The sequence below is a fragment of the Aedes aegypti genome, chromosome 3 (genome assembly GCF_002204515.2).
Source record: "Aedes aegypti strain LVP_AGWG chromosome 3, AaegL5.0 Primary Assembly, whole genome shotgun sequence".
NCBI lineage: Eukaryota > Metazoa > Arthropoda > Insecta > Diptera > Culicidae > Aedes > Aedes aegypti.
Window position 1 is genome coordinate 107,367,942 of NC_035109.1, and position 144,179 is coordinate 107,512,120.

At 38.3% G+C, this 144,179-nt stretch overlaps 6 protein-coding genes and 1 long non-coding RNA gene across 8 annotated transcripts; 4 read left to right on the forward strand and 3 right to left on the reverse strand.

The window, feature by feature from the left end:
* Positions 1-4,276: 4,276 nt before the first annotated feature.
* LOC5570147 (mitochondrial import inner membrane translocase subunit Tim13) lies at positions 4,277-5,040 on the forward strand. The gene is made up of 3 exons (XM_001658898.2): positions 4,277-4,608; positions 4,668-4,736; positions 4,802-5,040. Exons 1-3 carry the CDS (start codon positions 4,507-4,509, stop codon positions 4,898-4,900), a joined length of 270 nt encoding a protein of 89 aa, XP_001658948.1. The 5' UTR covers positions 4,277-4,506; the 3' UTR covers positions 4,901-5,040.
* Positions 4,946-5,863, reverse strand: LOC110678440 (FGFR1 oncogene partner-like). Its single transcript, XM_021851330.1, has 2 exons — positions 5,604-5,863; positions 4,946-5,544 (listed from the first exon to the last, which is right to left on the reverse strand). The coding sequence occupies exons 1-2, from the start codon at positions 5,676-5,678 to the stop codon at positions 5,089-5,091; spliced, it is 531 nt and encodes a 176-aa protein (XP_021707022.1). The 5' UTR covers positions 5,679-5,863; the 3' UTR covers positions 4,946-5,088.
* A 15,553-nt stretch (positions 5,864-21,416) lies between these two features.
* On the forward strand, positions 21,417-22,071 carry LOC5570145 (NTF2-related export protein). The gene is made up of 2 exons (XM_021851960.1): positions 21,417-21,584; positions 21,645-22,071. Exons 1-2 carry the CDS (start codon positions 21,551-21,553, stop codon positions 22,028-22,030), a joined length of 420 nt encoding a protein of 139 aa, XP_021707652.1. The 5' UTR covers positions 21,417-21,550; the 3' UTR covers positions 22,031-22,071.
* A 7,303-nt stretch (positions 22,072-29,374) lies between these two features.
* On the forward strand, positions 29,375-30,234 carry LOC110679290. Its single transcript, XR_002502367.1, has 2 exons — positions 29,375-29,818; positions 29,881-30,234. It is a non-coding gene; the product is annotated as an uncharacterized LOC110679290 (long non-coding RNA).
* A 6,370-nt stretch (positions 30,235-36,604) lies between these two features.
* On the forward strand, positions 36,605-63,789 carry LOC5570148 (ATP-binding cassette sub-family B member 6, mitochondrial). Its single transcript, XM_001658900.2, has 5 exons — positions 36,605-36,938; positions 48,851-50,088; positions 62,029-62,204; positions 62,268-62,473; positions 62,532-63,789. Exons 2-5 carry the CDS (start codon positions 48,870-48,872, stop codon positions 63,475-63,477), a joined length of 2,547 nt encoding a protein of 848 aa, XP_001658950.2. The 5' UTR covers positions 36,605-36,938; positions 48,851-48,869; the 3' UTR covers positions 63,478-63,789.
* Positions 63,790-72,362: 8,573 nt separating this feature from the next.
* Positions 72,363-73,839, reverse strand: LOC5570149 (alpha-tocopherol transfer protein). Its single transcript, XM_001658901.2, has 3 exons — positions 73,104-73,839; positions 72,582-73,037; positions 72,363-72,520 (listed from the first exon to the last, which is right to left on the reverse strand). The coding sequence occupies exons 1-3, from the start codon at positions 73,516-73,518 to the stop codon at positions 72,477-72,479; spliced, it is 915 nt and encodes a 304-aa protein (XP_001658951.2). The 5' UTR covers positions 73,519-73,839; the 3' UTR covers positions 72,363-72,476.
* A 19,506-nt stretch (positions 73,840-93,345) lies between these two features.
* Positions 93,346-143,490, reverse strand: LOC5567552 (clavesin-1). Of its 2 annotated transcripts, none has more exons than XM_021849946.1 (3): positions 142,880-143,490; positions 130,818-131,276; positions 93,346-93,475 (listed from the first exon to the last, which is right to left on the reverse strand). In XM_021849946.1, exons 1-3 carry the CDS (start codon positions 143,304-143,306, stop codon positions 93,429-93,431), a joined length of 933 nt encoding a protein of 310 aa, XP_021705638.1. In that variant the 5' UTR covers positions 143,307-143,490; the 3' UTR covers positions 93,346-93,428. The 2 variants fall into 2 exon arrangements, with proteins under 2 accessions (XP_021705638.1, XP_021705637.1); XM_021849945.1 differs by lacking the exons at positions 130,818-131,276; positions 142,880-143,490 and adding exons at positions 106,269-106,727; positions 112,987-113,565.
* Positions 143,491-144,179: the final 689 nt, after the last annotated feature.

Here is a 144,179-nt window from a genome sequence, read left to right on the forward strand (position 1 = left end):
GTCTGTACCATATTGTTGGGTGAAACCTTGTGCGACCAACCTGGCTTTGTATTGCACTGTATTGCCGCTTTCGTCCTGCTTCTTCTTGTACGTCCACTTACATCCAACGGTCTTCTTTCCTGGTGACAGGGGTACCAACTCCCACGTTTGGTGTTCCTGCAATGACAGGATTTCTTCCTTTATCGCTTTCTGCCATTCTTCCTTTTCCGGACACTGGATTGCTTCGATGTAGCTCTAGCGTTCGCTCGTGGAATCGCTGGTCAAACCAGTTACTTGCCGGTACCGCTCTGGTAGGACCAAAGACAAATTAAAGACCTCCATGTCCCTTGCAGTTGCCCAAAATTTTATGGCTCATAAGGTAATCTAGAATGCCGTGAAAAGTGTACTGTGATCTGTCAAACTTGGGTACCTTTTACACTACCGAGGGACCAAATGCAGTACTAGAAGTGGTACACAATCTGAGCCCGAGTGGGACGGACCTGGTCCTAGTCATAAAATTTTGGGCAATTGCAAGGGACATGGAGGTCTCTATTTGTCTCTGGTAGGACTCCTTTCGTTGTCCTCATGGATCGTCTAGGTTCAATAGGGTCCTAAAATGTTTAATGAAATCTTGTTTTCATTTGATATTACGAAAGAGCATGTTACTGCAACTACTTTAGCATTTTTTCCCGCTCAAATATCGGATAAATCATATTAAAACTTGAATTTAAAAATTGGATCCATAAATGAACCTTGACACTTGAGATCATGTTTGACGTTCGCTTAGTCGACAAAAATACCACAGGGGTTCAACTTTTTAACACCGGGGTTGTTCTTTTCTGACATTTCGGAAGGGACACGGAAAACAAAATACACCCAAAATTTGAGTTTAAACCAAGGGGTGTGACAAAATTTTAAAAAAACTTAAAAAATGTTTTTTGGGCTTAAACCATTGAAAAACATTAGAAAATTGAGTAAACATATGTTCTTGACCTAAACTTATGCGTTTGGCACTAAAATTGGGACAGGGCTTTAGGACCCTATTGGAGATTCAATTTTTATACTGACCTCGTCATCGCTATCGGTGAATTCTCACGCAACTTTTCAAAACGGCCTAAGTAACAAATGTGAACAAATCGAGATTATAGCTAAGTATGCTATTTCCCTCAAGAAAAGTAAAGAAATTTCTTGACTGAATGGGTCAAAAAATTTCCTACAGGGAGCCTCATTTGAAATGACATTTCTTCTCAACTGCGTACTGCGATCAGAAAAATGTGATTTTCTGGACCATTTCTGGGAAGAAATTTCCCACGCATCGAGATAGGCGATTTCTTTTCTTGTCAGTAGCAAACCAGCCTTATCATTGCAAATCATTTGCGTTGCACCACTTAGCAGCACACTAGAACACTCGTTCTGATATATTAACTTCAAATTAATCTATTAAAAGCTTAACAAAATGACCAATGTTCAAAACTGCATCGTTTTTAATTAATTGTTACATTGGACCTTTGATCAGAGAACCAACCACATGTCCTATGTAACATTTATGAATAAACACGATTCTAATGTTACATTGGACATTCCTGAATAAAGCTTTGGAATGGAGTTTAAAAGGTAGAATGATTTGTAGAAGCATGTCTGAGACACTACTTAGATGTATAGAATGCCATAATAACTGCTTCTCAATCATTTCAGTCGATATTTTCAGAGTCGCCCTGCCTCGCAAAATTGAAAACGCTCAAGTGACAAAAAGGGAATGAGTTACACAAAACTGTATTTTGGTCTTTTTACCAAACCATGTTTTACCGTTTCGCTGGATTGGATCAGCTGCAACTTCTCTTTTCATATTATTAGCGCATTGCATGCATATAGGGGAATGATATTGAGCACAAGATTGAGCATCATGATGTCATTGTATCAATCTGATTCAGATGCATGGTCGATCAAGCATATAAATATGCTTCCCGGCAGCAACACGAGCAACGTACATGCGCGACTTGCTCACACATATTTGCAGAGCGATCAATCACCGAAGAGAGGAGAAGCTGTATGTATTTGTTAGGCGTGGGCTCCTTTCTCAGGTTCCTACAACAAGATGGACGGCGTCGTCATCTTCATCATTCCCCACCGCAATTTCTTGTTTCAACCGACGGCTGGTGCTGATTGCAACACAGCCGTCACCACCACCACGTCATGCAGTGGGAAACTCACACATGATCAGAGGGAGAATCAGTGAGAGAGCAAAATGTCCTACATACAGCTCAACGTTTCCCCTCCTTCTGTTGTTACATAGGACAAATAGACGGAGGGGAAAAAGTGAAAGCGTGGCATTGAATGAATCAAATTGTTGTTGTTCGTGAGACACTTTAACCCGAAGGTCATTCGTCCCTTCTTCAAATGAATCAAAACAAAGCACAGCTGGTGCCTGCGATTATCACACCGCAACAAAATGAGCAGTTCAACTTGAATGTTGAAGCAGTTCAATTTTCTCACTGTGCGACTGAACTCAGCATGGATCAGCACTAGTGATCCTTTATAGAGAGATAAGCGGAAGTAAAATGGAATGATTTGGCAACAGACCAGCAGTGCTGATTTTGTTCGGCGTCGAGAATAATATTGTAACACGGACATGACTTCCTCATTGCTATAAAGTGTATTTTGTTTCGTTATAGATCTTTGAGCTACATATCAAAACTAATAAACAGCCGAACAAATCAAAAACTAAAAATCGCATTGACAAAAATTCAAAAAAGTAAAACATTTCATTTTTTGCTTCATGCAAAATTACTTTTACCGAAATAATTTCAAGCGGATTACATTACTCCTCAAGAAAAGTTCAAAACAAACATAACGCATGTTCGTTTGGCTCACACTTTGACAGCTCTCGCTGCTCGATTGGCTCACACTTTGACAGAAATGTCAGCTTCCGCGAATCTCTCTTATAAAGGATTTCTAATCAGCACTAAACAGCAGCTGAATAATATGCTTGTTCAGTTGTTGATTAGCCTACCATGTGTTGATTACACGATGTCGAATAGAAGCTCAAACATGATGAATATTCAGCTATGAGAGGTTTATATTTTGCACTGGATGATTTATTCATCAAATTCTAGGATGGCGCAGATGGCAAGGTATACTGCTGACCTAGGACAGGACGTGACAGCTCAACTAAGACTGCCCAGTTGTTTTTCGGCCGATATCCTTGACGTTACAAAAGCCAGTGCTACCAGTATTCATTTTAAGCAAATCTTGTGAACAAATTCAAATATCAATGCCCATAATTTGGTTGTTTCTTGCAAGCTTCATTCATATGGTGCAATAGAGGATGCTTTATTTTTAAAAATTCGGGTTTATATTAGAAACCGGCAATACTTGTAGAGAAAATTGACACAATTTCCATTATATTGCTCTCAATTAAGTATATTTAATTGATTTTAGTATTGTAGGAGCACATGCGGAAAAGTTAAAATTTAATATAAATATATTCGAAACAAAAAGACTTCATGAAAATTTTTCAAACTTTTTATGAAACTTTAATTTATGATCTAGCAACACGGCCGGGCTAGCAACAAAGTGCCCTGTTGAAATCCAAATCAACGATGTGAAAGTAGGCCTTTGCCAAAACGACCAATGAGAAGTGGTCTTTTTTGACAGGCAATTGGTTTAATTTTTGTACTGTGACCTGTCACGTCTTGTCTTAGCTGCTGAAGATTGGAAGGTCTCGACCTCGAGTTCGAATCCAGTATCCAGGCGATTTTTAAATATAGTTGTTATATCATGATAATTGTGTACACTACATTTAAAGCGCCTAGAAAAATATTTATTTGTTTTTTATTGGTTTTCAATCATTTTTGGACCAGTCGTATAAAAGCTGAACTAAATGCTTGTAAAACGTTTTTGAAGCTGAAAAATAAAGTTGGAATTCAACGACATGCTTTAAAGTTTCTCCAAATTTGTGTGAACAACGCCTGAACAAAGGTTCCGCATTCCGTTGCCGTTCCGCTATCATTGCGTTTGGAGCTTGAGTCTACAGATTGAATTCGTCATTAATCTTTTATAATGCCAAAATTAAGACATTGGGGCGCAATAAAATTGTGTTATACGTAAAAATAATGCGCTCTTTTGATCAAGCTATGAAAACCTGCAACTTTTTCATCGCTAATCAACCCAATTGGTTTCGTTTTTGTACTTGGACCTGACACGCCTTGTCTTAGCTTGCGATTCTCTGCAGCGTAGTCCTACGTCAAAAATACGCGACTGCATTTTTCCGTGCATCAAACCATCTGACAGCGATCTGCTTTGACAGTTCACATTCTGACTGCGAGATCGACGGGTGTGTGTTTTGCGTTTGCCTCTCGGTTCTTCGCGTGGTTTTTGATCCTTTGGATTCAGTGCGTGATTACACAATCTACCGGGGGCATTTACATGAGATTTATAAACGGCCTGTTTTCCTGTATATATCGCTGCAACTAAATCGCGTTGTTCCGAAACATCATCAGTTAACCCGTGCTGCCACCCTCCCAGAGTATGGAAATGTCGCTCGATAATCTTTCGTCCGCCCAGAAGGATGAGCTGATGACTTCGGTCAAGCAGCAAATCGCCCTGGCCAATGCCCAGGAATTGCTGACGGTGAGTTTCTATTTCGATTCATCATGACAAACATAAGTATAATTTCTCTTATTCTGTAGAAAATGACGGAAAAGTGCTTCAAGAAGTGCGTCGGTAAGCCAGGACAAGAGCTGGACAGTTCCGAACAGGTAAGCTTTTCTTTGGATTCAGCGTTATAGTTCAGATAAAATAACTCTTCCCAACTCGATTCCAGAAATGCATTGCCATGTGTATGGATAGGTTCATGGACTCGTGGAACCTGGTTTCCCGGACATACACGCAACGGATCCAAAAGGAGCAGTACAAAGGATAAAAGGAATGTTTCGAAACTGCCCCGGGGGCAATAATTAGGACAACGTTTTGTTTGTACACCAAAATAAAATAATACATTTAAAAAATACACCTAAAAGAGAGGTACGATTGAAGAGGCTACTCCAATATAAAATGCTGCGGGAATGTGCGTGCAATTAAAACCTGGATCAGGATGATCTTCCAAACCATTTAAATCGTGGTTGCAACGGAATTATCCGTCACCTCTTCCTCATCCGGGGCCGAGGGGCTTTCGGTTACATCTTTACTTACTTGTGATACATCCCCGGAAGTCGATCCCTTCCTGTTCTGCTCAATCAGCTGCAGTAAAATTGCTTCGCTGCTCAAATCGTTATCTTGGTTCCTCAGGAATTCTCTCCTGAGTCTCACCCGGGGACATGGCCTCTGGACGCCCGTTTCGGCCGAGAGCACCTTTTTAGTGTAGGGCAGCTTCAGGCAATCCAGCAGATCGAACACCAATCCCAGGGCCAACGAACGGTCGTCCGGTTCCGAGGTATCTTCTTCTTCTCCGTCGTCGTCATCCAGTTCCGATTTGTCCGTGTTGTAGGTGAGATCCGTGTCGTGGACCACTTCTGACGTTTTGCCATCGTTTTCGATGACGTCGTACAGATAGGCACGAAGCTTGGCCTGAAATAAGAACGATGATGAAACGCTGGTGATAAATTGATTGCTATTGATTAAGATACCTTGATTTCCAGCAGGGATCCATTTTCCTCAAGCTTTTTTAGCACCATGTCACGGAACTCGACGTCTTCGTCCATGTTTCCGATGAAGGTCTAGATTATGGTTTTATTCCGAAAGGTGTTATTGCTTTCGATGAATGATGCGTATTTATTTCACATAAAACACTTGCAAGTCACAAAAAAAACTTAAAAAAAAACTTTTGAAAATAACGCAATGTTTACGAGTAGCCAAACGTTTTCTACTGTTTACCAGAACCGGTTCAAAATTAAGGTATCGGAATTTTACACCGCCGGCTTTAAACCGCTACACGGAACCACAAATCGGCTTACACGCTCATACGGCTCAACCCAAATTTGAGTTAATATTCACTCAGTTTTTATTTTTTTTTTAAACATAATTTACACACTCAATCACGATTTGCTTGTTCTGTATTTTTTTTATACTGGGTACGCATTGTAAATCATACAAAATACCGAACATTCAGCTTTTTGATTGAAAACTTCTGAGGATCAGTAATAATTTTTATTTTTTTACTGAACTACGGTTGCTGTCAGACCCAATTTTGCAACATCACCGAACAGGCCGAAAAGTAAGTAAAACAATTACAGGGCTGTTATAACAGTCGCGAATTTTGCGATTCTCGCAGATTTCGCGATTTGTAACGGATTTGTGCCGCCAGTCGCGAAAATCGATGGTGAATAAAATACTGTCGCGAAAATCACGGATTTACCTTCAATTTATTTATGCTTTTTTTTTTGCACACATGATAGCCACGTTCTTCATTGTGTATACTTAAAGTGCGGAGACTGTATTGCAGTATGACCACCAAATTCCTATTTTAAGTTATCATTTTCTTTGCAATCATTGAAATATTTCATACATAAAATATATAGAAAAATTTGGAACTTCTCTGAAGCTTTTTCTAGTTTATTATAATTTGAAAGACGTAACCCAGATAAAAACGTATCATTCAGTGAATGGAATAAACTATTAACGTACAATGTAACGTATTAGATATACAATAAAGCGTATTGTAATTGAATGTCGAAGCAACATTACACCACAGACAAAATTACACTGTTCGACAAAATAAAATTTTTGGATGGATCAGGGATGTGTCTATATGGGTCTTGAAGTGCAAGAAAAGTGTAGAAAGAGATCGTTTTCAAATGATTTGCAGCACCCTTGGCTTTTTTTTTTGACAAAGTTTGAAAAATTGGCATTTTTAATCACAAAAAGCGTAATAAGCAAAATATCAATATCTTTTCTAATGGATCATTAAAATAACCATTAATCATTAAAATAACCATTAAAATAACCAGCCGGCCGCTATGGAAAGCATAGATAGCGCCACCGTAGCCTTGTGTGTTTGGTAGAACAGCAATGCTGTCACAATGTTAAATCCCATATACAGTGGCGCCTTTGTTTTGATGCGGTGAGCACTTGCAAAAACTACATTCAATGATCCATTCAATTATTCAACCATTGAATTTGTCAAATCAATATTCTTTAGCACTGGATGCCCAAGTAACCACAAGCATTATACTATTGCATTAATTTGGTCAAAAGTCAACATTTTTTGCATTAATAATGTTATCATGCATTTATTCAATAACTGTCAAGCAATGATGCATTTGATTAACATTGTGAATGCTTAGTAGCATTACTTTAATATAGCATTATGCTAAGCGTTTAGAGTGAATATACAGTTATGCCAGGTCCGTCCCACTCGGGTTCAGATTGGGTACCACTTCTAGTACTGCATTTCGTCCCTCGGTAGTAAAAAAGGTACCCAAGTTTGACAGACCGCAGTACACTTTTCACGGCATTCTAGATTACCTTATGAGCCATAAAGTTTTGGGCAACTGCAAGGGACATGGGGGTCTTTAATTTGTCTTTGGTTATGCTGTCATACAAGATTACATAACCTCATTAAACGCTCTCGAATTTGTAATAAATAAGTAAGACGATCGAGCACGTTCGCACTCGCTTATTACGTTTTGTGGGATATGAAAGAATAATGAAATGACTTAAGTCTTTAAATTTCTTCCATCTTGAACCCCCATTTCATGATCTAAGGATATATGTATTCATTCAATATTGTTGTATTTTTTATTTTTTGAGACTCTTTTATTTATAAGGAGCGGTTGGAAATGTCGATCAATTTCTCTCCAATGAAATCTGTTTAATGCGCTAGGGTTTTGTTTTGTGGGTTAAGTTCTGTTATTTCCTCTACGAGAAAGAATGGTGATCAAACTATTTCTATTGATGTTTCATTTGGTGAGGAAAGGAAATCAATCGCCGAAGAGAATTCTTTCTATTCGTAATAACTGGGCGAATAGTATGTTAACACACACAGTGGCTTCGTTTATAAGGAACTTTTATCCTACCTTATTACATCAGCAGCTTTAGCACAGGACACCAACGCGCCAGGCATCCAGCACACCATCATCCTAGTTGTGGGTTCGAATCCTGATTCCAACAAAAAAAATCATTAAGCTGGCAAAAAAAACCATTGAAAGGTAGTCAATGGATTCATTGTTTTGTTTATTTTTAACGCAAACCCTAAACATACATTATTTTAAGCTAATATACATCATGAACCCTAAATATACAAACAAAGGTGCTTTAGAAGGGCTTGTGCATTAAAACTGCTTTACCAAGTATTGCATTAATTTGGTTGTTGTGGGGCCCTTTCCCACTTTAATTATGCTTTATAAAGCTTTTAAAGATTATGTCGCTTTAAAACAAAATCTGATAGCACACTATAGAGCAAACATAAAGTATGCATATGTAGCTTCGTGGTTACTTGGGTGAGTTCAAGGAAACGTGCACCATTTCAGAAGAATATTGGCATCAATTTTATATATGAATTTAGAATGCTAACGATCATTAAACAACCATGTGAGGATGTGCACCATATAAATACTACTTTTTTTTCTATTTCACACATCTGGTTCATTATATAATAATTATTCTAGGTTCAAGAAGCCGCTTGATTATGATTTGATTCTTTGCTCCATTAGATATAGCAATTGGCAATGCATTCCAGTAATATTTGATTTGAACAAGGATTCGACTACGGAAAATTCTCGCGTAACTTTTCAAAACGGCCTATCTAACAATTCACACATTTCGAGTAAATCGAGCTTGAAGGTTGTGAAAATATATTTTGAAACTGTATCAAAATGAAACAATTTTTCCCCACTGTGTTGCTTGTAGAGGGAAGCAGTGTAATAGAGTTCAACGTAAGAAATGAAATTTTGTCAATTTATTTGGAAATTACACTGAAATCTATAAAAACATCAGATAGGACGTTTTGACCAAAAATATGTATATAGGATAAATCACATAGGTCGTTCTGTTTCATCAATTGTTACATTGGACAATCACTTCGGTCATTTTGTTTCAGTTATAGTAACATCGGACATTTTGATTTGAGCACACAGCAAGCATGTTTTATTTCATTTTGTATCCACGTGCGTTGTTGGAACGTTTCGGACGTTTTCGGAGTTTCTGTAGCACGCCGTTTTATAGGTTAAGCGAGCTCCAACTATTTATTAAGAATGGTTATAAGTAAGTAGTTCAAGTAATACATACAATTTAACTTACAATTGGTCTCCTAGTTTTAGTTCAACGTTAAAGCAACAGGATGACGGTTCGAATTCACGATCTATATCTTTCTACAAATTCTGACTCTGCCTTGTTCGTGTGGTACAAATAATGGTTTAGAGAAGAATGGTTAGCGGATATTACGACAGTGCTATCTGTCAAGGTTTGACGGCTTGTCAATTGATAAGTGTTTGTGACGACGAGCAGGGTTGCCTGCGATCGGATTACAGTGGCGTAGGTTTGACCCCAACATCCCCCGACCCGTAATGCAGGTCCAGCACTTCCGGCGGTACTGCGTTACCTTCAACATCACCTCGCTCTGCTGGCTTAATATCCAGGATGGCAACCTTTGTCACAGGACGCCGTAGTACACCGCTAGATGTCTTCACAAGAACCTGTCTGCATCTTCCGTCCCGACCAATGATAACGGAAAGAATTCGCCCACGCAGCCAGCCGTTTCGAACCGATGGATCTACGATGATAGCTAGGTCTCCAACCTTCGGGTCCTTAGTATCTTCGTACCACTTGGTACGGACAGCGATAGTTGGGAGGTATTCCCGCACCCATCGGTGCCAAAATTGATTCACCAGGTTCGTCGTCATTCGCCAGTTGGTCCTAAGGGACTCTGGACGTTCTGGGATGGTCATTGGTGGTTGAGCGACTCCACGCGAGCTCAACAACAAAAAATGATTCGGTGTGAGAGCCGCTTGGGATTCTGTTTCTAGAGGCACAAACGTTAGTGGCCTAGAGTTAACTATGCCTTCTGCCTCTATCATCAACGTCAGAAGTGTCTCATCATCTGGATTTTTGGTGGTCGTTAGGGCTGAAAAAGCGATCTTGATAGATCTGACCAGTCTCTCCCACGATCCACCCATGTGAGGGGCTGACGGTGGGTTAAATACCCACTTGGTTGTAGCGTTGGTGAATACGGCGGACAGATGCTGATTAATCTCTTGGATCTGCTGAATCAATTCGTGACTGGCGCCTAAGAAGTTGGTACCGTTGTCACTCCTGATCTCCAATGGAGCTCCTCGTCGCACGACGAATCGTCGTATTGCCATCTTGCACGCTTCAGTGGATAGCGAATGTACCACCTCTAGATGGACAGCACGGATGGTAAGGCATGTAAACAGTGCCACCCAACGTTTGACCAATGAGCGCCCGACCTTGACCTGGATTGGACCGAAGTAGTCCAGTCCAACAAAGCTGAAAGGTCGAGTGTATGGACTGAGGCGCGCTTCAGGAAGGGGTGCCTCCCGTGGGCTCAATGGTTTGGCCTTGAGAACCTTACACTGCATACAATTTCTTGATAAATTCCGCACCAGCACCCGAAGACATGAAACATGGAAGCGTTGTCGAATTTCATTGACGACTGTCTCATTATTTGCGTGCAGGTAGGAGCGATGGTACCAGTCAACGACCAATTTTGTCACGCGATGTCCTTTTGGGAGAATTATGGAAAACTTAGCATCGTAAGGTATGAAGATTGCTCCAGAAATTCGCGAGTCCATTCGGATCACTCCATATTCGTCTATGAAGGGCGACAGCTTGTAGATAGGGCTGGTTCGTTTCAACCGACACTTATGGCCTTCTTTCATTTTCTGGAGTTGGATAATCTCTTCTTGATACTCGGCTTGTTGCACGAATCGCCATATGGCGTTCTCAGCTTCTTGTACTTCTTCACGGGTAATGTGCGAATATTGTAGCGGCTGCTGCTTCGCTTTTCGTCTGCAGTTGTTGGCAAAACGATAAAGATAGGCAACTGTTCGCCTGAGCCTTTCAAATTTGGAGAAGCGGTCCCAATTGACGATTTCGCTGCTTTCCATTATCTGGTGGACGTTGCATGATCTAATTTCGACATTTGTGCCCTCAGGTTCAGTTTGACGTGGCCAAGACTCCTCAGGCTTCCATAAGAACTCTGGACCCTTAAACCAACGGCTATCGGCTTGCAGATTCGGCCCTCTGGCCCACTTTGTGCCATCGTCTGCGACATTTGCTTTTGATGGAACGTATCTCCACTCTTCAGGATTGGATTTGGAAAGAATTTCTCCTATCCTGCAAGCGACGAATTGTCGGTAGCGCCGGTGATCGGAATGAATCCAGGAGAGCACGGTTTTCGAGTCGGTCCAAAGCATTCGCTTCGATATTGGTAGACTGTGACTGCTACAGAGCGTTTTCATTAGCCTACAGCCTATGACCGCTGCCTGGAGCTCTAGCCTTGGTATTGAGAGTGCTTTTAACGGGGCTACTTTCGCTTTTCCTCCCACAAGTGCGCATTCGAACTTTCCGTTGATGGTGACTCTGAAATAGGCGACGCAGGCATAAGCAGTCTCACTGCCGTCAACGAAGACATGCAACTGTAAATCTTCGATGTCTGATGACGTAACGCCCGGAAAATAGGCACGTGATATTTGGATCTGTTCGAGTTCCTTGAATTTGGTCGTCCATACACGCCATCTTTCTAGGATTTCTTCGTTTATCGTGTCGTCCCAATCAGCTTTACTTCGCCAGATATCCTGGATTATCACACGTCCGTGGATGAGGAAATGTGACAGGAGCCCCAGTGGATCAAACTGGCTCATTACGCATCGTAAGATGCCTCGCTTGGTAGGGATAACTGATTCTACGTCAACTTCGCTGGAGAATACGAACACGTCTTCGGTCGACCTCCACTGCATACCCAGTACTCGCTCAACTTGGGATCCGCTATCATCAACTATCTTTATTGTTTTCGTCTCGGCTTCCCCGACCCGTCGGAGAACCGCTGTCGAGTTTGAGAGCCAGTTGCGGATAGTGAATCCGCCCAGCCGATGCACTAACTTAACTTCTTCTATGACTTGGCACGCTTCTTCCTCGCTGTCGAAGCTCTCCAGGTAATCGTCGACATAATGTCGACGTACAATCGCCTCCGCTGCTCTTGGATAAGCTTCCGCATGCTCAGTGGCGTTTAAGTTTTTAACGAATTGCGCCGAGCATGGGGAGCTGGTGGAGCCGAATGTCGCAACGTCGATTACGAAGATCTTCGGATCTGGACCGGTTTCATTGGGCCAAAGAAACAGTTGGCTGTATCGGTCTTCTTTTCGGATTTTCAGTTGATGGAACATTTCCATAATGTCTCCCACCACCGCGATCTTGCGTTCTCGGAATCCACAGAGAACATTTGGAAGAGGCTGCACTAGATCCGGGCCCTTCAATAGCATGCTGTTCAAGGATACTCCATTCACTGTTGCCTCATGGATGTACCCCTTCTGTTGATACTGCATTATCTGACGCTGAACGCTTTTGAACAAAGTTGGATCCGTGTTAAAGCGCCTTTCCAGACACCGTAGCCGTCTCACTGCCATGGCGTAGTTATCGGGAAACTCCACGATGTCGTGGCGCCACAGCAACCCGGTTTCAAAGCCGCCTTCGATACGTCTAGTGGTTTTCTCGAGTAATGCTCTGGCTCGCTTGTCTTCGTCCGAATCAGGGCTCCGATCCACCGAAACTCCTACATTCTCCACCGTGAAGTACTGCTTCACTAGCTCGTGCAGAGTATTGTCGGAATCGCAACCACAGATGTGCAAATTACAACTCGCGATGTTCGACCCGTTCGGCATTGACCCATAGATTGCCCATCCGAGACGAGTTTTCGCCGCTATCGGTTCTCCTACTCGACCTTCACGTAATTGTTGAGTGGCGGTGAGATGCGTATTCTTGGCTCCAATGAGTATTCCAGGAGCTTTGGACTCAAAATCCGAGACTGGCAGCTTTCGGAGATGCTCGAAACGATCAGCGAGCTCTTTGTAGTGCAGCGTTTGAGCCGGTAGCGCTAAGGACTCCACGGTTCTAACGTCTTTCAAAGGATATCGTTTACCTCCTCCGACGCTCGAAATCTCGACCTCCACCTGGCATGAACCTTCCTCTTCACGGCTGATGTTGCTGGTCCAGGTTAGGCAGAGACGCATTTCGGTTTGTTTGGCTTGCAAAGCATCTGCTATACTCCTTTCCAACAGCGTGACCGAAGAACCTTCATCGATAAAGGCCAGTGTTTCGACGCTCCTTCCTTTACTAAACAGGCGCACCGGCAACATACGGAACAGCGTGGAGCTCTGAGTGTGATGAGCATTCACACCTTCGGTAGGATTTTTGCATGGCGTCATTTCACCTCCTTGTGTTGTCGCCTTGGTTGCAGGCGATGAACTTGCTGTTTCGTTATGCAGAAGTCGATGGTGTCGTGATTGGCACCCTTGTACGTCACAACGCGTGGAGGACCGACATGGTTTTCTTCCGTGTTTCCCGAGACATACCCGACAAAGGTAATGAGTCTGAACAACCTTCCACCGATCGTCAGAATCCATCTTTTTGAAGATTGGACATTCCTTCACCCGATGATCCGGATTTCCACAGACCAAACAGGTAATTGGCGATGCTGCCTTGACGAACTCCGTTTTCGGCTTTTCCGTCACCACTATACTGGACGGCGTAGCGTGAGCATTCACGAATCCTTTCTGCTTCTCCTCCTTCTTCGGTTTTGGCCCTTTCTGATCCAACGTGAGAGTGACTTCAGCCGCTGCAGATACCAGGTTCGTCATGAAACGACTGAATACGCGGAGGTCCGTCACCAGAAACTGTCGCTTGAATGTTACCCAATCGAGTTTCAGGTTCGCTGGAAGCTTATCGACAAGCTCCTGTAGCAAGACAGGGTTGGATAGATGAAGCACTTGGCCAGCCGCCTCCAGATGCTCGCAGAAGTTTTGCACTGCCATTCCGAAGGTCACCACTGTACACAGGTTATCCGCTTTCGGTGCCGGAACATCTCGTACCTTTTGTAGTAGAGCATATATTATTTGCTCCGGGCGACCGTACAATAACTGCAGCGTTTGCATCACTTGTGGCACAGATGAGGGTAGCAGTAAGCGGCTACGTACTGCTTCCAAGGCTCCACCTTTCAAACAACGTTGAAGCCTCCCAAGGTTCTCCACGTTGCTGTAGCCGCATGCTTCTGTGGAGGTGTTGAAAGCACTAAAGAACATGGGCCACTCTTCTGAATTACCACTGAACGATGGCAGTTCCTTCGGCATAACGTGTCGCGCCGCGAGTTGGCGAGGCGTTGGTGACGAATTATCGATTTGTGCATCGGGAATCGTTTGCGCGCTGAATGGCGCTTGTGAGACGTGTGGGTTGGTTTGAGGAAGGCTTGTAGGAAGGGGAGGAGGAGCGTAGGAATAGCGTGTATTTATTGAATCCAAATAAGGATTACCTGACCCTACGCTACTGTGAGCATATTGTGAAAAAGCTACCTGGCCTACTGGTGCGAAATTATTTAAGCTACTGGTTACCTGGTACGGGTGGCTTACGTATCCCGATGGCATCGGATGACCTCCTAGCTGTTCCATCGAGCTGACGTATGGTGGCAAACACTGGGCGGAGCTGGTTGGATTCGCCCCTGGGTTGACCCAATTTACACTGGCCACTGGCGTCGATGATCCCGGACGATTCGCTCCTACTCCAGGTTGGAAGTCTCCCATATAACTGGTTGCTTGTCCCACCGCATACGTACTTGATGGTTGATTTGCAGACAAGGCGATCGTAGAAGTAATTTGCGGAAGAAAGGATGTCGATTCGCTTCCATACAGCGAACAGCCTGGTCGCGATGACGTCGTTACTACTGATGTCGCATTTCCTCCTCCAGTAGCGGTGTGCTGCTGTCTCATCCTGGGATTCAATGAAGTCGTCACCGTACTTGTCGACACGGATGTTTGTTGGTACTGGCTGACAGCGACCTGATTCATACGGCTTATCCAGTTTCCGAGACCGCTGCTTCCTACCGTGCTACTGGTTGATTCACATTTCGCGTTGAGAATATCGTACTTTGCTTGCCATGCCTCTTTCTCCAGCTGAAGTTTACGTTGTTCTAACTGAGTTGAGTGCTGCAGTTCGATCTCCCTCAACAGGACGGCCTTGCGCTCCTCTAACAGTTTAAGGTTAAGCTGTGCGAGATCACTAATGGATTCTGCTCCTCCTGTAGAGCCTCTTGTCTTCTGCTGTCCGTCGGTAGCTTGAACATTGGAATCTCCGCCGGTGCTATTGGAAGATGATTTCGCAATACAACCGGCACACCTCCAGTTTTCTTCCTTTTTTCCATCGTCAAAGCCGACGCATCCATAATGCGACCACTTAGTACATCCCTCACATTGCACCATATCATCGATGTTATTTGCGAGCTCGCACATCTGGCAATCAAATAGATCGGTCTCCGGCATCCTGGTGCAAGCGTTCCTGCGTGTTTCACCACAATTTTGGAGATTTGTGTTGGAACGTTTCGGACGTTTTCGGAGTTTCTGTAGCACGCCGTTTTATAGGTTAAGCGAGCTCCAACTATTTATTAAGAATGGTTATAAGTAAGTAGTTCAAGTAATACATACAATTTAACTTACAATTGGTCTCCTAGTTTTAGTTCAACGTTAAAGCAACAGGATGACGGTTCGAATTCACGATCTATATCTTTCTACAAATTCTGACTCTGCCTTGTTCGTGTGGTACAAATAATGGTTTAGAGAAGAATGGTTAGCGGATATTACGACAGTGCTATCTGTCAAGGTTTGACGGCTTGTCAATTGATAAGTGTTTGTGACGACGAGCAGGGTTGCCTGCGATCGGATTACAGTGGCGTAGGTTTGACCCCAACATGCGTTGAACTGCTTCAACATTCAAGTTGAACTGCTCATTTTGTTGCGGTGTGATAATCGCAGGCACCAGCTGTGCTTTGTTTTGATTCATTCAATGCCACGACGTCACTTTTTCCCCTCCGTCTGTGTGTCCTATGTAACAACAGAAGGAGGGAAAACGTTGAGCTGTACATGGGACTTTTTGCTTTCTCGCTGATTCTCTCTCAATCTTCTCCCCGTTTCCAAGCTGGTTTCGCCTACACTTGTTCGTGTGTGAGTTACCCACTGCACGATGGGTGGTGACGACTGTGTTGCATTCGGCACCAGCCGTCGGCGCAAACAAGAAATAGCGGTGGGAAATGATGACGATGACGGCGCCGTCGATTGTGTTGTAGGAAACCAATGCCAAACAAATACATACACCTTCTCCGCTCTTCGGTGAATTATTTCTCTGCAAATACCTATATGTGCGCAAGTCGCGCATGCACGTTGAACGTTTTGCTGCCGTGCCAAAATACAGTTTTGTGTACCTCGTTCTCTTTTTGTTATTAATATTAATATTATTATTAATATTTGAGCGTATTCAATATTGCGAGGCAGAGCGACTCTGAAAATATCGACATTTTGTTGCGGTGTGCTAATTGGAGACACCAGCTATGCTTTGTTTTGATTCATTCAATCCCACGACGGCATTTCTTCCCCTCCGTCTATGTGTCCTATGCAACAACAGAAGGAAGGGAAACGTTGAGCTGTATGTAGGACATTTTGCTCTCTCACTGATTCTCCCTCAATTTTTCCCCCGTTTTTATGACGGTTTCGCCCACATGATCATGTGTGAGTTTCCCACTGCATGACGTGGTGGTGGTGACGGCTGTGTTGCAATCAGCACCAGCCGTCGGTTGAAACAAGAAATTGCGGTGGGGAATGAGCCTCTGTACGTGCCATAAATTCTTTTGTTCTCATGACTTTTACTGTGCGCCGTGTGTTGGTGCTGTCTCGCTCTCTCTCACGGGCAACTTGAAAACAGGGCGCACAGTAAAAGTCAAACGTTTTATAGCATGCATAGGCTTATGATGACGATGACGACGCCGTCCATCTTGTTGTAGGAACTTGAGGAAGGAGCCCACGCCTAACAACATATAGCTACTCCTCTCTTCGATGATTGATCGCTCTGAAAATATGTGTGAGCAAGTCGCGCATGTACGTTGCTCGTGTTGCTGCCGGGAAGCATATTTATACGCTTGATCGATCATGCATCTGAATCAGATTGATACAATGACATCATGATGCTCAATCTTGTGCTCAATATCATTCCCCTATATGCATGCAATGCCCTAATAATATGAAAAGAGAAGTTGCAGCTGATCCAATCCATCGAAACGGTAAAACATGGTTTGGCAAAAAGACCAAAATACCGTTTTGTGTAACTCATTCTCTTTTTGTCACTTGAGCGTTTTCAATTTTGCGAGGCAGTGCGACTCTGAAAATATCGACTGAAATGATTGAGAAGCAGTTATTATGGCATTCTATACATCTAAGTAGTGTCTCAGACAGGCTTCTACAAATCATTCTACCTTTTAAACTCCATTTCAAAGCATTATTCAGGAATGTCCAATGTAACATTAGAATCGTGTTTATTCATAAATGTTACATAGGACATGTGGTTGGTTCTCTGATCAAAGGTCCAATGTAACAATTGATTAAAAGCGATGCAGTTTTGAACATTGGTCATTTTGTTAAGCTTTTAATAGATTAATTTATTGTTAATATATCAGAACGAGTGTTCTAGTGTGCTGCTAAGTGGTGCAACGCAAATAATTTGCAATGATAATCTCGATTTGTTTACATTTGTTACTTAGGACGTTTTGAAAAGTTACGCGAGAATTGATGTGTCTGTTATGTTTATATGGGCTGATTGCTCTAATAAACTCTCAGCAGTAATACAAAATTAGGCTGGACACTGACATGTAAGTGGTCTTAATATATATTAATATTAATATCCTTGAGGTGATGTTTATCTTTAATTGAATCATCGCAGGGCTGGTAGCGGGTCTGGTTTTCATATTTTAATTGGAGTCTTTGAAAAGTGCAAAATTAAGAGGTTAATTACGTGACTATTCATCTGATTCTTCAAGAATTTCTTCCCAAATTCCTCGAGAAAAAGCCTCAGGAATTATACTAGTGCTTGCCTCAGACATTATATGACTTAACAGTATAGGATAGGGTAAAAATACAATAAAGCACCGTAATCCAATAATTATGCATACGTTTTTTATTTCCCTTAGAAACATATGGTATGTATGTATGTATCAAATGTATCTACACTGTTTGGTTTACATTGATATTGCCGGAAAATGGACAGTATATCTACCTTTTGGAAAACTGTTGATGAGAAATTTTGTTCGAGAAAATCAACGTTTTCAAATGGTTACACTGAAGCAATTTTCCGTATTCCTTTTATATGGAAACTACATAGATTTTTGCAATTTGATTTTACCAATAAAAATTATGTGTGAGAGCGACATAAAAATTATTGCACCTCCACCAAGTAATATTTATGTTGGAGATTAGATGGAACCAATTTGATTCAGTAAATAACACGTATATGTGGGATTTATAATGCTTAAGTTCGGGTTGTTCATGAAAGGTATTAGCTAAATCCTATTAATTTTTATATTTTGAATAACTTGAGCTTGTTTTTTAGTTTTTATATATTGTTTATATTCAATATTATTACATTTCCTAACAGGTCATATTGTGAACTTTGGTTTTGCGGTGGTATTCAAACCTCAGATCAGCACAGTTGGTCACAGCGTTGGCTTCAGCGATGCAAGTCGTGGATCCTCCAGGTCTTGCCAATAGCTCATAAATTCAAGTATTTTACGCCTCGCAAGCACTTCCTAAATGGATGGCATCGGGTTATGAAGAAGGACCCGAGAGATTCACCTCCGGAACGAGGAGCCCTTCTTTTTGCTCGGCGAATTAACGTCGTTCGGGAGAATCATTCTGCTGCTCGGACAGCTGGCGCTCCGGAAGCGGCAAATATGCTGGGTAGAATAAACCTAAACCAATAAAAGTTCCGTGATAAAAAGACGAATTTAATATAATAAATCAGTTACAAATAATTAACAACTCACCTCCAGAACGCACTTAAGTTTAGTTTCGCAGTTATCACCATCTTGACCGTTACACTTCTTTCACAAGATTCAGCAAACGTGAAAAATATGTTTGGGCAAACATAACGTTTTACTATTAATCGTTTAATATAATTCTTATGTAGTGCGGTATATTTCTTTCATCGGGTTCCTTGTACAGACTAACAGGCCAATAATGATGTTTATGTTTGAACTCATGAAAACAATACATGACAATCCTTATAATTTTTATGATTTCAAGGTACATAAGTTCTACGTTTGCAATTTTTTTAGTGTTCATAACTTAACCGCCTATTCCCCACATTGTGATTTTCCTATTTACCTTTTGTCGAATTGTTAAGAACGTTTCGGGTATAGTGGATATATTGTTATTTTTCAATGTAACCAAAACCATTCAGATATTGTTGCAAATGGTTGTGGACCCTTCAAGAAACTGTACTGATATAGTTCTTGTTTATGCGGGTATGCATTATTGGAAATACCGAGCTTTTAATCATAAGAAATATAATTATCGGATATGCACCAGATGAAATAAATAATGATTATACTACACGCTAAGAAAATAGAATACTAGTTGGCTTAAATATCATACTAAAATCATATTCGATCTATTCACTCATTGTGATGCATATCGGCGTAATAAACTTTGCTAGTATAAACGGGTTTTATTTCGGTCAATGTATTTTTGGATATTAAGCAACCAATGTATAAAGTTCTATTATCCTATAAACTGTTTATAAATAGCCATTCTAGTTCGATCGATGTAAACAAAAATAATCGGAAGCTGTTTCTTATATTATTATCAACACATTTATTAGTTTTATAAGGAACTGGTCTATATTGCTACTATTTACAGCTGGTTTTTCAAATTTATTTTGCTTCCCGACATTGACTGATCCGGTCTCCTGCGCAATGCCACTTCGATCTCAAAAAATCCATTATGCTCGGTAAATTCAGTTCCAGAATAGTGTCCCGAATTTTTTTCCGATATCTTCACGATTATCGCGATGGATTTCTTCCGCACAAAATCAACTGAAAAGGTTTCATATCACGTTTACTGAATGGTTTAAATGTTATAGCCAGCCAACTTACCTTCCAACAGCTTTTCCGGCTGTAATTTGTACAGTTTTACGACTCACTGGAACTTCGGAAGATTTCCTTTATTTGTTATTTTGTTATTTTGTCTCTAAGAGTTTTCACATGCTGCTGAACAGGATGAAACCATACTCGGGGTTTTTAGGCACCTTTTCGTGAATATTATGATTTTTTTTAATGAACGCGACGCGACTTGCTTGAATAGCATGAATTAAGTAACCGAACAGAACGAGATTGACTTTGCAAAAGTCCAAAGAGTAGCATGGGTGACTACATATGCATGGTAAAATATATAAAAGAAAAATGCATGACAAAGATATAAAATAAAATAATCCAGAGAATATTTTTTAAGTATCGCAACGATTAAATGAGGAAAATGTTTGAAAAATAATAATATGCATGCTAACTAGTATAATCGCTTTTCTCCGTGTAGCAAAGTATAAAAGGCATAAATGCATAACAAGGGGTGAATAGATCGAATATGGTTTTAGTTAGAAATCCTTTATAAGAGAGATTCGCGGAAGCTGACATTTCTGTCAAAGTGTGAGCCAATCGAGCAGCGAGAGCTGTTAAAGTGTGAGCCAAACGAACATGCGTTATTTTTGTTTTGAACTTTTCTTGAGGAGTAATGTTATCCGCTTGAAATTATTTTGGTAAAAGCAATTTTGCATGAAGCAAAAAAATGAAATGTTTTTCTTTTTTGAATTTTTGTCAATGCGATTTTTAGTTTTTGATTTTTTCGGCTGTTTATTAGTTTTGATATGTAGCTCAAAGATCTATAGCGAAACAAAATACACAATGAGGAAGTCATGTCCGTGTTACAGTATTATTCTCGACGCCGAGCAAAATCAGCACTGCTGGTCTGTTGCCAAATCATTCCATTTTACTTCCGCTTATCTCTCTATAAAGGATCCCGCATAGCAAAATACAGTTTGCCTTACTTTAAGAACAATAAACATCTTGTAACGGTTACTGTTAATGTATCAGAAATAGTTGCTTTTATGTATGACCATATGGACTTCAAAGCTGTTCACCATTTCAAACAGTAAGATCAACCCTTACCTATCAGTAACAATATATGATACTGCTCTGATATTGTTAAATTATATGGAAATGGATTCAAGCAAGATATGGTGGAAATATACCGCCACCATTCGGCAAATTGTTTTTGTTTAAATTTGTACAACACACTCACACATTTGCATTTGACAATATTGAACTACATTTTAACAGTTCGACAAATAGTTACATTTTGTTGGTATTTGTAGGCGACATTTAATCTAGCGTTGAGTGTAGAAAAAATCGCCGTCGGATTGCCGTCGGAGGAAAACTGTCAAGCTGTATTGTTTACTTCTTATTCCACTGTTAAAACTGTTCAAAGCTTGCAATTAATTTATAAAAGTCGAGTTAGAGTGAAATTAAGTTTACAGAACAGCAATGCACATAAAAAAGGACAACTTCGATGGACCCAGTAAGTACAAAGATATTTCGCCAATCTGTTGGATGTTTGGTTTAAACCCAATCCCCGTAGGAACTGCGCACCAAAATCGATACCGCTTGCCGGATGGAGGAGGAATTCATCAATCTGTACAACGAAAAAGTAGCCAAGAAGCGGCATCAGATGACCCGGCTCTACATGGACAACGGTTTGTTGATGTGATCAGCAACATCCAGAAGTACTTCCAGGAACTGCCCCGCTTTGAACACATTATGAACACCTTGGTCACTCAGCCGATCATTGGCGACGCTGTGTCCTCGCAGCTGACGTTCATCATCAAGCTTTCGGGAACGGTCATCTACCAGGACAATTCTACCAAACCCTTCCAGAAGACATTCACGGTTACAGCCCAGGGCGACAAGTGGAAGATTGCGAGTAATTGCAGCGCTGCTTCCGGTTGTTGGATGCTATCTATTTAGGGAATCGATCAATACATGGATGCATTTGGAAAGCGATATTCCGCGAGTTTCAGAAAGAATGAAAGAATATCCTTGAGGTGATATTTAACTTTAATTGAATCATCACAGGGCTGGTAGCAGGTCTGGTTTTCTATTTTAATTCGAGTCTTTAAAAAGTGCAAAATTAAGAGTTAAATTACGTGACTATTCCTGATTCTTCAAGAATTTCTTCTCAAATTCCTCGAGAAAAAGCCTCAGGAATTTTCCTAGTGCTTGCATTATATTACATAACAGAATAGGATAGGGTAAAAATACAATAAAGCACCGTAATCCAATAATTATGCATACGTTTTTTATTTCCCTTAGAAACATATGGTTCAAATGTATCCACACTGTTTGGCGTACATTGATTTTGCCGAAAAATGGACAGTATATCTACCTTTTGGAAAACTGTTGATGAGAAATTTTGTTCGAGAAAATCGACGTTTTCAAATGGTTACATAACTTAACCGCCTATTCCCCACATTGTGATTTTCCTGTTTACCGTTTGTCGAATTGTTAAAAACGTTTCAGGTAAGGTGGATATATTGTTATTTTTCATTGTAACCAAAATCATTCAGATATTGTTGCAAATGGTTGTGGACCTTTCGGGAAACTGTACTGATATAGTTTTTGTTTATGCGGGATCACTAGTTTTAGTATAACAAATAAGCTACCCAACTAACATTCACTCACCTAACAAACACCATTATGGCAGTTTTATCCAGCATCATATTTTATAACATTTTAATAATTTCCATGACCAACCTTTGTTAAAGCATTGTTCACACAAATTTGGAGAAACTTTAAAGCATGTCGTTGAATACCAACTTTATTTTTCAGCTTTAAGAACGTTTTACAAGCATTTAGTTCAGCTTTTATACGGCTGGTCTAAAAATAATTAAAGACTAATAAAAACAAAAAAATATTTTTCTAGGCACTTTATAAATGTAGTGTGCACTATTATTATGATAGTATAACAATCTTATTTAAAAATCGCCTGTATACTGGATTCAAACTCGAGACCTTCCAATCGTCAGCGGTATGCCTTGCCATCTGCGCCATCCTAGAATTGATGATTTTACCGTCCAGTGCAAAATATAAACTTCTCATAGCTGAATATTGATCATGTTCGAGCTTCTATTCGACAACGACTAATCAACACATGGTACGCTAATCTACAACTGAACAAGCATATTATTCAGCTGCTGTTTAGTGCTGATCCAAGCTGAGTTCAGTCGGCTATTTTTAGCGCACAGTGAGAAAATTTATGTCGATGTTGGTCAAAATAATGTTTATTTACACATAGTAAAAACAGTCTGAAATGATTAATCTAATTTCATTATAAGTTTTAGTTTGTTCAAAACTGATTAATTAATATAAATAATTTAATAAATTATAATTTGATTTTTTTTTATTTGTATTTTTCATAAACCTATTACACATGCATTGAAGTAAAAGTTCTCTGTATGAATATATTTGAATCATTTGAAGGGTTATTCCTCAGAACCTACCTGAATAGAAAAATATTCGAATATCTTGATGCGATTTTTATTTTTGGAAATGGCCAAGTAAATCATTTTTCTTAGAGCGCAGTATTTATTCAGTTGTGAAGAAATGTCATTTCAAATGTAGCTGGCTATAGAAATTTATTTAATCCATTCTGTCAAAGAAATTTCCATTTTTCTTGTACGGAAAAACATCCCGAGCAGGTGAAAAACGCTTAGCAATAGAAAATATAATATGGATAGCTAAAAGTGATATTAACTTGATAGATATATGATAAAAAATATCTGGAAATGATATCTAAAACAAACTACTAGAACAAAATTGGCATGTCATATTTAGATTCTGCAAGATTTTGCCAATAGCTGCGAGCTATTCATTAGATCTGCGTACATCAAATTTTTCATAGGTTCAGAAGTTCCAGGAACAAAATTTTGATATTGTCTTCAGATATTTTATCTCTTGTGTCAATCAAGTCAATATCACGCTTTGTTTGTCAGTACTTTGCTCCTACTAGGAATACTTAGCTTAAATGATTATTTTTGTTTTTCACAATAATTCTGCATTTCTGGAGACTGACCATGTTTATTTTCTGAACAGCTATTTCAAAAGTTTTAAGAAAGCATAATTTATGAACTTTGAAATGCATTCGGAACTCAACACGCATTTCGGATATTTTGTCCATTTTATGAAATTTAGCTATAGTGTGATCGCTTTTACAAGGCTTATTTATTACTGAACAATGTGTTTGTTGATCGTCATTTTGGCCTCTATTGGATCAACTGTTCTTATAATATACTGAAGCTGAATTAGGATTTTATAAGATACTTATTCAGCTCTTATTCATGCTTATGTTAAACATGTGGGAATAGCTGAAGTGCGACGCAAGTAAAACGTTAGTTCGTCTTCTGAATATCCTTTTATACATATACATTTGTTTAGTGGAATATTTGCTTTTTAATTGGGGGAAACATGTCTTGTTCAGCTCATTTGTAGAACAATCTTGACTAGTCGAATGAGAATCTTAGGAAACGTTTAATGAGTGGCGATTCAACTTTTGTTCATTCTAATGCATAACGTTGAACATTGATCTAAGTTTGTGTTAAAAAAGCACCTTCTCAGCTCTTTATAGAGCAAATTTTTTATTCAGCTGTCATTACCATTATTGAACAATAATTAAACATGCATGCTTGTTTGTGGCTCTGAATTGTTAGTTGGGTATTTACACGCTAAGAAAATAAAATACTAAATAAGCTAAATACCATTCTAAAACCATATTCGATCTATTCACTCATTGTGATGCATTTTGACACATTAAGCTTCAGCTAGTATAAACGTATTTTATATCGACGAATGGTTTTTTGGAAATTATACATTTTTTGGATAAAGTTTCGAAATCCCATACATCGAATACAATTAGCCATTTTTATTGTATTGTTATAAACAAAAGTGGAAAAAAAGAAATAAGGTGATTTTTCGCTTGTTACACATTTATTTTTTTATTGACAATGTTTAAATCCCGTTCAGAATTACCAATAAGCTGCCCTTGCTGCCCATCGTTGATTTGAGTGGTTCTGCAAGTGAAAGTTTCCGCTTTCCCCGAAGTCACTGATTTTTTCTGCTGCCGTGCCATGAAATAAAACCGAAACAGATGAATATCTTTAATTCAATAAAAGATCATTCGAGACCTACCTCGTTGCTGTAATTAACGTCTTTGTTTTGATCTTTTCGTTGTGTATTGGAATGAAATCGTCTTGTGGTAACTCCCCTGCAATGAAAGTTTAGTAAATCCGAGTGAGGACGTGTAGATTTGTGGTATCCTTGTCACATACCTGAAGTCCTGGAGCATGCGATCAAGAACAATGCAAGAAGTATAAATTACGGTGAATTTTATAACCGGCTCTTTCTCACCAAAACGATTCTTGGAAAATAAAATTTTTCACGAAACATGCCGTTGCTTGTTTGCTTATCGAAAAAGAAAACTATAATGAATTTGTTCAAGTCCCAAGAATAGGTGCCGGCAACACTTATGCTCAGTGAAATATTAATCACTGATATGCATTATAATGTATAAAATAAAAGAATCTGGTGCATAATTTGTATGTTTTGTAGAGGATAAATGTGAAAAGTATTAAGGATATATTAAAGACCATACTAAATAGTATTTTTCATTTTCACCGTGTAGAATGTAAATATTCAGCCGTGTAAGTATGATTTAGAATACTATGACGTCTGAGTATGTTTTATCAGTATGTAGGGGATCTTTTACGTCTTTTACGGTTTATGTTGGAAAAGGAAATCTGTATTCAGATGTTTGGATTAAAGAAGGAGAGAAAAGAAGAAGATACATTTTGACTGAAAAGAGGGTGCTAATAAATTATAATAATTAAAGCTCGAATTACAAAATCTAAGGTTCCATTTTTTGGCGCAATCCAAACAAAAAGGCAAGGTTCAAGAAACATGGAATTTTTTCGTTCTTCAAGGGCGCGAATGTTTCAAATTTTCTAAATCTATAAAATTTTATGATTCTTAATACTTTGATTACTAATTACTAGATTTCGCTGAAATATTTTTCATTTAATTCTGGCATTAAATTTCCGGAAAAGGACGGTGATTTCAAGTTCAATGCCTTTTGCTAATTTAGACCTAGAAAATGAAAATTATTCTTTAGCTCTTAGTTGTAGCAATGAGCTAACTGTTTTATTGGTTTTATTGCGATAATAATTAGTGCTATTTGGAATTTTAACTAGAATTTGAATCAAGGTATTCGGAATATGAGACATAATGAGCACAGCGCTTAAGGTCCTAACGCAAAGATAGTGGAACGGCAACGGAAATCGGCACCAGTTCGCCAGCGTGAACTATAACATACTTGTCGATTCAGTGTTGGTTCACTTTCATTTGTTGACAGCTCAGTCGAGATAGTGTGAATCATGCTGGCGAACCGGTTCCCCTTTCCGTTGCCGTTCCGCTATTATTGCATTTGAGACAAAACTTCCATACTTTTAGATTAAAATAACAGTAAAACATGTTCAAACATTATGTTTTTCAGCACACTCTATACACGCTAAGAAAATAAAATACTAAATAAGTTAAATACCATTCTAAAACCGTATTTGGTCTATTCACTCATTGGAATGAATTAAAAAGGAATATGCATTGCTAGTATAAACGCTTTTTATATATGACCGTGCTTATCACGGGAATAATCTATTGGGCTGATAAAGAAGGAAAATTCAATGAATTTCATAAAAACTGATTTCATTTTATTTTGAAAATATGAAAACAAAACAACAAAATTAAAAGTGAAACAAAATGATATTTTTTTGATAATTTATTGTAATAGCTTTTTGCTGACGCGACATGAGCGTCATCCCGTCGCTATTTATAAAACTTTCATTTTTTTTATCATGGTATGAAGGCGGTGATAACGCTGCAACTTATTCTATCTGTCCACTAGGACTCGAGCTAGTTCCGAACCGTTCGCATTATCTGCTTAGTTCTGCTAGTTCAGAAAATCACGTTGGCAATTTTTCCGCTGATGTTTGTCATTTCACTCCAGATCCAACGGCCGGAAGTTTTGGGTGGGATTCTAAATGAACAAAAATGTCGCAATAAAAGCAGTCACGAAGCCGCTGACTGAAAGAAAACTTACCGATAGCAACACATTCTCGCTCCCAAATAACTATTTAATATATTATTTCGTTTTTCTCGCGAAAACAGTTATTAATTTTGTGAGGCACGATCACCGGGCATGAGGGCAAACAAAAATAAAATGTCTGAATCGAATTCGGTTTCGTTAAGTCCTTGGAGTGAAATCAGGCGCGCAATATGCAGTGAAAATGATAAATTGCCAAAAAGATTGGGAATGCTTAAAATATATCACTGCAGTGTATATCATTTATTCGCAACAATGAATAAAGTTGTGTAAATATAAATAAATAATATTTATTATACTAACTAGAGTTTTCCATTTTCTCCGTGTAGTTTACAGTTTGACTTTGCAAGATGGCCATGGGTTCCAAGAATTTCTGCTGAATTGTGATTATTACATGTATTTGCGGTCACCTTAAATGCCCAAATGCAATGATAGTGGAACGGCAACGGAACGCGGAACCGGTTCGCCAGAATGAATCACACTATCTCGACTGAGCTGTCAACAAATGAAAGTGAACCAACACTGAATCGACAAGTATGGGATGGTACACAAATTATGTCACGCTAAATTTCAACTTTTTTGACCACCTCCCCCCCCCCTTTGTCACGTTTTTTGTATAGGTCCTCCGAATTTTTTGTAAGGCTTGTCACGCTTGGCGTGACCCCCTCCCCCCCTCGGAGTGTGACGTAATTTGTGCATGACCCCTATGTTATAGTTCATGCTGGCGAACTGGTTCCGCTTTCCGTTGCCGTTCCGGTATCATTGCGTTTGGGCTTTATCTGTTGGTTTGCAAAATTACATTTTGTTTTGATTGACGCCATCATTAACACTGCACAATATTGCACCGAAACCGTTCTATTTTCTGGTGTCAACTGTTAAACTCGTGTGGGGCACCGTCGGGAATAATTGTAATAATCGAAATCGGCATTAGGAAGTGCCGAAATGTATGCAGAGTGACAGCCGTGTCAGTCCTCTGGGTACGATACAAATCCAGGTTTTTTACGAGCGCTAATGGCTGCCGCAAACAGGCTCGCATTCTGATAGGGATCAGTCGATATGACGTTTGGCTTGGGTCAGCTCAATATAAAACGACCCAAGCCAAACGTCAAATCGACTGTTCCCTACCAGAAAGTGAGCGTATTTGCGGCAGCCATTAGCGCTTTTAAAAAGCTGGATAGAAGTGCAAGGGATTTTTATTCTTGAACACAAAACAATAGCTCCTTTTGGTAATTTTTATTTAATATATAACGGTATTATCCCGCATAAATATGAACCATATTCGTACAGTTTCCCAGATCATCCACAACTATTTGCGACAATATTTGTAGAATTTCCCAAAACATCCAAAATAACAATAAGTGTACCCTACCACGAACGGTTTTGACAGTTTGATGAATGGTAATTGGACAAATAACAATGTGGGGAATGGGCGGTTAAGTTATGTAACCATTTGAAAACGCCAATTTTCCCGAACAAAATTTTTCGATTACAGTTTGCTAAATAGTAGAAATATTTGTTGAAGAGCTAGTCCGCTAAGACCACGCAGATCCTAGCGAGGCTAGCCCGTCCACATCCGATTGCAAATCATAAAGAAATACAATACAGCAGATGTTTCCTTCAACTGGGCAGCTAACTGACTGATAACTCAATCAGCAGCTGCAACTCTCTTTATTCATTCCAGGTATATATTTACAATTCAATCACACTTACCCAAATATCATACCTCTCGATAAATCTTCCACACTTTTACCTACGACGACGCATGCTTTTCAACCGACGATTCTTCTACCTGAGGTGCGACACTACCTCATTCCAACAATATTATCCATATTTTGCTGAATTTAATGTAACGCAAACAGTTTGAGAACTGTTTAACTATTAATTGGACTGAAAGCAAACAATGTATGTGTAATTATTGATTTATGGTGTGTAATGGTATTTTAACCATCCACCATACTGTGCTCTTGTTGTTGAACCATAAGAGAATATTTGACGACTCAGTACATTTAATAAAAAACAAGTAAATGCATGTGGACAAATATAACTTCAATTAAAACAGCCAATTCTGTTGTTCATGCAATCACGGAGCTAATGAAATTAAAGAACTACACTTAAGGGCTGAATTCTGAAGTTAATTTATAGCACACGTATCACTTGTTTCATTAGGTCGTATGAATAAAACCGAGCACTTGCTCATGCTTAACCCGATTCGAGCAAAGTAAAGTCTCTGAGCATTTACTCAAATCCGTATGAATAAAACGATACTTTGCTCAGAGTAAGTTCGAAATTCGAACTTAGCTTTTACTTTGTCAAAAATATTGTTTTGGTTTGGTTGTTTGATTTTTGCAAAGAAGAATTCTAGTGGTGCAAAATAGCGGTGCCTTTACGGATATTACCCGTTTTTGCCGTGCAATATGTATTTACAAATAAATTTTTGATCTGCGCCGTTTACTGCCGGCTGCTGGAAAAGCCACATACCCCGGTGAAACTTAACTGGCAGCATCAGAGTGTGGTGAGCAGAAGAACCTGGAGCAATCCTGTGCCGCATGGAAGGCTAGGACTATAATCGGTAACTGCTTTGTAAACATCAAGTGGGGACTGATACGGTTAGTGTTTTGCACTTGTATTACTATTTTGTCTGTTAATTAGTTCTGTCCCTCCCGAAAAGTGCTCATCAGCGGGTAGTCAGCATGAAGCAGCAGGTAACCGTGCTTTCCCGCGGAATCGGATCCAGTTACCAAAGTTTGGTCATTGGCAAAAGTTCACCAAACGAGAACGATCGACATTCCAACGGATCCATCATGTATCCGGTGCTGTACGGGGCAATGGCAATGAACTATTGCGGACAATTTGGCTAGTATGAGCAAGCTCAGGAAGCTGGTGATCAGGTCTGCCTTTGCTTTTGAAGCAATAAATTATACTAAGTACTACGATACTCAATCGGAATTATGATTTTTCGAAAGGTTTTCTCAAACAGCCATATTGATTGAATAATTACGATTTGAACGTCTTGAATATTAGACAACATCCCTTATTTTCACCGAAAATCCTCAAGAGGACAACAGGTTTTGTTAAATTTCCTCGGGTACTTTCAAAAAATCTTGTCAGCTAAACTAGTTGCGTAGGTAGTTATTTTAGGGAAAGATGAATCGAAGCCAAGTTTCATTATTTCAAGAGCACAAATCTAACGAACTAGACTACTAGATTACACTGAAAAGTTGTTCGATTGGTCACCACCAGCGAGAGACTAATCGATCTAGTTTTTAGCTTGAATGGCTATCCCGTTCTTCAGATTTGTGCTCTTGAAAATTTGATGTTTGGCTTCGATTCATCTTCACCTCAAAAATATATTAAGAAATTGTTAAAAGAATTCGTTCAGGAAGCTTTAGTGAAGAATTTGTTTACACAGTTATATTTATGAATGTTTTTAAAAAGTTGCATTCAATGCTTTGGAAAACATAAAAACTACTTAATTCAATGCTTCAGGAATTTATAAGAAAAAAAAAACATTTATAAACATGGACTTCTCGAAAAGCTTAATGATTCCTCTTCATATTTATTAAGATATATACATTATACATATACATTTCTAAGATTCATTCTAGAATATGTTCAAGGATCTCATAAGACAGTTTTTGAATTTACTCAATATCTTGCTGCTTAAAATCTACAAAACAGCTCACTAAAAATATATAAAATTTTAAAACAAATCTTCTTAACATCTATTCAGGAGTTCATCGATTATTTTGCAGGATCTGTATACAAAATAAGAAGAAACGTAAACTATCCTACTAGTCACTTAGGGGCAATCCATTAATTACGTAAGGATTAATGAGGGAGGTGTGGAGTTTGAGATTTCTTACGCGTTATAGAATTTATTTTTTATTTTCATTCAAAAAGTATTACCATGAGGCAGGGGAGATAAAAAATCACAAATTGTTTTACGTATGTAATTAATGAACAGTCCCTTACAAAAAGTCAGTCATGATGTGAATTTTATGGATTTCATTATTTTATTTTTAGGCTGGGATACTCCCTGCATGTTTATAGTAGTCTCGCCCACAGTGCTTAAAATTGAAACAAACATAAATTCTTATGTTCCAAGTACATAACTTATTTTTCCCGAAGTGTTCTAGTATTTCTCGGATATTCCCCGTATTTTACCCGGCCATTTGCGATTCCCGGGTTTTCCAAGATGGGTGGACATGCTGTAAATATTTCATCGTCAGATTTGACATAAAATTCCCGAAAATCACTGGAATACATAAATTCGACGAATGTGATTCAAATCTCCTTAGTAAGATTTCTTGAAGTTATTCTAATATTACTAATATGGTTCATAAAAGTTTTTCAAAGGTTCACAAAATGTATTCAATCTACCAGTGATGTCCTCAGAATGATTACGTTTCATAGTAGAAATGGGAATTTTTTTTAGCACTAGGTGTCAAATATGGTCGTTTTTGTATTAAATTTATTATTTTTGAAGCAGTTTGCTCTTGGCTAAAATCTTGGCTGCAACCTTACTCGGAAAACAAACGTGTTGTGGTCTGCATTGTCCTTGCTATGTAAAATCTTACATCGATTGTAAATACTGAGGGGCTGAATCCGAATCGAAATCCTGATTGGGCTGATAGTAAAATAGCATGTTCGGCTTTTCAAAAATAAAAGAACCTAATTTTCTTTCAGGTTGATCTGCATTTTACCGCGCTGCAAAATCTGCAAATTAATCTCCACAATCCAAAGCTCCTCAACAGACCTCAGTTCGACTAGCTTGATGGATATCGCCCACGTCAGCTACGATTGGAAACGGCAAATTTATAATAAAAGCCCGAGTACATCAATTTTTTACAATTTTCAAAGTTTTTTTCGGTTGTTGTTTTCAATTGAGCATGGTCAGTAGGTGACTCAGGATTTTCTGAGCATTTACTCAGCTTTTGCCGCTTTATTCATAAGAATGGTGATGTTCGAAAAGTAAATGCTCAAGTACTCAGTTTTATCATATCAACTTGAGTAAATGCTCAAGAAAATAATCTGACAGGTGGATTTGAGTAAAGTAAAAGCTTTTGCTCAGTTTATTCATACGACCTATTGTCTTATTTGAAATAAATACGTATTATTGCTTAAAACCTGGGAGGGAGAAACCGATACAAAATTTCTGTACGTCAAGGTGAGCCGAGATTTCTGCTGTCGCGAACTGTCACTGTGAGCCCGGATCTTAAAGAGTGGACAAACATGAAAAAGCGCGTAATTTATCAAAACATATTTTTGCATTTTATCCAAGTTGATAACAATCGGTTGAAATTCAATTCCTGCAAGTCCAAAAGCAATGTCACGATAGCATCTTTCATTTTGATAGAACGTAAGTATTGAAACACGCATCTTTTTACTCTTTACAAATAAAAATGAAAATTAAAAGCACAGAAAACTACGGCCCTTTTCCCATGTTTGTCCAGAAAGATCGAAGGTGCACAATAAATGAAAACTAGCGATTTTCCCCAAGCCTGCCTTGATTGTCGGTACACGCAAACAAATTTTGTTGTATAATCTACCGAATCCATGGTAGAATTAAGAACTGTACCAACGATTTTCAACCGACTACAAAAATCTGTTAAGTTTACTATAATCTGGTGAAAATCACTGAGCAGTGCAGTAAATTTGACTTTGTCCATAGTAGCATCCACTTCAAAGCATTGTATTTCAATCCGTGACACCCACCGTACAACACAGTGTGGTCAAAAGTATGATGCTAAACTTCTCAAATCTAGAATGTTTCTAGTCAAAAATACTACAACTCTGGTTAAATCAACAAAAGAAATTTTCTTGTGTTGTTATGTTGACTATGTTTTGGTAGAGTTAACAGATTAATGCAGTCGGTTGAAAATCGTTGGTGCAGTTCTTAATTTTACCATGGATTCAGTAGTTTCTATAATAAAATTCATTTCAGTGTAGGGAGCTGGATTTATCTTGCAGTTTAGAAAAGTTTTGTTTCATTTTTCGTGTGTAGTATCGGTGCCTCCCTCCCAGCTTAAAACCATTTAGTTTTAGTTGTTATCATGTATTTCTATTTTAATATATTTTAATTTTATTATATAATAAATTTTCGTAGTATTACCTGAGGATGCGTATACATATCTGTTATATAATTGTGACTGAGTATAATTTTAAAATACTTATGTACTGCTTCGCATTTAAAAACGGGTTAACCAACAAGCGAAGTTAGATTTTTGACCAACCTCGCCACGTCGCAACTCGATTCTCAATAGTGCGCGTAATGCACACGGTGGAGGCCATAGAGGCACACTATAGCAAAGTGACTCGCGACACGGTGAAGTTGGTCAAAAATCGAACTTCACACGTTCCGTGGTTTAGTTATTTCCCACAGGTTCACCCGTTTTTAGACGCGAATACATTCTTAAATACTCGAATAATTAACTGCGCAGAAGTATGCACTCATCCGTACATTCCTTTAGCACATTTTTTCGGCCCATACTGTCGTGTCCACACTTCGCTCGCAGCATTTACATTCGGCTTGTCCCTTTTGTGTCCGAGTGGTGAGGCCGCATATGGACGTTCTCGGGGATGGAAATCTTCTCACGGCGCTTGATTCTTTGATGTGGGCTGGAGTTCAGGATGCAATATGAGAGAATTGCAGCATAAATCATTAGGTAATTTATATTAGAGAAAAGTTTATCTTACCTTAGTATACGGTAGAGGGAAGGCGATTCCATTAACAAATGGCACTGGTATTCATCCGACTGGGATAAGCATCGGAACAGAATAGAAGGAGAACTTTTCTGATTTTTCCGTTTAGATCTGATCCGAAACAAATTTTTGCTTGTTTTGATCCAATTTCTGACAGTAGCACAACGACCACGAAGGCATACATGCTAGAAAAATTTTCGGTAGGGCCAGTGCTAATTAAACTTTTTTTTTTATAAATCTATCTTCCTTCCTTCCCTTTACGGTCCATAAATGGGGATCTTTTTATGAAATTATACAAACATGCTCATTTTGTAAACAAAATTATCGAGCTGTAAGAAGAAAAAATACAATGAAGTGTTTGGGAACTTGCGTAGTTCATGTTATGTTTTCGAAGTGTAGCTTACAAATACCAATGTATTCTACAGTTTGTCAAATTGTTCAATATCGGTTTCATATAGTAAAATGCATGTGTCACTGATATTAAAACTCCATTATAATTTATGTGCGAAAACCATATAGAAGCAGATTTTCTGCCTCCAACATCATTTTATGTGCCACTTTCAAATTTTATTTGTGAACAATAAAATTCAAAGTCTATGCATGTAAATACCACTAGCATTGCAATGCATTATAAAAGTTACATTAGTACAACCTATTTAAGCTGCTAATATTTTTGAAAAGCACAAACCTGTATGCCAACGGTTGCAAACATGTATCGCCATCTTATTTCTTTACTGCTACTGTACGAGTTTTCCCAGAGTATTATCATTTTTATAACAGTAATACACATCACATTCCAGCCGAATATTCAGTGAATTATATCTCGGAGAGCAAGAATAAGATGTAAGTATTATAAAATGGTTGAAACAATACAGGTTAATGAGCTATTTCTTATGTTACAGCTGTCCCAAAAAATGCAATCGTGTCGGAACCAGATTCTAAGACGATGAACTTCAATGAAAATGTATCCCGCTCGTGCAATGACTGTTTGCCAAAACACGCGATGCGCTGGGTGGCGATGGAAGAACACAGTGGTTCCACATTCTCCAGCAGCACTCGTACAGACTCCCACGCTCTTGTTGGTATCATCCCCGCAGCTGCTAACATCAAGACCAGATATTCTATTGTTTCATGGATTTCTAACTGGGCCCGTTAGAATATGTATTAACTTTTATTTTCCGCAATTAATGTGTATTACTGTATGCGTATTTGATTTGCATCATCATTGTTTTACAAAAAGAAAAATAGGAAATTTATTTGACTAGTTCATATATTTATTACATGCGATCAGAGATAAAATATATTAGCGTGACCGTTTGAAATAAGTTGCACCTGCATTTGCTTTATATGTGCACTGCATTTAAAAATGAGCGTGACAAAACTTTTGTTTTTATGTGCGTGACTAATTAATTGCAAATGCCAAGCTTGATTGCAAAAATCTATGGGCGCTGCACATAAATTCCAATTGGAAATTGAGCTCAGTGTATGACTATGACGCTCAAATTTAAGCACAAACCGTTCGACTAGTGATCCTTTATAGAGAGATAAGCGGAAGTAAAATGGAATGATTTGGCAACAGACCAGCAGTGCTGATTTTGCTCGGCGTCGAGAATAATACTGTAACACGGACATGACTTCCTCATTGTGTATTTTGTTTCGCTATAGATCTTTGAGCTACATATCAAAACTAATAAACAGCCGAAAAAATCAAAAACTAAAAATCGCATTGACAAAAATTCAAAAAAGAAAAACATTTCATTTTTTTGCTTCATGCAAAATTGCTTTTACCTAAATAATTTCAAGCGGATAACATTACTCCTCAAGAAAAGTTCAAAACAAACATAACGCATGTTCGTTTGGCTCACACTTTGACAGCTCTCGCTGCTCGATTGGCTCACACTTTGACAGAAATGTCAGCTTCCGCGAATCTCTCTTATAAAGGATTTCTACGTTCGACAAAAGGTCATTTCACATTGCCACTATTTATCACGAGCTAGCATTCCCAAACAGTTTTACAACACATGAACAGCATAATGTATTGTCAACATTTGGCATGCATTACTCAAATAACTTTTAACCGTTCTTAATTTAGGGTACTATATTGTTCAACAAAAAAGTAACCGTTTGTGATAGACTAACATTAATGGGTAAAAGATATTTAATGTTTGGATAATAAGGCGAATTGTATTTTACTATGCGGGATTCCATGTGGGTTATAATATACAGTTTAGCCACAGACAAACAGACGTAACACTTAGAACAAATCTTAATCAACATCATAGTCACGAAGACATGTACGCCCAATGCTATAATCGGTGTGTTTGGCCGCCGGGCCAACAAATGGTGGTAGTGTGTAAACGTCAAACACGAACAAAAACGATACGAGCGCTGCGGGGGGCGGATCGGCCACCTACCATATTTTTGAATCGACCGTTAAAAAGGTGGTCGATGGACAACGATGAGAGTGTGACGTCTGTTTGTCTGTGGTTTAGCATTGCAATTTTATTAGGGTAAATATTCATATATGGATCCAGATCAACGTGAAGTTCGTATAATTGATCAATAATAAATTTTATGGATCCAATGCAGTTTTACCTTAAATTTGGTTGTCTTGGAGGTGTAGCATCCAAACCCTTTTATCTCCTGCGTGCTGAACCGGTTCTATGTTTTGACAGTTCTCTGGCCTTCCGTCTTCGTCCGTCGTTCAGACGAGTCGCAGTCGCATTCGCAGTCGCATTCGTAGTCGGACCGTTAATTGATTCGCGTTTGTTTTTCGTAATCGGTCAAATTAATTTTTCCTCCTCCAAACCGAGCGAGGAAGAAATTATTCATGTTCAAGTACAAACGTGTGCACCTCATTGCGTCCTAGGAGAAAGGGTTGTTCAAAGTGTTGCGCGTTTGATTTGCTGCCGAGAATTCGAAAAGGTTTCGTCGGAGCAAAGGTTAGCGGACCGAAGAAGACTTGGTACCTGTTTTCCCATCGGCTGTTGTTGGCTCCCTGCTTTCCATCCAGAGGGAGTTTTGGTAAGTCCTTTTCTGATGTCTACTGATATGGGAATATTATCATTCAAATGTTGGGGAGGGGGATTACAGAACCAGTTAAAGGTTGTTAATCTGATAAAACCATCGAACACCGATAGGAACAGGTACGTGATGTAATTAGAAAGCAGTGAGTGTAAAACGTAATTTAAAACCGGGCTTCGATTTGCTTCTAGAGCTCGACTTGTATTGGTTCTAGTTGGTATTTGTATTGTATCCTACATACAGGAACAATTTTACGCCGCTAATTATATCGCTAATAAACGTACCATGACATTCAGTTTTTCGTTTTGAATGAAGAATCAAAAAGCTAAGGGCCGTGTTCAAAAACCATTAGTTAGAATTAGGGAGTATTATGCGCGCCCTCCTGTTGATGATTCATAGCCGAATGATAAAGCAAAGATGTGCGCGTTTCAAAAAACTGATCTGTTTTTCGCTTATCAGCTGAAACCGAGCTTAAACTTTCTACGCTGGGAACATACTCAAAAAAAAAAGTCCGTCATGCAGCAAGAAATGACAGTCGCAGACGATAGCATTTAACCCACGATTGCACTTTCAATTCCTCCCTTTGCTAAAGGTACTTGAGAGGTCTGCAAAAGTTCTTCGCCCCGTGGAAACTGATAAGGCAACAACTATCTCCAAGCACTTCGCGTACCGTTTCGTAATATCGTGCTTATCCTCAATTGCATTCCTCACACTATTCGGAAACCAGTTTTTGGTCGCTAACAAGTTGCTAATCGCTGTCTTCTCTAATACAGCGCAAATTCAAGTATTTAAAAAGATTCTATTTCAGGACTCTTTTCAAAATAGTGGCTTTGTTTTTTTGTAGTGAATCCTGGTGCAAAGGTCTAGAAGCTTTCGAGAGCTCTTACGCGATTATTGGCCAAAAAGTTCTGCCCATAGATTCCTCAAGAAAGCATCAGGAATACTTCTAGTAATTTCTCATTGGATTTCTTCTGGAATACTTTCGAGGACGTCTCCAGGAAATCTTCTAGAGGTTTTTCACGAACTTTGTCAGGAAATCGTACAAAAATTGCTGCAGAGATTTTTTCAGGAATTTTCCCAGAAAATGCTCCGCAAACTACTTCCAACAAATTCAGGATTGGCATAGGTCCCTTTAAAGAAACTTACTCAGTATTTCGAAGCAGGTCTTCAAAAAGTATCTAATTTTAAATAAAGGTCTCTAAAGTCTCTATTTTAACCAGAATGGTCTCCACAGTCACTTTTCCCGATTCTGCTTGCAATGAATCCTAATGAAAATTCTTGAGACACCAGAAAGAACTTCTGACTATTACGCAAGTACTTCTTCTTCTTCTTGGTATTACGTCCTCACTGGGACAGAGCCTGCTTCTCAGATTAGTGTTCCATTAGCACGATATTAAATGAGAGCTTTCTTTGCCAAATTTGCCATTTTTGCATTCGTATATGTATCATCTGGCAGGTACAATGATACTCTATGCCCTGGGAAGTCAGGGAAATTTCCATTACGAAAAGATCCTGGACCGGCCGGGAATCGAACCCAGACAGCTTCAGCATGGCTTTGCTTTGTAGCCGCGGACTCTAACCACTCGGCTAAGGAAGGCCTCGCAAGTAGTTCTTCTGAAATTTATTCTCAGATTCCTCTTGTGAAAGCTTCAGGAATCCTTCTAGTGATTGCTTTAGACGTTTCTTCTGATATAGTTTTGAGAATCCTTCCATAAAACAACTATTTTTATTTGTTCTTTGTAGTAAATTCTGGTTCAAACGTCTACGAGCTCTAAAGACGCTTTCAGAGACTTTTACGCGATTATTGGCCAGAAATTTATTTCTTAGATTCCTCGAGGGAAAGCTCCAGGAACCCTGGTAATTTCTCGTGATGTTTCTTCTGGAATGATTTCTGGGACTCCTACAAAAATATTTTATCAAAAAATCCTCCAGAACTTGCTCTTTATTGATTTCTACAGTTGTTACTTTAGGAGATCTTCCAATGATTCCTACTGGATTTCTTCCGAGAAAACCCATAAAGGTTTATTTCAGAGTTTTTGGAGAATGGCTTTGGGTCATTTGGCATATCAAAGTGTGCCATGCTAAAAGTCGGACGCGAAAATTTTTCGCAGCCGTCAAAAATTATTATTTTGTCCAGTGGCGATTCCCTAACCTCAAATCTACCTGTTCCACGAATAGAAATTCTTGATTTTATGCAACCAATTTGCATCTATCAAGTGAAGATTTGCTAGAAAGAAAAATTCCAATCATTAACTATTTGCTTTATGATCTCAATTTGTAGAACAAGTAAAAACTGAGGTTACGAGTCGCCTCTGATTTTGTCGTTGATTTGCATATTTTTAATTTTATACTACTAATACGAAATACGCGTATCTGTCAAAGGATACAAAATCTAGTGGAATTAAATGGTATAGTACTAAATTCGGCTTTTTCATCTACTTATAGGTATTCTACTAAACAGCTCGAAGATTTATGATCAATTAATCCATAATTTCTCCCACGAATTGCTGCGAGAAGTTCCTCTAGGAAATATTTCAAGAAGTCTATCGCGAACTCTTCCCAGGAATTCCTAAAAAAAATCAAATTCCTAAAGAAAAATTAATCCTAGATTTCTTATGAAGTTCCTTCAAACATTTCTCCGATTTTTCATCGAAAAACTACTGTAAAATGTCCAAACAATTTTCAAAAGTTGAAGGTTCATTACCAGCAAATATTCTATAAATAGCAAATCATTCCTAAACAAATTTATCCAGGGATTTCAACAGATCTAGCAGGATATTAATTAGCATGGCTGGTAACAGGTTTCTTCTTAGAGGCTTGGTCGATATTTTGATTCTAGTCTTTATTTTTAAGGATTCCTTACAAAAGCCGCCACAGGTTCTTCCAGGAATTGCAGCAGAATTTCCACCATGATTTATTTTGAAAATGCCTCCAAACAAGAATCATTCAATACATTTCACAGAGATTTTTCGATGAAATATAAGTTTTTTTTGGGATATCCTACTGCAGCGGACTTTTTCAAAGTCCTCCCCAAGACAAATCTGCTAAAGAATGTTTATTATTTTTTTTATACAATTACTCCTGGAGTTAATAATATTGGTGGGGATTGCTTATCAAACCTTCCGGTCCGCCTCATAGTTACGTACTATTTGGTGCTGGGTGTAGTTCTTGTTTTTCCAGCTGTATTGAAAAGCATGAGCCATAGTCTTTGGCATACAATCGGGTCTTTCTTTAGCAGAAAAGAACCGAAATGTCTATCGACGACCGGTGATTGCTAGCAGATATAGTGGAGAGCTTGTCTTGATACGTTCATCGCTTCAAGCTAGTTGAAAAACTGAATACACTGATTGCCTGTCGATCAGAGCCGAACTAGGCATAGATCGTCTACATACATCTGAATCTACATGTCTCCGATGTATTACATCGTTCCAGGTGGGAGTTATCTGATATGTGAATATGGTACCATAACAGAATTTTCCATCTGAACGAAGTGATAAATCATAATATTCCGCAAACTGTATCACACATCTACAGAATGTATTGCGTGAAGTTAAGACACAGCAGAGTATTGGGTACATAGGACCAAGTCCCTGCCGGGTGGCGCGAAACTGATGAGCGATAGACAATAGAATCAACAACACTGCCATAAGGGATAGTAAGCATGTGACTATTGTCGAAACTATGATTAGGAGGCAAATCAACATCCCAAGATCAAATTTTTGTTACAACCCAATGTAGGTATTATTAAATTAGGCTGTAGAAAATGATAAATATCTGATCACTTAGGAACCTTGCAACAGGTAATAAATGCCCGTAGTCTGTTTTATTCGAATACACATGTATAAATTGTTAAAATTGCCGAATCATACGCGGAATTTATTAAACGGATCATGAAATTAGGACTGAAATCATAATGATGATAGATTATCAACTTTCCTTTCGTCTTGCTATTTGTTACCGTTAGAATCACCAAACTGATTGGTTTCCCACTACTTACACCAATACAACAGCACGAAAACTGAAGTATTATAATCGCGCGTTGGAACTTTCAATATCCATATATTACATCAATAGTGAATTCTTGTATGTAGCCAGTATAAATAACAGAATCATCAACTTCTTGAACATTCTTCAACTGAAAACAGGATGCTTGTTTTATCAAACATGCTCAATCTGCACCTAAAATCTCGGATCCAAATAGTTTTCTAAATAAAAATTGTATCTAAATAAAACGTGTAGGCCAACAAAACATAATTGAGTAGGAGTTTACAAGTTACTTAGCACATGAAAAGCAGTTTAAATTAATCTATTACTAGATCAACACTAATGCTCACATTTTTATATTCTCATTTCATCATGGTCCTCATTGCTCGAGCGGAGACGAACACCCTGGAGATGGAAAAATCGACAGCGCTACGATAAGGAAACGTAACAGATGAGAAACTATCGATACATTTATCAATTATATAACCCCGTTTTAATGTTAACACTTTGTTTCTGTTTTTTCTGTTTTTTTTCGTTTCAGCAATCAAATAACCGAACCAACTCTACTATCTTTTCGTTTCTTCTTCGTTATACTTATAGTCCTTCTGGCACTGAACCGAGTGGTGCGCCTTCCGCTTTCTTACTGGTGCTGTTTTTCCTGTACATTTGGCATAGTGTCGGAGGTGGTGTACTGTATTTGCTATACAACGCACTACTTTCGATATTGTGCTTGGCGTGTGGGGAAGCAGTACTAGTGGTGAAGCGGAGGGCGCCATTCGGTTTAGTGCCAGAGGGACTAAATCTATTTAATGTATCTGAAGCTTGTGGGACCGCTTTAATTCCGGCGCCTGCTTGTGGAAGATCCCGGTGTGCTAAACGGTATAGGACATGTTAACGGGGGAGGCTTGGTAGGTCCTCACCCAGCCCGTGTCTAGATGGGCGGATAATTGTCTGCCAGGGTGTGGATTGAGCAATTACAATTACAATTACAATTACTCCTGGAGTTAATAATATTTCTCTTTTGATCCTTTTGATTTCTTATAAGGTTTTGATTTTTGAAAAATATTCTCAATACATCTCGATATCGGAGGGACCATAGAGAGAATGAGACAAAGAATATATTTTTAATGAACACTAGATTGAAAACCACTCCGTTACTAGGAAAATATAGAACAAACAAACGTCATTTCGAGTTTCGAAATTGTTCTGAATCACTTAAATTCAGTCTAGTAACCCTTGATAATGGACGACATATGGAGAGAAAATTGGGAACCAATAATCAACAGGAACACATCGAGATGTAGAGATGTCGAGATAAGGAGGGTATCGCGATATGGAGAGAGCAATTGTATGCAGAATGAAGTGATCGAAGAAATTATCGACATAGGGAGAGATATCTAGATGTAGATAATCGAGATGTAGATCATCGAGATATAGTTTATCTAGAAAGTCCTCCAAGATCTCGTCAAGAGTCCTGGATCTCTTGCAAGAGTTCATCCTAAATTTCTACAGATATTGCATCAAATATTACGGTAGGATTTCCTTTGGATATATTTCCTAAATTTTTTCAATAATTTCTCCAATAATTTGTGAACCAAATCTTAAACTCCCAACGACTCCCTTGGAAAACTCATGGGGTCATTGAAGTCTTCCTTGGAAGACCTGAAGTTATCTCAAAAGTATTTTCTCGGAGTTCTGGTTGAAATCCTAAAGAAATTCTGAACGACAATTATGAAATCTTTAGCTCTAAAAAATGTCTAGAAACATCTCTGGAGATATAACTAAATCCTTGAAGTACCGTAAGGACGCCATTTACCGCTCATTTAACAGCATTTCAACACATTAAATTCTGTCAAAAATCGGTTTTACGATATTTTTCGCAACTTTTTGCGGTAAATGATGGCTTCGGCACCCTGAGGGTATTTTCGGCAGCACTAACTTATCGTCCTTGTTTAAATTTATCTATGGAACAAGAGTTACCTTAAATGTACTCAACATATTCCTTGAACTATAACCTTCCATGTAAATCACATCTTTCACAAAAATATTATATAACATGGGTTTTATCATTAAATCAAATAAATGCTCACGAAATTATCGTCATTCGTGAGCTGCCGAATAAAACAATACAAGAACAGCTTACAAAAACTCACCACTTTGAAAGGTCTAGTTCTCAGCTCCAATGCCAATTTTTTCACACAAGCTACGCACCGATCACTTATGCACTATTGAACTTTTGATTTGTATATAAAACACTCAAAAATACTAAATTTTCATGCTTTAAATCACAAATTAAAATTAATGCACTTTGCTTTCCTCGGCAATCACTTTTTATTACGGGAATAGGTTGCCAGAAAACCGTATTCAATTGCGGTGTATTTTTTATTCACAATTTAAATTCATTGAATAAATCGAACACAACTAATTAATACATTGGAATTAGGCAACAAAGCATGCATCTGTAATAATTGAGCCTTTCAATACTTTCCTTATCTGAAGATTGTAGCGCATAAACTTCAATATACTGAGAAACATATAAAACATAAGTCTTTCAATAGGTAAACTATTTTGGCAACACTCCTGTTGTTCTACAGGCAATCAGAGGATGATGTTTTTGTGTCAAGTCATAAGTGAATTGATTTGCAAAGGGCCTATTCTGATTTTCTCATACACTGAGAATAAAAGGAACGCAAATCAATTTTACTGGCAAAGTTTGGATTTTGATCCGAATGGATCGAACAATATTCATAAACCAGAAAAAAATCGTGGAACATTGCAAACAAATGTGCAAGTACCGTCGTTGGGGGTGAGATTTGGCCAAAAATGCGTAAGTCCTCATTTATTTTTGAACAAGTTTCGCAATTTGACTTAATGTGTTCAGCTAAAAAAAATATGTATTCTCATTACAAAAATATATTTAACGGTAGCCTCAAGCAGGCATCAAAATTATCAGATAGACGATGATACTATCATCTATCTGATAGACAAGTGATACTACCAGTTCAGCCAGATGATACTATCACTTCTTGTCCATCCTGATGGTATCACTGAGAGAATGGTTCCTATCAGAGATTGAGGATAGAGTGATAGTATTCTTATCCCAAAAAAATCTTATGATGATACTATCAGTACAACATCTCTCAAATAACAATGATAGAGGTTCTATCTCTATCAATTGATAAAAATAGAATAAAAATTGTTGGACAATGGGTATAGAAAATTAACTAAATTCTATATTTAGCAATCCAATGTGGCGGCTTCAGGAGTGTAAGAATATATCATTAAAATAACCAAAACGGCCACTATGTAAAGCATAGATAGCGCCACCGTAGCCTTGTGTGATTGACAGAACAGCAATGCTGTCACAATGTTAAATCCCATATACAGTGGCGCCTTTGTTTTGATGCGGTGAGCACTTGCAAAAACTACATTCAATGATCCATTGTTGGAAACCCATGCAATATGGGTATTTTCGGAACGGGCACGATGAGGATATGACTAAAATCGATATCCGACGCCAAGATGGCGGCCTCCGGATTAGTAAAATCATTGAAAACCCATGCAATATGGGCATTTTCGGAACGGGCGTGACGAGGGGATGACGAAAATTGATGCTCGACGCCATTTTGAAATCCAAGATGGCGGCATCTGGTCAAGGAAAATTGTTGAAAACCCATGCCGTATGGGTATTTTCGGAACAAGCACGACGAGGGGATGATGAAAATCGATATGCCATCTTGGATTTCAAAATGGCGTCGTCAGCCCCTCATCGTGCCCGTACAGAAAATACCTATATTGCATGGGTTTTCAATGAATTTACCAAACCGGAGCTCGCCATCATAGATTTCAAAATAGCGTCGCACATCGATTGCCGTCATCTCCTCGTCGCGCCCGTTTCGAAAATACCCATATTGCATGGTTTTCAATGGTTTTACCAAACCGAAGGCCGCCATCTTGGATTTCAAAATGGCGTCGGACATCGATTGCCGTCATTCTCTCGCCGTGCCCGTCCCGAAAATATCCATGAGAACATACCATGATTTATTTTTATTGGCTTTTTCCCATTCTGCGCTAGATTTTGGTTTCAGTATTTGTATCAATGATAGGATAGATAGGGATAGCTATGGAATTTTGCAAATAGTATATTTTTCCCCCAATGATAGATGATGAAGATATGCTTGATCCAACAGTGATAAAAAATGCTGATATTATCTCCATCCGTCTATCAATTGATGGAGATAATATAGTTTATCTTCTATTCATCATTTTTCAAGAAGTGATGGTATCCCTATCACCACCCATAGTGATAGTATCATTTGATAGTATCAAAAGATAGACGTGATAATGGTAAATGAGAGGGATACATTTGAAGCCTGTTACCTGGAATCGAACCAAGAACCTTGTGATCGATAGGCTCGTGCACACTCCCCTCGTCTATCGGGTTTATGGACAAAAGGTCGAAGGCCAAATTTCGAAAGGACAAAAGGTCGAAAAAGATTTGCTTGGTGGGAATTTTTTCCTTCTTTGAAAAAAGATTTTCGAGCTTTTGTCTCCCCTGTTTTGTTCTTCGACTTTTTGTCCTTTCGACCTTTTGTCCTTTCAACCTTTTATATTTTGACCTTCTGTCCTTTCGACCTTTTGTCTTTCGACCTTTTGTCATAGATTCGTCTGCACAAATTTAGTGGCGTTGTGTATTCAATATGACTCTCAGCTTTTTTATTTATAACTGCAATGCTGTTTTCAGTGTAGTCTGTATTTTTCTGCATTGGCCCTTTCAACGACGGTCAATTTCAGGCATTGTCAACAAATACGAAAAGTTACCAATACATAACCTAGTTTTTGTACATTTTTGGATTGCCGAAGAGAACAATTTTGTTGCCGACAATAGTAATTGCATTGCCGATAAAAGAACAAGTGCCTCGTGACTTTGGTGAGGAAAAATAGACGATTTAGAGAACAAAATAGTGTTTTGTGCATAATAATTAATAAATTAAGTGTGCTCAAGTGTAGTTCAGGTGTCTCCTGTTAATTATTGTGCTTTGTTGTTGTGTATAATTGCCTTCCTAAAAGTTCAACTGCTTAGGCTGCCGAGAATACGTAAGTTCCCCTACAAGATAAAACATTTGTTTTTGTAGGAAAAAAAGTTGAAATGTGAATAACGCACAACGGTACGGAATAACATGTATGCCAATGATACTTGTGTAGGGCGCCAATCACCGCTCATCCTAAAGCTAAGTATGCTGTTCCGCTCAAGAAAAGTAAAAATGTCTGCCCGAGAAATGGTCAAGGAATTTCCTACTGTGAGCTCCATTTGAATTGACAATTGACAACTGCGTACTGCGATCAAAGAAAAATTGCATTTCTTGCAAGAAATTTCCCACGCATCGAGATAGGCGATTACTTTTCTGTTGTAGTGCATACTTCGCTTAAGTATGAGGCCCTATATACACCACTAATTGGAAATATTTTCCTTTCATTAGCTGGTTGTTATCTTTTTACTATAGTACGACTACATATCAAACCGTGGGAGCTAAGAAGCATTTTTCGATCCACCATAATCAAATTATTGGTCAACTCATATTTACAGCATTAAACAGCCTAAACATATTTTTTATAAATAGTTTATAATATAAAATCATATGAATTTCATTCTGGCATTGTGTTTGGTATACTAATACATGCATCCGTTTTGGTATACTTATACATGCTGATGACTTTTATTGCGAAAATTTATTCAGATTTTTCAAAATAATTCAATGAGCGGTGGATGGAGCATGAGTGGTGAATTGCGTCCTTACGGTAATCTAGGATTGATCTATGATGAATTCATGATGGTATCTTGAATAAAACTCTTATGGGATTTTTTGGGAAGTCCGCAAAACGATCGCTGAATAAACTCCTGAAGAAACAAACAATGTTGGAATAATTCAAATTTATCTGTCAAATCGTACACTTCAATATCAGAACTCCAAATCTGATTTTATGTCAGAGCTAGGACCAATATTCTTTGATACTTCCACATCTTATTTACCTGAGGATTACCTCAGGGATGGCAAGAATATTATGCGGATGACACAGGCCTCTCCGTCAATGAACTAATCCTATGTGTCATCTGCCATGGCCTATGGAAAATCATAGACGAGTACAGCTTTCCCGGGAAGCTCATAAGACTAATAAGAGCAACTATGGACGGTGTGCAGAATAGCGTGAAGATTTCGGGCGAACATTCCAGTTCGCTCCAATCTCGCCAATGGACTTTCGTGCTTGCTGTTGAACATCGCGCTAGAAGGTGTTATGCAGAGAGACGAGTTTAATAACCGAAAGACCCAGCCAATTTGTTTGCTTCGCGGATGATATGGATATTGTCGGCAGAACATTTGGAGCGGTGGCAGATCTGTACACCCGCCTGTAACGTGAAGCGAAAAAAGTCGGCCTGGTGGTGAATGCGTCAAAAACAAAGTAAATGTTGATAGGCAGAACCGAGCGCGACAAAGCCCGCCTAGGAAGCAGTGTTACGATAGACGGGGATACTTTTGAAGTGGTTGATGAGTTCGTCTACCTCGGATCCTTGTTAACGGCTGATAACAACGTTAGTCGTGAAATACAGAGACGCATCATCAGTGGAAGTCGCGACTACTATGCGCTCTAAAAAGAAGCTGCGCATAAGTGGCGAATTCGCCGAGGGCGAAAAGCCACTCAAATAAAGATAAATAATAATAAAGAAGCTGCGGTTGAGGAAGATTCACCCCCGCACCAAATGTACCATGTACAAAACGCTAACAATACCGGTGCTCCTCTATGGACATGAAACATGGACCATGCTAGAAGAGGACCTGCAAGCACTTGGAGTGTTCGAACGACCCAAATTTTTCCGCCAAAATTTTGTGAGCTCTCTCCGAATAATATAAGATTGCGATTCTAATGACAAATTGATTTTATGTTTTGGTCGATCCAATGCTGAGGAAATTGGCCATGTTTGTTCAGTGTGTTTTTGAAGAATGTCTCAATTTTAAGTATAATTTTAGTATATAAAATTCAAAAAATGTTTTTGGAAAAATACCTACGAAGTGAAAATAACTCCATTGCCTTCCGAATGCACCAAAGAGAGTTTCAAATGGACGTGTTAACAGAAAGTCGGAACTTTATCTTATGAACAAGTATTTATCTTCAAGCAAATTTTCAGACCAGCCATGTTGTATGCTGTACCACTCACTAGCTGTTGTAATACCAGGAAGAAAGCGCTGTAGAGGATTCAAAAAAATCGGATATGATTCTGGAGCTTCCTCCCTGATACTAATGAATTAGGTGCAAAATCCAATGTTGAAGTTTTTTAACCAATGTCTTATACAATTATCAATAATTTTAAACAAAAATCGATGTAATCTTCTATTGCCTCGATTAGTGTCTTGTAATGTACGCTTAGGTTAGGTTAGGTTAAAGCTATTTAAAAACGAATGAACATGAATAACAAAAATAATAACTAATATTTTGTTAACAAAATGTTAAAAATAACTAAAAGTTTTCCGAAATTAGGGATAGTGTTGTCTAGCACAGAACATTTAGATATTACAAATTAATGTAATATTTAAAATGATACTCGTAAAGGAATAAAAAAACAGGAAAAATCTTCCGAGAATTTGAACTTTTTTTTTTTAATTCACGATGAAAATTCAAACAGTAATACGTGGCATAATGTCACGAGAAGTTCCAACATAATTTTCAGATTCATCCTTAGACAAATATCTGGTCCAATTTTCGAAAGAATCCTTATAAAAATCTTATCCTGGCTCATGTTTTCTTTTGTATTCTTTGTTTGGTTTAATCTCGTTCTGGTCTGTTCTGTTCAGGCCTGCCAATTGCATTCCACACTCGTCGGAAACCTGTTTTAGTAGCTAGCAAGTTGCTAATCGCTGCCTTCTCCATTTCAGATCTCCCTTCGGCGGCACCATGCAGCCCCTGCAGTACTGTCCGAGCAATGTGTCCATGGCGGTGGTGTGGTTCAACCATGGCATCTCGCAGTGCTTTCTGGACACGGTCTCGGTGGCCACCATCGGCGGCTTCCTGCTGCTCTTCGGAACCATACAGCTGATCATGTACCGGCGCCATGGGACGGAAGTAAGCCCGACCCAAATCTATCCATCCAAGATGTACAACTTTCAGCTGTTCCTGTTGGTGCTGCTTCCGGTACTGACCGTGGTGCGATTCATACTGGAAGGATTCGTATTCGAAGGAGCTCGAGTGTACGGCTTCATGATTGTGGCGTTGTGCATCACGCTCTTCATGTATCCGTATTCGATAATCCTGCTCGTGAAGGAACGTCACTACATATTGCCATCCGTCCCTACCAGAGGACACGGTCTAGTCCTGCTGCTCTTCTGGACTCTGCTGTTCATCGCCCAGAACATAGCATTCGTCAATTTGAACTACGACAAAGCCTGGTTCCACCTGGTCACCGTCCAGGACAAGGTCGAATTCGCGCTATTCGTACTACGCTACACGGCCACTCTTTTCGTGTTCGTCATTGGCCTTAAGGCACCGGCCATCACTTCGACCCAGCTAGGCGAATTGTACCAGAATCTCACGCAGGATCAGGACAACCAATCCACCTTCCGCAATGCATGGCAAAAAATGCGCACCCTTATGCCATACCTGTGGCCCAAGAAGGATTTCCTGCTGCAGTTCCGTGTGATCATGTGCTTTGCGCTTCTCCTATCCGGACGCGTTATCAATCTGTACGTTCCGATCTACAACAAGAAAATCGTGGACAGCCTTTCGGAGCGGCCTTTGGTGTTCCGCTGGGACTGGGTGCTGATTTACGTGGCCTTCAAGTTCCTCCAGGGCGGCGGAACCGGATCCATGGGTGTGCTTAACAATCTGAGGAGCTTCCTCTGGATCCGCATCCAGCAGTACACGACCCGCGAGATCGAAGTGGAACTGTTCCGTCATCTGCACAGCTTGTCGCTGCGATGGCATCTGAACAGGAAAACGGGCGAAGTGCTGCGGGTGATGGATCGCGGAACGGACAGTATCAACAACCTGCTGAACTACATTCTGTTCTCGATTACGCCCACCATTGTGGACATTTTGGTGGCGGTTGTGTTCTTCGTGATGGCGTTCAACTGGTGGTTCGGGTTCATTGTGTTCCTGACGATGGCGCTGTATATTGGTGAGTAAAATGGAGCGGAACTAATGCAAGTATCGGGTTATCAAATTGACGACTTAGGTGAACGGATAGCCTTCTGTAGCTAGTAATATTTCTGACTTGATAGTGATTCTTTCATACGTATGGTTTTTGTTGGACATTCAAACATTGATTAGGTGAAATCAGGGTTGGGAAGAAATCTGAAATTCATTCTACAGTAGCCACATAAAGCCAATCGCAGTCAGCGAAGCCAGTGTAACTCACGCCTATCGCTGCTGTAGACGGATTCCATGTCAAATCGGTCAGTCACAGAACTCGACCATCTTCGATTCGGATTAAATTTTGCACATGTTTTTGGTATGGTAGAATAAGTGTTTTCCATAGAAAAATTGATCATTTTGACTCAAGCGTAACTTTTGAAAATGGCCTATGAATGTTTGCATGCAACTTATTTGAAAAATTCTAACTCCAAAACTGTTGATTTTAGAGAAAAATGTAGTGAACCATTTGGACTATAAGAAAAAAATATACACTGAAAAAATATTTTATTTATTTTCATAAAAAACTCAAACATAAAACTTGAATTTGAAATTACACACAAAAACCCCATTTTTAATATTTTTCAAATTTTCACCATATAATCTTGATAGTAAGAAGAGGATTATGTCAAAGTTTCATGATGGAGAAATTTTTAATAAAAAAGTTTTTCTAAGAACAACTTTTTTCCGATTTTCGAAATTTTGATTTTTTGTCAAATTAAATACGTTTTGATGATACAGTAAGCATCTTGAAAGCCGTAATGGTTACATGAATAATTTCACTAGAAGTATCTATCTATCTATCTTTATTAACGAGATTCACTAGAAGTAGCCATTTTCGAATTATATCGAGTTTAATGCAAAAAATATTAGAATAGGCCATTTTCATAAGTTATTCGCGTTTCTCCATTTATAATACAGTGGGATTCCGTTTTTGGCATGCTCCGTTTTTGGCATGCTCCGATTTTGGCACCCCCCGATTTTGGCAACAAAATGGATCCGTTTTTGGCAACATTTTTCAATACCATTAAAATTTGTAAATTTTTGTAAATATTATCGTGCCTGTTGCTTTAGTCACTTGAATAGCATGTCAACTTCACACCGATTACATTCCAGATCTCCATTTTCGTCGATGTTTCCCCAAATCTCACCAACTACTAAGGACTCGCGTACGCGCTTATTTACTTCAGAATGGTCATCGGTCATACATAGGCAACGTTTCATGAGACCAATAATCTCCACCAGTATCTCAACTTAAGATTATTCTTTTTTCATAGGCATTCATATTGAGTGACCAGCCCACTTGAGTCTGCCAGTAGGTGATACAATAAAAAAAAAACACTGTTCTTTAGATTTGGAACAGCTTGTTCGAACAATGCACCAGCATCGACATAAGAGCAACGAAAAATCTATGACTCACACAGAGTTACAATCATAAATTTTGTCTCGCTGTATTCATTATTATGGATTTATACACACATATGTACAGCAAAATGTCGTGTATCATAACCTTTTTTTTTAATTTCATTAAATAACATGACAAATGCGAATACAGTCCAAACTACAATTTATTTTCAATAATACCATTGAAGCGTGCGATAAATACGACTGACAGTGTTTTTACTTTTTGTCTGTGGTATTGGTGTGTATATTGAGCATTCTGCGTCAACTATTTAAAGCTACGTTCTCTCTTTTCTATAGACTCTATGAGGCGTTAGATTTGTTAAGAGACGATCCAGAATTCTGTACAAGATTGTTAATCAAGTATACGGGTCTCAACATCATCAAAATGTTCCTTACAAGCTGAGTCTATGAGTTTCCTAACTGTACCCTGGAGAATCCTTAGGGGATTCTTCGTTCTTGTGGGACTTTTCAGAAATTTTAACGAATTCATGAGGATATTTGCAGATTCCAAGTGGACACTGAGAGCTTCTTGAGGGATCGTTAGAGTGTATAACTGGTTATGGAGGATTATGTCCAAAATCTGGTGATTCCTAATAAACTCTAGGGCGTCTTGTAAATTTTAAGCGGGATATTGTGAATTTCTAGTAGCATTTTCAATATTTTCGGCGAAAGCTTGAGGATTTTGAAAAGGTTTTCAGAGGAATTTGAGGTGTGCTAGTGGTAGCCTAATAATAATAAACTTTCATCGGAGACTTGACAATTTACGGTAACATCGCAGCGGAATTCCAAGATGTTAACTCATAGCAAAATCCTTAGCAAGATCCTGAGAACTCTATGCGAGATCCTACGGATGCTTGGCAAGATGCTTCAAAGCTCAAGCGTTTTTTTCTGTAGATTTCTTATGAGAACCTGAAGATTCCTATAAGGTTCTTGAGGTTTCATAACAGGATCCTGTAAATTTCAGTTGATTTCATAAGGCAAAGGTAAAACATATATAGAGCTGAATTAAAAAATGTTTCAATTAAAAATTAAATTCTACACAATTACATGCCATTTATGCTTCCCATGTTTATGTTTGCCCTTTTGATACAGTCAACCATTCATTATAAAATGCTTTACTTTATCAGAAACATAAATTGAAGGAGCAATTCTAAACTTACCGAATTTTTCAGATTTTATGCTAAAGTCCAAAAGTTAAACTGATTTTAAATGTTCATTTAGTAAGAAAAAAAGGTCATGCCGTTTTGCAATACCCAGCGCTTTTGATTCGCAAATACGTCTTTAAAAGAAAACATTTTTGCTTTCGTTTTCTCTCATAGTTTTAAGAAAATGTCCAGTTCTTCAATAAAAGTCATTTATGCGATTATTGGTTTTACAAGGCCCTCTTATACAAAAATTATACATAAAGCTTCTAAAAAATAATTGAAGACGTTGAGGCGTAAAAACGCGACCAGAAAATCGTTTGCCAGATTTAATATTACAGAGCTATAGATTCATATCATAGTATAACCCTTCGGAAAAATGCTTCGAAGTGAACCTTTTCGAAGTCTCAACGCCTTATGATTTCATAAAAATGATGTATAAACATTGTAATGATGCTTTCAAAACCAATAGTTGAAAAATAAAATTTGAAATATGGGTTCCGATTTTGGCACGGTTCCGTTTTTGGCAACTGAAAATTTCAACTTTGTTGCCAAAAACGGAATCCTACTGTAATGCGTTTTCGAGGTAAAGACCATATTTCTTTCCATTTACTTATTTTCCTTGATGGAGAATCACGAATAACTAATGAAAATGGCCTATTTAAATATTTAAATAATATAGTTTGCATTAAACTCGATATAATTCGAAAATGGCTACTTCTACAGAAATTATTCATACAATCATTATGGCTTAGAATCATTTCAAGTTGCTTACTGTATCATCTAAACCTATTTATTTTGACAAAAAATCAAAATTTTGAAAATCGACCAAAAGTTGTTCTTAGAAAAACTTTTTTATTAAAAATTTCTCCATCATGAAACTTTGTCCCAAACCTCTTTTTACTATCAAGATTATATGGTAAAAATTAAAAAAAATATTAAAAATGGGGTTTTTGTGTAACTTTAAATTTAAGTTTTATTTTTGTTTTTTTTTATGAAAATAAATAAAATATTTTTACAGTGTATATTTTTTTCTTATAGTCCAAACGGTTCACTACAACTTCTTCATAGAACATTTTTCTCTAAAATCAACAGTTTCGGAGTTAGATTTTTTTAAATAAGTTGCATGCAAAAATTCATAGGCCATTTTCCAAAGTTACACTTGAGTCAAAATGATCAATTTTTCTATGGAAAACACTTATTCTACCATACCAAAAACATGTGCAAAATTTAATCCAAATCGAAGACTATCGAGCACGATTTTTATTTTTTTCGACTCATTCTGCATGGAATTCGTCTGTAGGCAAAGAGCCTTGAAAATTGCAAAACACTCGTTGCTAAGGGCAATTCAAAATTTCTGTAGAAAAATGTTCTATTTCCCGCTGCATTTCCCGCATTTAGAGCCTTCAATGACACTAACAATTAAGAAAACTCATGCACCCATCAAAGGCTACTTGATGAGATTCACGTTTTTGAACTACTGTACTGGGAAAGCCACGTGATTTTCGCGAAATTCAAGCCTACTACTATTGCCATTCCCAGCACTGGGTGAAATGACTTACACTTGAATGCTCGAAATACTTTGGATTGACACGATTGACACCGAATCACTTATTTCTTGAAATATTAACATGTAATCAGATACATATTTAATAACTTCGATACACGCCAGGATTGTAGTCGGTATGAGAGTTATCCTTTATAGTCTGATAAATAGACATGAAAAAAGTGTGTGGGCGGTTCAATTCCCGTTACGATGCAAGGTCAATCAAGTTCAAAACAAATCTTGGCTTGAACTCAAAGCGTTATCATCTAAAACTTTTGTGCTATCGTGTGGCAGGCACGATGAAAAATTATGTCAGATTAACATTTGTTGGAGGTGTTAGTACGCATCGTAATTTCGTGCTATGCGTACACCCAGACAAATCGACTATCAAAATTGATTGGAATGCTACATGGAAATTCGTCACAAGGAATTGAATTGGCTTCCATAAGCCAACATTTGAAAACGAACCAAGAATCTTGCGATCGATAAGCCCGTGCGTACACCGTGCGTCAATTATTAGAAATCTGACATGGTTCCGATTAGAAAACAGGCAGGATTTCGAAGACTGATGAAAATCCTAGGAATACACTAATGAAAATCTTGAGGAGACTCAGACAAGATTCGTGTGAGAACTCTGATGAGATTCCTGTGTAGATACTGATGAAAATCCTATCCGTAATTTTATGAGTATCCTTCGAGGGTTCTGAGTATCCCGGTGAGAATCTTGAAAGATTTCTGATGAATGACTCCAAAATATTCTAATGCAAATCCTGTAAGAAGTTTGATGAGCATTTCGGCAGGATTTTGCTGAGAATCCTGAGCGGGTTCCGGCGAAGAGAATAGTGTTTGGCCCGTTGAATCTGTTGCATGCTCCTTTATGGGCGAGCGACGGAATCCGGTTCAATTCTGTCCGGTTCGAATAGCGAAAAAAAAAAAAATATGTGCGAGTGAAAAAAAAAAACGAAGCGCGTCAGTAGTGTTTGGTTCGTCGCATACTACTGTGGACAGAACCTGCTTCTCAGTTGTTCAATGAGCACTTCCACAGTTATTAACGGAGAGCTTTGCCATTTGACCATTTTTGTTTATGTATATCGTTTGGCAAGCACGAAGATACTTAGACCGGTGGGATTCAAACCGATGTCCCTCAGTTTGGGCTAGCTGAAAAGCTGCGGCCTTTACGAATAAATTAGAAAAAAAAATATACAGTCAACTTTTTATAACTCGATATTGAAGGGAATTGAAGACGTGAGCGAACTTGATGAGCATGATCATCGAACGATCAAAGCGACCTTATGCTGTGAGCGAACTGCGCTACTCAGTTAGGTTGTAGTTAGCGATCATGAAAGCTCACTGTGGGGATGAACAATGAGCATGGAATATCACTTGGCAACCCCAATGTGTATGACTATCACAACCACTGTCTAGGAGGTTGAAATCGGAGCAAACTATGTGTTAAAATAATGATTTCTAAACGTCAGTGGTTTTGAAAAGATTAGTTTCAAAAGAGTTCAATTTAAAAAAATCTGCGATGATTTTAATTTGTTATTTTGCGGGCTACAAGCCTATGCCAAACTTTAAAACAAACAATCCAATTGAACCCAATACGTATTGAACGCTCGTGTGTAAAACATAATGAACTGCAATGTTTGATAATTAAACACATGTTCATAAGGCAGCGTCCATTTTTTAATTACGGCCCCTCCCCGTCCTCCGTAACGCGTTTTGTATGGAAATCTTTAAATTTGTATATGAGCAGTAACGCTGAAGCCTGTATAATCCTTTAGCCTAAAACAGTTCGGCAGCGGCGCCTGGGTTGTAATTTCAATGCATTAAAATTAGGTTAATCTGGAATCGAAATTCGTGCGAGTAACTATAATCTAAATCGCAAAGACTTGTTTTCTCTTATTTGCAAAAAAAAACAGACTTCTCAACTTGTCACCTTATTCCTGTCTAGCACTATAAATTCCTTTATGAAAAACTTCAATTTGACCAATGGGATTCCATGCTCAGTTTTTTTTTAATTGATGATCAGCACTGATCAAGCAGAGGGCAATGCTGTAAAACGGTGAACAGAATCTGTTCATGCACAACAGAAAAAAGCTACCGCATCGGTGGTTCCTTTTGTGCGATTGCGTTCTTGCTTTCTTTGCTCACGATCGCCCGAACACATATACTGTAGAGGGCATCGCATCATTTTATTTTGACATGCACTCACGCATCCGATTCCCTGTGATATTTTTACAACAACACCATATATCGTGCGATTTTCTCAATACTGTCGTACATTTGTTTGTAATCTATCTATTATAATCATAATCCACCAAATTATTTACAAAAATAGCTATGAACGGAAAAAAGAACGGCTGTGAGCAGACTCTGTTCATCCAGCAATCACGCTCTTTTTACATTTGTTTTGTTCTGGTTCTCCAATGCAAGAATCTGTGAGCAAATCAGTGGCTGTTAGTTCGTGAGCGTGTGAGCTTGGATCCTGCTTAATATTGGATCATTTTGCGTAAACGGCATGATGCTTTCCACCACTGGCAGAGGGTTTACTCAAGATCGTCAACGCTCAACGAGCTTGGCAAATCACGGCCTACCCCTTCGATGAGCATCAAGTTACCCTAAAATGGGCTGATTTTTGTTCATGAGCTGAGTATTTTCAATGCCTGGTCCGAAGGGACCATAGAGTAAGGGAGGTATACCGTTAAAGATACAGTTACTGTGCACGTGCCGTTGCCTCATGTGCAGAAGCCACAAGTTCCAAGATAATTTCTACTGTAATCCTTACAGAAATTTCTCTAGGGATACCACAAGCGGTTTGCCTGAGATCACTCCAGGAAGAAATTTTGTTCACTACCAGACCGGTTCCGATAGTACGACAGAAACAGCTTCAGCAATTCGTTCAGGAATTTTGCTAGGAATTCCTCCAGGTATTTCTTCAAGGATTATTCCAGGATTTTTTGCAGGAATATTTTTACAGGGATTTTGTCAAGAGTTTCTGAAGGAGTTTCTGCCGGAATTTCTCCTGTGATTCCTCCAGTAAAATCTTTACTAGGATTTCTCCAGGAATTTCTCCAAGGATTTTTCAGGGAACTTTTTCAGAGATTACTTCTAGGAATCCTCCTGATATTCCTCCAAAACTTCTTTCAGAGACCAGAATCACATGACAAGATTATTACATATTGTAACAAAAGTTGTTAAAAATAACAGAAATTGGTTTATTTTTGTTATTAAAAGAGCTTTGTTTTTTTTCGTAACAGATTTATTGCAACATTTGTTATATTTTTGACATTGCATGTGAGTTGAATATAAATAACTTTAGATGTTTTATGAACAGTAACTAAATTTGCAATAATTTTGTTATGTTGTGTCATGTCTGAAACACGTTTTGTAATAATTTGGCTATAATTTTAATACAATTTGTTATATTCTGTTTTTGTTTGGTATAAATTTTGTTAGATTTTTTGTTTTTTTTCCAAACATTACATTCATTATTTCTTATATCTAGGTGTTTCGTGTTATTAGACAACACTATCATCCTAATTTGGTAAAACAAATCTAAGATTTTATTAACATTTTGTTAACAACATATTACATTTCATTTGCCGTAGCAGTTCAGATTTTTACAGGTGAGTTGATTTCACCTGCTTATAAGAGAAAAAAAACGCTTTGAATATACTTAACCTAACTTAACCTAAACATATAACGCATTAATCGTGGCAATAGAAGATTGTAACGATTTTTGCCTGAAATTATTGATTATTTTATTTGACACTTGTTCCAATGTTTCAACATTGGATATTCTTTGTAACTCATTGGTACTATACCAGGGGGGAAGCCTCAGAATCATTTTCAAAATTTTATTTTGAATTCTCTGCAGAGCTTTCTTCCTGGTATTACAACAGCTAGTCCATATTGGTACAGCATACAACATGGGTGGCCTGAAAATTTGTTTGAATATCAAAAGCTTGTTCTTAAGACAAAGTTTTGATTTTCTATTAATAAGGGGATAGAGACATTTTACATATTTGTTACATTTGGCTTGAATGCCCTCAATGTGATTTTTGAAAGTTAAATTCTTATCTAGCATGAGCCCTAGATACTTAACTTCATCTGACCAATTCCAGTTAGAGTTTTTGTTATTTTAACTACTAACTGTGTATGTTCCAAAACAACTGGTGATTTCATGAAATCATATCAGAGAAACACATTTTGTTATAATCTTGTTTCTTCTATCTGGTCAGAGACTCCTCGAAGGATTCTACATGGAATTATGCATCAGAGATGTCTTCAAGGCTTTTTCCAAGTTACAGTACGAAAATTTCTCCAAGGATTACTCTAGATATTTCTCCAGTCATGTCTCCAGAATTTCCTCTGATAGTGTTCTCTAGATTATTCTATGAATTGTTCCTGCGATTTCCTCCGGGATTGCTCCAGAAATTCTCCTGGAAAAATTCATCTAGGGATTCTACTAGACATAACTTCATGAATTCCCATAGGGAATTCCTCCAGGGACCTCCTCTAAGAACTTTTTTAACACTAGATAAGTTTTTTTTCTGTCTTTATTAACGAGATATTTAGTCCTGGGCTAGTTCATCTTGGGACCAACGACTATACTTCCCTTCCGAAAGAAGTTGTCACTATAACTTTTATGTCATAAGTGATTATTTTGGGGATGGGATTCGGTTCGAGGTCCTCGGCGTGAGAGGCATGTGTTCTAACCACTACACCAGGCCCGTTCCCCTAGATAAGTTCCTGAAGAGATTTCTGGAGAAATCTTTTTCTGTTTTTAAAGACATCTACACGTAAATGCTATGCCCTATGAAGTAAGCACCACCCCAGACAACGGAATAGCATGCAACGCCCAATTCCATTGTCGGAACACATTCCTGATGAAAGGTTTTCCGGACTGAAGCGGGAATCGAAATCGCATCCCTTGCTCGATGCGGCTGAATGCAGTCTTTATTTTTTCAACGATTTTTTTTATAATAAAGACTACGTAGGCGAGAAGCATATTTTATTCAAATATGCAGTTGATTGTCTACCAGCTCACCTCTGGAACAATTTCTAGAGGAAATCATTTAGAGATTTTTCTGAAGCAAAACTTTGAAATATTCCAGAAGAGAAAGCTGAAGAAATCTCCGCAGGAATCGCTTTAGATATTTTACTAGAGAAATCCTTGGATTAGTCTGTGGAGAAACTCCTGTAGGAATCTCTAAAGGGCTTCTGGAAGAATTCTTGGAGAATCATTGGAGGAATTATGCTTGGATAAATCCCAGGAGAAATCTCTGGAGAAATCCATAAAGAGAAATTGATGTAGAGCATTTACTGGAGGATTTTTCGTAGATATTTTCCTAAAAAAAACCCCTGAAGTAATTCTTAGAATAATTTCTGATGATATGCCTGCAGGAATATATAGGAGAATCTCTGAAGGAATTTCAATAGAACCCCCGAAGGAGTTTTTGGAGGCCCTTAACGAGTTCCTGGAGAAATTCCTGGAGCATTATCTGGAGAAATCATTAGAATAATTCATGTCGCGATTTTCCTCAATGGCCACGATCACAGAGTTTGACGGTGCCAAAGTAGAAGGTGCACCATAATAAAACCCGTCTGTGAAACATATCACCTTCCCAATACTTTGGCACACCTCCAACGGTTCATGATTTATCATGAAACGGCTGCATTCAGGCGGAGGATCTGTTAATGTTTCGTCATATTATCAGGTCCTCTTCGAACGGAGGGACCGCCAGGGCTCATTAGTTACTTATAAACCAGTGCTGGTTGTTGATGTTTCAGTTCGTTTACACGAGCTGTAGCATCCTTTGTACTAATCAGCAATGGTGGTTAAGTTTCGAAGCCAACGTGTGTTCAATCGTTTTATAATGCAACATAAGAATGGGTGTTTGGTGGAACAGTGCGTTACACTCGTCGTTATTAAATTTAGTGATTGTGAAGGTGCTAATAGTGATTTTATAATAAAATCTATGGTGATGAAAATTTGGAAATGAAAGTGGAAGTGATTCTGATAGTTTTGTTAAACATATAATAATAATGATGTGAACTCTACTAGTTTAGTAATGGCCATAATACATTGTGCAAGAATTTCTCTGAATGTAAACTTCATTGCCTAGTTCTTCGAACGTGCATGATAAACATGTTAATAATGACAGCGAGTGCAGAAGAATGGATCAAAGTGATTTTTTTACTGTAACTTTCTTGATCGTAGTGCTAAATCGTAGTTAGAATAATAACAAAAATAATGAACAATTTCAATTGATTATCTTTTAATTACTTAGTAATGATAACAGATGGTAAATGGTAATGAATTTATATGAAAATGGTGTGATGTGAAAAGCGATATAATGGAAAGTATATCTGAAGTGTATTACGAAAGTTGATGAGTGATAATCGGCGATATACGTGATAGTGTCGAAAATAAACGTGACGATAGTGAGTGATGAAATGAAATGGGGAATGAGGACCTTTTAATAAAACTATTTCGTTCTTCACTTTAACCACTCTAGTAGCATTTCAGGCCTTATCATAGTTTGATAGTAGTCTGAACTACTAGACTGCAAAACTACGGCAAGGGCTGATTGCTGCTAGCGTACACAGTGACCATTTGAGCAACATTGTTTAGGAACGTCTGTGTGATGAACGCAATAGAGGCTTATAAAAGCAAATGCTGGGAAGGAGCTTAGGGCAGATTAAGAGTGCCAGTACTATCCCTATCGCTACCGACAAAAAAAAATTAAACCAAATAGTAAATGATTGGAATCTTCCTTTCTAGCAAATCTTCACTTGATAGATGCAAATTGGTTGCATAAAATCAAAAATTTCTATTCGTGGAACAGGTAGATTTGAGGTTAGGGAATCGCCACTGGTTTGTATACTTTGATCCATTGACACATACACGTATTTTGACCTCAACTGCAAGGCCAAGTCGAGTCTAGTACACGACACTGAATACGGCCTTACAGTTGAGGTCGAACAATGCGTGACAGATACGCGTATACAAACTCCAGTGGAATCAAATGGTGTAGTACTAAATTCGGGTTTTCATCTACTTATAGGTATTCCATGGTTAAGCTCCCTTGTTATACACAGCAAGATCTAAATAGTTCTGTCAATGGTTTATGCAAACCGCTTTTGAGTTAATCGATTGATAGATGAAAATATTTCGAAATCGAGATTGTTACGAAAAAGGTTGCTTTTCAAAAGTACGTGCCGGCTATTTTGCTGAGTAAATAAAAACTCATATTCGCTACAATAGGGTGCCGGTGCCATTGGTGGACTACCTAAAAAAACCTAAAATCGCTTGAGCCACTATAGGTACACGTGTTCCAGTAATTGCGCTAGTAAATGGTAAATTTTTACATAGGTTTAACATTTTTCCCTCGGAACAGCAACGAACATCTTTCGTATAAATCATAAAGATCATTTCTGGGACATTTTCTTCATTTTTATACATCCATTTTAAAAACTGCTTCCATCCGTTGATCCACTACTGGAACACGACGACAACTACTGGTGCAAGGGAGCAATTTTTTTGCGCAAACTTAATTATTGACTTTTTGATAAAATTAAATGCTGAAATTTGGCAAATCGACTAAACTAGAGGCGATCTATCCACCAAAAATAGCACACGTCGTTTTTATCGAAAAATTTACGTTTTATTACATAGTTCAATCTACTGGTGCAATACAACCATCGGTACTGGCACCCTAATTGTTTTTGAATACATTTATCAAATGTTCATTCAAAATACCTACTGACAAAGTTATCTATTAATTCGTCTAAAATCCAAATCCTCTTCGTTCATATCCTATTCCAGTGGCCACCATCATGGTAACCGAGTGGCGTACCAAGTTCCAACGTCGCATGAACCTGGCCGACAACCAGCAGAAGGCTCGCAGCGTCGATTCGTTACTAAACTTTGAAACCGTCAAATACTACGGTGCCGAACAGTACGAGGTGGATAGCTATCGGGAGGCCATCCTCAAGTATCAGGTGCGTACCAATATCAGTTGATACAGTTCATCAATCTTAATCCATACTTTTTGTATCTTACAGGACGAAGAATGGAAATCTTCGATTACGTTGAACATTTTGAACACCATGCAGAACGTTATTGTCTGTGGAGGTCTACTGGCCGGATCGCTACTCTGTGCGTATCTGGTTGTGTACGAGGAAGGGCTAACCGTGGGCGACTACGTGCTGTTTGCCAGTTACATAATCCAACTTTACGTTCCGCTGAACTGGTTCGGAACATTCTATCGGTACGTTGTACTTGTTCAAGTTTTACTTGCAATCATACTTATTCTGTCTCTTCTGCAGTGCCATCCAGAAGAACTTTGTCGACATGGAGAACATGTTCGACCTGATGCGTGAAGAGCAGGAGGTGATCGACGCCCCCGGAGCCGGAGAGCTGGCTGTGATCCGCGGTGGTGGCATCGACTTCTCCAACGTTACCTTCGGCTACACTCCAGAACGTTTCGTCCTGCGGAACGTGAGTTTTACCGTACCGGCGGGTAAAACCGTCGCCATCGTAGGCCCATCGGGTGCAGGTAAGAGTACGATTATGCGTCTGTTGTTCCGATTCTACGACGTCGAAAGCGGAAGCATTTCGATCGACGGTCAGAACATCAAAACAGTTAAGCAGGCTTCGTTGCGGAAGGCGATCGGTGTGGTTCCTCAGGACACGGTACTGTTCAACAACACGATCAAGTACAACATTCAGTACGGTCGGGTTGATGCTCCGGAGGTGGACGTGATCATGGCCGCCAAGAGTGCGGATATTCACGAAAAAATTCTCACCTTCCCCGATCAGTACGAAACCGCGGTTGGTGAGCGAGGTTTGAGATTAAGCGGAGGCGAGAAACAACGAGTGGCCATTGCTCGTACCATTCTCAAATCTCCGTTCATTGTTCTGCTGGATGAGGCCACCAGTGCGTTGGATACCCAGACGGAAAGAAACATCCAGTCAGCACTATCGAAAGTTTGTGCCAATCGAACCACTCTTATTATAGCCCATCGACTGTCGACAATCATCCATTCCGATGATATCATAGTCCTGAAGGATGGAGTAATTGTTGAACGTGGTCGCCATGAGGCCCTGTTGGAGAAACAAGGTGTCTATGCTGACATGTGGAACCAACAGTTGAAAAATTTGGAAGCCGGATCGTCGAGCGATGAACAAACTTCGCAGCCGCAGCAGCAGGGGTTGAGCAATGGTAAAGCGGTATCAAATAGTGTGGTTGCACATCACCACCATCACCATTAGTAAAGACTGTAGGCATTATGCGTAGAATTGTTAGAAACCAAGAAGCGAGTTGGAATCCCATTTTCCAAAGACGTGATTTAAGAGCTTGGGGTAGATTAGGGTTGCTGGTTGCTCAATTGCCTAATGTTCTTACAGAAGAAGTAACAGCAGTGCCTAGCCTCAGAGATGTGATGTACAAAGATTTAAGGACGAGGATCAAAACGTCTTCATACGAGAGAAAGATACTTTATAACCGTTAGTTAACTTATTGTGCACTGATTTTCCTTCATTACACTTTGAATGTGATTTGCAAATGGACGAAGTGAATCTACAGGCGCTGGCTTATTCCTCGCCGTCAGTGGCGGTATCACATCCCTATTTAGCGGAAGCGTCGCTGCCAATTTAGATGGTTCTGTCTATACATGACCTCCTTCAATGAAACAATTCTATACCAGGGGTAAATCGAACCATCCTGGTACGCGAAGATACACTTGGGAACCACTATTTAGAATAGTATTTCAGGCACACCTTGGGCATGCGCTATATCAACTGCAGCGATTGAGCGCGGTAGACTGGACGTCCCAGGCCCGATCCATCTGACAAGCTAATCGACCGCTCTGTCATCATAGAAGATGTTGTATCCATCCATGTCGATGCTTCATGGCCTGATTTCAGGTGATGTCTTGCCTTCGAGTGAGTGGATTGCTTTTCATAAATCGCTTAAGATAGAAACATTCGCGTTGCTGTTTTTTGGGCGAGACCTCATGCTTGAATAAATAAATCGAACAGAAACAAAAATGAGATTTACGAGAGTCAATATGAAGAAACCAAGAATATACAGGGGATAGGCAAAATGATTGAGATAGGTAAAATTTTGTCTAAATTCGAAAGCTTATTAAAACTTTTCGAAAAATCAATGAAATTAGATGCATTCGACGGCAAATTTATTACTATATTGGCCACATGACACCGGAGTTGTTCCATATTTTCGGAGGTTTTTAGGACATATGTTTTTTTTTGTTGCTTCTATTTTTGTGTGGTGTAAAGTTTTATTGATCTTCAAAATTTTCCGAGAAATAATTAAATTTTGCATGCCGGTGGACGCATTGAGATTATTTGGAAAACTTCCGATATATGATAATAAATCTTCGAGCAAGTGAAATGTTTCTTATTATAGATTTTAGTTGTGTTTGCTCTTTAGGTAGCTATAGGTAAACAAGGTTCGAAATTATAATAGAAAAACAGAGCGTGCTGATAATTCAAGAAACACTTTACTCAAAGCGTTAATAGCTAATATAAACATGAAACTTCTCTAAAAGAGGTTGTCAAACATTCCTGTATAATTGTGTCTACTTCGGACAGCTGATTGATACGTAAACGTTGATTGAAAAGTTCCAATATAAGAGAACGCACGGGAATCTCGAGGAATGTCTATGTAAAGCTAGTTCAAAACATAAAAATGGGGTATAGATCTATCCACACAAAAAAAGAATCAAAATACTTTATTGAAGGATTCCGTTCCAAGAAATGTTTTTTCCGAAGAGTTATCCGACGTCATATCCTACTTTCTTATAAACAAATAACGAGCGGTGTAAATTCTACAGAGCAGAAATGCAATTGCTGTCCCATGATGTAAGAACTAACATTGCAAATGTTTTAGTTATAAAGTTGGCAAATCATTTGAACAAACATAACTGAACAGAATACAATTGGATTAACAAGAATAAAAGTTTCTTTATTTACATGCTACTTTTGCTATTGCTCATTTAGACTCCTTAACAAATGTTAAAGTTAATGGAAATCGTAAACATAAATGTTAGTTTTTCATTTTATTGTCTAAAACGACAAACTTTTCACTTGCCCCACTTGAAGAACAAGTAAAAATTAGAGAAACATTTTTCAAAAACTTTTTCTATTTTTTTTTCTTTAAATTTACATAAAAATCAATTTCAGCATACCGCGTAGCCTATATTTGGTGGGAGTCAAGCTAAAAAATATACACGACCTCATTTATTTCAATTTAAAGTCTTTATGATTGGAAGAACTATACGATTTTCATTACCCACTTGCCCCACGGTACCTTACCATTTTATTCCACAAGAGTTTGTATCTTTTCATAGATACGCGTATTTCGACCTCAACTGTAAGGCCGTCTTCAGTGTCGTGTACTAGACTCGACTTGAGGAAAACCATCGTATGCACACATTTTATATTTAAACTTGGTATAGTCATAATTCCCTAATCTTTTTTGGAAGAATCTTAAAATTTAAGAGCTATTAAGTGCATCCCATCCCTCTTTTGTTGAAACTTTAAATTTAAGAGCTGAGAGGTACATCACAGGAACGATTAGTAGGTTAGGTACCAAGTTGAAAAGCCATGTATTGTCGTTGGCTTGGTCTCTGTTGAATAGCGTCGTAGGTACTTGTTTGCAAATTTCCAATTTCCAAGTAGAAAAAACGTTTCGCAAAATTTTGATATCGGCCGTCGTAATTGTATGAACCTGTGAAAAGACATGTTCTGCTACCTTAGATTTACAATCATATGTCATCCCCTTGTCTATCGTCTTCTGAGCTTTTCCTAGTTCCGCTAAGTGTTCCTCATATCTAACCTCGAGAAACAAAAACAAATGTTTTTTTGGAAGAAAGTGAAGGCAGAGTCCGCTAGTTCCCTGAAGAAAAAATGGAAGAAAAGTAATGGAATTATAGGAATCTGATCTTTGATTTTAGGATTTTTTGAGCCGGTATGTTCTATAACTCGATAATTCTTTAAGTGGGTGGTCTCATGAATATCGAATATGGAAACTCGACTTAAAATTATGAAGAATCCTTGGAAATTTTACTTGAAAAATTACTCGAGTATTGTTTGAAAAAAAAAAAAAAAATACAAACTGTAACGTAAATATAATGTTGGAAAAATGTTTAGAGACATTTGTTGAAGTTCAATTTCTGAATGAACCGAATGATGAATTACTAGTATAATCTATTGGGGAGCTCCTGGAAAAGTTCTTAATAGATTTCCATGTATAATACCTGCAAGAATTTTGGAGCTATCCCTAAGATAACCCGTACATGAATTCACCAAGGAGTTCATATGAAAATGGCTGGAGACAAACTGAAAAAATCGACGTAGGAATTCCTTCAGTAATTCTTGTAGACCTCAAACGAATTTATGGAAGAACTCCTGTAGGAATCGGAAGATTTTCCAAAGTAATTCCTGTAGGAAATCGGAAGAATCTGCCGAAGAAGATCTGCCAAAAAGAAAAACTGGAATTTGTAGAAAAATTTCTAAAGGACATCCTGGAATAGCATTTTGGAGAATTTTCAGAATAATCCCTCTGGAAAACTCTGGAATCATAATTCACCGCAAGGAGAAGGAAAATAGTGATTTTAGGGATCATATTGGTTAAAAAAAAGAGACCTTCCACTCAAAATAGAGACTTGCATTAAAATAAACACTAAGTTTCTAAAAAAAGACCTGCTACCAGTCCTGGGATTGCAATTTATGAAAAGATAGTTATCTTTTGCACCTTGCATTGTTTAAAGTAAAGATGAAACGAAGCCAAAAATCGAATAAGGTACCCCGGGGCAAGTGAGAATCCGGGTTAAGTGGGATCTTCCGTCATAGTTCATTTAGGAAAAGATTCTAGATGGAGTATTATTCTAGAAATTTTAAGATACAATGGTACGGATTGTATTTAGTACAAAAAATATTGTTATTTTTTACCATGTAAGCTTTTACTACACCATTTATCAAATATATTTATTTCATTCAGATAAATGTCGCTGTCTTTTTTGTTATTGATTTCTATAAAAAGTTTCATATCGTCAGCTTAAATAAGAATTTTGACATGTTCTATCACATATGAAATATCATTAACAAACAGTATAAATAACAATGGGCCTAAATGTGAACCTTGGGGAACTCCTGATGTAACATGAACAGGTTTAGACAGTTTTCTCTCAAATCTTACTATTTGTTGGCGATCTGTTAAATACGATTCAATCCAGTTGAGAAGTCTCATTGCAATTCCCATTTTATTTAACTTGAAAATCAACATAGGAATATCTAATCTGTCAAATGCCTTACTAAAGTCGGTGTAACCATTGCATTAAAATTGTAATTTACAAATTCAAAAAGGATCGTTGTAGTAGAACGGCCTTTAAAGAAACCATGTTGTACATTCGTTATTCTATGTTTTATTTGGATAAATACATTTTTTTCACAGTCAGTGACATAAGTTAGTAACCAAATACTGTTTGTGGTGCTGTATCTCAGCTTCTGGTAGTCCGTTTTTCGAATTAAATTAAAAAGTCTCTCGGTTACTTACTTTTGTCTTTGAACAACCCTCTGAAACTCTTTGTAAAATGACTGCAATGTAATAATTCCCTTACAGGCATAATTTCAAGTTATTTGTAGTTCGTAATCCAAATATCAGCCGATTCGGACTACCAGAAGCTGAGATACAGCACCCCAAACTTGGGCATTTTGTATGGAAAAACAGCATTTGGTTACTAACTTATGTCACTGACTGTAATTTTATTACAGATCTGGACATCCTGTCCCTTCAAGCTTCATCAGCATAGCAGTCTAAGTATCTTAAAAAATTCCGAAAAATTCTTCCATTCTCTGTTACAAATGTATTCCCTAACCTTAAAACTTTTCCAAACTAACATAGTTTTTAAAATAAGTCCAAATATCAAAATGTAAAAAAAGATTTCGGCTCTGTTATGCCCTACGGCGCCTGAGCCTGCCAAATAAACGAGATAGGTAAAAAAAACTAAAGCTATCAGTACACTACACTATGACAAACATTTGGCATGGATTGATACAGAGCCAAACCAATGCACTGTGTTTTATTTTCTCGATTTCATGCGCTTTTTGAATAGCGCCCAAACTGTTGATTTTAGCGACATAGTTTGTTCGGAGAAGTTTCTTGGTTTATTAAAGCGCAACTTTTGACGAAAAAAGTTTTGTGATCAATCCACCTACCAGTGAGCTTAGCTTAGCTTAGCTTAGCTTAGACTGACTACACATATCAATAGTAGCTATTCCGTGATTGACCGAAGTCAGTGAAAATGCACAAAGAATCAACTAGAAGTTGGGCTGAGATTGGCCATAATCTTCTTCAGTGTGCATAATTCAGTGCCTCTATTTATACAGGGTCAATAACGGCGCCGGCCACGTCCTTGCAGTCAGGTGGGATTGGGGGAAGGAATGTTAGTGTGTAACCTTTGCTTTTCGGAGACCGTGTTTGCCTCTGCATCTCCACAAAGATTACTGGGAGGGATGTTTGTTAATGGGGAGGATCGTTGGGTCATAGGATTCACTTTGATAAGCGATTAGACCATGATAAACAATGATTTGTGAGATGTATACATGCTTATACGTAAATATAATATTTTCATTTGATATGAACAATATCTATGTAGAGGAAAATTATGCCGACACTTGAGGTGACGAACCATTCAAAGTTTGTTGAACAGATACCTAAATGTAACATTCCTACAGCTGTCAGGACGAAAGCATGTGTTATTATATTTTACTCATTTGAAAAGAAACAAAAAACTCGATTGGTTGGGACATCATAGAACACTCTTATTCTTATGCCGACACTTACAGTGGCGAACCATCCAAAGTTTGTTGAATAAAGTGAACCTTTCGCAAGTCTACACTTGTAGTGTCGAACCATTCAAAGTTTTTTTTAATTACAAAAATAAAGGTATATAAGAGGTGTTCTGAAAAAAAAATGTTAAACATAAATAAATCATGAATCAGAGTTTGTGTCGACACTCACAGTGACGAACCATCCATAGTTTGTTGAAAAATCATATTTACATCCCACCATTGTAACGATTGAATGTGCAGTCATACATATTTTATAGATTAGAAATAGTAGCATGAAACGAGCTCACCAATTGATCCGTTATCCTTGACTGAGCAGCCACAATCCACTTTCGACTTCACTCGTTTGCTCGGCTATAAAAAAGCACTCAGGAAAAAAAATAAGCGCGCGATCCAAAAAGAATAAAAAAAACTGTTCGGGCTTTCTTGACGCACTGCCCAGGAGCAAGCGTCAAGGTCGAAGGATCAAACAGAACTCTTTGTGATCAATCCACCTACCAGTGAGATAGAAAAACTATTTTTTCAAAACATTTAGATAGACATATGGTGTCTTCGGCAAAGTTGTAGAATTGGCAATTTGAAACAACTTTGTCGAAGACACGATTTTCCTATCTCTTATATTTTTTGAGATATATGCCGTTGTATGTGAATGGCCCCTAAAAATCATATTTTTTATCATAACTTTTTTCCAAGATTTTTAACATTTTTTGTGTTTTCTACAAAGTTGTTTGTCATGAAAAAACCCGTGTTTTTGCTGAACATATCATCACCCTATCTTTTGAAATAACAAAGTTATTCATGAATTACTCTTTTTTCAATGGGTAGCTTAGGCCTCTATAACTGGCTTCGGCGCAAAATGGCGCAGACAACTCTTACAAACCATGAAAGTACCATATCTCCCCTTTCAGCAGTTGATACAAACTTTTGTCTATAAGCGTCTTTGCATGGGTTTTTACTATCAAACAAATAAGCCTTATTAAAACGAACTCGACTGCTAATTCTTTTTCCTTAAGAGATAGAGAGGTGCGATGTTCCGCAAAAACACGAGTTTTAAGATGTTTAACAACTTTGTGGAAGACATGAAAAATGTTAAAAATCTTGTGAAAGAGCGAAAACACGGGTTTTTTCATGACAAACAACTTTGTAGAAAACACAAAAAATGTTAAAATCTCGGAAAAAAGTTATGATAAAAAATATGATTTTTAGGGGCCATTCACATAAAACGGCATATATCTCAAAAAGTATAAGAGATAGGAAAATCGTGTCTTCGACAAAGTTGTTTCAAATTGCCAATTCTACAACTTTGCCGAAGACACCATATGTCTATCTAAATGTTTTGAAAAAATAGTTTTTCTATCTCACTGGTAGGTGGATTGATCACAAAACTTTTTTCGTCAAAAGTTGCCCTTTAATAAACCAAGAAACTTCTCCGAACAAACTATATCGCTAAAATCAACGGTTTGGGAGCTATTCAAAAAGCGCATGAAATCGAGAAAATAAAACACAGTGCAATGTAAGTCATCGCAAAGATTTGGTGGGTATTGAAACCGATGTTTGTCTGTTGGTTTATGCCTAGCCAAATTTTTGCACATTTGGCAAAGCGTGTACTGTTAACTTAAGGAAAAATGACAATGGAATCTGTTCTTAAGGGGCTGTCCATTAAACATGTGAGTTATTTTTGTGATTTTCAACAAGAGGCTTGTTATAACAGACATGACAATTATATAATTGCGCTACCAAAAATAGGGTGAACGCGCCATGGTTGGTTAAAGCACCTGTCTAGTAAACAAGAGATCGTGAGTTCGAATCTCGACAGAGCCTACCAATATGATTTTTTATGAAGGGGTTGGTGGTCGAATGGCTGCCACTTATACTCCATAAGCAGAAGGTCATGGGTTCAATCCCAGGCCGGTCCCTTTCCTCGTACTTTGTAATTGTATCTTCCACTTGCTTTCATCTTCCACTCTTAATCTATCACAGTTGATCTATTCGTCATAGCATTTGCTAGAACCAGAGACGGACAAAAAAACCGTTTCCTTACGCAAACAATCTTTCATAATTTTAGTACGCCTTCCCTTACGCCTGATACATAGGCTGTATGCTAACCATAAATCAATCATTTTTGCCATTCCTCCCTCTAACCCATATCTTCCCGCATGTACTGGCGTAGATGCAGTCGGATTCCACGGTCTACAGTGAGCCAGTAGAATTGCAACATCAATTCCTTCGCCCTCATTGGTCTGCATTCTGACGTGGCAGGCGCCATTGTTGCCTAAAAATTGAAGATCACCAGCAAATTTTTGTTTTCAAATTTTGTTATCATAAGGCAAAGCTATGAATTTCAACCCGATTTATTGTAGCGAGTTTTCACAAGTGTTCACAAGTCCATTTGCCTAAATGCAAGCTCCAGCTATATTATATAATTTCGCGACCAAAAATAGGGTGCACATCGTTGAACAACGACTCGAAAAATGACAAATTTTTAAAAATTATTCATTCATTCGTGAACTTTATAAGGCAATCATGTGGACCTAGTGTATTGGTCTAAAAATTGTTGTAAATCATGGAAAATTTCAAATATTCCTTAATATTTTCAACACTTCTATCGACTTTATGTTAAACAGTAACAATAACAATCCTATTTTGTATAACTTTGCACGAAAGAAAATATGACTATCAATAATAATTATCCTTTTCCCGTTACTGGTCCTGGGATTCATTACCTGGATTGGAATGGGTCGTTACGTGAAGTTTCTCCTTAAAAGCCCATAATTATTTTTTTTCTTACAGACTCATCTCAGAACCTTTATGCTAATGCCCAAATTCTTAACCCTTGACACAGTCTTAAAAATAATGAAAAAGAAACACCAATAATGAATCACCCCATGCTATCCGATACCATGTTGATGACTGTCCCTTTATTGCAGCCGGCAAGGTCGATGCATACTTTCAACACAAGGGCTTCTTCTCACTGCAATCTGTCTCCACGATCACCCCGTGATGTGAGAGGTGCCAGAGGGCTCGTTCGTGTTCGTGGCCTACAGGGCCTTGCACTTCACTTTGAAGTGTGCATAATGCATATTGCATCGATTGCAGTTGTGTTCAATTATGGTTTTACGTCGTTGTTGTTTTTTTTTTGTCACTTACCTACTCGAGTGTGATGTTTGTGATGATTGTTTTCCGATCTGCAAACTTAGATGAATGACACCGGTCATTGAGAGTATCCATTTGGCTGATGTTCGATCAAACCGAACCACCAAATGCACACGACAAGGTTTTTCTTTGTTCAAAATTAGTTTTATTCGATTTTTGAACTAATTTATGGATGAAGTTGTAACATAAAATGCTCTAATACATTTAGGTACTGAATTGATAACTCTCAAGCATCTCGTAACGGATTATTTGCCATCCGGGTGCCCTGTGTATCCATATGAATTGTATTCTGAAAAAAATGTCGAAACACATTTAATTCATTAAACTCGAACTTTAACAATTAATCTCACCTTTGAAATAGCCCTCATAATGTTGAAGTAGCTTCGCCAGTGCAGGCCGGTAACTATCAGGCAGTTCCATCGTTCCGCCATACTGCGGCGGTAGGCACTTCGGACTGATGTGCTTTGCCAGGGAGCTCCAGTTTTTACCGTGCATATAAGTCTTCGAGCGCAGTTCTTTGCTCATGAATGGCTTCAGTATCGCGAACAGCACATTGTACATCATACCGTTGTTGACGGTGTGCATGCCCTTGGTCACAATTGGGGTGCACTTCTCGATCAAATCGAACAGGAAGTTGGAGCTTCGAGGCGTAAAGTGCGAAACGTGGCTCATCGATAGGCCGTCCACGTCGAATAAAACTTTGCAACCGTTGCGTTGGGCATCCGGGTTGAGCATCAGAGCCAGACCACCGACACGAATAGCTGCGATAAACTCCTGTAAGGATATCTTTGATGGATTCCATCGACCTGTAAAGAATTTGACGAATATATTGGATCATCTAAGAACGACTCATGGCGGCCTTGATTACTTACGACTCATTTCCACGATGAACACGACTGCTCCATCTTCATCGCAATTCGGCAGATATCGTATGAGACCTTCCTCGAAGACGTGTTTGACCTGGGCGAAGGGTATGGTATAGTCCGTTATCCTATGCAGCAACCGGTAACCGTAATCCATCAAGGCGAACGACCTTTTCACATCATTGTTGTAACATCGCAGGTACAGCATCACGGCCCAGTTGTTCTGATCAACCGCGACATTCAAGTTCCGGTTGGCCTCCGTAAGCCGACGAAATTCGACCAAGGCCCTCGCCGTCTCCTCCGATAACTCTGCATTCTCTCGTAGCTCTACATCGTCGAAGTAAGCAGCTCTATTCAAGCATATCGTGAGACCATCTCCCAGGTCCACGTAGGGATGATTTTTCTCATTGAACTTGACCGTCATTCTGTCTGATTGTTGAAGTTCAAAGGGTGATTTTTACCGGCACTTACAATCAAATTGATAATATAAACTAAAGTCTCTAAATGCACACTATTTTTTAATCCTGCATTTAATCAAATTTTTCACAACCTTAAGATCAAAACGGTGCTTCAGAGACTGAACACTGAGCCAGCTCTCGGTACCAGGAAGATTCGCAACAGACTGAGCGGCGTGTACTTTACAGCAAACCAAAACGAAACAAACGAAACGTAAAAAAAAATAACTGGCTAGTAGGTCACCACGCGTGATGGAGCTGCTGCAGCTCTACCTGGCTGATGAAGGTTGCTCTTGCTGCCACTAGGGGTTACTGGGGTAATATGCACCACTTAAGGAAAATGTGCCGAAATGAACACTAAACAACATGTATGTAGTGTTTTATTACACGAATCTAGTTGATTTGGGTTCACTCTACATGGTGTTGAGCGAATTTTCATCATAATCACATTAGATTGTTGGAAAATTTAACTTTTTTTAAACACTACTTTTGCGTGAATTAAGATTGATGCGGGGCATGATGCACCGCTTTTTGGGGCAGAACGCACCACAACATTGAGGCAAGACGCACCTAAACAAAGGGGCATGATGCACCACAACAATGAGGCAAGATGCACCTTCGTGTTTCAAACGTAATTTTATTTATCGTAAAAACACGTATTTTGGATGATTTTCGTTTACGAGATGGTACAATTGTGCATAAATACGTTAGTAGAGACTTCAAATGACCTAACTTCTATGATTGTAGTTTATTTTGGAATGGATCGTTCTGCCCCGATTAATGGAGTGCATATTGCCTCAACCGATCGCTTAACAGAAAATGTTATGGAAAATAAAAATCGTTATGTTATTTCACCAAATCATGCCATCAACAACTTACCCAGTCTCCAATCATCTGTTTTATGGTTATGGTTGTAAAAATTCTCAATTCGTCGCTTGCAAAACAACAAGTGAAATGATCGGGAAAGTTACATCAGAATCGTGCTTTTTAAATTTAATGTTCTATCTCCCTGTAAAGTTTTTAAAAATGTATCAAATTCTCAGGGTGTCTATTATTTGCAAAGTTTTATCAATCCGCATCGTGTTTTTCTCTCAAAACTCGTTTATTTCAGAGAAATTAACAAAGTGCGATTTGCCCCAGCAGTGCATATTACCCCAGGCGCCCCTACAACGCCGCAGCACAGAAAAAAAGAAGGCACGCGTTGTCCATATTTTGACTACGGCGTGGTTTCTAATGTTGTGTTGTGAGTTGGATCTCAACGAACTCTTATTTTCGTGGCGACTCTCTCTCCTCTTTTCACCTGCTCAACATTGCACTACTGGTCGGTGGACGGTTTTGATTGCGGTGGGGTGGCACTCGAATCATTAATATGATTGTCACGATGTTCTTCACACTCTTACGTACAGTAGTGGACAAGGGAATATGATGTTTTGGAAAGCGTGTGTCTTGAGAGTAGAAAAATTGTGCTTAAATATTTGAATAAATGAAAATTTTGCAGACGAATAATTTTTAAAGTGAACGACAAATGGTGATTTTGACATAATATCATGTCGGCTTTCTCAAGTCTGATTATTTATGGATTGTTCCAGGAATTCTTCCAAGGATTCCTTCATGAATTATTCCAGGCATATCTTCATGAAATTTATGTTGTGAGGGATTTCTGTTATAAGAATTCCTTCATCAATTCTTCTAGGAAACGCTAGGCTTTTGCAACCATTCATCCAAATATGTATTTTTCAATCGATTAAAAAAATCCTCCAGAAATTCTTTGTAAATTTTTCTAGGTATTGCGCTTTTCTTTCGTGATTTTTAAAAGAACGGAAAGCAGAATTAAACTGCTCATATTCGCATAACACTCCCACATTCTGTGGGATTTCCTATATAAATGGGGCTGTTGTGCAAGTATGGGCAGTAAAGCGTGTGATTAAACTAACTATTGGGACGACAGGACGGTACCTAATACAAGAAGTAAGTATCTCAAATGACGGTTTTGCCATTACAAAAATTAACGGCGTGTTCTATTTCAGCCCAAGGTGGTCGATTGAAGATTTTTCCCATATGATCGTTAGGATGATATCTGAAGCTTTTCGTCAGCCAGTAGTAATAGCTGGTGACTTCTATGCAAGCCTGTCCAACCTATTTGAACCGCTGGCCAAATCTCATCAACTGTATTTGGTGACGGGCCAAATCTTGTTGTTGTCCACAAACAAATTCATATTCATAAAATTGACCAAAAGTCAGTCAATAAAAAGCTTGTTTTAACAAATTGTTCAGGATTCTAAAAAAAACATATACTGGATTTTGTAAGAATGCTGTCCAAGAATTCGCAAGTATCTTACCTAGGATTAAATCGTGCGCAGGATTTTGTAAAGTCTGTGCAAAAAATTATGTCAAAATCTCGAGAACGATTTTTTTTAATCCTGCCAAGGAATTTGTGAAATTGCTGTCCATGGTTCTATAAGAATCTTGCTAAGAATCATTCTAGAATCCCTCCTAGGATTATGTGAATGCCCTGTTCATTATTTCGTGAGAATCATGGTCTAGATTCATTGTTGAGAATACTGCCTTAGAATTTGTAAGAATCCTGTCCAATGTTTTTGTAACATTCATGTCATGCATTTTGTAAGAATCCTGCTCAAAATTTAGTTAGGAATGTTCCTAATATTTCTGCTCAGAATTAACCTTAAATTGTTCTGAAAATTGGGCTAAGTGACCGCCCAGGATTATGTTATAACTTTGCTTATAATTCAGTGAGAATTTGTGTTGCCAATAAGACATATAACAGTTGTTAAAGTTTAAGGGAAATAAAAATTCAGTTTATTTTTTTACCAAGTAGTGAAAAATGATTGTACCCCGTTTGGCATAAAGTCGTTTGGCATAAGGTCGTTTGGCATAAAGCCGTTTGGCATAAAGTCGTTTGGTATAATGGTCGTTTGCATAATGGCCGTTTGGCATAATGGTCATTTGGCATAATGTTCGTTTGGCATAATGATTGACTTAGAATGAATATCGTTTATGAATAAGCTTTTACCGAGTTCAACACCACCGAGCCTATAACATTTGTTGTTTAAGTGTTTTCAATTTAATGTTTTGAATGCCGGAAAACAAAAGAGAAAACAATAGTTTATTTATAGTATAAATAGTATTTCGCGAAATGCTTGTCGATTGTGCAGTAATATTTTTGCTCAATAGCCAGTAAAAAGCAAAACCGATCCCTCCAGAGTCATCGGATTGTATAAAATAACGATACGCGTAAAAAAAACTCCGGTGACGAAAACACGCGCGAAACCGTGAGCAAAATCTATCGGACGACGCAAAACCGAATTGACCTGCTTGGGCTTCACGAAGCTCTACCCAGCAATACGCTCCAGTAGTAAATTGACAAAGAAAGTTCACAGTTACCTATTAATAAAGGGAAAGCACATGGAATATTTCGCTGCAGATCAAGCTCTGTACCAGTTTGAACGTAACACTTGGTAAAAATTACTTGATAAAAGAAGGGAAAATTTATTTGCAAAATATTAAAAGCTCTAATCCAAAGATCTATAAATGCAGCATAATGCAAAAATAGCCTTTATATGAGAGCAGATTATTTTTCGTTTAAAATGTTTAAGGCTCTAACGCAAAAAAACTTCTCTCAGCATATTTGAATAAACAACACATTTAAAAAATAAAATATTTGTGGCAAAAAATTTGAACGATTCAATAGAAATTTTAATTCAGGAAGTGTATATAGAAAAATACGGTGTTTTATCAAAATAAGGGAAAATTTGTGATAGAAATAAATTTGTTCCAGCATATCTCGAAAGGAGATTAATAAAAAAATATGTTGAATATTGGCAGGTTCTAAAGTTATTATTATTATAACAGCACGTCTTGCAAGAATTGACAAAACAGCAAAATATAAAAATGGTTAACATGTAGCTTCACTAAATAATAAAATTTTAAACAGTATAAATATAAGGAACAGCCTATTTTCAAAAGAAGGCAAAATTTATGATTAAACCTATAGAAGATTAGACGCCAAAAATTATTGCGGCGTAATAAAACGAAAAGACAGCAAAAATTGTGTTCAGAATCATCGAACTGATTGGGCTACTTTTCCCCGAATGTCGTTTCTCCGAATGTCGGATCCCCAAATTCCAGTTCCCATGATGCCATTTCCCCGAAAAGTGCCATTCCATTTCCCTGAAAAGTGGTGCAGTTTAGTTCAGTGGCTGTATAGTGAACCACAAAGAGCGACAAGCAATCAAAAGAAGGAGGTGTTCTGCCATTCTCGGCTATAATTATGTTGGCAAAACTGCTGAGGATGGTAAAATTCGATAGAACCGCCAATTAAATAAAGAAGGGTGCATATTAGATGGCCAGTTAGTTTACCACCCTGAAATGTATAAAGTTACGACAGTTATGGGTACCAAAAAGTTTTCAGGGGAACGGGATATTCGAAAAACTGGCATTCGAGGAACTGGCGTTCGGGGTAACGACATTTGGGGAAAACTAGCACAACCCATCGAAGTAACTGCAGTAATCGATTTTTCCTCCCGCTGATAACTTGATCAGATCAATGTTATCGATTTCCACCCTTATGCCAGTTAGAAATAAAAATATATCAAACAAATATAGCTCCAATGAAAAGCCTATGTATAAAAGAAGGTGAAATTTATTTAAATTTCAAATCAACAGTTCTTATATCTATAATTATGGTTACATCATATTTAGAAAAAAAAAAACAACACAGAATGTTTGAAAGAAGGGTAAATTTGTGCTAAATATATCAGAATCTCCAGTCCCAAAAATTATTCCAATAGCAAAGCTCAAAAGAAAGAATAATATAATCTGGATAAACAATAAAATACTATTGGCAACCTTGCTTATATGCTTTAGCTTATTCAATAACATATAATTGTTGAATAAAATGTCATTTTGAATCAATAGTTTCCAAAACAAGTCTGATGTAATCAGCAAGATTCAAAAGAAAAGATAAAACAAATGTCATCTGAAGAAATTTTTTTTTTTGGTTTGACTCATTATGCCAAACGACTATTATGCCAAACGGCCAAACGACCATTATGCCAAACGACCATTATGCCAAATGTTCATTATATCAAACGACTTTATGCCAAACGGCTTTATGCCAAATGACCTACCACCGTGAAAAATGGACTTTCACATTACGATCTGCAAAAAGGTCTTTTTCACTACATTGTAGGCTTCGTGACCGTGCGATTAGTGTCGTCAGGCGTTTAAGGTGAAGATGAATCGAAGCCATTCCTCAAACTTTCAAGAGTACGAATCTGGAGAACCAAACATCCGGTTAAGCTGAAAACTTAATCGATTGGTCACTAGCTGGTGGTGACCAATCGATTAGAATTTCAGCTTAAACGGGTGTTTAGTTCTCCAGATCCGTGCTCTTGAAAATTTGAATTTTGTCTTCGATTCATCTTCACCTTAAGCCTTTCTTTTTTACGACTTAAATAGACAATTTCTTAACGAAAAAAAAAGCGTTTCCATATAAAGTGCTTGAACAAACAATGCCGTAAAAAACATTTTTTTTTTAAATAAACATTTTATTGTTTTCAATAGTTTATTTTGTTTTAATATTGCAACTGTTATTTGACTCTTGCATTGATCGATTGATTATGGAATCATATTCTAATAATTACTGCATGGTATTCATCTGATTCGGTTTGTCTCAAGTTCGTAGAAAACCAATGGAGTTCTGGAGCTACCATTGGAAAGAAAGGGTTAAGCGCATCGTGTCACATAGTGTGGGTTTGATTCCTGATTCATCTATTGAAACTTTTGGTTCAGAAAGTATACCATTGGATCATGCTTGTCCGTTGTCTAGTGTTTCGTAAATGGTCTGTGCAGCTCAATGGCTGAAGACGGCGTCCGTGTTATTTTTTGAAAATATTTATGAAGAACAGTTCAAACAGTTATTTTCATTCTTAACCCGTATAGGCCTGAGTGAAAACAAAAATTGTAAAACCCTCACCACTCAGCGAATTCTTAATGGATTCAAATGATTTTTTGTCAGTATACTGGCACACATATCTAGTTTCTGGAAGTGGACAGAAGAACGTGGAAATATTCTTGCGGCCAGAGTTATTCCGTGCTGTGTGTTTGTGCCCTTAATGGTAGGCAAATTTCAAGTCACAGATAATTTCCAGAATCGGGTATGATGTGGCCACTACATGACGGAATTTTAAGAAAATTACATCAGTGTAAACCTTTTGAGAAACGATTGAATTGAATAACTATGAGTTTGGCATTTGATTAATCCTACAAATGATCATTTTCGGGTCCCGGGACGCCTTAAACCTATGATAAAGTGGCCAACAAATCTACAGCTGGTTCTTCCGCGCATAACGTCCGAATGGCCACATCCGGTATATTTTAAACGGTGCAAAACACTTCATTTATAATGTTGAATATCAGATCTTAATGATTTACGAAAATTAAAATTATTGTCATTGCTAAAAAATAAAGGTAACTTGGCATGTCCCTTGCTGAACAAACTTATGTCGAAATATTTTCCTATTTGAAATAATAACAGTTTCAAAATTTATTGCCTTAAACAAACTTTTGCCCCACCGGTGCACTATGGTCCAGGAATCAGTTTTACGCGGAAAGATGCATTTTGAGCTTTAGAATGAAACATTAGAAAAAAACGGTCTTCTACAAAGTTGTTTGTATTAGTTGAGCCTTTTGTTTGGTTTTGTTGAAAATTAGGGTGGACCACATTTTCATAGAAATTGTGTAACTAACTTTCTTATTTGTAGAAATTATACTATACATGCTTCAGCAAAGTTGTAGATCATTCAATTTCAAGCAACTTTGCCAAAAAAAGTTTTTTTATATCTCTTAAATTGACCGATTTAGAGCTATTTTACTACGGTGACATAGGGTGGCTCTAGAGTTTTCAATTCAAATTTCTCATCAAAGTAGTCTATGAAACACTTTTAGAGCTTTGAAAAATGCGTAGTTTGGTGAGTGAAGAAACTCGCTATCTCTTTCCGTTTGGGAGTTATTATTGTTTTTCTCTCAAAAACATGCCTACTTCGATTGTAAATATTTCTGATTGGGGCAAACATAAAAAATATCTTTTGAAGGCATTTAAAAGACAAAAAAAAATTGTAAATTATATAAAAATATTACAGATGTGTTATTTTTGTAACTTTTTGTGTTTCAAAGTGACTACTTTGATGAGAAATTTGAATTGAAAACTCTAGAGCCAGAAAACCAATTTTGTTCGGACCACCCTATGTCACCGTAGGAAAATAGCTCTAAATCGGTCAATTTAAGAGATATAAAAAAACTTTTTTTTGGCAAAGTTGCTTGAAATTGAATGGTCTACAACTTTGCTGAAGCATGTATAGTATAATTTCTACAAATAAGAAAGTTAGTTACACAATTTCTATGAAAATGTGGTCCACCCTAATTTTCAACAAAACCAAACAAAAGGCTCAACTAATACAAACAACTTTGTAGAAGACCGTTTTTTTCTAATGTTTCAATCTAAAGCTCAAAATGCATCTTTCCGCGTAAAACTGATTCCTGGACCACTGTGCGGTGTGGCATAAGTTCAAATCAAGTGTGGGGCAAAAGTTTCCGAAATAGGGTGACCAGAAAAATCGCGAATTTGCAATTTTTTTATTTAAAATAAAAATCATAACTTTTGAACCGCTTGACCGATTTTCAATTTTCTTGGACGAAATGAAAGTTCACGAATTGTGAGGTTACAATTAGTGATACAATAATTTTCATTTAATTCTGTCCATTATGAGGTTACAAGCCTAACTTTCAGTACCAACAAGAAAAAAATAACATCTTTCCTAGCGATATACGTAAAAAAATCCTGGCCATTTCGCCATTTTCTTGGTGAGATCCTCGAAAAGTTTCTGGGGAGTTCCTTGGCGAACTATTCACGGGATTGAGAAAATTTGAAAGTATTTTCTAATTTCACACAAACCATTGAAAAAATCTTTTCAAATCAATCAGCAGGTTTTTAATGAGATTTTCTAAAGATATCCATAGCAGTGTCCCTTGAAAAAACTACGAAGATATTCGAAGAGTTATTGGTGATATTTTAAGAGTTATTGTCTGGTTTCTAAAAAAGCCAATAAAATAGCTGTTTAGACTATTTTAAGAAGCTTGCAGGTGTCTGGTTCAGACATAGCGATTATCGAATAATATTGCGAATCCGGTTAGGCATGATTATATCATGGATCGCATCACCAAACATTGGTGACTCCCAGATCTATACCTTATCCCACTACCCCAATATCCTTTCCATGACAACTGTAGAGATGCAGAGAAGATCTCGGTCTCTAGTAGCAACGGTTGTCGAACTAACATTCCTTTCCTTCCCCGATAACCGTAAGGACGTAGCCGGCGCCGTTATTGACTTTTAGATTTTGAGCTCTCGATTTGTGCACATTGAAGAATGGTGAGCTAATCCCAAGCCCCATTCATTAAATCTCTGTGCAACTTCGATCGTTCTGGTCAATCACGGAGTAGCAACTACGAATTGTGCGGTCATCTATGCTTATGCTTATGCTTGAAAATTTGCCGCGTTCAAAGAACATCGGAAGTGCGGCTTACGAGAAAATTTCGAGCGATATACCGACCTCGAGCGCAAATTTAAGACTCTTGTAAAAGCGAAAAAAGTGAATATTGGGTTAATTTTGTTAACAGATTATCACAGGAAACGTCGATGAGAACACTTTGGACCGTCAGGAAAAGAATGTGAAACGCTTCAATGGTTAGGCAGCGTCCATTTATTACGTAACGCTAAAATTGGAAATTTTTGACCATCTCCCTTCCCCCTCCGTAACGCTTCTTGTATGAAAAATTCAAAATTATTGTATGAGCCGTAACGCTACAGCCTACTCCCCCTTCCCCTAGAGCGTTACGTAATTTGTGGATGCTGCCTTGATGAGGATCGAGAAAGCTCTCCTAGGTAGAACTTTGATTTCGCCAAGAAGGTCCGCCCGGATTCCGTACCAACGCAACGAACCATTCGCGACATTCAAACAGATAGGAACGATATGGATACACCCCGGCCACCCCGTATGACATAGAGTGGCTTAAGCTACCGGATGTCGCAACTGCATACACGCAGCGCCTCGTGGCTGCATTACCGAAAGAGGGTGATGAAGCCCCTCTTGAGGACAGCTGGAGAATAGTGAAAGCAGCTATCAACAATGCAGCTGAGAACAACGTCGGGTACCTGGGACGGAGTCGACGAAACGATTGGTTCGATTTGGAATGTAGGCAGATTCGAGAGGAGAAGAATGCAGCGTGGACGGTCATGGACCCGGCAGAACGTGGAACGCTGTAGACGGAAACGGCAACAGCAGACCCGCCTCTTCCGGGAGAAAATTCGCCGCCTGGAGGAGGCGGAGTGCGAGGAGATGGAACAGCTGTACCGATCTCGAGAAACATGCAAATTCTTCGAGCAGCGAGTCGAGATGTGCAGGGATAAGGATGGAAGCATTTTGACGGACGAGTGTGAGGTGATTGAAAGGTGGAAGCAGCACTTCGACGAACACCTGAATGGCGCTGAGAGCACAACCGAACGATAGTAACAAACCAGCCCCACTTTGAGGGAGGTTAAGGATGCCATTCACCAGCTCAAGAACAATAGAGCTGCTGGTAAGATCGAAGCTCACTAGGATAGACCCGAAGAGGCCCATATGATAGGCACAATCTAGGAAACAGAACAGCTACCAGAGGAGTGGAAGGAAGGGGGAATATGTCCCATCTACAAGAAAGACGACAAGTTAGATTGTGAGAACTTTCGAGCGATTACCATTCTAAATGCGGCCTACTAAGTATTATCCCAGATCATCTTCCGTCGTCTGTCACCTGTAGTAAACGAGTTCGTGGGAAGTTATCAAACCGGCTTCGTTGAAGGCCGGTCGACAACGGACCAGATTTTTACTGTACGGAAAATCCTCAAGAAATGTCGTGGATACCAGGTCCCAACGTATCACTTTTTCATCGATTTCAAGGCGGCATACGATAGCATCGACCGCGTAGAGCTATGGAAAATCATGGACGAGAACAACTTTCCCGGGAAGCTCACGAGACTGATAAGAGCAATGATGCAACGTGTGCAGAATGGTGTAAAGAGTTCAGGCAAACATTCCAGTTCGTTTGAATCCCGCCGGGACTACGACATGGTGATGGACTTTCGTTCCTGTTGTTCAATATCGCGCTAGAAGGTGTTATGTGGAGAGCCGGGGTAGGATTTTTAAGAGAGCCAATAAATTTGTTTGCTTCGCGGATGATACAGACATTGTCGGCTGAACATTTGAAACGGTGGCAGACCTGTACACCCGCCTGAAACACGAAGCAGCAAAAGTTGGACTGGTGGTGAATGCGTCCAAGACAAGGTACATGCTAGTTGGTAAAGCCGGGCGCGAGAGGGCACGCCTAGGTAGCAGTTATTGAAGATTATTGATTTTGATCTAAAATGTCCGTGAATGATGAAACATCACTTGAGATTGTTTTTCCTCTGTTATTAGCAAGGTTTGCATTTTACCACCCATTCCCATAAGAGAGTTGTACGTACATTGCTGGATTGTTCTCCAGACCTACATTGTACAGCCTGATCTGGATATCTCGGTCCCAATCAAACATAATTCGTATTAGTTGTAAATTCTACATATCAACATTTTAGGCCTAAATCATGATCTTACAAATGCTTGCTTACGTCAAATAATAAGGTTTGATGCTATAATATCATACTGAAAATGGACACTTTTATACATCACAACTCCTCATTAGGAGATTCTTACAAAAGTTTAACTTTTGTCCTACTGTAAAAATATCCTACTGGGATTCCTGCTGAAATTTCTCCAAGCAATTTGAGTTTTGCAATTTGACGCTTGAGGGCTTCTCAAAAGTTCCCTGAAACTTGTTACAAATAATTCGGAAACTTCCAAGCGTTTTTTTTTCTAAGCGTTTTTTTTTCTCTTATAAGCAGGTGAAATCAAGTCACCTGTAAAAAATCTGAACTGCTACGGCAAATGAAATGTAATATGTTGTTAACAAAATGTTAATAAAATCTTAAATTTGTTTTACCAAATTAGGATGATAGTGTTGTCTAATAACACAGAACACCTAGATATAAGAAATGAATGTAATGTTTGAAATAATACTAATAAAGAAATAAAAAAAAATTGGAAACTTCCAAGTGTTGCTTTGGAAAATAATTCAAGAAATTAACCAGAAGTACTTCCAAGTGATATAATTTGATTTGATACAGGAACTTCATCAAAAACGTATTGCGTTGATTTTTTATGGAACTATTTCTATGAATATACCAGTAAAAATCTAGTGATTTTTCTCAGAACTCGTGCTTATATTTAAACAGGATTTTTTCTAAAGATGCAATCGGAATAAAAAATCATCGGCATAATTCAAAGGAAATTTATCAGCATATTGCTTCTTAGATTCCACAAGTTTTTGCATATTAGAAAGATTAGACAAAAATCTTCAGAAATTGTTGGATGAATTCCCAAAAAAAAATATTTTAAATACCTATTTCTAAAAGAATTTTCGAAGTATTCGAAGTTATTCTTTACATGAAATTCTGGAGGAATTCTTACACAATATATTTACAGGGATTCCAAGAAAAGCAAATGTGTCTTTCTTGTATAAGTTTCTGTAGAAATACGTGGAGAAATTCTATATGGATCTCTGTAGAAATTTTGGTGATCTGAAAGAAATTGTTAGATTCTTATAGTGTTAACTACAAAAGAATTCTAGACGGTATACCATGAAAAACTTTTACTCAGAGATATCTGGGATATTCTGAATGACTTGTGGTAAAATTCTTATATAAGTTTTATTAATAATCTCCGGAGAAGTTTCTCAGGAAAAAAATTGTGTCTAAAGATTTATCTTGAAAATAAAATTTGAAATAATTCTTTAAAAAAATCTTTAATTAGTTCCAAAAAATACATTGACAGTATTCTTGAATCAATACTCTGAGGAATTCCGAGTGTAATTCCTGAAGGAATTCAAGAGGGGATATTTGAAAGCATTTGGCGCGGTAAATGGCTGGGCATGGCGTACCATTGGTACCTCGTGTACCTGCAGGAATAAAATAGACCCCTTTGTGCGGTCCTTAGCCTCTTGCCCAGCAACTCCTATCCCTACCTCCTCGTGGTACTGGCCGGGGTACGAGTAACCTTGGGGAAGATCGGGTAACCAACCCCCGGTGGGAACTTTGGTCGTATGCTGACAGGGAAGGGGGGGTTTGCTTTGCAAACCTGGAGCGTCTGTACTCCACGTTAGGAGCGGCTCACAACAGCGTCTGTTTCCCATGTCAGGGGCGGCTGATCATCGTCCGAGTGCCAGAGAAGGACTCTAAGCTAAACTGCGCACTATGGCCCTCCGAACATTTAGGGGGAATGGTCCTCCGGAAATCTAGGGGGTTGGTGTCAGGCCCTGCAAGCCAACCGTAAAAACACATCAGCACAGGAACGTCAACGAGAGAAAACGGACCGGAACAATCGGCAAAGACCACAGCGACGAAAATGGACTAGCGATTGGAAACTCGGTACGTGGAACTGCAAATCTCTCAACTTCATTGGTAGTACTCGCATACTCTCCGATGTACTGAAGACCCGCTGTTTCGACATCGTAGCGCTGCAGGAGGTGTGCTGGACAGGAGCATTGGTGCGAACGTTTAGAGGTAATCATACCATCTACCAGAGCTGCGGCAACACACGCGAGCTGGGAACAGCTTTCATAGTGATGGGTGATATGCAAAGGCGCGTGATCGGGTGGTGGCCGATCAATGAACGGATGTGCAAGTTAAGAATCAAAGGCCGATTCTTTAACTTCAGCATAATCAACGTGCATAGCCCACACTCCGGAAGCACTGATGATGACAAGGACGCATTTTACGCGCAGCTCGAACGCGAGTACGACCGCTGCCCAAGCCACGACGTCAAGATCATCATAGGAGATTTGAACGCTCAGGTTGGCCAGGAGGAGGAGTTCAGACCGACGATTGGAAAGTTCAGCGCCCACCAGCTGACGAACGAGAACGGCCTACGACTGATAGATTTTGCCGCCTCCAAGAACATGGCCATTCGTAGCACCTATTTCCAGCACAGCCTCCCGTATCGGTACACCTGGAGATCACCTCAGCAGACAGAATCGCAAATCGACCACGTTTTGATCGATGGACGGCACTTCTCCGACATAACCGACGTCAGAACCTATCGTGGCGCCAACATTGACTCCGACCACTACCTGGTGATGGTGAAACTGCGCCCAAAACTATCCGTCATCAACAATGTACGGTACCGGCGCCCGCCCCGGTACAATCTCGAGCGGCTGAAACAACCGGATGTCGCCAATGCGTACGCGCAGCATCTTGAGGCAGCGTTGCCGGATGAGGGCGAGCTCGATAGGGCCCCTCTTGAGGACTGCTGGAGAACAGTCAAAGCAGCCATTAACGACGCTGCCGAAAGCGTTGTCGGATATGTGGAACGGAGCTCAAGAAACGATTGGTTCGACGAGGAGTGCCAGGAGGTTTTAGAGGAGAAGAATGCAGCGCGGGCTGCAATGCTGCAGCATGGTACGCGGCAAAACGTGGAACGATACAGACTGAAGCGGAAACAGCAAACCCGCCTATTCCGGGACAAAAAGCGCCGCCTGGAAGAGGTGGAATGCCAAGAGATGGAGTTGCTGTACCGTTCTCAAGAAACGCGGAAGTTCTATCAGAAGCTCAACACATCCCGCAAAGGCTTCGTGCCGCGAGCTGAGATGTGCCGGGATAAGGATGGGAGCATCTTGACGGACGGACGCGAGGTGATCGAAAGGTGGAAGCAGCACTACGATGAACACCTGAATGGCGCAGAGAACACAGGCACAGAAGGTCAGGACAGCGAAGGCGATGGCTACGTCAGCACAGCGGACAGCGGAAATCAACCAGCTCCCACGATGGGGGAAGTTAAGGATGCCATTCAACAGCTCAAGAACAACAAAGCCGCTGGCAAGGATGGTATCGGAGCCGAACTCATCAAGATGGGCCCGGACAGGTTGGCCGCTTGTCTGCATCGGCTGATAGTCAGAATCTGGGAAACGGAACAGCTACCGGAGGAGTGGAAGCAAGGCGTTATATGCCCTATCTACAAAAAGGGCGACAAACTGGAGTGTGAAAATTATCGTGCAATCACCATCCTAAACGCCGCCTATAAAGTGCTATCCCAGATTCTCTTCCGTCGTCTATCACCTATAGCAAACGAGTTCGTGGGAAGTTATCAAGCAGGTTTCATCGACGGCCGCTCGACAACGGACCAGATCTTTTCCGTGCGGCAAATCCTCCAGAAATGCCGTGAGTACCAGGTCCCTACGCACCATTTGTTCATCGATTTCAAGGCGGCATACGATAGTATCGACCGCATAGAGCTATGGAAAATCATGGACGAGAACAGCTTTCCCGGGAAGCTCACAAGATTGATCAGAGCAACGATGGACGGTGTGCAAAACTGCGTGAAGATCTCGGGCGAACACTCCAGTTCGTTCGAGTCTCGGCGGGGACTACGACAGGGCGACGGACTTTCGTGCCTGTTGTTCAATATTGCGCTTGAAGGTGTCATGCGGAGAGCCGGACTTAACAGTCGAGGCACGATTTTTACGAGATCCGGACAATTTGTTTGCTTCGCGGACGACATGGATATTATTGGGAGAAAATTTGAAACGGTGGCAGATTTGTTCACCCGCCTGAAACACGAAGCAACAAGAGTCGGGCTAATGGTGAATGCGTGGAAAACAAAGTACATGCTGGTTGGCGGAACTGAGCGCGACAGGGCCCGCCTAGGAAGCAGTGTTACGATAGACGGGGATACCTTTGAGGTGGTGGACGAGTTCGTCTACCTTGGATCCTTGCTGACGGCTGACAACAATGTTAGTCGGGAAATACGAAGGCGCATCATCAGCGGAAGTCGTGCCTACTATGGGCTCCAGAAGAAACTGCGGTCAAGAAAGATTCACCCCCGCACCAAATGCACGATGTACAAAACGCTCATAAGACCGGTAGTCCTCTATGGGCATGAGGCGTGGACTATGCTCGAGGAGGACTTGCAAGCTCTTGGGGTTTTCGAACGCCGAGTGCTAAGGACGATCTTCGGCGGCGTGCAGGAGAACGGCGTGTGGCGGCGAAGGATGAACCACGAGCTCGCTCAACTCTACGGCGAACCCAGTATCGTGAAGGTAGCTAAAGCTGGAAGGATACGCTGGGCAGGGCATGTTGCAAGAATGCCGGACAACAACCCTGTAAAGATGGTGTTCGCCACGAATCCGGTCGGAACAAGAAGGCGTGGGGCGCAGCGAGCTAGGTGGATGGACCAGGTACACCAGGACCTGGAGAGCGTGGGTCACAGTCGAGGATGGAGAGAAGCGGCCATGAACCGAGGGAATTGGCGAAATATTGTTGGCGAGGCTTTATCAAGATAATTGATGTAAAGCCAAATAATATATATATATTTGAAAGCATCTCTACAACGAATGTTTGCATAAAACTCATGAACTCATGCATTGTGTCTTTACATAAATCAAATTGAGGAGTTTCTGAAAACACTTCTAGAAGAATGCAAGTTACTCAGAGGGGATACAAAAAGCAAATCCTGGAAATATCTCTACACAAATCCCTAGACATTTTCATGGGAGATTTTCTGTCGGATTCCTTAGAGGAAATATTGTTTAATGCCTGGAAAAATTTGCAAGTTATTCATGGAAGAAATAATAGTGGAATCTATCTTAGGGAATTCTTGGAGGAACTATATGAAATATTTATATTTTGTACAAAAACTGGTTAGGCTAAAATAGCCGGTCAATAAGAACTCTATCAATTGAATCCTCAGACATTTCCAGTCTGAAATTTTCCAATTTAAAGTCGTTAAAAGAATCTGTTACTTAACCAACAAATTAATCCAAGTCGCGTTTTGGATTTCATTTTGTTCACTGTTAACCCGTATCCGCCCAGCAAATAGGAAATCAATCAATTTTGTTGTCATTTCGGTAGTTCTTGACGAATTGCTTTCGTTTTAGTCCGAGTGGAACCGTCTGGATCTTCAGTTTTCAATCATTACTTGATTTTCAGGAAATTTTCACCGGTTCGGAGTTATTCCGGTGGGTCACTGGGTCAAGTCGGGTAAAAATGACCACGACTTCCTTTTCAATCAACTTTTACATAACTTATTATTATTATCTGACTTCAACTTAACTTGTTTTTATAGTTTCGACTAAGGACGTCATGTAAGTCACTGATACCAGATTTGTTTGTTTATGAGACCATCTTAGGGCCGGCCTAAGATAGGTCACTTTTTTTTCTTTATGACCGTCAAACTTAAGGTATTAAGCTTTATCATTTACGAAAGTTAGTTCAGACATGGTCATAGGTAATCATTTGAAGGATATTGGGCACCTTGATGACAGGTCCAGTGACTTAGTTATGAAGCAGGTTTTCCACAAAATGGGAAAATTTAGAACTTAGGGAATATTGTCAACTATTCTTCTATTTCTAGGTAGCCAATCCCCTGCAAATGATTTCTTCCTTTTTCGATCAGGTTTGATATACTTTTTTAAAATGATAATTTGTGATACCCAAATTTGCTAGTTAGGAAGAATGGTCTATTTGGGGTTGGTTCCACGGGGTCCCATAGATAACCAAAAAAATCACAAGGACAAAGCAGGTCTAATTGTCTAATTTAGTTATGGCATAACGTCCGTAGTCGAAACTATAAAAAAAAAACAAATTGAAATGGATTCAGATTTATAATGATTAGTCGGGTAAAAGTTTATTGAAAAGGAACTTTAGGTCATTTTTGCTAGACCTGACCCAGTGCACAGTGGTCCAGGAATCAGTTTTACGCGGAAAGATGCATTTTGAGCTTTAGAATGAAACATTAGACAAAAATGGTCTTCTACAAAGTTGTTTGTATTAGTTAAGCCCTTTGTTTGATGTTATTGAAAATTAGGGTGGACCACATTTTCATAGAAATTGTGTAACTAACTTTCTTATTTGTAGAAATTATATTATACATGCTTCAGCAAAGTTGTAGACCATTCAATTCCAAGCAACTTTGCCAAAAAAAGTTTTATTGTATCTCTTAAATTGACCGATTTAGAGCTTTTTTCCTACGGTGACATAGGGTGGTCCGAACGAAACTGGTTTTCTGGCTCTAGAGTTTTCAATTCAAATTTCTCATCCAAGTAGTCCAAGAAACACTTTTAGAGCTTTAAAAAATGCGTAATTTGGTGAGTGAAGAAACTCGCTATCTCCTTCCGTTTAGGAGTTATTGTTGTTTTTCTCTCAAAAACATGCCTACTTTGATTGTGAATATCTCTGATTGGGGCAAACATAAAAAATATCTTTTGACGGCATTCAAAAGACAAAATAAAATTGTATATTATATCAAAAAATTACAGATGTGTTATTTTTGTAACTCTAATAAAATGGCTTGAAAAACAAAGGATTTTAAGCAGAAAAACTATAATAACTTTTGAACTAAAATAGATATCATCAATATTTTTGCATGAAAATTTGCGTTTTGTTAAGTTCTTAAAGTCGTTCATAGACCGCTTTGACGAGAAATCCGAAATAAGAAAGATAGGGCTCTAAAACTATTTTGAAGATTTTCATAGTATGTATTTCTTTATTATTTTGCATTTTGGGCATGAAAATGAAATTTTAGACAAAAATGATCTTCTACAAAATTATTTCTAAAAATGTAAGCTTACATACTGTGTCATTTGAAACTAGGGTGGTCCACAATATCACACATATCATGTAATCAACTTTTTTATTTGCAAAAATACTGGTATATGCTCTTTGACAAAGCGGTAGAACTTGAAATTTTGATCAACTTTGCCAAAAAAAGTTTTTCTGTAGCTCAAAATTTGACCAATCTAGAGCATTTTTTCCTAATCATCGCAGGGTGGTCCAACAAAAATAAGTTTTTCAACTCTAGTTTTTTTAATATTATTTTCTCGTCAAAGTCGTCTATGAACGACTTTTAGAACTTAACAAAACGCAAATTTTCATGCAAAAAGATTGTTGATATCTATTTTAGAACAAAAGTTATTGAAGTTTTTGTGAAAAAAAATATTTGATTTTCAAGACGTTTTATTAGAGTTACAAAAATAACACATCTGTAATTTTTTGATATAATATACAATTTTATTTTGTCTTTTGAATGTCGTCAAAAGATATTTTTTATGTTTGCCCCAATCAGAGATATTCAGAATCAAAGTAGGCATGTTTTTGAGAGAAAAACAACAATAACTCCTAAACGGAAGGAGATAGCGAGTTTCTTCACTCACCAAATTACGCATTTTTTAAAGCTCTAAAAGTGTTTCATAGACTACTTTGATGAGAAACTTGAATTAAAAACTCTAGAGCCAGAAAACCAGTTTTGTTCGGACCACCCTATGTCACCGTAGGAAAAACGCTCTAAATCGGTCAATTTAAGAGATACAAAAAAACTTTTTTTGGCAAAGTTGCTTGGAATTGAATGGTCTACAACTTTGCTGAAGCATGTATAATATAATTTCTACAAATAAGAAAGTTAGTTACACAATTTCTATTAAAAGTGTGGTCCACCCTAATTTTCAATAACATCAAACAAAGGGCTTAACTAATACAAACAACTTTGTAGAAGACCGTTTTTGTCTAATGTTTCATTCTAAAGCTCAAAATGCATCTTTCCGCGTAAAACTGATTCCTGGACCATAGTGCAGTGACCCACCGGAATAACTTCGTACCGGTGGACATTTCCTGAATATCCAGTGATGATTAGAAAACTAGAGATCCAAACAATTCCACTCGAACTACAACGATGGCAATCCACCAGGATTTGCCGAAATGGCAGCTATTTGAACTTGCTAGACGCCTACGGGTTCTTAGCCGAGTGGTTAGAGTCCGCAGCTACAATGCAAAGCCATGCTGAAGGTGTCTGGTTCGAGAAATTTCCTTGGCTTCCCTGGGCATAGAGTATAATCATACATGTCACACGATATACGAATGCGAAAATGGCAAAATTGGCAACGAAAGCTATCAGTTAATAAATGTGGAAGTGCTCATAGACCACTAAGTTGAGAAGCAGGCTCTGTCCAAGTGAGGACGTTAATGCCAAGAAGAAGAAGATGTCCGCCACGGTTTGAACGTTCCTATTGTATCGAACAAAAAAAAAAGGCTTAACGAGCTACAAAGAGTTATAAAAAATCCCAAATGATACCTCACCTAGAAGTCAAAATGCGTTTTAGAGGTTTAAGCGCCCGTAAGTGAGGTAACGATAGAATCATGAATTTAATTCCAAACAAATCCTATTTTTTGTTTATTTCCTAATTAGACCCATTCCGCCACTCTAGGCCATTTTGATCACATATCTTCATTGCATAGGCTTAATTCAACCTATACTTAGTAGCAAAACACCAACCGATTAACGATCGCGTATGTGATACAGCGGACTTCGCTCCAATGCATAGTCATCGCCAGGCACCAACCAATCTAGACTGAATGGCCTTCCTTCCGCCGCTCCAAGGTTACCTACTCTTTGTTTGGCGTTGTCGCTCTCGTTTTGGTCGGTTGGTTGTTCTTTAAGTTTTATTATCGTTTCTAGAGGGTATCCAAATTTCGTATAGATGCAAGACAGGTTTAGCGTAATTTAGTTTCCATTAGCAGGGAGGCATACCGAGTGGAAGCTGTCAATGACGTGCGTTTGAGTTTGACGGTGATGTGATATGTTGCAATGTGGAAAATCTCCAGATTTGAACCTTCAACAATTTTATTGTCGCTCTTATCGATGCTCTAAACTTACAGACTAAATGAACCTAGATCACTGGAGCCCGATTAGGAGCTGATGCTGTTCTTTCGCGTGTATCCGAACGGAAGCAGGGCTGAAAGATAGAAATGAAATGGATGCGTTAATTTTGCGAATGGGAAAACCAGTTTTTTTATTTGGAGAAGACTCGTTATTTAAATTTAATTCGGCGTTTTAGAATGCGGATGCAGACGGAGATGAAGATGGCAATCTTTTTCCTGGTTTCATCTAATTTAATAATGGTATTTTTGAGGTAGATCACTTTTAATCTTTATCATATTATGTCATCGACATTTTGAATCACATTTAGACTGAGGTCACAAAACTAGTTTGTTGGTAGGAATAACGGGAAAGGAAATTATGATTGAGTGTTGTTTAATGTTTATCCTTATCCATTATCACTAAATATGATTATAGTGCGAGTAGTTTTGAATCCTTCTGTCTGAGCCGAAATAAAGCTACGTTTTCTGTGCCTTGGGGTCATATTGACTCCAACTCCAAACTCAAATCGTTATAACTGTGTAAAACGGGTTTCAGATTTTTCTGACGTATTAGTGGAAAAATGTAATTCAGTTATAATAAAATATATGAGGAAATTCAAAAGTCCATAATTCAGAAATTTTGGACGTTTATATCTTAAACTTAGTTCATCATTTTTCACTAGTAAACTCAGATCAGATAGAAGGGTGGTGTTTTCGGTGAAGTTGTTCGTTAAATCAAGTGCTATACAATCAGAGGCGCGTCCACGTTCGAAATCGTGGGTAGGACAAACGTTGGCAAATAATTTGTGCACAGTGAAGCTAAGAAAACTTTCAACCCTGGACTGGAATTTGAAAGTTACTATATTTAAGAGGCTGCTGGCTTATTGTACTGACTCCCATACAATTTGTGTGTTTTAAAACAAGGTTAAAAATACTTCAAAATAGATTTGCTTGATACTAGTTTTTTTTTTTCACTATTTTTTTTTGTATAACCTCTCATTTCCTGCCAATCTTTACCACAAGACTAAAAAAGCTTTTCGTCTTTAGTGAGCTGGTAGCGACTGAGTGCCTTAAAAATAGGAAAATTAAGACGTCTTGCCGGAAACAAAAACTAAAAGGAACCAAAATGAGAAAGAAAAGAAAAGAGACCAAATAGGAACCAAGAAAACAAAGCTCAACCTAATAGGAGCCAGGAGATACGAGTTTGATTCTTCATAGCATCAGAACAGATTTTTATCTAACATCTAAGACCTTTTCCCTCGCGATATTACGACAAGTATTACTGTTGTGTTTTTCTTGTATTCTCTAGGAATTTCATCAGAAATTGATTCATATACCAATTTCCCAAGAAATTTTTCCACCAACTATCCTGAGGGATTTTTCCAAGAATTTTGTTCAGGATAACTCAAGAATTCAACCTGGAGTTTTCCAAGGAGAATAATAGAAATCGAATTTCTCCAAATACGATCATCATCTAATTTCTTTCAAAAAATCCTTGAGAAGTTTTCCAAGAAAGTCCTGATTCCAAGATTTTATCGAGTGATTGATCCATCGATTTCCCTGGAACATCCTCCAAGATTCCCGGTCAAAACATCTTCTAATTAAATCAAAAACTTCTCCAGAAACTTCTCAGGTTTTCTATTTAAGATTAAGATTTATTTAAGATTTCAAATATGAATTACTTTAAAGATACCTTCAGCAAATGCTCCAGAGATTTCTTCTAAGATTTCCACAAACATTCCTCCAGTAATTCTTTGAAATTTTTTCGGGCAAGTCTTGGAAGCTTTTTATCGGAAATTCTTTCGGGAATGCCAAGGAAATTTTTGTTAAAAATTAAACCCGTGAGATATTTATAAAGAAAATCATTTGATAAAACTAGTCTGATTTTTAAAATTTTCCTAAATAAACAAGGATTTCTGAAACAGCACCTGGACTCTTGAGGAAGTTTTAGAAGAATTGCTAGATAATTTGCTAACATAATCGAAATAAATCATCGAATCTCGGGATAATATTCCACAGGACTTTTCAAAGAAAACTCGAAAAACATTCGACAGAATCTCTATAGAAATTTGTGTACAAATGATCGGAGAAATAATTGGAAAAACTACTGCAGTATAAACTGGTGAGAAAACTTAAAAAAATGAAGATTGAATGGGCATTTTGTTATTAAATTTTTAAGAAATGTTTAGTAAAACTTCAAGAGTAATATTTGGATGATTTGTTCGAAAAACCCACAAGAAATTTTGGATTTCCGCGAAGAATTGGATGAATTCTTGAAGGAATACACATGTAGAAATCTTTGGCAGATCTCCTAGACTGGAGGAATTATGAAGGGTTAGTGGATATTATCGGAATGAGATTCTAGGACAGTTTTGGAAAAAAAAAATCAAAGTAATAACTGAGCAAATAACTAGAAGTAGCAGCTTTGGAGTTTTCAAGGATTTCTTGGAGCAAATTCTGAAGAAATTCTTCTTAGCAAAAATTGGTAGAGAAATATCTGGAAGAATTTCTGAAAAGATCCCAACAGGAGACCCTGAAAGTATTCAAAATAAAATCATGAGAATTCCTAAAGATGATCAAGTTTATATGTATATTCAACAGATGATAAATAATTTTATTAATTTTATAAGCTTTCTGCTGATTTTTTTTTTTATAAAATCGTGGGTAGGACAACCCTTTGACTGTCCTACCCAGGTATTTTTGTGCGTAGTACATGTCCTACATGTCCTTCCCACTTCCCGCGCCACTGTATACAATGAATGTCTTATCTGTCCAACATTCCGCCATTAGGAGGCACTTTGTCTTAAAAGTTCACCAAGCACTTTCCATAAACACAAGATTTTTGACATTCCGAAACATTTAGGGTGATATTTACATTAAATTTTTCATAAAAAATATTAAAAACAAGGTTTTTGCTCGTCAATATTGAATTTGATCTAAATTTAACAAATGCTCAATTAAGGATTCCGGAATGGATTTTGTTGTAAAAACATAACAGAACCCGTCCATGCTTTAACAAAAAACTGAAATATGCTTCAGTGAAGTGAAATATGAATTGTAAATATTTAGCTTTCAAATAATGCCATAGTTTTGAAAGTTTCGCAAGCGGGGTAAAATAGATCACTGTTGATGGGGTAAAGACCGCCACCCCTAATTTAAAAAAAAAAGTATAAACCATTTTGAAAGTTGTAACTACGTTGTACATTACTATTCGAGTAAAATGAAATCAATTTTGTTAAAAATACAAACCCAATACGCATATTTTGCCAAAATATGGGTGTCTCAAGTTCAATATCCGCGTTAATCAATGTAGAGTTAAAAAAACATTATATATTTTAGAATCACAGGGAACTGATATATTTTTTTTCCGCAAAATTCTGTACAAAAATCGTGGTGATCACTTTCACCTCGTGGGTTTTACCCCGTCGCTAAAAATGATCGTGATAAGACATCACTTTTTCAAGCATCAAGAAATAAATTATTTTTTACAAATATAATATTTTTTTATCATACCTAAGGCTTCAAATAGGCCCAGATAGCCGTAGCGGTAAACGCGCAGCTATTCAGCATGATCATGCTGAGGGTCGTGGGTTCAAATCCCGCTGGTCGAGGATTTTTTCGTGAAGGAAATTTTCTCGATTCCCGGGGCATACAGTATCTTCGTACCTGCCACACAATATAGAGTAAAGTGGGGCAAAAGTTCGAGTGGGGCAAGAGTTTCTTTTGAGGATTTCTAGCTCAATTCAAAACAAAAATAAATAAATGTCATGGTGGCTCGAATTCTATTCAAGTTAGAGACTTTCACTCCAAATATCATAAAAATTGATTGAGATTTGGTTTCGGTCAAATTATCGTTGCATGGAATCAAATGAAGATAAAATCTTTTTTCAAAATTTTCTGTAAGGGCATTTCTAGGCCTATCATAAGGATGCTTTGAGGTGTATTAGTTTCTGCATAAATGCTTGGGATCAATTTTTAGCCCATTGGGGACGGACCTGGTGTAGTGGTTAGAACACACACCTCTCACGCCGAGGACCTGGGATCGAATCCCATCCCCGAGATAGTCACAAAAAATTTCAGTGACGTCTTCCTTCGGAAGGGAAGTAAAGCCGTTGGTCCCGAGATGAACTAGCCCAGGGCTAAAAATCTCGTTAATAAAGATAGGAAAAAAAAATTTTTTTTTAGCCCATAGTGGGGTAAAAGTTCGAATCAGCGGGGCAAAAGTTCGACCCATGTATAAACTCACGGAAAAATTTGCAAATTGCCTAAATTCCACATATTGTCTTCAAATTTAGCAAAATTTGCCTGGTCATGCGAAAAATGTCACCAAAATTTATATTTCCACTAAGCTTTGCGAAAAACTGCTATTTTTCAGTCTATTATAATTAACCCTGTTCTGGGTAATATTTTGATGCAAATTTAGTGTCTATTTTTCGGCAAACTTAAGTTTTCGGCTGGTATGAAGTTCGACAATCAATCAATTTTGAAACTGTTATAACTAAAAATGAGTAAATTATTTTGACACAAGTTTGTTCAGCAAAATTTTAGCCAGTATGTTGAAGGTTCACTGCATGGTACTGCACCTTACTCTACACATTCAAAAATGGTCAATCGGCAAAGAAAGCTCTCAGTTAATAACTTTGGAAGTGCTCATGAGAACTCTAAGCTGAGAAGCAGACTTTGTCCCAGTTGGGACGTAACGCCAGAAAGAAGAAGAAGAAGGCTTCAAAAAACGACAAGCTGCGTCGAAAAAGTATTTATTGATTCTTGATTTATGCAATAAATAAATAAATAAATAAATAAATAAACAAATTGCTTAGGCGGTCTTACCCCGTCTTCCCCTACGTTCTGTATGAGCATTTACAACTAACGGGTCTATTTTGTAAATCGAGCACATTCATGTGACTCGTATGTATTCACTATAGATCAAAGTGGGTGCTTAACCAAAATTGTAATTTGTCCATATTTAGTTCAATTAAGGTACAAAATACATTCATACTATCAAATTAGGATTATGTTCGATCATGCTTGCGGGATCCAAAGTATTTTTTCATATTCAAAATATTTACTAAATTGGCTCATAATTAAGTGGATACGTCAATTTTTTAAAGATTTTCAAACTTTTCTACTTTTTTAAAAAGGCATGCATATTTCAAGGATGTGTTATTCTACGCAATCATTAGTCTACATAATAGCTTTCTTTTCTACTAATACACCATCTTGATTGGATCATGATTTCTCAATGTTTCGGCTTTGTCCGGTATTGGGTGCTGTCCGGCACTGGGGGATCTCCCCCTATGCATATTTCAGATGTCAACCATCGACTCCCATGGAACTATGCACGGATTTACTATTTGACGTCTTAGCGGTGCCGTGTTATTTACGTAGCCATGGAAACTCACCGCTCTAACGTCGAATTAGTGAACTCGTGCATTGGTCCATAGTAATCCAGTCACATAAAGTGACAACTGTCGAAAAACTCGAGTAACACAACCGTGTCGAGCGAAATTTTTTGCTCAATAATACACAGCAATCAATTTTGACAAAAAATCCAATATTTTCCGGTTAAAGGTTATGATTACAATTTCAAATGATAGAAGACAAATAGTAGGCAAAAATGTGTTTTTTTTTAAATATCTATATTTTGAGCGAGATATTAGGCTTTTAACTAAGTGTCTATGACAAGGCACACTCAGTTATGAATCTCTTTTTTGCTGATTTTTTCAATGAAAGAACAGCAGTAATGTTTTGGTATTAAACGGGGCACGCTCCTGTATGCTTACCACGTGTTATGGCCTCGCACTAGTGTCACAATTCTTGGATCGAGTTAATTTAGTACACCGGTGGATCTTCTTCTTCTTCTTGGCATTGAGGTTCCAACTGGGACAGAGCCGACTTCTCAGCTTAGTGTTCTTATAAGCATTTCCACAGTTATTAACTGAGAGCTTTCTTTGCCAAAGTTGCTATTTCCGCATACGTGGATCGTGTGGCAGGTACGATGATACTCTATGCCTAGGGAAGTCAAGGAAGTTTCATTTGCGAAAAGATCCTGGACCGACCGGGAATCGAACCCAAACACCTTCAGCATGGCTTTGCTTTGTAGCCGCGGACTCGAACCAGTCGGCTAAGGAAGGCCCTTCCAATACTATGGACCGATGCACGAGTTCACTATTTGACGTTTGAGCGGTGCCGTGTTATTTACGTAACCATGGCAACGAATGAATTCAGCACCGCTCAAACGTCAAATTAGTGAACTCGTGCATTGTTCCATGCACCAATGCACGAGTTCACTATTTTGACGTTTGAGCGGTGCCGAATTCACTCGTTGCCATGGTCACGTAAATAACACGGCACCGCACAAAAGTCAGATAGTGAACTCGTGCATCGGTCCATTGATTTGTCCACCGGTGTACTAAATTCACTCGGTATAAGAATAGTGACATTTGAGTGGGCACGCTCCCGTATGGTCTCTACGTAATCTGTACCCGCTCTAGTGTCAAAATTCATCTACCGAGTTAGTTTAGTACACCAGTAGATAACACCATATGGTCTAATCCACCGGCGTACTAAATTCACTCGGTTCAAGAATTGTGACACTTGAGCGGGGCACGCTCCCGTATGATCCCCACGTGATCTGGACCCGCTCTAGTGTCAAAATTCTTCGACCGAGCTAGTTTAGTACACCAGTGGATAAGACTATATTGTTTTCGTCCACCAGTGGACTAAATCCATTAGGTCCAATAATTATGATATTTTAACGGACCGTAAATTCGGGTGAAATTGATCAGTAGGGTGAAATTGATCACTGTGTCACACGATTTTATTTCCCTCTAATAGAGCACAGTAATCAATGCAACCTATGTAAATGAACGTTGTTTGTCTTAACTATTGTCGAATTGCATGTTGTGAAGCTTTTTGTGTTAAGGAATGTTTATTTCTATGAAAATAATAGAAAATTCCATAATTGTGTTCTGTGCAGTATTGGTAGACATCAATAAACTCATAGTTTTAAACAAGGAGTTGGACATGATGTCAACCTGAAAATTTGTAAGGATGCTTTAAATATATCCCCAAAACGAGTTCTATCATCAAAATTCGTACCAATTTGTTCAATTTGTTGTAATAATTGATTTTTTTTTATAGATATCAGAAGATTCCTTCGGAAATTGCCTACATTTAGGCGTTTTCTGCTGTATTGTTGAAAATGAATTGTTTAATATTTCCATAAATGTTGCATTGTTAAGAATTTGGCAAGCATATTTGGATTCAGGAGGCCCAAATTAAATAAGTAAAGTTGTTTTCAAATCTAACAATAATTGTTTTGACAGGTGATCAATTTCACCCCGAAATGGAATTCCTTGATTTTTTATTTTAGAGACGATTTTTAGCACTAAAATCACAACCGTATGAAAATTTGAATATACAAACCAATGAGGCTAACCGTCGTTCTTGTTTTCCTGCACTAAGTTGTTTAGAATTGGCAACATCATAGAAAATAGACATGGAGAACAGTGAAAAGTGATCAATTTCACCCGAAATTACGGGATCCAAAACACGTAGGGAGCATACAGAAGCGTGCCCTGCTTTAGTTTCAAAATTATTGGATCGAGTGAATTTAGTACACCGGTGGATAAGACCATTGACTAACCACCAGTGCAATGAATTCACTCGGTACAAGAATTGTGACACTAGAGCGGGGTCAGAACACGTGGGTGTGGTGCATACGGAAGCGTACCCCGCTCCAGTGTTAAAATTATTGAACCGAATGAATTTAGTATACCGTATAGTAGATGTTTGCTGAGCTTCGGCTGTACTAATTTTGTTGAAATACTGTCAAAGTACGTAAAGGGCGAACACGAAATTATTGCGACACATTCAACAGGGCATAACTTTTCTACCATTGGGTAAAAATCAACCAAATTTTGCACACTTTCTCATTGATGTGTATTGTTTACTTGCTGTCAAACTCGAAGTCGTGTTTTTCGATTCAACGAAAATGGAGGTGAACCAACGCGAGTCAAGAGAACAAATTCTTTCCAAACACCTGGAATTTCCTGACCTGTCGCACCGGCAGTTGGGAAAAATGTTGAACATTCACCATTCAACCGTCTCCAGAGTGTTGAAGCGGATCCAGGAGCGGTTGACGTTGGACCACGGCAAAGGAGCTGGTAGAAAACCTGGACCGGAGAACAAAAAGACGGAGGGAAAGGTGAAGCGGATGATTAAAGCAAATCCCAACGTCTTAAGCCATGATTTGGCTAAAAAGATCGGCATGTCGCAGAGCTACGTCCAGAATGCAAAGAAGAGAGCTGGACTACATACATACAAGGTACAGAACTTCCCAAACCGCGATGAGCGGCAACAATCGACGGCTAAAACTCGGGCACGTAAGCTCTACGAGCAGATGCTGACAAAATATGGCTGCTGTGTGATGGACGACGACGACTATATAAAAGCCGATTTTAAGCAAATTCCGGGGTTGGAGTTTTTCACCGGCAAGAGCAAATTCGATGTTTAAGAAGAAGAAAAAAGAAGAAGAAAATGTCGAAGTTCGCCTCCAAATATGCTCTTGCGGACTGAGGAGTGAGCCTTTCGTGACATAGGGCACAGTAAATGGCGAGATCTACAAATCTGAGTGCCTCGAGAAGCGCCTTTTGCCGTTCTTGCAGCAGCACGACGAAGCTCAGCTAATTTGGCCAGATTTGGCATCATGCCACTATTCTAAAAGTGTTCTGGATGCCAATTCTGTTCATTTTGTTCCAAAGGACATGAATCCGCCAAACTGTTTGGAGCTGCGCCCAGTGGAGCAGTACTGGGCAATAATGAAGCGGGAACTTCGGAAGAGCAGGAAGACAGACAAAGACGAGAAGGACATGTTAAGAAAATGAATAAAAAAAAAACACTGAGAAACTGGTACCGGATGACACTGTAAAGACTTTGATGGAGGGCATCAAGCGAAAATGCCTTCAATTTTACACTCAAGGCTCCATCGATTAACTTTTCATTTGATTTTTGAAGTAAATATATGTATAAAACTACCCTCAAATTTTGGTTTGATTCTAAACATAATAAGAAAATTGGCATTTTCGGTGTCGCAATAATTTCGTGTTCGCCCTCTAATATAAAAAAGGTTCTAAAGTTTTCGATAAAATCTGGTTTTTATTCAACACAATAGAGTGTCTTCATGCGAGTTTTCTCGCTAAATTAGCGGCTTTATCATATTTAAACAATAATTGTGGAAATGGGTCCAAATTTCAACCTTGACACTTTTGATCATGTTTGACGTTCACTTAGTCGACTAAAACGCCACAGCGATTATAAATTTAACACTGGGATTGTTGATATCTGACATTGACATAGATGGAGACAACATCTTCTACGGTGACAGAGGGCTCGATTGGCAAAACACAACTTCAGTCAATTTTACACTGGTACAAAAACGTCGTAAGTAACTGAATGAAACGGCTTATTATTTTGTCATACAATTTTTGTGGAAAATAATAGGAACTACCTGGTGTCAAAACACGAGATGATTGCATGCAAAATTTAAGCGATGTACACGGTAAAAAAAGTTAAGAAGAGGATTCGTTTTAAAACCGTTTTAGAAAACAGGTTGTGATTCTTCTTAATTAACTTTCTCAAAACCGTATGAAAGTTACTTATGTCGATTTGAAAAAGTAATAGAGATTTTTCATGCGTGAGTTGTCAATCACGCAACTCAGAATATAAAAAATCATGGATCTGTTGGATCACCTGTTTGACTCATTGTCTCGTTTTTCCACAGTTTACTCGCACATGGCAATAATTTCTTGTTAGTGTCTGGCAAAATTATAGTAATCCTTTCTAACGTAAACAACTACATTCAGGTTTCTCGAGTTTTTGACGGGTTTTGTGACTGAATCATTTTTTACGGTTTGAGTTGATTGAGGGATTTTGCATCAAAATCTGATTGAGTGATTTTGCATCGAAATCTCAAGCGTGCGATTTGAGAAGCAGATCTCTAATGAGTTTGCTCTCACGGAAGAGCGTATTGATTGAGATTTGAGTGTGAGTCTATCAATACTGGTTGGAAGCGTTTTTTTTGTGTGAAAAATGCATTTCTCGAAAACTTATTCAAATAGTCTCAAGTCAGAAAAGTGAATAAACTTACTTTATGATCCTACGTGTTTCGCAAACGAAATTCCACATGTTCCGCTCCTACCCAACTAGATTTTTCACTTTCAGAACGTTTGATTTCCGGATTTACGAAACGACGAAAGTAAGATTTTCAACTTTCGCAACCTAACCACTACTTTCGCCGCCCCGCTGTATAGAGAGACAAAGTGACTTAACCACTAATCAAAACAAAACACTACTTGAGCCGATTTTACAATGGTAGAAAAACGTCAAAAGTAACTGTATGAAACGGCTTATCATTTTGTTATAATTATTTTTGTTGATAATAATAGAAACTACCTAGTTTTTGAACGCGATCTGATTGTATGCAAAATTTGAGCGATGTACACGGCGAAAAAAATGTTAAAAAGATGATCCATTTTAAAACCGTTTTAGAAGACAGGTTGTGATTCTTCTCAATTAGTTTTCTCAAAACCGTATGAAAGTTGCTCACGTCGATTTGGAAAAGTAATCGAGATTTGAAGCGCATCAAGATTTCTAAAAAGTTCACGAAGAAGCGGCTGTGTGTGAAATAACGGGCTTCATATGATTCTGTTACTTCAAATATGTGATTTCAATGCGATTGAATGCGCGAACCTCTGATATTTGTTCAGTACACAACTTTCTGGTAGTGCCAGAGTACCTATGGATAAACCAAGTAAGAACTAGATTTATCTCGGTAGTATCAAAACATAGAACAACTGTGACGAAGTCACTAGTTATCTAGCTTAACACAATCTTGAGATAGGGTGCCGGTGCCATTAGTGGACTACCTAAGCTATAAAAAATCATAACAAAATAACGAAAAGCCTTAGCAGAGATCTTTTGGCGTCAACAGAAAGATTTCAACCTCTACTATATGGGAAAAATATAAAAAGAGTGATAAAACTAATTTTTTAACATAAACCGCTTGAGCCACTATTGGTACACGTGTTCCAGTAGTTGCGCTAGTGCTCCAGTAGTAGACGTTTGGGAATTATACAAGGAATTTTAAACAAAAAGGCAAATTTTTACACAGGTTTAACATTTTTCCCTTCAAACAGCAACTAATATCTTTCGAATGAAGCATTAAGAACATCTCTGGGACTGTTCTTCATTTTTATACATCCATTTTAAAAACTGCTTCCATCCGTTGATCCACTACTGGAACACGACGGCAACTATTGGTGCAAGGGGGCAAATTTTTTGCGTAAACTTAATTATTTATATGACTTTTTGATGAAATAAAAAGCTGAAATTTGGCAAATCGACTAAACTAGAGACGATCTATCCACCAAAAATAGCACATGTCGTTTTTATCAAAAAATGTACGTTTTATTACATAGTCCAATCTACTGGTACATTACAACCATTGGTACCGGCACCCTATATGAGTTTGAAATAATCGATGCTCATAAGTGTCTCCTAGTGGCAGTTTCGTACTAATCAGATATGCTGAGCATTATTCTTGGCTTAACGAGCAACTTTACCGAAACTATCCGTCTGATATCTGATCTGCATCCTGAATGATGAATATCTTCTTCTTCTTTTTGGCATTACGTCCTAACTGAGACAGAGCCTGCTTCTCAGCTAAGTGTTCTTATGAGCACTTCCACTGTTATTAACTGAGAGCTTTCTTTGCCAAATTGCCATTTTCGCATTTGTATATCGTGTGGCAGGTACGATTATACTCTATGCCCAGGGAAGTCAAGGAAATTTCCATTACGAAAAGATCCTGGATCGACCGAGAGTTGAACCCAGACACCTTCAGCATGGCTTGGCTTTGTAGCCGCGGCCTTTAACTACTCGGCTAAGGCCCTGAATGATGAATATATGAGTTTCTTATCTTTAATGCTCATTAGTGCCTCTTAGTGGCAAAATATAAAACTAGTTGAACGAGCAACAAACAACATCTTTTCTAGAGACACTAGTCTTCTAACACAACTCAGGCTATAAGCAGTTGGTTGAACTTTGCAGACAAGGAGCATGTCGCCCTTGAATCAAAGAATAATTGAGTTGAGTCTTCCTAAAATGCACATTTGTGAGATTTAGGACGTGATAATTAGTTTACGGAGACCATAAAGTAACTTTTTCAGAACTAGCGATATCAAGCGATGAAATTCACAACTAATCAATGTGAAAGCCCTCCTAATGTTACAAATTTTTACTGAATAATGTATGATTTTATATGGTACGGTAGTTGAAATTCCAGCATTCAAAGTCTCCTTTTTTTAAAGTCTTTTAAATCTTTAAACAGGATAAGTTTCAGCTTATAGTAACATATGATATTTTGGATAGTAGCTTCCTTTTTCCATCAACGAAACATGATTAAAAATTATATAATTTTTCTGTTATGTAAACTTTAATTTCTGCAACTACATTGTATTAGGTTTTCCAACATTGTTTCAATGTTTTTGTTACGCTTGTAAATAGTGCATAATCATTTTACATCCAAGACCATTAAAACTTCTCCAACGGCATAATTTAAAATCGATCTTGATACGGAAGTCAGCATATTTGATTGCTTGATGTGTTTACCTTCACGCTTCGATAGCACTACGCATTTGCTTCTATGCTAAGCAAGTAACGTTCGATTCGATTACTTACTGTTCAATTCACTTCTGGCTTCTTTTTCACATAATTAAACCCCCGAACCCTCTCAATGTGTGACAAAAAACGAAAAAAAAACATTCACAAACTTCAAGGTTAACCCTCTGAGAGTCGATACCCCTTCCTGCTCCGCATCTTACTCACTTTTAGACAGCCACTCGTCGTAGCACATCATCAGCTCGGCAAACACTCGCCCCTGGCAGATGGGCGCTTTTGAAGTTCCGCCAAAACGCGCCGGTAGAATCTTTGGGTTGATGTATTTAGCCAGCGACGAAATTTTGCTGCCATGTATCACCATCATTTCGCGCATCCTCTTCGACTGGAGTGGTTTGATGATTGCGTAGAGCATGTTGTAGATCATTCCGGCATTAATGGTGTGCGTATTGACCGTCCGCACAGAGGAACAGTTTTCGATCAGATGCAACATGATTCCGGTGGATTTGGGAGTGAATTGCATGTTGTGGGACATGGCTAGACCTTCCATGTCGAACAGCAGCTTCACACCGTGCAGTTGAGCCTCCTCGCTGAGGGTCAACACGCCAACCAGGGCACTAACGGCCGAATTGAGCTCCTCGACGGTTACCTTGGAGGTGTTCCAGCGTTCTGTTTCGTTTAAAATGAACCGGTAATTATAGATGATGTTCAAATCGGTAACAGAACATCTAGGTGGATTAGAATGATCTTGTCAGGTTTCCAAATTTTGTGATACACTCCAACTTCTACTTAAGATCGAAATTCAGAATAACGATTGTTTTTATAAATGATCAATATCTTAAGGAGTTATCAAAATAGAGGGTCATGATGTTCATCAAAATATTACTCAACTAGGGTTGTTATGTCTATTTCGGCTTAAACCAGCCTACCTCTTAAGCTACATCGTTGCCAAAGACGTCATCTTTTTAAGTGGTCAGGATCCTGATATATCGGTAAAACAAAAGTTTCAGGCTCACTGATGTTACCTGCTGGCAAAAATTTGAATTCCATGGCTCGAACAATGATAGGCCTAACTGAGCAAATTTGCCAAAAGATGGAGCCATCTTTCTAAGTTGGCAGGATACTGAGATATTTACAAAACAAAAGACTCATGCTCACTAGCGCTGCCTGTTAGCATAATCTTGAATCCATAGGATAATGATAGTCGTTGAGCTACGGAATAACATTGCTCAAGACACCATCTTTCTAACTGGTCAGGCACCTGAGACACCTGTAAAACCAAAGTTGCATGCACTGCACACTAGCGCCTGGTGGCAAAGTTTTGAATCAACTTGCTCGAAAAATGATAGTCCTTGACTTACTGAGTATCTTTGCCGAAGACGCCATCTTTCTATGTCTTCAAGGTCCTGACAGATTTTCATGCACACTAGCACTGTCGGAATTCCGTATCTGAATGACCACCGCATGTCAGCCCTTAAGTTATTGAACAACTCTTCCCAAGACACCAACCTTCCAATTCATCAAGATCTACAGATATCATATGTTTCAATGATTATTTTCTTATCCCTCAATGTACATATAATGCAAGTTCGAAAAAGCGCCCTTGTCGGCCAAGTTCTCAACTAATAGGTTGATCCTTAACTCCTAACTCCTTGAATGGGACAGATCTGGTGTAGTGGTTAGAACACACGCATCTTACGTCAAGGATCTGGGATCGATTCCCATCCCCGAGATTGTTACTTATGACGCAAAAGGTCATAGTGACGACTTCTTTCGGAATGGAAGTACTGAAATTTCCCCAAAGACGGTAATGTGCTATCACTTAACGCATACGCGATATTCATCAATTCTATGAAAACGCATAAATCAGTAATAAGAATTTGCCATAAATTACCAATGATTTGTGTAGAAGTCTTCTCATGTATTTTTTTTTTTTAATTGCATTCAAGTTTCACGACCTTGTACTATAATCAAAGAATCAAATGGTCATCAAAACAGACGACAAACAAACGACAAAGCATGCGCGCTCATCACCGTTTGTCCCAACTTTTGCGGATTGGGATATAATCAATAGAAAAATTGTCATGACAATCACAGGACAACATTGTTGCAATCTTTTCAACTCTTGATTAATCAGTTTTTCAAAACACAAAATTTGTTTTATAGATGCTGTTCGATAATGTGGCAATGTTTTCCAGCACAGAGAAAGCAATGAAAAAAAAAATGACAAAATTGCAATGGGAAGCCTAGAAAATGGATGTGCATGTGTTGAGCGATCATTGTCATATTCTGTTCAAATGGTGATAAATTGTTGTTGCGGAACAAAATTGTTGCAACAAGAAAAGAGGAGTGGACAATGTCTGTGTTGCTGCGTGTTGGTTGACAATTGATTCACTGATTATAACAGATAATATGCAATAATCAATCCAAGTTAACTGGGGGTTAAATTGTTAGGGATATAATAATGCGTTTGAAAACTGTTTCGATAAATTCTACATAAAGTCTTCACACAATCAATGTTTCCATAATGAAGTATGTTATTTAATATTTTAAATTGGCTTTATATATAAAATAGGCCTGGTAGCAGGTTTCTTTTTAGGGACATGGTATTTTGCTTCATGTCTCAAAAAAAGTCTCTATTTCTATTGGAAGAACTCTCTCTCTTTTTTAACCCTTAAAATCCCAAGATGAACCTTGAGTTTTCAAATGGCCACAATACGGAGACCAATAAATCAATTAATTCAAAACAAAATTTGAAGTAAATGCGGTTAGTTGATCTTACAATCCTTGGGCGAGACATCTTCCCTGACCCCTCCCCTATTTCTAGGCAACGGAATAAGCGTGGACACGAGGGGTCCAAAATTGGCCTCAAATGGATATCTCAACATCCAAAAGAGCTAGAAGGTTGGTGTCAAGTTATTCAGCAGATCAAGGGCTATCTATCAATAAATCTTATTGAGAATGTATCCGCTAGGTGGCGCTTTTGCCAAATTTTCTTCAATGTTTTGTATCTCATGATTCTTATCAGCTGGCTTCCCCAGAAATTTATTCTCAGATTCCTCGCAGAAATTATTCTTGTGTTGTTTTCCAGACACATATTCTTCTTCTTCTTGGCATTACGTCCTCACTGGGACAGAGCCTGCTTCTAAGCTTAGTGTTCTAATGAGCACTTCTACAGTTATTAACTGAGAGCTTTCTTTTTCAGTGTTGCCATTTTCGTATTCGTATATCGTGCGGCAGGTACGATGCCCTGGGAAGTCAAGGACATTTCCATGACAAAAAGATCCTGGACCGACCGGAATTTGAACCTAGGCACCTTCAGCATGGCTTTGCTTTGTATGATATTTCAGGATTCGCCAATTGTTGAACGGCTAAAATGATCGCTTATTGTTGAACACTCCATAGGAAATACCCGGCCTATTCAATAATAGGCCAGATTCTTAGCCGTTCGACATAAGGCGAATTACACTAGTTACTTTAGCTAATTTTCCATAAAAATCCTCAAAGCCTTATTTCATAGTTTTTTAAGAGAATTTAATTTTACGTTATATATTTCGTTATAAGTACATTTTGGTTGTCTGGGTCTTTCAGGAATCCCCATTAAATTAAACCTCATTAGGTACTCCTAAAATTTCTCAAGAAATTTCTCGAACAATTCATTTACGGTTCACTCCTTTAATTTTTTTTTTAAATCTCAAGTTATATATGGATTGTTCAGAATTTTACTTAGGTTTTCACATCAGCAAATACTACAACAATTATTCCAATCATTCTCACAATAAAAAAATCTTCAGATTTCAGGTTTTTTTTCCACAAATTTGCAAAATCCTACAATGTATTATTCGGGATTTCGATTAATTATTTTTCAATAATTAGTTTGACTATATATCTACAAAATCCATCAAAACTTCAGGAGTTGGGGAGTTTTTTTTTCAGAAATCCTCAGCAAATTCTATAAAAGTTTCATCAAAGATGACTATAACTTTGTTTCACAAATACCTCCCGGATTTTTCCAGAGATCTCTCCAATAATAAAAAAAACATGAGAACATCCCTGAAAATACCTGGCTAAATTGTTTCAAGAACTTTTCTGGAAAATTTTGGAGGTAATCCTGAGAAATCAATACAGGCTTCTCTGGAGAAATAACTACTTTGATTTTTGGAGATGCTCTAATCGGAAATCTTTTAAATGCTAATTCTTCAGAAATTTGTGAAGTAGTATTTGGATGAATTGTCAAACAATGATGAGATTTCTAGAGTAACCGTAAGCAAGAGATATTTAAAGTGACTATTTTGAAGATACTTAGTCGCAATCAGCCCTGAATTAAGCGTTCGTGGTAGTGGCGTAGCTAGGGTTCTCGGGGCCCGGTGTGAAGTCAAATTCGGGGGCCCTTTAAAATAGGGGCGCTAGGCAATTGACATGTGAATAGTCTACAGGGCTGGCAGCTAAGTGTCTTAAAATATGAACTTGAGCCCTCATGCCTGAAAAGAAACCAACTCTGAGAGATGAGAGGATGTTTTTAATAATTTCTGTGAGGATTTTTCGTGACGTTACGCCACATATTACTATGATTTCCTGAGACTAAAATTCAGCTGTTTGCTTAAAGTTTCAGTTAATAATTCAAAGATTTATTCAGGAGATTTTCGAGCGATTCCTTCACTAATTTCACAAAGAATTCTTCCTAGGTTTCCGTTTAGGATACAGGATTTTTCCAAATATATCATCCGCAATTATTCCAGAGATTATTTCAAAGATTCGTTTCTCAAGGAAGTGATCTTTCTTTGAACCCATCCAGCAATTCTTCCATAGAATTCAGATATAACTGTAGAGACGAATTCCATGTCAAATCGATCAGTCGCAGAACTCGACCATCTTCGATTTGCAGTAAATTTTGCACATGTTTTTGGTATGGTACAATAAGTGTTTTCCATAGAAATTCGATCATTTTAACTCGAGAATAACTTTTGAAAATGACCTCTAAACTTTTGCTTACTTATTTGAAAAATTCTAACTCCAAAAATGTTGATTTTAGAGAAATATGTTCTATGAAGAAATTGTAGTGAACCGTTTGGCATACAAGTAAAATATACACACTGAAAAAATATTTTATGTGTTTATGAAAAATTCAAAAATAAAACTTAAATTTTAAATAATACAAAAACTCAATTTTTATTATTTTTTAAATTTTCACCATAGAATCTTGATAGTAAACAGATGTTTGGAACTAAGTTTCATGATGGAGAAATTTTTAATAAAAAAGTTTTTCTAAGAACGACTTCTAGCCGATTTTCAAAATTTTGATATTTTGTCAAAATAAATTCGTTCTGGTGATACGATAAGAATCTTGAAATGATTCTAAACCATAATGATTGTATGAATAATTTCTCTAGAAGTAGTAATTTCCGAATTATATCGAGTTTAATGCAAAAAATATTATTCAAATACTTAAATAGGGCATTTTCATTAGTGAAAATAAATAAAATATTTTTTCAGTGTATATTTTTTTCTTATAGCCCAAACGGTTCACTACAACTTCTTCATAGAACATTTTTCTTTAAAATCAACAGTTTCGGAGTTAGAATTTTTCAAACAAGTTGCAAGCAAAAACTTATAGGCCATTCTCAAAAGTTCTTCTCGAGTCAAAATGATCGATTTTTCTATGGAAAACACTTATTCTACTATACCGAAAACATGTGCAAAATTTAATCCAAATAGAAGACTATTGAGTACGTTTTTTATTTTTTTTTTCGACTCATTCTGGATGGAATTCGGCTACAGTTTCGTGTATCGTTCAGAGTAGCTTCAATGTAGAAACTAGAAATGAATCTAAAATTTTCTTGAGATTTTTTCAAGCTTCCTTTAGGAATTCTTCGACTTCGAAGAACGTTCCTATGGAGTTGCTTAGTAAATTTTCCAGAAATAATTGGAGAAAATTCCAGAAAAATTTCAGTGGATATTTCTAAACTAAATCCTAAATATATCACTGATTCTGGTAAGCTAGGTACATTCTTACAAGAGAGAAGTCTTTTAAAATTCTCCGTTAAGTATTCCAAAAAACTGAAAAAGAAGTTATGGGAAAAGAGGATTCAAAGAATTACAGGAATAACTGCTGTAGCATTTTGTAGTCTTAAATCCTAAATGGACTATTGAATTGAAAAATCCATTGACAATTTACTTCATAAATAAATTAAGAAATATTTTAAAGGAACTCAAAATTTCTGAAGAAATATATGAGGTATCCCCGGTTAAAATTTATAGTACCATTTAGGGGAAAATTCTCAATAGATTTTGTGTGCAAGCATTCAGATAAAATGAGGATTATATTTGAAACAATGACAAACCATGTAATATAGTATTCAAAACTAAAAAATAAAATAATTATGGCTTTGTTAGAGATTGAGTCGCCGTAACAATAAACGCACATAGCTCATGAGATCAGTTCAAGTCACGAATTTCCATGCATAAATATTCGAGTTTATCACACGATATACAAATTCAAAAAAGGTCATTTGGCTAATAATCTCTTAGTTAAAAACTGCGGAAGTGCTCAAAAGAATACTAACCGACAAACAGGCTCTATCCCTGGGCGATACAGCAGAAAGAAGAAAAATGATTTCGTTTCAAACGAGTTCATCTTCATCTTTAAAAACATGTTCTCTCTCAGTGTCTATCATTATCGGCATCAGAGTGAACTCGATACTGCGGATACAATCGCAGCTTCCAAAATTTCCACTGCCCACCACGGCCACTATCAGACATCTTCCTAAACCAGTTTGTTCCCACGCTTTCTGGTTTTAATTTTAGCACACTCATTAACTCAGTAGCGAAGATTTCGCTAGAAATTCACACACGTTGCCCCAGCAGAAACCTGACAAGATCATTCGTAACAGCACTGTCCATCTTTTATTCTAAAACTGTCACTACTAACTTCCGGATTCCACCACAATCACCGGTGCACCATCTTCGTCCCGTTCCGCGAGTATCCAAACGACACCCTCTTCGTACACGTGCCTCAAGGACTTGATTGGGGCAAAATACTCCGGAGTTTTGGCTTTCTGCTTAGAATTGGCCTGCAAGATTGCGAATGCATTCTGGGCATCGTACAATCCGGCTCGCAGATAAACGTTCAGATACCAATCGCTTTCGATTGGCACATTTAAATCCGGATCGGTCCCGATCAGCCGGCGTAGTTCTTCCAGGCCCCGGGTCAAATTCTGCGGCGATTCGTTAATGAATTGGCGCGCTTTCGCTTCCAGTTCCGCACCGTGGCCGCAGCTATCATCTTGCAAGCAGATCTGGTACCCCGAACCGAGATCGACGTAGGGATGGTTTTTCTCGTTGTACTTCAAAGTCATGGTGGCTGTTTGCGCTTGATCACTGGGAAGGAAGGATTGCTGAAGACGCGGACCGCGATCGATTGACGATTAAAGATAGAAGAGGTGATCGTTTGGCGGAAAGGACCAACCGTCGCTAACGCACGGCGGAGATCAACTGGTTTGAGATACGAATAGACGAGTGAGGGAGCTAACATTTTGAGGTTCCAAATCGACTATCGTAAGCCTTTTAGCTTCAACGTGGTGTTTTTCTAAGCTCGCAATTCGAAGGTTGGTTCATACGTCATGGGGTTCGGAAATCGATGGGCAACTTGTTGATGGATGCAGTAATTGCAGGTGCGCATTTTCGTATACCTACTGTCTTTTTTTGTTGACTTAGTGCAAAGACACTGAGACTGCCAGATTAATCCACTGATGCTTAAGAATGGGGACTTCCTTAACTCAGTGGTAAAGTCTGCGGCTACAAAGCAAAGCCATGCCGAAGATGTCTTGGTTCAATTCCCTGTTGGTCCAGGATCTTATTGTAATGGAAATTTCTTTGAGTTCCCTGGACATAGTGTATCATCGTACCTGCCACACGATATACGAATGCGAATATAGTAACTTTGGCAAAGAACGCTCTCAGTTAATAAATGTTTAGAAGCAGGCTCTGTTACAGTGGGGGCGTAATTCGAAAAAGTAGAAGAACAAGCTTGTGCAGTTTTTGTTCCGATTCTCTTCATATTCAATTCGTATACACTGTGCTGATAGTGTGATTGTGTACCTATGTATGGAGTGACTGGCCGTAGATATTAATCGTTAACAATTACGCTTGGATTTATTCTTCTTCTCTTGACCTTCAATAAAGAAGGCAAAAATTGATCGGTCATGGTTGATCATCAGTTCATTATCGTAATTGCTTTGACTGGTACGATACATACTACAGTATGGATTTGAATAAGCCGAAATTTATGGATATCGTAATCTCATCTGTTTAACAGTGGCTGTGATGTATGTCTACGCGTAGCTACGTTGTGCATCCAGTTCATCATTACTGTATAAAGTTGTCCGTGGTCACTTATGTACATGCTACGGACTGCACGTGATCCATTATTGTGCGATGCTTATGAAAACAGGTTGATCGACGCCCAAAATAACTGACGTAGAAGAACGTTTTTAACTTTCCGGTTGTCGCGCGGTTAGCCGCTGCCAGACGCACCGCGCTGATGTTATGTACGGGAAGCGAGAATTCTACATCAGTGTTGTATAAAATGTAATAACGTGACTGCTGAACTGTTAATAAATTCTTCTTTCTATTGTCGTTACGTCCCAACCGGGGCAGACCCTGTGTCTCAGCTTAGCGTTATTATGAGAGCTTATCGGCAGTCTCAGCTGATAGCACGCTTCTCTTGTATTTTTTCGGATATAAGAAAACGAATTATGTGTCTGCCTGTTAAGGGGACACGGGAGACCGTGTTATTTTCCCTATCTTTCGTCTCACTCTAACAATAATCATCAAAACTTTGTGGAAGCAAATCTCGAGTTTTAGTGAACCGATGAAGCTGAAAATTTATCAGGTTGTGCACTACATATATAGAATCATAGTGATACATTTTCGCATCGATATATGGAGTGGTTCTTGGGATTTGCTTCTGGAAATGGATAGGGTGATTATGATGACGTCCCGTGCGGCCTTAACATTTTTGAGCAGCCTTTCCCACAAGAACTGCGGGTAATCTGACGTTTTTTTTTATCTTGGCCCAATTAAAATGGTGTATTAGAAGAAAAGGAAGCTATCCTTTATAGACTGAAAAGTTAACGTATCGCCTTAAACTTGAACTTTTTTAATAATGATTTTAAATACGGAAACATAATTTTGATTGCGCAGGAATAATGGAAAACCATCATAATTTGAATGTGATAATGTATTTTGTACGATATTTGAACCAAGTATGGTCAAACTACAATTTTGGTCTAGCACCTCCTGTCTCCCAGTTTCGGACAGCTTCATTTGTTACATGATATCTTTGCAGTTTTTGCACCAAAGGTCTTCAAATATATTAATTTTTCATGGATTTTATTGGTATATTAAGGTGAAGATGAATCGAAGCCAAACTACAAATTTTCAAGAGCACAAATCTGAAGAACCGAACACCGGTTTGAGCTGAAAACTTAATCGATTGGTCACCTCCAGCTAGTGACCAATCGATTAAGTTTTTAGCTTAAACGGATTTTTGGTTCTCCAGATTTGTGCTCTTGAAAATTTGAGGTTTGGCTTCGATTCTTCTTCATCTTAAGAATGAAAATTCAGAACAACACGAAAAATGTATTATTTTTCATCATATATGAAAGAGGTTTTTTCACACTAAGTAAATTACTCTTGTGAATGTTGCAAATTCATTGAATTGACATAACATACGAATCCTAGAGTAAAAACATTCAATGATGCACCAATTTAAAGAATTCGAGGCATTTACAGATCGTATCCGGTATTAGGTGCCACCTTTTAATATTGGTCGATTTGGCACTGAAATACATCATCAAAATGCAATGTCAAAAATTATATTTTTGCAATTCCGTTGCAAATCTATCAACTTTTCATTGAGAATTTGATCAACATTACGGCCTACTTTTCCTACCAAAAGAAACAGTGCTGAAAAGTGCTACTTTTCAGCACTCTTTTCGGTGCTGAAAAGTAGCACTTTTCAGTACTGTTTTGGTAGGCGTCAACCGAAAAACCCAGTGTCCCAGTCTCTTCATGCCACGCATATTTTGCGCGGCGTGTGAGTCGAAACGAGTCGTTCTCACCTCGGGTGACGTGAGGCGGCTAATCAAATGGAAGCGAGTCGACACCTTACCGGCTGATCTCGCCCTACATGCCGCACAGAATAAGCACATTTACATCTGATTCTTGGGTTTATTCTACGACTGGCGTGAGGTGATAATTGTCGGTGTCGTATAGTGAGGTGACAATTGTCGACTCGAGCGAAGTGACACAGGTTGGCGATTCTGATGTGGGATCGGATCGTCCAGCTTTTGTAGTCAGCTTCTGTCTGTGCTTTCTTACATGTTCATTCCTCTAATAGGGAACATAGATCTGCATGATACCGATGGGAGCGAGAAAATTTGTGACATTCATGGGTACTACTGTATCACAGCCTACGTGATTGAAAAATACTGAATTGAAACTACGCATGGCTGTATGCCCATGTGGGTTCTCTTGAAATGTTTGTTTGTGCTTTTAGAGTTCATCCATTTGACACGGCATTTTTCGAAATAGCAAAAAATGTTGTATGCAACTCGTTGCAAAACTCGATTTTTTCAGCACTCGCTGTATTTAAATGTACAACTCGTGCTGAAAAAATCATTATTTTGCAACTTGTTGCATAAATAACTATTATATTATCAAATTTATTGTTGTACGCTACAAAATCGATAATATCTATCATAAACTAGTGGTCCCGGCAAACTTCGTCTTGCCATCAAGTAGGCTTTTGAAAAACGCTATGGATCGTCCCATACAAAATGACAGTTACGTTCGCGCTCATTTTTTCGACTCTCCCGGTGAATATCCTGGGATTTTTATACACACAAACACGTCGGAACACTTAACGAACAAAACGGAAAAATAATCATTCAAATCGGTTGACCCGTTCGGAAGCCATTTCGTGACATACAAACACCACTCAATTTTTATTTATATAGATAGATAGATAGGCATCAAGACCGTATAAAATTATTTTTTTTTTTGAATCACGAATTTAGCGGCTTAGGTATCCGGTACTAGGAGATCTTCCCCTATTCCGGGTTCATGGACACTTCTGTATAGGCCACGGATCGCCACACTATGGGCCAGAAATCAAAATTTCGCTACAAAAGTTCAAAAACCTTTTTTCAATTAAATGAATTATTGAGATGAATTTCTCATTTTTCAGAACATGTGTAATTGTATACCAACTATCTTATCTGATTAATTACATTATAACATCGCACTTTATGGAGCTCAATATTGTCTTAACTGAAAAACTTGAATTTCAGCCTATCATAAGAAAATCTGGTTTGAGGGAAAAAACGGCAAGAAAAATTATTGTGTATACATTTTCAGAAAGCAAATTAAGTGCATTTTACATGTCTGGTACAAAAATTGCGTTAAAAGTAAATTTTTGCATATGGGACAAATTATCTTGAATTCCGTTTAAAAGTTTATTGGAATACCAGAAGTCATCTATTCAAAACACTTCGTCAACATGCAATATGTTTTAGAAATACATTTGAAAAATATAAATTCATGAAAAGTTTCTCAAATTTAGGCATTTTTTAACATATTTTCATCAAGTTTTCAAACCACCACAACAAAAAAGCCCCACATGGCCCCACTTTTCTTTCTTCGGGACAATGAAACTTATGTTCTTGACTAGTCGTATATAAAAAATTAGCAGCCGCCATCTGCCGCTTCATGAGTTATCCTGGATTTTGTAAAACACTATTTTTAGACTGTTTTTATCAAAAACATAATTAAATCTAAAATTTTTGCTGTGTGCGGCAAACGAAGATACGCTACGCCCTTGGCAGTTGAAAAAAGTATGCAACCCGTTCACCAGTATTACATGCTTTCTTAGACTAGTGTTAATGGCCACAGCTACAAAGCAAAGCCATGCTAAAAGTGTCCGGGTACGATTCCCGGTCGTTCCATAATCTTTTCGTAATGGAAACTATCTCGACTGCCCTGGGCATAGCGTATCGTCGCACCTGCTACACGACTTTGGCAACTTTGGCAAAGAAAGCCCTCAGTTAATAACTGTGGAAGTACTCCTAAAAGACTAAGCTGAGAAGCAGGCTTTTTGTGCCAATGGAGACGTTAGCGTTAGCGTTAGCGTAGTTACGGTATACTTCGTAGATTGGATACTAGCAATATTAATGTGCCATTTGATAATATCATCCAGACCGCTTTCAGGAACAAGGCTGGGGAGTAAACCTTGGCCCAATCTTAAACAACATTACCAAATTCACGAATATTGCTATTCCTGGCCACGGCGAAGCTTAGTGAAGGCAAACCCACTTTATGATGATGAATAACAATTTTTCCTGACGTCCAATCAAAATGTGGTCTTCGGCAAAGTTGTAGCTGGAAGAATTTTACATGAGAAGAGTGTGTTCACTTTTCCATAAAATATTATGACGAAGACCCAACACAAAAGGTTGGCGTTTTCCATAGTAATCTCCATATAAACTTCAAATGGCGTGTACACAGTCAAATTTCTTCCAAATCATTTCAAATTTTGGGAGGATGCTTTTTACCATAATTTCAATTGTTTAAGCATAGGGGAGCAAAAATTTCGAAATTTGCATCACTCTAATGTACAGTCAACCCTCCATAACTGGATGTTACATGTTTCGATATTGAGTTGAAGAGTCAGAATTAAAATTGGTTCTCATGGCTACCTTGAACCTCAGTAACACTGATTATGTGTTTTATAATGGAATGATCCCTTCAATTTCAAGTTCAAAATATTCAAAAATGTTCAATTTCACATGCTCACCTGCCCCACACAGCGGGAAAGTAACGAATCAAACAACTTTGAACTATCTATCTCAACTTAAAATGTTCACTGCCGTCACTTACCGGCAAAATTACGAATCAAACTGTATGCCTACCCGCTTTCATTGACTTTCTGAACAGCTTAGCCAAACACTTCCATTCATACTTTCTTATCGAAATTATGAGATAGAGCTAGAATAAAGTACCGTAATCCGGGATAACATTGATCGGTATGATCCTTCTTGTGAAAAGTTCAAATCATCATTTATTGATGAAATATTTTCAAAGCATGAATGGTGCCTCTCTTTCTTACATTCATAAGCTAACGAAAATTGAGGTTGTTATGAAAATTGCGTTTCGTTCATGCGTAAATTTTGTCAACTTTTTGAATCAATGATTTTTATCAATTTGGATGATACTACCGAAAATTCATGTCTCACACGAATTCTGCAGGGGCCCAGATAGCCGTAGCGGTAAACGCGCAGCTATTCAGCATGACCATGCTGAGGGTCGTGGGTTCGAATCCCGCTGGTCGAGGATCTTTTCGGGTTGGAAATTTTCTCGATTCCCAGGGCATAGAGTATCTTCGTACCTGCCACACGATATACGCATGCAAAAATGGTCAATCGGCAAAGAAAGCTCTCAGTTAATAACTGTGGAAGTGCTCATAAGAATACTAATCTGAGAAGCAGGCTTTGTCCCAGTTGGGACGTAACGCCAGAAAGAAGAAGAACGAGTTCTGCAAATGGTACACACTTAGATTTGATTACCGAAGTCGGTAAAATTTTACTGGGTTTTTGAACAGCAGAGTTAACTCAGTAAAAATTATTGCTACCGAAAACTCCGTAAAGCTATAGATTCATGCGCTGTCAAATAATGCTGATTTTGTCAGTAGTTTTTGCTGCACATACAATGCTGTCTTTTTCGGTGAAGTTGGTTTGTTTACAATAATTTGCTGAGTTTCTCGGCTTATTAAATGAAACCCAGTATGCCTAATAATTGTTTTGCCTCTTAGATTTATTGAATTGAGCAGTTCATCAACCATAATTTCTGTCCAAGCACTTTCTTGGCGGATCTTTCCAACAACAAATACGTATGCCAGCTCCTCATGGTGGGATTCAACAAAAGGCACCAAAAATTTGGTTTGCGTAGCAGAACAGGATTACTGACGATCGCAGAATCTCAAAAAGATTTGTTCCCTCGATTATTTCTAGGAATGTGCTGGATCGCGATGGTATTTGAGAAGGAATTACAGGAAACATAACAATTGGTAACGAAAAGATTCGCTCCTGCTTTTCACCACCGACGAAATTAATTTACAACGATTCGATCATTTGAGTGAAATCCAATCATTTGTTCGAGCGCAAAACGATTCTCATTTTCGGTAATATCTGATAGTCGGGAGCTTAATAATCTTACAATGTACCTACCATGAGTAAGCCAAGCACAGCATTAATAATCAAAATCGATTTCCATTCAAGAAGCGACACCAGGAATCCGTTCAAATTTGTGATAAAGCCACCGAATTGTTTTTGACATTTCTATGCATACGCTCGATAATGTTTTTATTTCGTTTTGCGGACTGTTCAGTAAAAGCATATCCTGAACCGATAATTCAGTAATTATTTTCACTGACTTTTTCTTTTTACTGATGAGTTCCAGTAAATTCAAACATTTAAGGTACACTCAGCAATTTCAATTACTGTATTCAGTAAAAGTTGAAAATGTGTACTGAATAACAGTAAACTTCAACAAAATAAGCTGATAAGTCGGTAAACTTTACATTTTACAGTCGAGAACCGTAAAATAAATTACCGAACTGAGAAACGAAAATTGAGTGTGTATGCGCAAGGAAAATGCGATTTTTACTAAAAATTATATCGCCGAAAATGATTCCGTTGTCAAATCTTACATAAGATTATTCAATTGAGCAACATTAACGAGCTACTATTAAGAATGCAGAATTTGCTTAGGGAATTAGTCGTATTGCGCGGCTCAAGGTGATTTTATTTTTGAAATAACTCAAGATGTAAATGACTGAGATGTTTGGTCTTCATATTCGGCTTTAGGTGACATGATTTAAGTAATCAACGACATTTTCAAGAATATCGAACGTTGTTTACATGGGTGATCAATGTTACCCCATATCAGCTAAATTAAAAAATCACTTAAAACATTTATTTAAATATACTTGAATCTTTTGAAAACCAAAATACAGTATACAATCACGCCAGTACTTGTTTTTAAAATATAAAACTTGTGACATTAGCATTTACAAATGAAAAATTTAAGAAATATCACAAAAACTGATCAATGTTACCCCGGATTACGGAACTCAATTAAACATGATCAATAGTACCACCTGCCGGCAAAATTATAAATCAAACTGTTTGCCTTTTTGTTGTTCGATATAATATGCTTAGTAGAGCCACCTAACGGCAAAATTAAGAACCAAACGGTTTGCCTTTTGTGATGTCCTTGGCATATGACCAGCTTTGTCGAAGACTCGATCTTTCTATTTCATTTGAATCACAAGATAAAACTAGTTTCATTCATTCATTAATTTATTGTTATTACAATAAAACCGCGTCAACAATTCCACGCCATTCCACTCGATTCGCAGCTGCCTCCCTCCATCCTCGGCTGCGGCCCACACTCGCCAGATCTTGCAGCACCGTGCCCGTTGCGCTCCTCGACTTCTTGTACCTGCCGGATCGAAAGCGAACACCATTGTTGCAAGATTGTTAGCCGGCATTCTTACAACATACCCTGCCCAACGCATTCTTCCAGCTTTTGCTACCTTTAGGATGCTAGGTTCGCCGTGTAGTGCTGCGAGCTCGTAATCCATCCTTCGCCGCCAAACACCGTTCTCCTGCATACCGCCAAAGATCGTCTTAAGCACCCAACTCTGAGAGCTTGCAGGTCGTCCTCGAGCATCGTCCAGCGTATTGTACATGGTACATTTGATGCGGGGACGAATCTTTTTTGACCGCAGGTTCTTATGGAGCCCATAGTAGGGACCACGGTGTACTATATTTAAGAAGGTGATATATTCCGAAAACTGACAGTTACTTGACGACGTCATTCCTATCCACCTCGAACAAATTTTCAAAAAAAATGATCTAGTGGTCCGATGGTATATGGTACGATAGGAGTGACGTCACATGTTTTCAACCAAACTTGATGTTTACATCAGTGAAGAGCCTGCCTTGTTAATTTTTTATGCCGTGGTAGGGACGACTTCCACAGATGGTGCGTCACCGTATTTCACGGCTAACTTTGTTGTCCAGAGGTCTCACACAAAATTCTTGACAAGGGGGAGGGAAGGGGTCGAAAAAGCTGAAATTTAGCGTGACATAATTTGTGTACCAGCTCACTCACACCTAGCTAGCTCACGAGTCTGTAATGTTTGCTAAGCGTTGGTATACACTCGTGAGCTGCTTCGTGATACGAACTTTTTCACCACTGCGTAGTCCGACTCTTGTTGCTTCGCGTTTCAGGTGGGTGTAAATTTCTGCCACCGTTTCAAATGCTCTTCCGATTATATCCATATCATCAGCAAAGCAAACAAATTGATTGGATATGTGAAAATCGTGCCTCGGCTGTTAAACCCAGCTCTCCGCATGACACCCTCTAGCGCAATGTTGAGCAACAGACACGAAAGTCCATCACCTCGTCTTAGCCCCGGCGGGATTAGAACGAACAGGAGTGTTCGCCAGAATCTTTACGCAGATATGCACAACGTCCATTGTCACTCTAATCAATCTTGTGAGCTTCCCGGGAAAGCTGTTCTCGTCCATAATAAAACTAGTTTAGGATGATCTATGCTCACTTGCGCCACGTGCCATGCTAAAAGTGTCTGGGTGTAATTCCCGGTCGGTCTATTATCTTTTCGTAATGAAATTTCCTTGGCTTCCCTGGGCATGAAGTATCATCGTACCTGTCACACGATATACGAATGTGAAAATGGCAACTTTGGTAAAGAAAGCTCTCAGTTAATAACTGTGGAAATGCTCATAAGAACACTAAGCTGACAAGCAGGCTCTGTCTCAGTGCGGACGTAATGCCAAGAAGAAGAAGAAGAACTAGCGCCACCTAGCGGCAAAATTTAGAACCTTGCCGTCTTTGACTTTCTGAACAAGTTTGCCGAAGACTCGAACTTTCCATCTCGTGTAGTTTACAAGATAGAACTTGCCTAAAAGATTCAATTCCACATGTTCATTTAATTTAGTGCCACCTAGCCGCAAAATGTTGAACAAAATTGTCTGTCTTTCTTGTGTCCTTGTCTTTCTGAAAAACTCTGACTCGAACTTTCTATCTCATGTGGATCACAAGATAGAACAAGCTTAAAATGATCAATTTTACTTGCTCACTAGCGCCACCTTGCGATGAAATTGCGAATCAAATTAACCAAATTTTCCGAATGTCCTTGAATCTGACCAACTTTGCTGAAGACCGCATCATTATAGCATCTTGAATGTTCCTGTTTTGAGGTAGTGACAAACTTTTCAAGGAGATTCAATATTCAGCTGAGTGTGTCAATACTTACAATACTTGGATATGAAACAATTTGAGAAGCCATGGCAATCTTTTGGAAGATTTTAATAAGGTTGTTATTTGGATCCATTTGGAAGCTTCTGAAGCCTTATAGTATATTTTTTAACACTGTTTTTCTGAATTCAAAAATGCTACTGACACTAGCGGACTTGAATTGGTTCCATTTTTGGAGATATAAGCATCCTATATACCCGGGTAGAGGAGAATTGCAAAATAATAACAAAATTTACCATTAAAATAGAATATTTCAATAGCAAAATTTGTTCTTTGTTTGTCTGAAATAAGAGATAAAATAACAAAAATAATAACTAAGTTTGTAAGGCATAAAAACTAAATAATATCATATTTTGCCATTGTAATAACAAAATAATAGCAAAAATATAGGCACCCGTAATAACAAAATATGTTATTATTTAGATATTTTTAACAAAATAATAACTAAATAAGCTATTCACGAGTTGATCAAAGTAATGGTAATTTTAGTTCTTTGACTTTAATATCTAAATTTAGCATGAATGAAAAATAAACTTTTTGCTTTCCTGCTAAAAAACTTTTGTTTTTTGAATCTTTAATGCATATCATACGAATAGTAAAATGAGCTATTATGGCAAAATGTGATATTGGTTTGTTCTCATGAATTAATTAAATAAAGTTTTCAAATATCAAAATAATGACATATTTTACTGTGATGGCAATGTTTGTTATTCTTTAGATATTTAATGTTTTTTAAGTATTTTTGCACAAATTACAAATTTTACCATGATAGTATATTTTGTTATTGATTAGTTATTACATCACTTTCAAGTATAACATACCAATGACAAATTTTGCTATGATTGTATGTTTTGCTATTGACGAGATATTTAATGTCATATATTAATAACATAATAATGGTTAAACTAGAAATGATTGCAAAATTTGTTCTTATTTTACCATTATTTTGTTATTCACCTCTACCCGGGTAGCTATTTCTTAACCATATTTGCTTTGAACATCTAAAATCCGTTTGAATTGGGCGAAGTTGGTTTGAGGTTGACATCATCCCAGAACACCGACAACATGTATTTTTTTCTTGCCTCAGACAAAAGGGTAATGTGATTATCACTTCAGCAATTGCGATGTGGCCTTACATCCTATACACTACCCGCCATAAGTATGGAATCGCAACATCTAGTATTGCAACACCTCAATTGAATATTGCAGCACCCCAAAAAGTTTAGCATCACCCGTAAGCTATTACACTAATGACGCAATATCTTGGAAACCTTACTTTCTAGAAAGCTGCGGTCTTCAGCAAAGTTGTTCAGAAGCCTTACGGCGTTCATCAGCTGACATTTTTAATGCGCCATTTTGCCGCTACGTGGCGCTAGTGTGCATGTAATTTGGTCATATTTTAGACGGCTCTAGCTCATGAACCTGACCACTTAGAATCTTCTTGTCTTCAGCAAAGTTGTTCAGAAGCTTAAAAGCAATCTGAGACAGCACTGATTGGTTAGCAATTTTGCCGCTACGTGGCGCTAGTGTGCATGTAAATTGGTCATATTTTAGACGGCTCTAGCTCATGAACCTGACCACTTAGAATGTTCGTGTCTTCAGCAAAGTTGTTCAGAAGCTTAAAAGCAATCTGAGGCAGCACTGATTGATTAGCAATTTAGCCGCTACGTGGCGCTAGTGTGCATGTGAATTGGTCATATTTTAGACGGCTCTAGCTCATGAACCTGACCACTTAGAATGCTCGTGTCTTCAGCAAAGTTGTTCAGAAGCTTAGAAGCAATGTGAAACAGCACTGATTGGTTAGCAATTTAGCCGCTACGTGGCGCTAGTGTGCATGTAAATTGGTCATATTTTAGACGGCTCTGGCTCATGAACCTGACCACTTAGAATGTTCGTGTCTTCAGGAAAGTTGTTCAAAAGCTTAAAAGCAATGTGAAACAGCACTGATTGGTTAGCAATTTAGCCGTTACGTGGCACTAGTGTGCATGTAAATTGGTCATATTTTAGACGGCTCTAGCTCATGAACCTGACCACTTAGAATGTTCGTGTCTTCAGCAAAGTTGTTCAGAAGCTTAAAAGCAATCTGAGGCAGCACTGATTGATTAGCAATTTAGCCGCTACGTGGCGCTAGTGTGCATGTGAATTGGTCATATTTTAGACGGCTCTAGCTCATGAACCTGACCACTTAGAATGCTCGTGTCTTCAGCAAAGTTGTTCAGAAGCTTAAAAGCAATGTGAAACAGCACTGATTGGTTAGCAATTTAGCCGCTACGTGGCGCTAGTGTGCATGTAAATTGGTCATATTTTAGACGGCTCTGGCTCATGAACCTGACCACTTAGAATGTTCGTGTCTTCAGCAAAGTTGTTCAGAAGCTTAAAAGCAATCTGAGGCAGCACTGATTGGTTAGCAATTTTGCCGCTACGTGGCGCTAGTGTGCATGTAAATTGGTCATATTTTAGACGGCTCTGGCTCATGAACCTGACCACTTAGAATGTTCGTGTCTTCAGCAAAGTTGTTCAGAAGCTTAAAAGCAATCTGAGGCAGCACTGATTGATTAGCAATTTAGCTGCTACGTGGCGCTAGTGTGCATGTGAATTGGTCATATTTTAGACGGCTCTAGCTCATGAACCTGACCACTTAGAATGCTCGTGTCTTCAGCAAAGTTGTTCAGAAGCTTAAAAGCAATGTGAAACAGCACTGATTGGTTAGCAATTTAGCCGCTACGTGGCGCTAGTGTGCATGTAAATTGGTCATATTTTAGACGGCTCTGGCTCATGAACCTGACCACTTAGAATGTTCGTGTCTTCAGCAAAGTTGTTCAGAAGCTTAAAAGCAATCTGAGGCAGCACTGATTGGTTAGCAATTTTGCCGCTACGTGGCGCTAGTGTGCATGTAAATTGGTCATATTTTAGACGGCTCTGGCTCATGAACCTGACCACTTAGAATGTTCGTGTCTTCAGCAAAGTTGTTCAGAAGCTTAAAAGCAATCTGAGGCAGCACTGATTGATTAGCAATTTAGCCGCTACGTGGCGCTAGTGTGCATGTAAATTGGTCATATTTTAGACGGCTCTAGCTCATGAACCTGACCACTTAGAATGCTCGTGTCTTCAGCAAAGTTGTTCAGAAGCTTAGAAGCAATGTGAAACAGCACTGATTGGTTAGCAATTTAGCCGCTACGTGGCGCTAGTGTGCATGTAAATTGGTCATATTTTAGACGGCTCTGGCTCATGAACCTGACCACTTAGAATGTTCGTGTCTTCAGGAAAGTTGTTCAAAAGCTTAAAAGCAATGTGAAACAGCACTGATTGGTTAGCAATTTAGCCGTTACGTGGCACTAGTGTGCATGTAAATTGGTCATATTTTAGACGGCTCTAGCTCATGAACCTGACCACTTAGAATGTTCGTGTCTTCAGCAAAGTTGTTCAGAAGCTTAAAAGCAATCTGAGGCAGCAATGATTGATTAGCAATTTAGCCGCTACGTGGCGCTAGTGTGCATGTGAATTGGTCATATTTTAGACGGCTCTAGCTCATGAACCTGACCACTTAGAATGCTCGTGTCTTCAGCAAAGTTGTTCAGAAGCTTAAAAGCAATGTGAAACAGCATTGATTGGTTAGCAATTTAGCCGCTACGTGGCGCTAGTGTGCATGTAAATTGGTCATATTTTAGACGGCTCTGGCTCATGAACCTGACCACTTAGAATGTTCGTGTCTTCAGCAAAGTTGTTCAGAAGCTTAAAAGCAATCTGAGGCAGCACTGATTGGTTAGCAATTTAGCCGCTACGTGGCGCTAGTGTGCATGTAAATTGGTCATATTTTAGACGGCTCTGGCTCATGAACCTGACCACTTAGAATGTTCGTGTCTTCAGCAAAGTTGTTCAGAAGCTTAAAAGCAATCTGAGGCAGCACTGATTGATTAGCAATTTAGCTGCTACGTGGCGCTAGTGTGCATGTGAATTGGTCATATTTTAGACGGCTCTAGCTCATGAACCTGACCACTTAGAATGCTCGTGTCTTCAGCAAAGTTGTTCAGAAGCTTAAAAGCAATGTGAAACAGCACTGATTGGTTAGCAATTTAGCCGCTACGTGGCGCTAGTGTGCATGTAAATTGGTCATATTTTAGACGGCTCTGGCTCATGAACCTGACCACTTAGAATGTTCGTGTCTTCAGCAAAGTTGTTCAGAAGCTTAAAAGCAATGTGAAACAGCACTGATTGGTTAGCAATTTTGCCCTACGTGGCGCTAGTGTGCATGTAAATTGGTCATATTTTAGACGGCTCTAGCTCATAAACCTGACCACTTAGAATGTTCGTGTCTTCAGCAGAATATTATCATTAGGGTAATCGGACTCCTTGTATTTCCCACAGGAATTACACTCGAGATATCATTCATAATCCTCCAGATATTTCTCCAATGTGTTTCTCCAATTATTCCTGAAATTATTCTTTAAATCGTTCCTGGCTGTACCTCGAATTTCTCCAGAGATTCCTCAACAAAATTAAAAGGTGTTTTCTAGAGGTGATTCTAAAAATTCTTCCATAGAAACTCAATCTAATATGCCAAATATTAAACGAGTTATGTACAGCGATCTCAAGTATCATAAAACTGTGTTTCGTTACTTAGCAACTTGGCAACTCGCTAGTTAAATCATTCTTAAAATTAAAAAAAAAACGGGATTCATACAGCCGAGTTTATGACAAAAAAAACATGTGTGTAGGTTCATTCATGAATTCCTCCGAGAATTTCTCTCAATACTATTTCAAAAATTAATCTATGGATTCCTGTTGAAACTTTTCTTTCAAAAATTTCCAAACAATAATTTCATAAATTGTTCCAGAAACATACTGGGTACACCGAAAGGGTTTTGCGTCTAAATTAAAATTGATTTTTGCTTGAACTTGAACTGAATTTTTATTTTTCAAGTAATTACTCCAATAATTATCTTCTTTTAGTCCTTGTTGAATTCATTCCATTTTTATCTTCAGTATGTCTCGAGATAAACTTCAAAATTTGCTTACGAGATTTTAAGGAACTTGCATAGGAATTTCACCAAAATCATTTTGAAGCATTAAATCATCCATTAGGTGTAGGAATAATTTCTGAGATTTATTCACAACTTCATGTGATGTTATTTATGAATACTTCTGCGCTAAAAACCCAGCAAAAGAAATCTATGAAAACTAAAGAAAATTTCTTGGTTTCCATACAGTAAGAAATATTTTTACACACATTCCATTTCCAAACATTGAGTTTTAAAACAATATTTAGGAAAAATTATGTGAAAACTCCGTATGAAACATTCTTTGAATTATACTTAAATGAATTCCAAGTAGAGCTTCGAGGCAATTATTTATGCTATTTCGAAGGAGTTTCTAAATCAAGAGGATTTTTAATATGAACCTCTTTAGGAATTTCTGTGTTCTGTGAGAAATTTTAAGATAATTCATCGATCATGTATAACTAGGAACTCAGGTTGATTCCATTTGTTTTACTGGACAAAGCAAAATTGCCGATCAAAGGGACCACAACGAATCGAATCTTTGGAATTTTTCCAATAGGTAAATCTGCAAGACTTTAAATAGACCCGTCACTCAACATTGAAATAAGACGCGTTTAGGACTTTACTTAGCTTACTATGAAAAAAATACGGTGGGTATCTTGTATAGTTTTATGTTTCATGCAAAAAGAGTGTAATGTATAATGATCGTTTTGTCGTGAAAATCGTGAATGAAATGTTAAGAATCGATCTTCTCAAGCCCCCCTCCCCCAGATGAAAAAACCTGGCTACGCCAATGGTCATCGACCCCTTAGGGACCGTTCAAATATTACGTAACGCAACAGGGGAGGGAGGGGGTCTTACATAGTGTTACGGTTCAAAGAAAAATTTAAAATTTTCTATACAAAAGTTGTTACGTGGAGGTGAAAGGGGGTCTAAAATTGACAAATTTTGGCTTACGTAATTTTTTAATGTACTCTTAAAAGTCCATGCAAGTTCTTGACGCGGTTCACAAGCAATCATTAACAATTTGAAAAACAGGAACACAATAAAATGACCCGAATTTGTCAGGTTCCCCATTTTGTCAGCTTAAAATTCATCGAGGGACTGACAAAATCGGGTCCTCACTGTATTATATTCACTGGACACTGGAAAACCACTCATTTGAAGAGCAAAGCGTAAAATACCGTCAGAATTTAGGTAAAGGTAATTAAACTTTCTAGGTGTTTTTCGATGACTGCACATTTTAAAAAGTTGAATACTTAAATATAGTCGTGTGTTGGCAAACTGCTATTGATTTTTTTATTCATACCTTTTTCACAGTGAACAACAATGAGTGAATGATTTTGACCAAAATAAGATCATTAGACCGTTGTGCACAACCCAAGAACTAAAGAAAGAAGTCTAAGAAGGCAAGAAAACATGCCAACTGTCAGTGAGCTGTCTCCTCTCTCAGCTGTACGCTAGCGCCACGTAGCGGCTAAATTGCTAACCAATCAGTGCTGTCTTTGATTGCTTTTAAGCTTCTGAACAACTTTGCTGAAGACACGAACATTCTAAGTGGTCAGGTTCATGAGCTAGAGCCGTCTAAAATATGACCAATTTACATGCACACTAGTGCCACGTAGCGGCAAAATTGCTAACCAATCAGTGCTGTCTCAGATTGCTTTTAAGCTTCTGAACAACTTTGCTGAAGACACGAACATTCTAAGTGGTCAGGTTCATGAGCTAGAGCCGTCTAAAATATGACCAATTTACATGCACACTAGCGCCACGTAGCGGCAAAATTGCTAACCAATCAGTGCTGTCTCAGATTGCTTTTAAGCTTCTGAACAACTTTGCTGAAGACAAGAAGATTCTAAGTGGTCAGGTTCATGAGCTAGAGCCGTCTAAAATATGACCAAATTACATGCACACTAGCGCCACGTAGCGGCAAAATGGCGCATTAAAAATGTCAGCTGATGAACGCCGTAAGGCTTCTGAACAACTTTGCTGAAGACCGCAGCTTTCTAGAAAGTAAGGTTTCCAAGATATTGCGTCATTAGTGTAATAGCTTACGGGTGATGCTAAACTTTTTGGGGGGTGCTGCAATATTCAATTGAGGTGTTGCAATACTAGATGATGCGATTCCATACTTATGGCGGGTAGTGTATATCCGTAAGCCTCCTCATTCTTTCCATGTTCGGGTCAATCATTTGAAGAACCACGTCAATGGTTGGTTGGTTCAATTTTGTGTACATTACTCAAGTAGCCCTCCTAAGACGTCAATTGCCGATTATTCCGGATTGACAATAAAAAGTTGATCAAATAAAATCTTCTCTTCTGGATTCTTACCTGTAATGTACAAAAAATCTATACTCACTCTTCTCAATCCAGCTATCATACTGCATCATTAGCTCGGCAAACAGCTTACCCTCGCAGAGAGGTGCTTTTGAGGTACCGCCAAACCGCGGGGGTAAAATCTCCGGGCTGATATATTTGCCGAGGGTTTCCAGATTGCGACCATGGAGTACCGTCATTTCACGCATTCGTTTCGTCTGCAGTGGTTTTATGATGGCATACAGGAAGTTGTAGATCGCACCGGTATTGATTGTTTGCGTCGTGAGCACTCGAATGGGGGAGCATTTTTCGATCAGCGTCAACATGATGCCGGTCGATTTGGGCGTAAATTGCATAATGTGCGACATGGAGAGGCCATCGACGTCGAACAGCAGAATGCAACCGTGCAGTTGGGCCTCCACGCTGGTAGTGAGCACTGCGAATACTACAGTGACTGCGGCGTTCAAATCGACGACCGACGCCTTGGAGGGGTTCCAGCGCTCTGCGGCAGAAAAAGGGAGAGTGAGATAAAGAGAGAGTGTTGAGTTTTGTTTGCTGGTCGTTCCATGTCAATTCAAGCAATGAAGTGAATGTGAATCTTTTGATATGTGTTACTCTTTTATCGGAAATTGGAACTAGATAGCGCATTGCGCTCATAACAAGGTCGATCAGAAGTGTGGGATTGCGAATAAAAGTGCGGGACTACGTCGGATCGATTTGGTGTCTTCATCGACAAAAATTGCGGTGGAGACACCAGACCGATCCGACGCAATCCCGCACTTCTATTCGCGACTTCGCACTTATAGGGGGTTCAGTTAGCAATGCAATTATTATAAAATATGGTGAAATAAGATCGTTGGAATACGAATTTTACCGTTACGATTTCCCAATGTTGAAAAGTGTCTAGACACACCTAACTTTTTGTAAAATCTATTTAATTTCAAGCGTTCAAGCTCCGGCTTGTAAGGCAAGTTATACTTCAGCATATTGCCTTCAAAACGTTTTATTATTTTTTAATATTTCCATTTATATTTAAAAAATATAACATTCAATATTACAAGTTAAATGAAAACCTTTGCAAAACAGTGGGGGCCAACGCTCGCACTAAATTAACAACAACGTTATGACATGCAAATAACACTCATCTATTCCCCTGGCTACGGAAAATCAAGAAGATATGCTCGGGATCACGTTCCAACAGGGGCACAAGCTGTTTTTCGGCTAAGTGATCTATGAGTTACCCATGGGGTAATAGGCCTCGTACAACTAGGATCTTGAAATAGACTAGTACCGTAAAAATGTCACTAGCTTCATCTAGAAAAAGATTGAATTTATTTATAATCAGAAAGATATTGTTCACCTGAACTAACAGTTGTCAAGACTCCGTCTAGATTGTCATAAGATACAGAAGTTCGAAAAAACATCAAACTGCAGTCAACTATCCGTGACTCAATTTTGAACAAACTACCTAAATAACGGAAATGTCAAAATATAAATCACAAAATGGACGCAACTGCGCTTCAAGGGACTATTCGAGAAGCCATTTAAACCAACTTTCAATATGGTTCTATTTACGAAGCTCGATGGCGGCTTCTAGGAATGGACACCCTTGAGAGAAGGAGAAACAACTTGAAAGCCATATTCGTAGGCAAAATACTTTTGGTATTGATCGATGCACCTTGAATCTTGGCCCAGATCAATATCAATGTTCTACCCCGCCCACTGAGACAGCGTAGTTTCTTTCGTCTTCAACCACACCGAACTGACTACGCACGAAACGAATCAGTTAACTCCATGTGTGTTTTGGTTAATTTGTACTATCAAATGTTCGACTTGAATGTTAGTTCTATAGTATTTCAAAATCGAGTGACATTTTTTTATAAATAGGTTTAAGTGTTCATGTAGACTAATGTGTCAGATGAATGTAACTCTAATAATAATAATGATAATAATAATTACTCAATATAAAGATTATGAATATAAAGTTATGCAGAGATCACTGTATACATCGGATTGTTTCGTAGTATATCAAGATACTGGAGATTGAAGCAAATTTGTTACTAGCGTTACCTAGCGGTTGGATTCTCAATCAGATTTTTCACCTCCAGATAGCCCTTGAACTGCTGAATATCTTTGCCGAAGACACCATCCTTCTACTGGATAAGGATCTAGAGAAACAATATTGTTGTACCGTTTGGATTCATATTACGGACACTTAAGGACTCAGTGAAGTATAACCCAGCATAGAGCATAGAAAGTAAATCATTATGTATGATACCTTAGCGTTATCGAGCGTAGGAAGCCCTTATCTTTCGCATGGTGGGTAAAAAATACGCTTCGGTAACTTGAATAATTTTAAATAAATCAAAATGTGTGGCCTTTGAATGATTCTTATTCCGGACGCTTCCTCACTTTTGCCTCATACTCTGGACACTTTGAATCGAATTCCGGACAGCTCATGATAATCATTAATGGAACAGTCAAATCATCAATCGAAATCGTCAAACCACAAAATAGACATCCAATATAAATTTTCGAAGATATTTATGGAAAAAGCTTACTAAAAAGAGCCTCGAAATTGAGAACTTTTAAACGGCGAAAATTGAAACATTTCGTGTGAAATGTTTCCCATACAAAGTAGAGTGTCCGGAATTTGAAGCTGTCCGAAATATGAATCAAAACGGTATATTGTTGCTGATTTGCTACGGTCATGTGCCCAAGCAGGTTTTGAATAGCAATTCCAATTCTGATAGGCGTTCTTGGGTTGTCAGCTTTAAGCTACGGCATATTCATAACTGTATTAGTGTAATACATTGGTAATGGTTCCTGGTCGACTATGCATTGGCGCCAATATTTTTCCCCTCCCGATAGCCCTCAATCTGCTGAATAGCTTTGCCGAAGGCACCAACTTTCTAGTTGATAATGTTCTTGAGATACAGATGATTGATTAAAATTTGTCCACGCCGCCTAGCAGATGAATATTCAATCGGATTTTTCATCACAGGATACCCCTTGATCTGGTGAACAACTATCCCGAAGACACCATCCTTCTAGCTCATTTAGTTGTTGAGATATCCGTTTGAGGCTAATTTGGGACCTTTCGTGTCCACGCTTTTTCCGTTTCCTAGGGGAAGGGTCAGGGGGGAAGTCTCACCCAAGGATTGCTAACTAACCGCGTTTACTTCAATATTTATTTCAAATTGATTGATTTACTATCCTCCGAATAGTGGCCAAAATTTAAGGATCGTCTCGGAATTTTAAGGGTTGAAATAAAACATGGTCATTTTTCCAAATCGACTTGAGATTTTGTTAATCATATTATTCCAGTATAGGTCACATATGAGATATTTTTTCAGTATTTACAACACTTTTTTTCTACAAGTTGCAATTTTTCGATTACGTTATTTAAAAAAAATCTGGTAGAATAGTTCAGCCGTTTTCAAATGATAGTCCAGATAAATTTAGGAAAAACTAAGTATGTACAGCGGCTTAGTCAAGGTTTACACATCCATAAAATCTCATTGAAATCTGAGAGGGTGTTGCCGGCTAGGAATACGAATTGACGCGAAATCAAAATTAAATTATGCAATACTCTCTGCAGTGTTGGTGTTTGGGCGATCGTGAACAAAGAAAGCGAAAACACAATCGCACAAAATAAATTACAGCTGCGGTAGTAATTTTCTGTATCACACGGACAGACTTTATTCACCGTTTTCCATCACAATCTGCAGGTATTTTCCTAGCAGTTTCTAAGCTCAATAGGAAAGAGACTCCAATAACCAAGGATTCTTCCAATGATTTTTCCAGGGAATCATAATTTTCACTGATTCATTCAGGAATTCTTCCAAGACGTATAGGAATTTCATCAGCAATTCTTCTAGAAGTTTTATATACAATATTGAGAGATTTCTCGTTTGTTCTGCGATCTCGGCTTTATTTCCACTAGTATTTCTATTTGATTTGTAAACTGATGTTTTTAATCAATGTCTATTTTTGTGACTGTCTGAAATTTCGCTTGTAGATTTTTAAGTTTTATTTTTAGATAATTGTTAAAAATCAAACGCATGCCTTACAGGGCTCTACTAGAAAATTTCTGGAAAATTCATAGCGCAAAATCTTGAAGAACGTATTTATCTAGATAATACATGAAGTTTCTCTTGTATTATTTCTAGAAAAGTCCCATGAAAAATTGTCGGAATTGGCACACTTTTATATGAAATCTGTTTAAATTCCAAGAGCAATCTCTTAAGGAATTGTTTAAGAAACCTTAGGAGAAATTCTTAGAGAATTTTTGAAGATTTTTTTTATAAAACCACTAAATAAATCTCCTTGGAGCAATTTCTGAGAGAATGCAAGAAAATGAAAAAGTTTCTTTTAGTATGAAAATGTTCGTTTTCAAAATTTATTATAAGTCAGAAATTAAAAAAAAAGATAAAAGACGTGATCGACTTTGTTGCAATCTTTTGCTCATATCTGTTGGTGTAATAGATCAATTCCCTAAATTTTAACGGTTTTGTTCAGGGAAATACTTTTGAGTAGTTGTTCTTTCAAATGCACCCACAAAGATTTGGATGCTGGTAGACAATCCAGATACATGACCGGAAATGTTGTGTACACTTTCTGTTCTAACAGTGATTCTTGGTGAAATTTGAATATATTTTAAATGTGCTTATGTGAACGTGTATGAACTTAGTATGTATTGAGTCTTACGGTGTCATGTGGAACATTTTTGGACCACAAAAACTACTGGACTGTTTGACATGTTTAGGAGGCCAGAACTCTCAGTATACTGTTAAGATTTTCATAAGATTCTCATCAAAGTCTCTAAGGATTCTCATCAGAATTCGCTCAGAATCCTCATCAAAATCCTCATAAAAATACTCTCTGGATTATTAATATAATTTCAGGATTTTAATCAAATTTCACATATTATTCTCATCAGAATGCTCTAGGGATCTCGGGATCAGAATATTTCCAGGATGCTTATCAGAAAACTCTCAAGATTGATATCAAAATTCTTATCTGAATCTTCTTACAATTCTCAAAAGAATCCTTCCATGATTCTTATCAGAATCGTCCTAGGATTCTTATAAAAATCTCTCAGTTTTTTTTTTTTTATCAAAATCTGCGGTTGGAGAGCAAACGACAAGTGGATGCTATTTATTTCGCTTTTTCCAAAGCGTTCGACAGAGTTCCGCACGACCTTGCTGTTGCGAAGTTGCGCCATATTGGATTTCCTCGATGGATTACAGATTGGTTGCATTCCTATTTGACGGATCGCATCGCATTTGTCAATTTCAACGGCACACGATCTCGTGATTTCCCCATGACATCCGGCGTCCCACAAGGCAGCGTCCTGGGACCGCTAGTATTTGTTTGGTCGTGAACGATCTCTACTTTCGCTTGAAAACAGGCAAAGTGCTCTTCGCCGACGAACTAAAGATATATCGAACAATCTCGTCTCTTCCCGAATGCTGCGCGCTTCAAGCCGATATAGACGAGCTTCAGCAGTGGTGTATCGAAAACGGCATGGAATTGAACACCAAAAAGTGCAAGTGCATTACCTTCACCCGGAAACAGTCACGAATTGAATTCGAATACTCTGTTGGATCAGAAATTTTGAAGCGCGTCGAATCCATTCGCGATCTCGGTGTCACCGCTGACAGCAAATTGCAGTTCAACGAACACATAAGCATCGCCACAGCTAAAGGGTTTGCTGTCCTTGGATTTATTCGGCGTTGTACCAAACACTTCAAAGATATCTACGTTATTAAATCGTTATATTGCATTTTGGAATACGCCGTCTGCGTATGGTCACCGCATCATACGACGCAGATTATCCGGATGGAAAGAGTTCATTCCATACGCTCTTCACCAGCTGCCCTGGACACATCCAACCGATCTCCCGGATTACACAAGCCGCTGCAACCTCGTCGCTCTGGAAACACTCTCGGCTAGAAGAGCTAAATTGCAGAGACTTTTTGTTTTCGACTTGTTAGAAGGTAATGTTGATTGTCCATCGTTGCTACTTAATGTGTCCCTGTATGCTCCATCTCGTCAATTGCGTAAACGTGATCTGCTGTTTGTGAGACGTCATAGGATATGATAATCCGAGAGTGCTGTATTTGATTTCAATATCTCAAAGTATATGTTCAAGAATAGGATAAGGAACTTAGAATAAGCTTCAGTCTGGGGAATTGTTTTTATGATTCAAGACGATGACAAAGAAATAAAAAAAATAAATAAAGAAGCATTTAAGTATTCTCAACAAAATCCTCGCATCAGAACCCTCTAAGAATTCTCACCAGAATACCCTGAAGATTTTCATAATTTTGGACTTCTCTCAGATTTCTCATCTGAATCCTCTCAGAATCCTTATTAGAATTCTGTCAGTGTTCTCACCAGAACCCTCTCAAGATAAATAAACGAAAAACCGAATTTGGTTCTATACCATTTAATTATGCTAGAGTTTGAATCCTTTGACAGATACGCGTATTTTAACCTGAACTGTAAGGCCGTCTTCAGTGTCGTGTACTTCGAGTCTAGTACACGAAACTGAAGACGGCCTTACAGTTGAGGTCGAAATACGCGTACCGTAATCCGGGGTAACATTGATCATTTTTTTGAATATTTCTTAAACATTTCATTTAAAAATGCATGTGTTATAAAATTTTATATTTTTTAAACCAGTACTGGCACCTATTGATCGTGTCTATGTACTGTATTTTGTTTTCTGAAAGTTTAAAGCATGTTTAAAAAAATGTTTTAAGTGATTTTTTTATTTAGCTGATATGGGGTAACATTGATCACCCATGAAAACATCGTTCGGTAATATTGAAAATATCATTACTTGCTAAAATCATGGTCCCTGAAGCCGAATATGAAGGCCAAGCTCTTACAAGTCATTTACTTTTTGAGTTATTTTAAAATTAAAAACACCTTGGATTGTGGAATACGCTTGAAGGTAGGCAATTTCCTATGGAAATTTTGCACGCTTTATAGTAATTTGTAAATTATGTTATTTTAAACATGTTTATGGAAGTTTTGACAACGGAATCGTTTTCGGCGATGGCATTTTAAGTAACACCTGCATTTCTCTTGCTCATATCGTTTTCAGAACTTATGTGAGACATGATTCTTTGATGGTGTCCTGCATAATCATGAAAATCATTGTTTCCAAAAGTTGAAAAATTTACGCATGAACACAACTTAATTTTTGCAAAAACCTTATTGTTTATTAGCTCATAAATAGAAGAAAGAGAATCACCATTCATGCATTGAAAATATTCCATCAATAAATGTTGATTCGAGCTTTTTAAGAAGAGGGCCGTTGCGATCAATTTTACCCCGCTGATCAATGTTTCCCCGGATTACGGTATCTGTCAAAGGATACAAACTCTAGCGGAATTTAATGGTATACTACCAAATTTGATTTTTCGTTTATTTATAGTTATTCCACTAAACAGCTCGAAGATTTATTAACTCTCAGGATATTAGAATTATGTCTTCTTTTCAAAACCGTGTTTAAGGCATCTCATCAGTATCTCTTCAGTATTTTCATCAGAATGCTCTAAGGGTTCTCACTCAAATCCTGTAAGAATCCTCACTACAATTATATCAGGATTCTCACTATAATTCTCTAAGGATTCTCATTAGAATCTTCACAGGCTTAATTATGAAAAACCCTCTTAGGACTATCACTAGAATTCCCATGCGGACCCTCTCATGAATCTCATCAGAATCCTTCCACAATGTCAGATTTGTCTCGGGATTCTCATCAGAATCTCCTCGGGGTTTTCTTCAGAATCCTCTCAGGCTGCTTATCAAAATCTTCTCAATATTCCTGTCATAGTTCTCTCAGAAATATCATCATAATTGAAAATTCTGATTAGAATACTCTTAAGAATCTCACATAATCTTAACTATCTGTGCATTCTCATTAAAATCCTTAAAGAAATCTTACCAGAATCCTCTTGGGGGTCTACTCGGAATTCTTCGGGAATTTTGATAAGAATTCTTCCATTTCTTCAAGTGTTGTAATCAGAAACCTTCCAGGAACATAATCAGAAACATTTCAGGTATCTAATCAGAATCGTTGCTCGGTTCTAATCACAACTCTTCCAGGATTTTCATCAGAACCCTAGGACTTCAATCAAAATCTTTCCAGGATTCTCATTAGAATCCTACCATACCATCTTGTGCCTTTCTAATGGTAGGAACGATCGAAACTAGACTTAAATTGGTCATCTCTACTCGAAATGACCCAGACTCGCTTTGGATGGTCATTTTTCGTCGAGAAGATGTAATTGTGTATGCCATATATTTTTCGTCACAAGATTTGAATTAGTTGTACGAAACCTATAATAATCAGTCATCATGATTAATATTGATACAGAAAAGTATCACTTCTTCTTCTTTCTGGCGTTACGTCCCAACTGGGACAAAACCTGTTTCTCAGCTTAGTGTTCTTATGAGCACTTCCACAGTTATTAACTGAGAGCTTTCTATGCCAATAGACCATTTTTTTGCATGTGTATATCGTGTGGCAGGTACGAAGATACTCTATGCCCTGGGAAGTCGAGAAAATTTCCAACCCGAAAAGTTCCTCGACCGGTGGGATTCGAACCCACGACCCTCAGCTTGGTCTTGCTGAATAGCTGCGCGTTTACCGCTACGGCTATCTGGGCCCCTAAATCACTACATGCTTTTATATGCAGAAAGTACGCTGATACTGTTGCAGCTATGTCAGTACAAAAACAAACTGATTTTCATTCATTCGAAATCGTGAGATGAATAAGCCACAATCATCGATGACGCGTACCAATTGCAATGACGGCCTACTTCACCTTGTGCTAAAATAATTATGGTGGCCATTTTGAATTAATGCACCATCTTGAGTTCCGTCAGAAAATCCTTTTTTTTACAAAAGCGCACTGCTCATTTTGAATTCGGAGAATAAGCTGAGTAAGAGCGGATAAGAAAACTAGGTGAGCAAAATGAACAATTTTCTAAATCATGCTCTACGATTCTTATGTAAATTGCGAGTGCAATCCATGCAAACTTCAACGTTGGTTCTCTCTTTGAGTCGAGTTAAGAATAGCAGTTTAGTCTCAAATCTAAGCCACATCTTTCCTCTATACAATGCCACAAAGTTCGTGTTCCAAGGAAAATATGAGTAAGTCACTTTCCGACAGGGGCTCAGAGAAATTTGATTTTTTGTGGTTACTAAATTGAACATATATGTAGTTCTCTATCTAGAAGAAAGGATACAGACTGGAGTGTACCAATTACAGAGGAATTACCCTGCTGAAACCGCTCGAGGAGTCCTTCGTCGGCGAATACCAAGCTGGTTTTCGTGAGGGCCGTTCGACAACGGACCAGTTGTTTAGCTTGCGAATGATCCTAGACAAATTCCGGGAGTATAACTTGCAGACTCATCATCTGTTTATTGATTTTAAGGCGGAGTACGACTCACTGAAAAGAAATGAGCTTTGGCAGATAATGTCTGAAAATTGGTTTTCCGGCGAAACTAATTAGGCTGATACATGCTACGCTGGAAAGTTTGAAATCATGTGTTCGGATCGCAGACGAGGTGTCAACCTCGTTGGTGGACATTGGCCGCCGTGAAACAGTCCTGTTTCTTGAAGTGGCAAGGCAAAAGTTCCACAGGAGATTTTTCACAACCATGAAAGTGTCATCCTGCACGATGTTTTTGTTTTGATTTGCTAGGTGCGGGATGATATGAATTGAACAGAAAGTAGTATCGGAAGTAAGCAAAGTTGCCAGTTTGCCAGTGACTTCCCGATAATTTTTGTGTAAATGCACAATACTCGGTGGGAAACTCAAAAATGGTGTGTGGCGCAGACGCGTGAGTCATGAGTTGTATCAAGTGTACAAAGATGCGAACATTATCAAGCGTGTAAAATACGGCAGACTTCAGTGGGCTGGTCACTTAGTGCGAATGTCGGAAGAAAGAATTGCGGAAATAATATTCAGAAGGGAACCAGGTAGAGGTCGGCGGCTTCAGGGAAGACCACGAATACGCTGGCAGTACGCAGTGGCAGTGGCGACCCTAAACGTTCGGGGCAACTGGAGAAGTTTTGCCCAAGACCGACGAAGATGGAGCTCTACAATACGCCCGGCAATGGCGTGACGCTACGCTGTAGCCATCAAGGTATCAAGGTAGGTGTGTGGTTCGGAGTATGCCAAAGTTGAGCATTTTGTATGAAAATCGACATGCGCTGCTATTATTCAGAACAGCACTGAATAACGTGAAGAAATAGGTAGCTAAGATTTAACAAAAATGTTTTTCGCTAATTGTTTAGCTAGCTGGTGTAAGAGGAATCCACCAGTTTGAGTGGACCGAAACGACCCTCCTCTAGTTTTGCATATATTAGCAATCACTGACATAAAATTGGAATTCTAATGATATGTGCCTATGCGGACTGGTTTCAGCGAGAATTTCTTAAGTACCGTAATTCGGGGTGTAGTTGATCAGGGGGGGGAGAAGTTGATCATTCCCGTAGACACGTGTACAATCAGGAAGCTGTAATTCGATTCCAATTATCAATGTTTTTGTGTGATTGCATTGTCTAGTATCTGTACTTGTTTTTCCTTAATTTGATTTGACATTAAAAATAATTACACCATGGAAAAACAAGTTTTCAAGGAAATGTCTAATGAACTGTTGAAGGGTTCTTCTCCAAACAATCGACTACAACTAAGGCCATATAAAAACACCTTTCAAATAAACTGTCTCATTCATTCCAGATTAGTTTTCTTGACCCAGTTTCGAATTTAAATTGAGGATAAAAAATCATTTCTAAAGAAAAAAATGTTGTTTTCATGAACAGGTTACCAATTTCAATGGAAATTTCCTAATAGGTGTTTAATGTGGTTTATTCTGTAAATCACAAAATTAAATTATAAAATTTACCGATTAATCCACAAGTTCCATGTTTTTAACACTTGATTTATATTCAGTGATCCCATATTTAGTGAATAGCATATCTCTTTAGTTCTGTAAACCTATCACAGTAGTTGATCAACTTCATTCCGGAATCAAAAACTTCACTTTTTGATTTCAAAAACTTATTTTTGATATTAATATAGGATTTTGTCAAAATTTTCTTCATATAGATTTAAGGGACGGACCTGGTGTAGTGGTAAGAACACACGCCTCTCACACCGAGGACCTGGGATCGAATCCCATCCCCGAGATAATCACTAAAAATTTCAGCGACGACTTCCTTTGGAAGGGAAGTAAAGCCGTTGGTCCCGAGATGAACTAGCCCAGGGTTAAAAATCTCGTTAATAAAGATAGAAAAAAAAAACATTTTGAGAATTGATCTATTAGGTCAAAAGATATGAGCAAAAGAGGGGAATGAAGTCGTCTATGCCTTTTTAAAAGTTGACGTGTCGATTGGTCAATAATTACCCCAAAGTACAAGGAAGGTTAGCCGTCTTATACACAAATTATTGTTTTCAATCCATATATCATTTTTCGCTATCTTATCACGTTATGAGAAATCATTTTTTTTATTCGAGAATTTATGAATCTTGATTTTGATTCTTATAGTTTTTATTTTTGAAAATCGATAACCTTTTTGATTTTTTCGTGAAGCCACTTCTGGTTTCCGATTCTTGTCAATAACATAACATGGGTTTTTATAAGACTTTTGGAAATATAAAAGTTTTAATTGTTTCCTGAAACAAATTTTATTTTTGTAGTACACATTTAATGAGACGCAGGCATTTTTAAGCTGGGAAATTATGAAATTTTTCAAAATTTTATTTTAATTACAAAAATGTTTAAAAACTTTCCTGATATAGCCAAAAGTTATAGCCAAAAATATAATTATTTTGCTTTCTGAGCTACGAAAAAATGCACAAAATTCCAAAGAGTTAAAAAAGTTTTGCCTAGGGAACCTGCTGATGAACAAAAGATAATATTTCAAGCCACTCTGAAGGCCGACGAGCACAAAAGTAGATTTATTTAACTATTGCAACTATAATCACGTACAAAACCACAGAACTAAAAAAATGTATGAAAAATACAAATATATTCGCCAAATACAATAGTTTCCACAAAAAGAAAATACTCACTCCCACACTCAATCACCACGATGATAGACCCATCGTGATTCCGCTCCGGCAACACCCACACTAGACCCTCCTCGAAGACATGGCGCACGGAAGCCGAACTAACGAAATATTCCGGATTTTTAGACTTCAGTTTCAAATTGGTCTGAAGTATGCTGAAAGCTTCCTTCGCGTCATATTTGGCGACACGCAGATAAACCTTCAAGTACCAATCTGCATCATCAGCTAGGTAAAGATGCGGATCCGTTGCTATAAGGCGTCGCATTTCCTCCAGTCCACGTTTCTCATTTTCCGGCGTTTCGTTAATATTCAGTCGGGCTTGTTTCTCGACTTCTGCCCCGTGCGAACAACGGTTATCCTGAAGGCAAATTCGGTAGCCATCGCCCAGATCGACGTAAGGAATATTTTCTTCGGTAAACTTTAAGGACATTGTAAATCTTCGATGGGAGCACTCGCGATCGCGACTTGATATCCGTTCTAAACCGTGTTCACTACCGGAGTTCTGCAAGTCAATCACCAAAATCTAAGTCCGTCCCAACTCGTTCACGCCAATCGACTGATCCTCAGAATAATGTTACAAACATAAGTATAGGGGGGGCCTCATCATGTTCGGTTCTATTGATCCATCTGTGATGCTGCCTGGCCGCAAGTGTAAATGTTTGAATCACACAAAATTTGGGCGGCAAATAAACGTGAGCGTCACCTGCGATCACGCAGTTCCTCGTTTCGAATTTGGTAAACTTGTTTTCGAAGGTTGTCTGCCAGCATCCGACTGATGTGGAAAAGCATCACGTAGCTCTGCTGCTGCACCGGTTGCGGCTATTTTGGGTTCTTTGTGTTTTCAAAATACTGATGATTTGCACCCAAATGTGAGATTTGGTAAAGTGCGTTAAACAATGTGCTGGGTCATTGGCTAATTATCGGACAGTGGTCCATTTATGTTTCGTGCTGATGCATGAAAAACTGGAGATGGTATGGGTAATTTTAGTAAGATGTGCGGGTTTCATGTGGATTGTAGATCTTCAATCGAACTCAGAATTGTCGGAATGCTGTTTGATTATTATTTTGCACTTTTCCGCTTGAAGTAAGATACAAACAAATGTTCTGATTGCAAAATCTGACTCACTCTATATGAAATTTTTTAGCACCAAAAATAACAACCAAATATTGTTTTCGAAGAATTCGCGAAGGTTGAAAGTCTATAATATTTTTTTATTTCCTCATTTTAGCCTTTGCGGTGCTGTAAAACGGGGTATCTTTGGATATTGATGAAACTTCGATAGCGTGGGACCCACAACTTGCT

Excerpts from the sequence above, each read along its gene's own strand:
- LOC5570147 (XM_001658898.2), top strand. The coding sequence starts at position 4,507 with ATGGAAATGTCGCTCGATAATCTTTCGTCCGCCCAGAAGGATGAGCTG. Across the intron at positions 4,609-4,667 it reads ATGCCCAGGAATTGCTGACG|AAAATGACGGAAAAGTGCTT; the intron begins GTGAGTTTCTAT and ends CTTATTCTGTAG. Across the intron at positions 4,737-4,801 it reads AGCTGGACAGTTCCGAACAG|AAATGCATTGCCATGTGTAT; the intron begins GTAAGCTTTTCT and ends ACTCGATTCCAG.
- LOC110678440 (XM_021851330.1), bottom strand. The coding sequence starts at position 5,678 with ATGGACGAAGACGTCGAGTTCCGTGACATGGTGCTAAAAAAGCTTGAG. Across the intron at positions 5,545-5,603 it reads GATCCCTGCTGGAAATCAAG|GCCAAGCTTCGTGCCTATCT; the intron begins GTATCTTAATCA and ends TTCTTATTTCAG.
- LOC5570145 (XM_021851960.1), top strand. The coding sequence starts at position 21,551 with ATGCACATAAAAAAGGACAACTTCGATGGACCCA. Across the intron at positions 21,585-21,644 it reads GGACAACTTCGATGGACCCA|GAACTGCGCACCAAAATCGA; the intron begins GTAAGTACAAAG and ends CAATCCCCGTAG.
- LOC5570148 (XM_001658900.2), top strand. The coding sequence starts at position 48,870 with ATGCAGCCCCTGCAGTACTGTCCGAGCAATGTGTCCATGGCGGTGGTG. Across the intron at positions 50,089-62,028 it reads GACGATGGCGCTGTATATTG|TGGCCACCATCATGGTAACC; the intron begins GTGAGTAAAATG and ends ATCCTATTCCAG. Across the intron at positions 62,474-62,531 it reads TGGTTCGGAACATTCTATCG|TGCCATCCAGAAGAACTTTG; the intron begins GTACGTTGTACT and ends TCTCTTCTGCAG.
- LOC5570149 (XM_001658901.2), bottom strand. The coding sequence starts at position 73,518 with ATGACGGTCAAGTTCAATGAGAAAAATCATCCCTACGTGGACCTGGGA. Across the intron at positions 73,038-73,103 it reads GTTCATCGTGGAAATGAGTC|GTCGATGGAATCCATCAAAG; the intron begins GTAAGTAATCAA and ends AATTCTTTACAG. Across the intron at positions 72,521-72,581 it reads TTATGAGGGCTATTTCAAAG|AATACAATTCATATGGATAC; the intron begins GTGAGATTAATT and ends CATTTTTTTCAG.
- LOC5567552 (XM_021849946.1), bottom strand. The coding sequence starts at position 143,306 with ATGTCCTTAAAGTTTACCGAAGAAAATATTCCTTACGTCGATCTGGGC. Across the intron at positions 131,277-142,879 it reads CGTGGTGATTGAGTGTGGGA|AGCGCTGGAACCCCTCCAAG; the intron begins GTGAGTATTTTC and ends TTTCTGCCGCAG. Across the intron at positions 93,476-130,817 it reads TGATAGCTGGATTGAGAAGA|CCCTGCTTCCGTTCGGATAC; the intron begins GTGAGTATAGAT and ends TCTATCTTTCAG.